General features: G+C 44.0%; 1 protein-coding gene across 1 annotated transcript; it reads left to right on the top strand.

The window, feature by feature from the left end:
* The first annotated feature begins 43,765 nt into the window (after positions 1 to 43,765).
* On the top strand, positions 43,766 to 134,895 carry LOC142742514 (G-protein coupled receptor 54-like). The gene is made up of 5 exons (XM_075852338.1): positions 43,766 to 44,219; positions 70,664 to 70,788; positions 108,384 to 108,519; positions 131,426 to 131,664; positions 134,337 to 134,895. Exons 1-5 carry the CDS (start codon positions 43,874 to 43,876, stop codon positions 134,685 to 134,687), a joined length of 1,197 nt encoding a protein of 398 aa, XP_075708453.1. The 5' UTR covers positions 43,766 to 43,873; the 3' UTR covers positions 134,688 to 134,895.
* Positions 134,896 to 144,179: the final 9,284 nt, after the last annotated feature.

The following is a 144,179-nucleotide window of genomic DNA, read 5'->3' as shown; positions in this document are numbered from 1 at the left end:
GCATGAGCGTGTAACCAGAATACCCCTTAACCACACCTACATAGTGCCAGCGCGGTTGTTGGCCGCATTGGGACCGTGTCAGGGCCGCTCCGTGTGGCCTTACTCTAATTCTTTTACTTTACAATAATACCACTCATGGTTGATCGTGGAAAATCTAGAAGGGAAGAAATTTCACAAACTGACTTGTTGTAACAGTGTCATCCTATTAGGGTATTCAGGCGTATTTTTTGGGGCGTTTACACATCAAAAAATGCCTGAAAAAACGGAAGCTGAACGCCTACAAACATCTGCCAATTGATATCAATGGGAAAAACAGCATTTAGTTCATACGGGGCGTCTTTTTACACCGCTGTTTTAAAAAACGGAGCGTAAAAAGACGCTATGTAAAAGAAGTGCATGTCACTTCTTGAGGCGTTCTTTGGAGCCGATTTTCCATTGAACGCTATGAAAAACGCCTCAAAAAACGCCTCAAAAAACGCCTCAAAAAACGCCTCAAAAGAAGCTCCAAATTAAAAGAAGCTTCATTTTCAGCTTCAAAAACGCCTGAAAATCAGAGGCTGTTTTCTCTGAAAACAGCTCCGTATTTTCAGACGTTTTTGGGTTTGCGTGTGCACATGCCCTTAGGCCGAATTCACACGAGCGTGTTCAGTCCATGATATACAGTTCGCAGGTCGGCCGCATTTCATCGTTATGTATGACAATAGGAGTCCCTGCCTCTCCACGGAACTACTGTCGAGTACTGAAAGGGTATGTTCACACGCACTAATTATGGACGTAATTCCGGCGTTTTTGCCCCGAATTACGTCCGAAAATAGCGCCTCAATAACGTTGACAAACATCTGCCCATTGAAAGCAATGGGCAGACGTTTGTCTGTTCACACGAGGCGTATATTTATGTGCCACTGTCAAATGACGGCGCGTAAATAGACGCCCGCGTCAAAGAAGTGACCTGTCACTTCATTGGCCATAATTGGAGCCGTTATTCATTAACTCCAATGAATAGCAGCGCCAATTACGTCCGTAACTGACGCGGCGTTAAGCGCCTGCACATGCCGTTACAGCTGAAATTACGGGGATGTTTTAAGGCGGAAACATCCCCGTAATTTTAGCCGTTACGGACGCTGTCGTGTGAACATACCCAAAACATGATTACAGTACGGGACAGTTTTCCGGCAACGAGGCAGGGACTCCTAGTGTCATAGATAACTATGACGATAAGTCCGGGAAATGCGGCCGACATATGGACCGTATATCCTGGACTGAACACGCTCGTGTGAATCCGGCCTTAGGGCACATTCAGACGTGGCGGAATTGCTGTTGAATTCCGCTGCGGACAGTCCGCATTGGAATTCTGCAGCAGACGTTTTTTACATTTCTTTCTATACATTTTTAGGAAAGTTAGTTCAGACGTTGCAAAAAAATAACTGTGCGGAATTTAAGCTGCGGTGCAGAATTTTCCCTCCGCAGCATGCACTGTATGTTGCGGAGAAGAAGCAGAATTTCACTGCGGATTCCAGCCTTTGCAATGCAAAAACTGAAATTTGTGCCAAGTCCGCTGTGATATCTGCAACGTCTGAATTACCTGTCAAATATGCAAATGTTGGTGCAGATTCGTTGCGTAATTGCCCCAAATCTGCACCAACATTAGCAGCGGAAAAATTCCACCATGTCTGAACATGGCCTTACAGTACCACGCTGGAATTCAGTGAGCTCGTTAGAACTACCCATTCTTTCACAAATGTTTATAATGGCCAACTGCATGACTAGGTGCTTGATTTTCTACACCTGTGGCATTGAGACTGAATGAAACCCCTGGGTTCAATAATTAAGAGATCTGTCCCAATACTTTTGTCCATATAGTGTGCTTTTAAGGCTCTGTTCACACCACGCTTGGTGTGTACATCCAACATATACGAAAAGAGTTCTTTTGGCATACAGTCATGGAAAAAAATAAATGTTTTTATTTATCAGGCCCTAAATTGTGTGGTCCCCACCAACCTCTATAAGCAACCTTGGGCAACAACAAAAACAAAACACAACAGATTTCAATGTGTAGTATTTTTTTTTTCACCTGGTTTCTAAATGTTGGTTTACTTTTTTGAAAAATAAAAAGTACACCTTCCTACTTCCACAATCATTAAGCCAAGTGTTACTATAAGGCCTTATTCACACGGCAGTGTTTGGTCCGTGATAGGGACCGCATGCCGGCCGCATTTCCAGGACCGTACACAGTTCAGGGAGCCGGGCTCCTAGCATCATAGTTCTGTATGGCGCTGTGAGTCACTGCCTCCCCGCTGGACTACTGCCCCATTTTGAATACATGTTTCAGTACGGGACAGTATTCGCACGGGGAGGCAGGGACACCTAGCGTCATACATAACTATGATGCCAGGAGCCCGGCTCCCTGAACTGTGTTCGGTCTGGGAAATGCAGCCGACATGTGGTCCGTATAGGCCTTAATAAAAGGAACTCTTAGGCCCCATGCACACGACCCTAGTTTTTATCCGTAATTACGGATCCGTAATTACAGATAATCTGCGGACCCATTCTTTTCCATAGGCCACGGACAACTTTCTGTATATTTACAGATGTGTGTCCGGACCGTAGAAATGATCCGCAAATTATAGAACATCTCCTATTCCTGTCCGCAATTGTGGCACGGACTCGCCCATAGAAGTCTATAGACACGTGCAAAATTGCGGACGGCTACGGATCCCCAAGAAAATGGTGCCTGAGGGATCAAGTGACCTTTTCAAGGGGTTGGGACATGTTGGTGACATCATTTGTAGCCTTCCTTTTTTTGCGGATCCGTAAATACGGATACACTACGGACCGTATATGTTGACAGCGAGCCAGATATGTGGATAACTATGGATTCATATTTGCGGACAATAGAAAAGACTACAGTCCTGTGCATGGGGCCTTATTCACACGAGCGTATATCACGTCCGTGTTACGCGCTTTAAAACAACGGACGTCACACTGACATTTGCAATTCAATGGGGCCATTCAGACATTCAGTGTTTTTCACGCAGCGTGTGTCTGCTGCATAAAACTCACTGCATGACCTATACTTGTGCGTTTTTTGCGCATCACACACCCAAGTCAATGGGTGCGTGAAAATGATGGACAGCACACGGACGCACATCCGTGTGCCATGCGTTTTTCACGCAACAGTTGCTAAAGAAATGATAAGGAAATAAAACCACCTCTTTCAGTTTATTTTGTTGACATAAAAAACGTGTGACATACGGATGACATACGCGCGGAAAAAATGCAGACACGCACTGCACACGGAACTTCAATGCAAGAAAAACGCTGCGTTTTTTACGCGCGCAAAACTGACACGTTCGTATGAATAAGGCCTTAGGCTGGGATTCTACAGGGTGTTTTTGCTGTGTTTTTTTTTGCATTTATGTGGAGCCACAGCAAAACAATGGCTTCGTTTTCTAAGACTGGGTTCACACGTCGCGGTCAAAATGCATTTTTGCGACCGGCAAAAATACGCCCGCATCATAGAAGTGCAGGGCACTTCTTGGGACGTTTTTGGAGGCGTTTTTCATTGACTCCAATGTAGAACACCTTCAATTACATCCGTAAAAGACGCCGCGAAAAACGCGAGTACTTGCAAAAACATCTGAAATTCAGGAGCTGTTTTCGCCTGAAAACAGCTCCGTAATTTAAGATGTATTTTGCGTTTGCGTGTGAACATACCCTTATTTAGCAGTCCCCAACCTGTTTTGAACCAAGGACCAGTTTCAAGCAAGACAATTTTTCCACAAACCGGCAGGGGGGATCACGAGCATTACAAATCACCCTGCAGACTGTAATTAAATGGAGATAAACTAAAAAGTTTTTAGGGTCAGTTCACACGTCGCATAAATACTGTGGAAAATTCACAGCATAAGGCCTCATTTACACGAACGTAATATACGCGCGTGCGACGCGCGTGCTTTGCACGCATGTCGTACGCACCTATATTAGTCAATGGGGCAGTTTAGACGATGCGTGAATTGCGCTCAGCGCGTGTGCGCAGAAAAAAACTCACGACATGTTCTATAATCGTGCGTTTTTCGCGCACTCACGCACCCATTGAAGTCAATGGGTGCGTGAAAACCACGCATGCCGCACGGAAGCACTTCCGTGCGAACTGCGTGATTCGCGCAAGAGCTGTCAAACTCCTGAATGTAAACAGAAAAGCACCACGTGCTTTTCTGTTTACAAACATCCAAACGGAGTGTCAAATTCGAGATGAGCGCACCGAACTTCACCGGGTTCGGCCAAACTCGTTTTGACCGAAACCGGTAAAAAATGTTCGGGTACGCGACGTCAGGAGACAGTCACTGACCACGGTGCTGAAAGCGTTAAACTGGTTCAGCACCATGGACAGTGACTTCCGCTCCGAAAATCCATGAACCTGTAAAAAAAAAAAGACGTTCTGACTTACCGATAACTCCGGTCCGACCTCCCGGGATGACAGTTAAGTCCAAGTGACAGCTGCAGCCAATCACAGGCCAAGCACAGGCTGCAGCCAATCACAGGCTGCAGCGGTCTCATGGACTGCGCCGTCATCCTGGGAGGTGGGGCCGGATGACAAGAGTGGGACGCGTCACCAAGGCAACGGCCGGGAGCCCGGACTGGGGGAAGCAGGAAGTTCTTGGTAAGTATGAAAGTCTTTTTTTATTCACAGGTTGGTGTATATTGTGTTCGGCATTCACTGTCGAGGGTGCTGAAAGAGTTACTGCCGATCAGTTAACTCTTTCAGCACCTTGGACAGTGACGGGCGTCGACTAGCCTCATCTCTATGATGGCGGCTGCGCGAAAATCACGCAGCCGCGCATCATACACGGATGACACACGGAGCTGCCAAGTGCCTTTTGCGCGCGCAAAACGCAGCGTTTTTTGCGCGCGCAAAACGCACACGCTCGTGTAAATCAGGCCTCATACAGTAGCAACAAAGTGGATGAGAGAACAAATCTCATCCACATGCTTCGTAAATAGTGAGCAGAAAAAACGCTCAGAAATAGACATGCAAAGTTTTATTCCGCAGCATGTCAATTGTATTTGCGTAAATGCTGCTTAATTGTTGCGGGTTTTCCCCATTAAAACGCAACTCAAAAAAATATAAAAAAATCGTATACTTACCCAGAAGTCTGTGTTTCTTCCTCCAGGCCGGCTTCCTGGGATGACGGTTCATCCCATGTGACCGCTGCAGCCAATCACAGACTGCAACGGTCTTCTGTGATGAAACGTCATTTCAGGAGGCCAGCCTGCTAAATGCTGCAGTTTTCCACGGTGGACATTCCGGACGAAAAACTGCACCACAGTTTGGTGCGGTTTTTCGCCCTGAATTCCCTGCAGCCACCGTGGCAGATACGCAGTCTAACTTTACTCACCATATCCGCCTGCGGCCCCATGCCAAATTATCCACGGCCCGGTATTGGTCTGTGGCCCAGGGATTGGGGACCACTGCCCTAATTGGTGGAGTGCTGTGCAGAGTACATGTGCGTTTCTGCTTGTTGTTCCCCTTACTATTTTGCCACGCTGGGGAATTAGGGGGGGATTTATCAACCTTTCTACGCCACTTTTCCTAGCATAGAAAAGTTGCAAAAGGACCCTAAAGCTTTTGGCCTTTAAAGGTCGCTCTTGAGACTTTGGTAGAAAGAGGGCGTGCTTTTACAAAAGGGGTGGGGCCACAGCAGGCCAACAAATTTATTATAATTTACGCCAAACAACTCTCATGAATTACAGTGGAAATCTAAGCTGGCGTAGATTTCACTCTGTGCAGCGTAGCAAGGTAGAGACCCGTTCCAGAGGCCGCATCACCAATCTATGGATCCCCATTCTCTGGATAATTAATTTGAGGGGGAGAAACAACTCCGCCTGTGCAGTGTAAATAATATGTTAATATTCTTCTATAGGTCTTGAAAGATTGTGGCAAAACCCGATTATTATTATTGTTTTTTTTGGTTTACTATTTTTGGCTCAAAAACAGTAAAAAAAACCTGTCAAATAATTTTTAGGAAAATAAGGGTTTATGTTTTTGTGGGGGGGGCACATTTTTGTTTATTAAACTTCATTCAACATTAGGGAAATCCAAGATTCGATCGCTTGATTGCATATAAGGGTATGTTCACACGCTAGCTGGCTTTTACGGCTGAAATGACAGCCTGTTTTCAGAAGAAAACAGCTGCGTCGTTTCAGCTGTAAATGCTCCTCCTCGTAATATACGAGGCGTCTGTGACGCTCGTATATCTTGAGCTGCTCTTCATTGAATTCAATGAAGAACGGCTCAAATTACGTTGCAAAGAAGTGCCCTGCACTTCTTTGCCGAGGCAGTCAATTTACGCGTCGTCGTTTGACAGCTGTCAAACGACGACGCGTAAATTACAGGTCGTCTGAACAATACGTCGGCAAACCCATTCAAATGAATGGGCAGATGTTTGCCGACGTATTGTAGCCCTATTTTCAGGCGTAAAACGAGGCATAATACGCCTCGTTTACGTCTGAAAATAGGTCGTGTGAACCCAGCCTTATGATGCTTTGTAAAATTGGTATTCCACAGCATTATTGCCTGTCGGTGTATCATTCACTGGCAATGTATTAGTCCATGCCTGGGTGCCTATCCATCGCTTGGCGTATGAAGACATTCTAAATATACTTTCCCCTCTTCTAATGAGTGGTCACAGAAGTATCCACAGCACCATTTTCCTTATGACTACTAAGTAATGCGTGATCAATCCGATCATCTTTAAAGCACTTCATGGAAATCTAAACCTTTATATTTACTAATGATGCTTTTGATGACTGGCACAGCGGGTAAAGTGGACATGAAGTGTTTTTGTATTACTCGCTGCGCATCCCTACTTTAGAGAAAGGCATGGCTGCAAGAATCTGTCCTAGGTAATAGAGCAAACGGCAAAATAGAATCTTTATTTTACTGTTCAGGGCGTTGCTATGAAGAACTGCACAATTCTCTTAATTACAAGTAACCAATCTACTTTCATGTCATTATTACGTTTTTTGTTATCTCTTTATTAGTTTTTTGTTATAGTAACAACAAACGATACTCAACAATTGGATACAATCCAATGTACAGTGTAAGGCCGGGTTCCCATGGGACGGATACGCTGCATAAAAAACATGCAGCGTATCCGACCTGGAACCCGCAGTACATTCCGTCCGAAAGCCGCACATTATGGTGCATTTTTTCAGACGGAATTTCCGTTTCGGAGAGCAGCGGTAAAAAACGCTCATACTTACTTGGTTCGTTGTTATGGCGATGCATCCCTCCATCGCAGTCTGGTCCGGCCTCCCTGGATGACGCTGCAACCCATGTGACCACTGCAGCCTGTGATTGGCTGCAGCGGCGGTCACATGGGATGTAACATCATCCAGGCAGGCCTCCTAGGATGACCTATCACAGGCTGCAGCGGTCACATGAGATACAACGTCATCCTAGGAGGCCGGACTGAAGGAAGGAGGAGGGTGTTCTGCGTAAGTATGATTTTTTTTTATTTTCCGTAGTTGCGATTTTTGCGGCGTTATCGCTGTGAGTACGCCGCAAAAGTCGCAACACTTGGCTTTCTGTTGCGGGTTTTGCATCCCCATTGAATTCAATGGGGAAAACCCGCAACGGAAAAAAAAAAACGCAGCATAAATTGACATGCTGCAGAATTTAATTCCACTCCGCAGGTCAATTTATTAACATTTAGGCTGCATTTCTTTTCAGCAGCATGGGCATGAGATTTTCCGAATCTCATCCACTTTGCTTCTACTGTAAATGCTGCGGAATTTCTGCACAGAATTCCCTTCCGGAAATTCCGCAGCGTTTACGCTTTGTGGGAACCTGGCCTAAGCAGCCTATTCTATATAAAAATCCTACTACATATAAGAATCCCCCCACAAGTTCCCCCTCCCATCTCTGTGTGATCGTGTTTAATAAGAAAACATCACAGTCAAGACAACGATATAGGCGTTTTCCCACGTAGAACTTCTGATAGACACCAATCAGCGTGTTCAAATTTGAAATAACTTTTGTTTGATGAACGTCAGTATCAGTAAAGGTTAACCATGTTTTAAAAAAGTTTGGTGAGGTTTTTTTTTTCGCTTTTTCCACTAATGTCTTCAACAATCCATTTCAAACAAAACATTTACCAAAAAAGCGGGAGTGCAGGATTAAAGAGTCTTTGTCACCACATCATAAATGCGCTATCCCCTACATAATGTGATTGGTGCTGTAATGTAGATAACAACAGGGCGTGTTTTTACTTTTTGACCAAATGGGCATTGTGGAGAGAAGTGTATGACGCTGACCAATGGCGGGGGCAGTGTTATGTATGGGCATGTATGGCTGCCATTTATTGATGATGTGACTACGGATAAAAGTAGCAGGATGAATTCTGAAGTGTACACAGCTATGCTTTCTGCTAAGATTAAGTCAAATGCAGTAAAAATTGATAGGACAGTGCTTCACAGTGACCCAATGACCCAAAACATACTGCAAATGCAAGTCGCCGAGAGCATTTTAAAGCAAAGAAATCGGTCAAACGCATCAGTGACTTATTATAGAATGAACTATAGGGTCTTTACCCCATGATGTTTTATGATGCTAGTTTTATGTATATGTATATATATATATATATATATATATATATATATGAATGAAAAGAAGTAAAAAAGCAGTACTATACTGCAATATTCCCGTCTGTACAAGTGACCAGTGTCCCTAGATACTTTGGAGTTCTTTGACTGATATATATACACTCACAGTCGAGTCACACTATTATGACCACCAGCTAATATCAAGAGTAACCGCCGTGTGCAGCACGGACAGCAGCTAGATGGGCTGGGAGTGACTCAATAAGGTGCTGGTAGGTTGTCTCAGGTATCTGGAGCCATGCTGACTGCAGTGCATCCCACTTGCTGGAGGGTGCGTGGAGGAGGATCCATAGAGTGAACAAGATGATCGAGGTGGTCCCACAGATGCTCAATTGGGTTCAGGTCTGGCGAATTAGGGGGCCAGGGAAGTACTTGGAAGTCTTGGTCGTGCACTTCCAACAACTGTCGGACGTTTCTAGCCGTGTGACATGTCGCATTGTCTTGCTGGAAGATTCCATCTGCCCCAGGGAAGACAAACAGCATGTATGGGTGGACGTGATCTGCAACAATGGATTCATACCCAAATCAGTTCAGAGTGCCTTCCACATGGATGAGTGGGCCCAGAGAATGCCATGAAAAAATTCCCCAGACCAGAACGCTGCCGCCACCAGCTTGTGTTCTTCCAGCAATGGTTGCAGGGTATTTTTCTCTAAAGTTTTTCGCCAACGTCGATCCGTTCGATTAAGCAGAATATGTCACTCATCGGAAAAGGAAACCCTTTGCCAATAATCAGTGGTGCCGTGCAAATTTAAGCCTTTTTCCAAGGCACCTTTGTTAGCATCGGAGCAGTGACCATACATATGCTTCGGAACCCCATACGCAGTATTGTTCGCTTAACTAATGTTTTAGAAACACGTCTGGTAGCTCCCTGGTTGATTCTCACAGTAAGCTGCTCCACTGTAGCGTGTCTTTTGGCCCTCGTGCACATTCGTAGCCGGCGTTCACCTTTCACATCAATGGCAGGTGGTTCTCGGCAGTTTCCACGTCGGTTATTCCCAATAGTGCCATTTGTCCACTCACACCACAGCAGCACGCAAACAGTTCACAAACTGCGCTGTTTGAAAAATACTGCCACCCTTGGCCGAAAGCCAATAATCAACCCTTTTTGCAACTCCTTTCACCCATGTCAACAACGAATGATATGTGTTCAGACAGCCTATCGCACACCTTATATACCCACCAAGCCAGCCCACGACACATCACTTCCTTCACGGGCTACGCGCTGCCGACATCGAAAGGTGGAGGTGGTCATAATAATGTGACTCAACTGTGTATGTACACCGCGTTCCAAATTATTATGCAAATGTTATTTTTCGCTGATTTTCTTAAATAGTCGATGCAAATGACAGTCAGTATAATCTTCAAGCCATCAACCGTTGGAGTATAATGCGAATTTTATTGAATAAATCTCCTAATGATAACAGATTTTTTTTTAGAAGTAAAAAACTGAAAATGCACTGTTTCAAATTATTATGCACAACAGAGATCAAAACATTTTAAAGGTTGTAAAGAGAACTAAAATCGTGATTTGTTGAATTTGCAGCATCAGGAGGTCATATTTACAGAAATCAAAAGCTCTTTCAATCAAAAAAAACTTAACAGGCCAAGTTACATGTTAACATAGGACCCCTTCTTTGATATCACCTTCACAATTCTTGCATCCATTGAATTTGTGAGTATTTGGATAGTTTCTGCTTGAATATCTTTGCAGGATGTCAGAATAGCCTCCCAGAGCTTCTGTTTTGATGTGAACTGCCTCCCACCCTCATAGATATTTTGCTTGAGGACGCTCCAAAGGTTCTCAATAGGGTTGAGGTCAGGGGAACATGGGGGCCACACAATGAGTTTCTCTCCTTTTATGCCCATAGCAGCCAATGACACAGATGTATTATTTGCAGCATGAGATGGTGCATTGTCATGCATGAAGATAATTTTGCTACGGAAGGCTCGGTTCTTCTTTTTGTACCACGGAAGAAAGTGGTCAGTCATAAACTCTACGTACTTTGCAGAGGGCATTTTCACACCGTCGGGGACCCTAAAAGGGCCTACCAGCTCTCTCCCCATGATTCCAGCCCAAAACATGACTCCGCCACCTCCTTGCTGACGTCGCAGCCTTATTGGGACATAGTGGCCATTCACCAACCATCCACTACTCCATCCATCTGGACCATCCAGGGTTGCACGGCACTCATCAGTAAACAACACGGTTTGAAAATTAGTCTTCATGTATTTCTGAGCCCACTGCAACCGTTTCTGCTTGTGAGCATTGTTTAGGGGTGGCTGAATAATAGCTTTATGCACACTTGCAAACCTCTGGAGGATCCTACACCTTGAGGTTCGCGGGACTCCAGAGGCACCAGCGGCTTCAAATACCTGTTTGCTGCTTTGCAATGGCATTTTAGCAGCTGCTCTCCTAATCCTATGTGTATATATATATATATATATATATATATATATATATATATATATATATATATATATATATATATATATATATATATATTTATTTATATATATATATATATATATATATATATATATATTTTTTTTTTTTTCATTATTATTATTATTATTTTGGAATTTCATTTTAAAAAAAAGCATATATTTTTTTAAACTTTAGTATTTTATTACGTTTTTCTATAATATCCTCAACAGGGCAAGAAGCTCCATTGAACACAGGAAAGACACTACATATATGTAAATAGTGCTCACCCATATCAGTATCAAAGACTGAAGGAGGGAAGATGGGAAGACAAACAGTAAGGCCAGATTCACACGAGCGTGTTCGGTCCGTGATATACGGTCCGTACGTCGGCTGCATTTCCCGGACCGAACACACTGAAGGGAGCCGGGCTCCTAGCATCATAGTTATGTACGACGCTAGGAGTCCCTGCCTCTCCGTGGAACTACTGTCCCGTACTGAAAACATGATTACAGTACGGGACAATAGTCCCGCAACGAGGCAGTGACACCTAGCGTCATAAATAACTATGATGCTAGAAGCCCGGCTCCCTGCAGTGTGTTCGGTCCCGGAAATGCGGCCGACGTACGGACCGTATATCACGGACCGAACACGCTCGTGTGTGAGGCTCCTAAGAAGGGGAAGAATGGGGGTGGGGGGACAAATAGCAAAATTAAAAAGTGCATCATGACAGTAATCACAATCAGAGAATCGGTCATGGCTGTCTAGCAGAGAGTAGAAGACAACCGGTAGTTCGAGATTCTTTATAAGTCTACTGTATTCTTTCATCGCTCCTATTACTGAAGCAGCACAAGTTTTATTTGTGCCTTTTTAGATAAAAGGAGTATAGACCTGTTGCTGTAATATGCTGTCCTTAAATAAGGGACCATATTAGGCTGGAACATCTGCTATTTGTTGCAGGATTTACCTCCCATTGAATTCAATGGTGAAATCCCGCAACAAATAAGCAGTGTTTACGCAAATACAATTGACGTGCTGGGGATTCTGAGCTTTTTTTCCGCTCAACATTTACTGAGCGTCTGGATGAAATTTGTTCAAATCTCATCCACTTTGCTGCTACTGTATTATGCTGCGGATCTTCCTGCAGACTTCTGCTTAAGATGCTTAAAAAGTTGGAAACATGTATAGTAATTGTCCATGTATAACAAAATCCGTTGCGCAAAATCCACAGTGTTTACGCTACGTGTGAACTTACCCTATTAGTCAATTGCTACATCAATAATGTTTTCACATTGTACATTTCTCTTCACCATGTACAGTATATAGCAGTATAACAGTAAGGAGGTGACCTTTTCTGACACCTGGTGCATGCCACTGGGTAAACACACCTGAATACATATTTGGCAACTTCTGCCGACTTCAGCGATACCAAATGTGTGCGCATTTCTTACACACTGAGCGCAAGGCAGAGCTTACAATGAATGTTGCGCAAACTGGCATTTGGAGAGCAAATTTCCAAAGCTATTTAGCTGACACCATATGAAAATTACAGATGTTAGTCTCTCTCTTATGTCGTAAAGTGCCAAAGCACCATGAACACCCTCAAAATTACTTTTTTTTTAAGGAAATAAGATCCCCTCTCCCATCCTCACCCTTAAAAAAACAACAACATACGCTTAATTTGTTAAAACCAATTATATTTCTGTGGGACATGCTGTTAATCATTTATGAATCACATACTAAAAAGTTACAAGTTTACCAGGCAATAAACTTTTCTTTAAAATGTAGCAGCTGTGTGGTATGTCGGGAAACAGTCCAGGCTTGAATGGGCACTGTTGGCAGTAGTATCTGGAGTCTTTCCTAATGCCATGTTTGACACAAACCCAGCAACTTTTCTGGGAATTCTGATAATTTACCGTTGGAGGGAGGATGACAGGAAAGTGTCTCGGAAGAAGCCTGCAGGGGGTAGTAGCGGCTGGAAAAGAAGAGCCATAATGATTTCCTCCTAGAACTTTAGAATAGGGACCCGCTTTACAGATTATTATTTATTTTTTTTTTTTAAAACAAAGGCATTGTACAATTACAATAATTGTAACAGGTACAAGGACACTTTTCTATACCATAACAGTTCTGAACTCCTGACACATGAAGACTCTCCCCGTTTTGGTCTTGTGTTTACAAGAGATTCTGGGAAGCCGTCACTGTGCCACAACACACTGTGCCCTCCACTTACAGATGCTTAAAATGTGGGATACTTGTATAGTAATTGTCCACATATAAATGGTAGCCCTGATGTAGAAGTGGAGTTATTAGATCTTCCACAACCTTCCCATTGATAGTTATATAGGTTGAGGAACCAGGGGATGGGATGCACTGCTTGAAAGCGAGACGGCCTGTGAAATGAATCAGGAATTTATCAACTGCCGTGAGCTTTTGAGGAGAGTATATTTCCGCAAAAAGAAAAAGAAAAGAGAACTGGGCAATGAGAAGCCTCAATTTATATGGTCTATCTCGACTTCTTCCTTCTTGTTTGGGACAAAGGGTATTATCGTTAAAATGATGGAACCTGATTAAAACATCATATGGTGTTCATAGGAGCTATATGATGAATTGGATTGGTAGACCAGTATGACCTCTCTTCATGTTTTTTTGTGATTCCCACATTAAATGTCAGTGCTAGTATTTTCTTTATTCTAGGCACAGTAGTGGGTTTACAGTATCGGGGTTTGGCATATGAGGATTATTTGCCAGAAACAGCTGGGCATAATTAGTTTGCTGTACTATTTCCTGCAGAGGTTGCTCTGTTATAAAGAGATTGAAAAAATTTATGGGAGCAAAATGGCAAAATAAGTATCACTGTCTTCAATAGGCTCATATTCAGAGTCTAAATTCTCCAAACTACTCCCCACATTCTATGTGACATGTTTTCTGACGCTGATTACCTGACAAATAAAAATAATACCCTATAAATGGCAGCTAATTAATATTCACCTATAAAAAGGTCCACAGTATCATTAGTCCAAATGGCACAAAAGAATATTGTGCCATTTGGCTAATAGAGCCTAATAAACAATTCAACAGACTCATAGTTATGAGTCCACTGTATTCATAAGGGGAGCGCTGCCCGCTTCTACTCATCCCATACCACCAGCTGGCGTGTATCTAACTGTATACAAAGAGCATATTTTTGCATTTATTGTTATTTATGATATCACTTGTGCTCCCACAAAATTATGTAAATAGACAATTCACTGAGACTAAAGAGTAAAATTTTTAAATTCTTTATTAAATATCTCGCTAAAATCAGGGGTACAATCACCACGGTGACAAAAGCCCAATGTGCTCGATTAAATTTGAAGAAATTAGTAACACATTTACTGATCCATTTGCGAACCCTATTGGATGAATGTACTCATATGATGCATGGGGTTAAAACGTTTAACCATTGGTGTTACAGCGTATCATACCCAGAAAGACTGGAGTAACCAGGTGATCTTCCTGAGCACACCAGTGTCTGGATAAAATTATTGGTAATGCTGTCACCTACACTAAATACCCCTTCTCACACTTGATCCTACGCGTTCCTATATAATCATTTCATCAGGGGTCTGTTCACTATAATGCTGGCTGCTACGCCAGCGATATTAAATTGTGTAAATACGTTTACTTCCAAACACACAGAAGCGTGCTCAGATTGATACCAGCGGCACACTTCCCTAGGGACTCGGAGTATATATAACTTAAACTCCACCCCTCTTTGCTGAGGCCGAGCCCCCATACCGGCCCATCATCGTCGCAAGCGTCATCGGTGATGCGCGGTCATGTGATGTCGGGCGCGTCATGTGACACGCCTAGCATTCACAACCGTCTCCCAAGTACGCATGCGCAGAGAGGACCAGAAGAGCGCATCCAACTCCAGCCTCCAGCCATTCCTATCTAGGAGGAGAAGTAGCCCATCACTATGGGAATACAAGACGCTGCCCAGCTCAAAACTGCATCCTGGCAACCTCCAATGTTACATGCATACTGATTCAGCACTATAAAAGGTGGAATAAGAAAAACATTCAATTAAGGAATAGTGCTGGGTGACCCAGGTGATAAACCACAACTGGAACCCTAGTACCAGTACAGGAAGATAAGATAATATATATATAAATGGAACCGTATAGGTATAGATTTAAATAAAACATGTATAATTCATCTGTTCATTTAACCCATCCGGTTGCATATATGCCAACCTATAGATCCACTGGGCTTCTTTTCTCAGGATCAGATTGTTCCAATCCCTATCTCTTTTTGGTGGTCGCACCAATTAAATCGCCTGAAAATGTAAACATTCTGCTCTTCCTTGATGTTTCTCATGTATATGTTTAGATACGGGGGTATCCCTTTCATTTTCCACGTCCCCTACAAGCTCCCTAATGCGGCGACGAAATTGCTGAATGGTCTTACCCACGGTAAGAATAAATCGGCCAATCTGAATAAATCGGCCAATCCGAATAGAACGCCGTTTTTCCCATTGAAATCAATGGGCAGATGTTTGGAGGCGTTCTGCTTACGATATTTCGGACATTTTCGGGCGTTTACAGCCGGAAAGACGGCCGAAAATAGGCCGTGTGAACATACCCCAAGGGAAAGAGGTTTCCCTAAAAAGGTAGTGAAGAGGGCCTATGAGATGGCCAGAGATTCAGATAGAACAAATCTTTTGATCCCAAGAGAGAGAAAAGAAGCTAACATCACAAGGCTGATAGGCACGTTCGACTCCAAACAACCAGAGGTGATGATAATCCTTACAAGATATTGGCGCATTCTTAGTTCAGACATGGACTTAGCAGATAGAATCACTAATAAGCCACCACAAAAGGGAACATGGCTGGATCGGAAGGTTCCGGGCACATACAGATGTGGGAGTTACAGAGCCTGGAACTTTATCCAGACTGGGAAGAGATTCCAAAGTGTCACCACCCAAATCGAATATGATATTCGGGATTTTGTAAACTGTAAAACTGCGCGGGTTGCGTATCTGATCACGTGTCCATGCCCACTGAATTATTTGGGTAAGACCATTCGGCAATTTCGTCACCGCATTAGGGAGCATGTAGGGGACGTGACAAATGAAAGGGATACCCCTGTATCTAAAAATATACATGAGAAACATGAAGGAAGAGCAGAATGTTTACATTTTCAGGCGATTGAATTGGTGTGCCCATCAAAAAGAGGTGGGGATAGGGACAATCTGATCCTGAGAAAAGAAGCCCAGTGGATCTATAGGTTGGCATGTATGCAACCGGATGTGTTAAATGAACAAATGAATTATACATGTTTTATTTAAATCTATACCTATATGGGTCTATTCATATATATTATCTTATCTTCCTGTACTGGTACTAGGGTTCCAATTGTGGTTTATCACCTGGGTCACCCAGTACTATTGCTTAATTGAATGTTTTTCTTATTCCACCTTTTATAGTGCTGGATCAGTATGCATGTAATATTGGAGGTTGTCAGCATGCAGTTTTGAGCTGGGCAGCGTCTTCTATTCCCATAGTGATGGGTTACTCCTCCCCCTACATATAAAGGGCTGGAGGCTGGAGTTGGATGCGCTCTTCTGTTCCTCTTGGCGCATGCGTACTGTAACGTCTATGGCCACGGTCCGTCGTTCGGTCGTTAACCTCGACGGCCGTGGACATGGACATCTTACCTCGCTGCAGCGTCGTCCTCCTGTGAGGCTCCGGCACTCACTTCCGGACCTCGAGTGCCTCCCGCGGGAGCGCGCGCACCCGCGCGTGCACGGCCTGAAAGGGCCAGTGCGCACATTTTTGCAGGAAGTCTGCAATCTAGCCCAGCATGCCCTGGGCTGTAAAAAAGGCTCTGTTCTCTTGCTCTTTGCCCGAGCGTTGTTCGTTACAGTTCGTTTGTCGTGCTTATGGTCTCCCAGTGTCTTCCAGTTTCCCAGTGTACCTTGCTCCTGTATCCTGTATCCTGTATCCTGTTTCCGTGCTACTTAGTGCTATTGCCGTGCTGTGCTATTGCCGTGCTGTGCTACAGCCTACGCTTGATCTGCTACGCCTCACCTGACGACTTCACGCCGCCTGGTCCTGGACGTGCCTGCCTCGCTAATGCCTACGATTGCCTCAGGTACCCTCGCTGAACTAATTGAACTCTGTACTTACCTGTTTGGCCAGCTGCCCAGTGGGTCCACACCCCGCATCATGACACGTACTTAGGAGGCGGTATTAAATGCTAGGCGTGTCACATGACATCACATGACCGCACGTCACCGATGACGCTTGCGGCGATGACTGGCTGGTATGGGGGCTTGGCCACAGCCAAGGGGGCGGAGTCCCTAGGGAAACGTGCCGCCTGGTATTAATGCGAGCATGCTTCTGTGTGTGTGTTTGGAAGTAAACGTATTTACACAATTTAATATCGCTGGCATAGCAGCCAGCTTTATAGTTGTAACGTCTATGGCCGTGGACCGTCGCTCTGACTTACCCTCTGACAGCCACGGCCATGGACGTGTGAGTTCTCGGCAGCATCCCCCTCCTGGGAGACGCCGGCACTCACTTCCTGGTTCAGAGACTGTCTCCCGCAGGGCGCGCGTGCACGGTCTTAAAGGGCCAGTGCGCGCACAGTTGCAGAATATCTGCAATCAGCCCAGAATGCTGCTGGACTATAAAAGGGGCTCTGCGCTCTTGATCATTGCCTGAGCGTTGTTGTGTTACCTAAAGTTTGTCTTGCAAATGGTCTTCTAGTGTTTTCCAGTTCCCAGTGTTACCCGTTCGAGATGGAGTCGTGTTGTATTCTCCACTGCATCTAGTTTGTCGCACCCCGCCAGGTGTCTGTCTATGTGAGCCTCATCTCAGCCCGAATTCATCGCTACTGTCTACATTGCCTCAGGTACCCCTTCTGAACTATAGACATTGCATTGTACCTGTTTGGCCAGCTTCTATCCCGCTATGCAGTATGGCTCAGTGGGTCCACACCCCGCGCCGTGACAATAGTGAACAGAGCCCTGATGAAATGATTATATAGAAACGCGTATGGTCAAGTGTGAGAAGGGGTATTTAGCGTAGGTGACAGCGTTACCAATATTTTTGTCCGGGCACTGTTGTGCTCAGGAAGATCACCTGGTTACTCCAGTGTTTCTGGGTATGATTCGCTGTAACACCAATGGTTAAACGTTTTAACCCCATGCATCATATGAGTTCATTCATCCAATAGGGTTCGCAAATGGATCAGTGAATGAGTTACTAATTTCTTCAAATTTAATCAAGCACATTGGGCTTTTGTCACGGTGGTGATTGTATCCCTGATTTTAGCGAGATATTTAATAAAGAATTAAAAAATGTTACTCTTTAGTCACAATCAGTGAATTGTATCCAAAGAGGCTATCAGTCAATTGTGAGTGGGGTGAAAGTAAACAAGAAGGATTGGAGTTCTCCCCTCATAATTATGGGTAAATCTGCTGTAACACATTTAGATTTTGTAGTGCATTCTCACATATCAATTTAGTCTATAAATGTCATCAAGTACCTAGAGGACAGGCACTAATTTAAAGTATTATTTTACAATTAATTTCTAATGACCTATAAAGTAATTTTCAGATGTGTTGTTTCTCTTTTTCTTTTTTTTTTCTTTCAAATTTCGGAATGAAAATCTACTGCTACATGTGGCCTTAGGGTATGTCCAGACAAGGTGGATTATGTTACATGCAGATTTTTATAGCAGATTCACCCTGGATTTCCTGCTGCATTGAAAACCACGACATATCTGCAACAGAATGAGCATTCTGTGAATTTGGAAGTCTCAGCCTATATCATCCCCAAGACGATTGCTTGTGCCAATAAGTACGTCGGGTTGGCATCATCCGGGTAACCACCATTACTTGGGGTAAGAAACAAATTATGTTTTTAGCTATTGTTGCGGCTCAGACTGCTATGCTGTAATATATTGTTCATGCATTATTGCACTTATATATTAGTATGTCATCTCTTTGCTACTGGACTTATGTAAAAACTATCCTTCTGACTATGTCCCCGTGATGTAGTCAACCGTATCCCCAATAATATGTACATATAATGTATATGTGTGTAATATGTGCATATAGTGTATATGTGTGTAATATGTGCATATAGTGTATATGTGTGTAATATGTGCATAGAATGTATGTGTGTCATATGTGCATATAATGTAAATGTGTGTCATATGTGCATATAATGTATATATGTGTAATATATCCATATAATGTATAAGTGTTTGATATGTACATATAATGTGTATGTGTTTGGGTGGTGGCATTAATCATTAGTATTGTAATGCAGAATTATTTATGTGTATGAGGTGGTGGCATATTTATTAGTACTGTGTGGTGGTATTATTTAGGTGTGCAGGTTAGTAGCTGATTACACCTAAAATCTTTGCATTTATTTGGGAGTGGGGGATGGAGCAGACCAGCCCAGCGTGGAGATTTCATGAAAAGAAATGGGGGAGAGACCAACCCAGCCAGAAGCTGGTCAAAACTGTATAAAAAATCTTAGCAAAATCGCACTCCATTTGAGTAGCGTATGAGCACTAAAAGTGCCTAGGGCAGCATGAACTGTAAATACAGCCCTGACAATAAGAAGCTGATCTCTCGAGAACACGCTGTGTCTGTACTGCCAGAAGCTGGGCGTTGTGAAGAGAAGTGGATGATGCTGATTCGTCAGCATCATACACTTCTATTCACAACGCCCAGCTAGTAAAAGAAGTAAACACGCCCAGATGTACACACACAATACACGCCCAGTTGTACTTTAACTTTAAACACGCCCAGTTGTACTTTAGAAAGCCTCATTTGCATAAATATAAAAATGGTCATAACTTGGCCAAAAATGCTTGTTTTTAAAAAAAACAAAACGTTACTCTTATCTACATTGCAGCGCCGATCTGCTGCAATAGGAGATAGGGGTTGCAAAATCTGGTGACAGAGCCTCTTTAAGTAGGGCAGCATATTCTGGTGAGAGATTGCCTTCAGTATAAGTTTTTGTTTCTGTATTTTTTTTTTTCTTCTCTTAATCTCCAGTTGTCATTCCAGATTCCATTTTATAGTTGTACACATTCTTCCAATACAGTCTTCTTAGATCACTATAAATGTATACATTTACATACAGTAAAATTCCTTTCATTCAGCATCCATTTGACCAGACTAGTGACAGATTAACTGATATTCTGAATTATTTTTCAGTAATATATGTATATTATAAGTATATATTACTCACATGCAATGGTACAGACCGTTGAGGGAGAGAGTTACTCACTTGCAACGGTACAGAACTTTGAGGGAGAGAGTTACTCACTTGCAACGGTACAGAACGTTGAGGGAGAGAGCCCAAAAAAATCTATAATATTAAAGGGTAACTAAACTTTCAGAAAACTTCTGACATGTCATAGTAACATGTCAGAAGTTTTGATCGCTTGGGGTCCGAGCACTGAGACCCCACCAATCGCTAAAACGAAGCAGCAAAAGCGCTCGGGAGAGAGATATGCCGCTTAGTTTCTGATCGGCATTTATCGGAAAGTTGAGGAATTGGTGTACGTACTCAGACTTTCTATTGAGTCTGTTCTGTACACTGTTACATCGGCTTCCCGAGAAAAGGCGATCAGAAACCAAGCGGCTCAGTGCTCACCCGATCGCTTCTGCCGCTTTGTTTTAGCGATCGGTCGTGTCTCAGTGCTCAGTCCCCTACCAATCAAAACTTCTGACATTTCATTATGACACGTCAGAAGTTTTGTGAAAGTTTAGTTACCCTTTAATACAAAATCTGCTACTACATTGTTGCATTTAATTAGAGGATTTTCCTAATATTATTCTGTTTAGCCTTTTCAATTTCTGTTCTGGAAACTAGTGCCAGATTAACTGTAATTTTTAGATATTACTTGATATTAGATATTACTTTAGATATTACTTGGAAAACTAGTGACTCTATGCAAACAACATTTTAAACTTCAGTATCTAGAACAACATAAAGTATAGTTACATTCTAGGAAATTAAATGTCACATATCAATCTACGTTTTCCCATGAAATATGACATCTATTATTATTTGTCAACTGACAGTGGTAAATCAAAAGCTTTTAGCAATCATAGTATAATTACAACATATAGACCATTATATTCAATTGTCAACAACATTAAGAGTTCTTTGAACATATAGAAACCACGGCAATATAACCATTATAGAATATTTCAAAGTCCACTAAGCCAACTCAATGATTTTCGTGTTTCAAAATATATGATAGTAAATTTACAATGTAAATACAAAGTATCGGAGCACGGCCCGTAAAACGCAAAAGATAGAACATGTTCTATCTTTTGCGGTACAGTTCTACGGCACGGGTAATAGGTAGGAAAAGACCCAGCAGGCTGGCGGGCATTGAAATATCAAGAAAAAATAAAATTTTGCGGTTAAGCAAAGAGAAGTGCCTTTATTACCAGCCAGGCTATAGTAATATGTATATGTTAAAACATAACTTTTATTAGTTAGGGTTAAATATAGTTCGGACAAACAAGAATGGATTTAAAATTTAGCCAAAGTTCACTGACAGTTATGAATTTTGCATCAGTCAGATGCAATCAGTATATGATGTAATCTGTCTATGTATGTGTCACCTACGGCGTCTGCAGAACGCCGGGTAACACAGATGAGTAGCGTCTGTGTCTAGGTCAGTGAAAACTCTGAGGTTTTAAAAATAATAACGAAGCCCCCCCGACATGTTTCGCTGCATCCGCAGCGTCTTCAGGGGTAAATGGGGCAACTGAACGGCGCGTGGAGGGTCCGTCCCTCTTAAGACCTTGGGCCGCCATGACAGTGGGCGTGATTGATAAGGGACCAATCAGGAGGGTTGGTACAGTCAAGTCATGATACGTATGACGACCAGCTTGGTCAGCCATACAGAGACTAGGAGAGAAAGCACCAATCACGCAGGAGCGGGGGCGCCTGCGCGGTCGGTATTGAACTGCGGTATTACCAAGCTGGTCGTCATACGTATCTTGACTTGACTGTACCAACCCTCCTGATTGGTCCCTTATCAATCACGCCCACTGTCATGGCGGCCCGAGGTCTTAAGAGGGACGGACCCTCCACGCGCCGTTCAGTTGCCCCATTTACCCCTGAAGACGCTGCGGATGCAGCGAAACATGTCGGGGGGGGGGGGGCTTCGTTATTATTTTTAAAACCTCAGAGTTTTCACTGACCTAGACACAGATGCTACTCATCTGTGTTACCCGGCGTTCTGCAGACGCCGTAGGTGACACATACATAGACAGACTACATCATATACTGATTGCATCTGACTGATGCAAAATTCATAACTGTCAGTGAACTTTGGCTAAATTTTAAATCCATTCTTGTTTGTCCTAACTATATTTAACCCTAACTAATAAAAGTTATGTTTTAACATATACATATTACTATAGCCTGGCTGGTAATAAAGGAACTTCTCTTTGCTTAACCGCAAAATTTTATTTTTTCTTGTTAGTTCTACGGCACGGACACCTATCCATAGCGATACGGAAATGTGTCCGCGGCCAATATAACCGAACGGGTCCGTAATTGCGGACTGTTTTACAGTCCGCAATTACGGAGATTTTTTACAGTCGTGTACGTGGCACCTAAAAGGGATTACCTGATTTATGAACATCACTTTATCTACTAAATATGACAACTATTACAATATGTGTTTAATGTTATACAGTTAAGGCCTTATTACACCCGCCAATTTTGGCCTGTGCAACGAGCGCCGATCAACTAGACAGCTCGTTGATCGACGCTCATTTGCTCCTGTCACACGAAGCTATGGATGGGGACGAGCGGTCGTTACTCCGATTGCTCGTCCCCATACATTATTATCATGTCGGTAGCACTCCTCCCTGTTTACACAGGGAGATGTGCTGCCAAAAACGATAATGTTTCACTTTTTTTAAATGATACAATCAGCAGATGAACGAGGGTTTGCTCGTTCATCTGCTGATCGCTGTCCTGTTTACACAGGCCAATTATCGGCAACGAGCGTTCTATGCCCGATAATTGCCCAGTGTAAAATGGCCTTAACATATATATAGTCTTCAGCAGATGGCATGTAACAAGTGTTGTGCTTCCTTCATTGTTCTTTTCGTCTTTTGAATCATTTTTCTTTTACACATCAACCCCAGTCAGACATCAAATTCTGCTATCCATTTAGGTCCATATTCTTGTCCATAGACTGAAGTACTATAGTAGATATGCTGGTGTAGTAAATGTATTCAATTAATTTTCTCAGGGCAGCAGCTGAAAGAGCCTGGCACGCTTAGGACAAGCCCACCTAGCTCAAGAATAATAATTAATTATTTCAACTTGACCAATAGCATAGTAGTGTCTCATGCATAAAACACCACACTCACACCTTCTTGTATAATAAAATAGATGAAAATATAATGCAATACATTTATTTGGGAGGGTTGTTGGTTCTGCCTATGGACCCGCACCTATCTCTGGAAACAGGGCCCCCTAAAACCCATTCTATCTTTCTGTGTTCCCGCTGCCACTTGTAATTTCCAACCATGTAAGTAGAAAACAGCATTGCTCGCTGAGCATGCGAGCTACGGTGTTACCGTAACTGCCATTCACTGCTATAGGTAGAACGGAATTTAATGGGGGCCCCGTTCTAGAGATAGGTGCGGGTCCCAGAGGTGGGACAGAGAGGGATTTCTCTGACATTTATGACATATCCTGTGGATATGCCATAAATGTCCCTAATGGGAAAACCCCTTTAAGGCCCCTTTACACCGGCCAATTATCGGGCAACTGAGCTTTCACAGAACGCTCGTTCCCAATAAGTACCCTGTGTAAACAGGGCAATGATCAGCCAATGAAAGAACTCTCGGTCATCGGCTGTTTGTATAGTTTTAAATGCCCAAAATATTATCGTTGTCGGCAGCACATCTCCCTGTGTAAACAGGGAGACGAGCTGCCAACATGATAGAAATGTATGGGGACGAGCGCTCGTCGTAACAAGCACTCGTCCCCATACTAGCTCCTTGTGAAAGGTGCAAACGAGCGCCAATCACTCTAGGAGTGGAATCCCAGGCCAGAGCATCGGCCACGCTGTGGCCGGGGATTCCGCTCCAGGAGGAGCCCCTGATGTCACTGTCCATATATGGATAGTGATGCCAGGGGCTTCTCCTGGAGCAGAATCCCTAGCCAGAGCGTCGGCAACGCTCTGGCTGGGGATTCCGCTTTAGGAAGAGCTCCTGCTGTCACTGTCCATATACTGTATGGATAATGACGACAGGGGCTTCTCCAGGAGCGGATTCAGCGGCCAGAGCGTCGGCAACGCTCTGGATGGGGATTCCGCTTCAAGAAGGGTCCCTGACGTCACAGTCCATATATGGACAGTGATGTCAGGGGCTTCCTCTAAGAACGGAATCCCCGGCCAGAGCGTCAGCAACACTCTGGCCGGGGATTCCGCTCCAGGACGAGCCCCTGATGTCACTGTCCATATATGGATAACGATGTTAGGGGCTTTAAGATGTCGGAATCCCCAGCCAGAGCATCGGCAATGCCCTGGCCAGGGATTCCACTCCTGGAGGAGCCACAGACATTACTGTTCTAAGGACACAGATATAGTTAAAACCGGGAAAAACCACTGGCCGCCTGCGACAGTGGAATACCGCCCAAAATCCGGGACTGTCCTGCTGAATCTGGGATGGTTGGGAGGTATGGCCTACGCATAGAGTATTGGTTTGAAGCGTAGCACAACATCAAATACTTATTTATTTTAGCATTTATTTACCCCATTATTATACAACCTTATTATGTGATGATATACTCATACCTATAGCCTCATATTCTAAACTAAAATACCAGTAAAACCCCAGACAAAACTACTACTAAGCAAAATCTGCGCTCCAAAACCAAATGGCGGTTCTTCCTAGCAGTGTGCTCATACAGCAGTTGACAACCACATATAGCAGTTTACAACCATATATAGCGTACTACTGTACTCAAGAGAACCCAGATAACAATATATGGGGTGTGAGTCTCCAGTGGCGCAAGCTGGGCACAACATATTGGACACTGAAATGGCATAACTATGGAAAAATTTTGATTTTTACTCTGCAACATCCATTGAGTACTAATTTCAGGAAAACAACTGTGGGGTCAAAATTCTCACTACACCTCTAGATGAATTCCTTGAGGGGTGTAGCTTCCAAAATGGGGTCACTTCTCGGGGGTTCCTACAGCAACATGGCGCCCGTAGACCAATCCTGTACCAAATTGCGCTCCTTCCCTTTAGAGCCTTGCCTGTTGTCCAAACAGCAATTTTCGACCACATATGAGGTATTGCCTTATTCGGGAAAAATTGTGTAACAAATTTTGAGATGCCTTTTCTCCTGTATTTCTTGAGAAAATGAAAAATTATGAGCTAAAACTCCATATTATTGGAAAAAATAAAAATGTTCATGTTCACAGCCTTATTCCAATAAAATCTATAAAACGCCTATGGGGTCAAAAGGCTCACTACAACCTTTATTGAATTCCTTGAGGGGTATAGAATCCAAAATGAAGTCACATCTGTAGGGATTTCTACAGTACTGGTACATCAGGGGCTCTGCAAATGCGACATGGCACCCAGAAACCAATCCAGCACAATCTGCGTTTCAAAAGCCAAATGGCGCTCCTTCCCTTATCTTGCCGTGTGCCCAAACAGCAGTTTACGACCACATATTGGCCGTTGCTTTACTCAGGAGAAAATGCTTTATAAATGTTTGGGTGCTTTTACTTCTATAGTCCTTGTGAAAATGCAAAATTTTAACTAAAACTACATATTACTGGCAAAAAAAAATGTTGCCCATTTTTACAGCCCAATTCTAATAAATTCGTTGAAATACCTGATCAGTCAAGATGCTCCCTACACCCCTAGATTAATTCCTTGAGGGATATAATTTCCTTGATGGGTTCACTTTTTTGGGGGTTTCCACTGTACTAATACCTCAGAGGCTTTGCAAGAGCAACTTGGCATCAGAAAACCACTTCAGAAAAATCTACACTCCAAAAGCTAAATGGTGCTCTTTCCCTTCTGAGCCCTGCCGTGTGCTACATACAGCCCCCCCTTGTAGATAGTACCATACACAACTCCCCCTCTTGTAGATAGTGCCACACACAGCCCCCCTCTTGTAGATAGTGCCACACAGCCCCCTCTTGTAGATAGTGCCACACAGCCACCCCTCTTGTAGATAGTGCCACAAAGCCACCCCTCTTGTAGATAGTGCCACACAGCCCCCCTCTTGTAGATAGTGCCGCAAAGCCCCCCTGTTATATATAGTGCCACACAGCCCCCTCTTGTATATAGTGCCACACAGCCACCCTCTGTAGATAGTGCCACACAGCCCACCACCGAACAGTGCCATACAGGCCCCCCACTGTTGATCGTGCCACACAGCCCCCTACTGTAGATAGTGCCACACAGTGCCCCACTGTACGGACGCAGAGACGGGACCGTTGCGTAGGCCAGCGTGATGCAGTGACATCATCACGCCGGCCTGCGCAGGTATTCTTTCCAACGTGCCTAACGTGGCCTGTAGCCTATATTGTTCAACTGTATCCTGCAATTCAGGATATAGACTGGGAAGAACTAATGTCAAATAATGGAACAAATGATAAATGGGAGATTTTCAAATCTACTTTGAGTTATTATAGTGCAAAATTTATTCCTACAGGTAATAAGTATAAACGACTCAAATTAAACCCCACATGGCTTACACCTTCTGTGAAAGGGGCAATACATGACAAAAAAAGGGCATTTAAAAAATACAAATCTGAGGGTACAGCTGTAGCCTTTGTAAAATATAAAGAGCTTAATAAAATCTGTAAAAATGTAATAAAATTAGCAAAAATACAAAATGAAAGGCAGGTGGCCAGGGATAGTAAAACAAATCCCAAAAAATTCTTCAAGCATATAAATGCAAAAAAGCCAAGGTCTGAACATGTAGGACCCCTAGCTAATGGTAATGGGGAGTTGATCACAGGGGATCAAGAGAAGGCAGAGTTACTAAATGGGTTCTTTAGCTCTGTATATACAACAGAAGAAAGAGCAGCTGATGTAGCCGGTGCCAGTGCTGTTAATATATCAGTTGATATACTGAATTGGATGAATGTAGAGATGGTCCAAGCTAAATTAAATAAAATAAATGTGCACAAGGCCCCGGGACCAGATGGGTTACACCCTAGAATTCTTAAAGAGCTTAGTTCAGTTATTTCTGTCCCCCTTTTCATAATATTCAGAGAATCTCTAGTGACTGGTATAGTGCCAAGGGACTGGCGCAGGGCAAATGTGGTGCCTATTTTCAAAAAGGGCTCTAGGTCTTCCCCGGGTAATTATAGACCAGTAAGCTTAACATCCATCGTGGGGAAAATGTTTGAGGGGCTATTGAGGGACTATATACAGGATTATGTGACAATAAATAGCATTATAAGTGACAGCCAGCACGGTTTTACTAAGGACAGAAGTTGTCAAACTAACCTAATCTGTTTTTATGAAGAGGTGAGCAGAAGTCTAGACAGAGGGGCCGCTGTGGATTTAGTGTTTTTGGACTTTGCAAAGGCATTTGACACTGTCCCCCATAGATGCCTAATGGGTAAATTAAGGACTATAGGTTTAGAAAATATAGTTTGTAATTGGATTGAGAATTGGCTCAAGGACCGTATCCAGAGAGTTGTGGTCAATGATTCCTTCTCTGAATGGTCACCGGTTATAAGTGGTGTACCCCAGGGTTCAGTGCTGGGACCACTATTATTCAACTTATTTATTAATGATATAGAGGAAGGGATTAATAGCACTATTTCTATTTTTGCAGATGACACCAAGCTATGTAATATAGTTCAGACTATGGAAGATGTTCATGAATTACAGACAGATTTAAACAAACTAAGTGTTTGGGCGTCCACTTGGCAGATGAAGTTTAATGTAGATAAATGTAAAGTTATGCATCTGGGTACCAACAACCTGCATGCATCATATGTCCTAGGGGGCGCTACACTGGCGGATTCACTTGTTGAGAAGGATCTGGGTGTACTTGTAAATCATAAACTCAATAACAGCATGCAGTGTCAATCAGCTGCTTCAAAGGCCAGCAGGATATTGTCGTGTATTAAAAGAGGCATGGACTCGCGGGACAGGGATGTAATAATGCCACTTTACAAAGCATTAGTGAGGCCTCATCTAGAATATGCAGTTCAGTTCTGGGCTCCAGTTCATAGAAAGTTTGCCCTGGAGTTGGAAAAAATACAAAGAAGAGCAACGAAGCTAATAAGGGGCATGGAGAATTTAAGTTATGAGGAAAGATTGAAAGAATTAAACCTATTTAGCCTTGAAAAAAGACGACTAAGGGGGGACATGATTAACTTATATAAATATATTAATGGCACATACAAAAAATATGGTGAAATCCTGTTCCTTGTAAAACCCCCTCAAAAAACAAGGGGGCACTCCCTCCGTCTGGAGAAAAAAAGGTTCAAGCTGCAGAGGCGACAAGGCTTCTTTACAGTAAGAACGGTGAATTTATGGAATAGCCTACCGCAGGAGCTGGTCACAGCAGGGACAGTAGATGGCTTTAAAAAAGGGTTAGATAATTTCCTAGAACAAAAAAATATTAGCTCCTATGTGTAGAAATTTTTCCTTCCCTTTTCCCTTCCCTTGGTTGAACTTGATGGACATGTGTCTTTTTTCAGCCGTACTAACTATGTACTATGTATCTGCGTCCTGAGGATGCAGATATAATTGGATATGGCCACCTGGTGCTAGCGACGCCACTGGCATGAGGGGGCCCGTGCCGTCCGGTCCATAAATGTTATGTGCCGGATGGCCCTGCCTACAAGAGTAAGCAGCGGGGCAGGGAGACAATGTCTCTCTGTTCTGCTGCCGGATAAAAGCAGCTCGCTGCCTGGGCCCACCGGAGGATCCGACGCTGAGTGCAGCCAATACGCTGAGGTGCTTTCATAGGACGAGGAAGAAAGGAAACTTGTGGCCACATAACTGCTGCAAAATATGTTGCAACATTTATTGTGTTTAAAGGGGCAGCTACATTTTGACATGCAATTTATTATGTGTTTACTTAAAGAGGCTCTGTCATCAGTTTATAACTGCCCTATCTTCTACCTCATCTAATAGGCACTGTAATGTAGATAAGTAATGTGTTGTTTTTTTAAAAAAAACTTTTATTTTTGACAAAGTTATGAGCATTTTAAGTGTTATGCAAATTTGTTCTTAATGACCAATTGGGCGTTTTTTGCTTTTTACCAAGTGGGCGACTTTCACCAAGTCTCCCGACACACCGGTAAAGTTAATGGGGAAGTAAGTGACAGCACAGCGTGTTCTCGCGAGAACATGAATGAAGAGAAGTGTATGACGCTGATTGGTCAGCGTCATACACTTCTCCTTACAATGCCCACTTGGTCATTAAGAACAAATTTGCATAACACTTAAAATGCACATAATTTTGTCAAAAATAAACGCTTTTTATAAAAAACAAAAAAACAACACATTGCTTATCTACATTACAACGCCTATTAGATTAGGTAGAAGATAGGGCAGTTATAAACTGGTGACAGAGCCTCTTCAAGTTCCCTTTGTCTAGTATTTTATTTCTATTAAAGATCCATTTAGTTTGACAAATACGCAATAAAAGAGGGCATCTCAAAGGGAGCAAATACTTTGCGCAACACTGTGTAAATGTTTCATTGCATCAGAGTGAATGAATAGACCAGAACACTGAATTAGCAGAGTACATATTCCCTTTTTTGTCTTCTTCTCTAACTTTCAAGTGTAGAATAGTATAATCTACCACTTGGCAACAGTCGGTTTCAATAGACAAGCAGTCTTAGGGTATGTTCACACGGCCTATTTACGGACGTAATTCGGGCGTTTTTGCCCCGAATTACGTCTGAAAATAGCGCCTCAATAGCGCTGACAAACATCTGCCCATTGAAAGCAATGGGCAGACGTTTGTCTGTTCACACGAGGCGTATATTTACGCGCCGCTGTCAAATGACGGCGCGTAAATAGACGCCCGCGTCAAAGAAGTGACCTGTCACTTCTTTGGCCGTAATTGGAGCCGTTATTCATTGACTCCAATGAATAGCAGCGCTAATTACGCCCGTAATGGACGCGGCGTTCAAGCGCCTGCACATGCCGGTACGGCTGAAATTACGGGGATGTTTTCAGGCTGAAACATCCCCGTAATTTCAGCCGTAACGGACGCCCTCGTGTGAACATACCCTCAAAGAGACTCTCCCAATGTGATACTGAGCAAGGAGAGTGGGTGCTCCTGTATCTGAGGCAACCGTATCAAGCCGGAAGCTTTTCCTGCAAAGCTTCTATTATAATTAATATTGCCTATGCAGGATATGCTTCAGAAGCGATAAAGGAGGGTTGAAAGGTTTCCTTTCATCCTCCATTTATAATCCATTGCAGTTTTTGACAAATAAAAGGGAGATGACTGTAGAGCTACAAAGAGTGACAAACGGGTAAAATGCCCGTAAGGAACCATAAGGAGGGCCATGTGGCCCCCAGAAAGAAAGGGGTTGTAGTGGGGAACCTTAGAAAGTTTGGTAGGAATAGGGATAATGCAGGTTAAGGGTTTTTTGCTTCGCCCAATATGGAACTGGCCACATGGCTTGTGGTGTCAGGAGGTCTAAGGGGAAGGTCATGGAACAATAGAGGATGGTGTTGGACCTGAAGGTAGGTATAAGGTAATTGGGTGAGGAAATTAGGGAGGGAGTAAAGTTAATTGGGTAAGGGGATTAGTGTAGGGGGATTCAAGACAGGTAATGTGACCGAGAGCAGGCTAATTTTGTTTCTGTTTACAGGGAAAAGCAAGACGCACCCTCCCAGCCCTTATTATAAGTTTTGTTGTATTGTTCTGTGTTGAAAGGCGGGATTGCGGCACTTCACACAAATGGAGTCGATAGTTATTGGCCACGGCGACATAACCACAAGCTACACGGCTGGGTTTCTTGTCTGTGGGGGGACACAAGCTGGACGGCTGTTCCCTGGTTCGGACGGACTTGGGCAACTACGAAGGTTGGTCATGGTAGCCAGCGGTTTCTCGGGGGGAAGCAAGTGGAGGTGCGCGTGCACCGCTGGCTTCTAGTCCTTGGGAGGGCCGGGGAAGGCAGGCCCCAGCCCATCACGTGAGGTGCCGCAATCTGTCGGGTTCACCCAACTAATGTGTTTTAAATAAATAGTGGCTAGTGGCACAAATTTATTTGCCATAATATTGTTGTTGTGTGGTTATTTGTGTTAAATGAGTGGGGGTTTAACATGTACACTCCTTATACGTTTTGTAAGCTAGCCCTACATTCTAATAATTATAGGACCAATAACTTTTTTGTACTACATATGATCAGCTTGGGACTATAGAGCCACTTTTTCCCATAAAAATCGCTTTGCACCCCGCAACTATCGGTGTTGATGAAATACAGTTGTTTCTAGGGCTGCCGCCAATGGGTATTATGAAAATAATCTTTAAATGTATTGCTGTAATAATCCACTGTCTAAGTGCTATCTGTAAGAAAAAAATATAGCACCTCTCACATTTCTCTTGTGAGAAATTTAATAGTACTGTATATACTAAATGGATGATACATTATATAGAAGTCCCATTTCATAATACAGAGTTATTTGGTTAGCTCTCTTAATCTAACATATTTTAATATTCATTTATGTTCCTGGTGATAAAAATACAGATGTTTACTTTTCTACTCTGTGCATTGTTTTATCAAGATTTTATTAGTTATTTAAAAATATGCTTTACCTACATCTGATCTCTAAACATAAAATGTAAGTTAGTTGCTTCACTTGCCTTCCCTCACAGACCTGTGATGGGGCATGGAGTTTACATAGTCTGGAACTCCACCAAGTAAGCTTACTGTAGGGAATTTTTTTTTTTCATAATCTGAATTTTTTATTAAGAATTTCAACAAGTACAGAGCAAACAAACCCAAGAAAAACATTTCAATATACATACATGTTATTTTTGTATTATCTATATTTCTCTCAGGTAAGACGTTAACATGTTTCCACATATTACCCACACACCTTACCCACAAATTCACCTCTCAGAATATAGGCATTGTCTCTATTTGATAAGATTTCTTTATAAAAATATAATTAAAGCTTTGTGTAAAGTGTGTGTTATCCTTCCATTCCCACTAAAGGAGGGAGGAAGGAGAAAAGGGAAAGAGAGAGATAGGGAAAGACCCTGGAAATAGAAAGAAAAGGTTCCCTTCTCCCAGACAGGAGCCCCCACTTTAGCAGACTGCTTCTGGCCGACCCCTCTATGGGGGGGTTCCGCCTAGCCATTTAGCAACGTGTGGACCAGATTTGAAGGACGACCATGTACTCCACAGAGAAAGAACCGCACCAATGCATTCACTGTCCTCTGCAACCAGAGATTCCATTCGATATAAAGAGTCCATCTCCACTACCCATTCCACAACTGAGGGCGGCACGGTAGACTTCCAATGTCTAGGAATAACTGTTCGTGCCGCAGTCAGGAAATGCCTTAGCAGCCCCTTTCTAATACTCGGCAGAGGGCCCGGAATTAGAGATAGCAAAGCCATTTGAGGAGTGGGTACCAGCTGTGTACCTTCCACTTCTGTATAGATTTCAAAAATCGCTTTCCAGAAGGTCTGCAAAACGTGACATGACCACCAGATGTGTAACATTGTTTCGGTCTCGGTCCCGCATCGCGAACACAAATCTGACACCTCAGGGTACATTCTGTTCAGATTCTGTGGGCAACGGTACCATCTAGTCAGGATTTTGAAGTTTTTTTCCTGTGCCTGACATGCTACCGGCATTTTGTGAGACAGAAAAAATATTCGATCCCACTCTAGGACTACTCCTAGTTCTCGCTCCCATGTGCTGACGTATGCAGGAGGCTGGTCATCACCGGCCTCTAAAAGTAAGGTATACAGGTTAGATATCACCCGATCCGGAGGCTCAGTTTGAAGCAACAACGACTCAAACGCTGTGCTAGTGCCGATATGTATCCCACCCGGTAGCGCCGAGCGTAAAAAGGTGGACAATTGGGCATGCTCCATCCAAGAAAGCTTCCTACCCGGGCAAGTTCCTCGCAACTCGGACCAAGAAGGGAGCCTCCCCCCCTCCGACATTACCTGACATAATCTCGTGTGTTCAGAAGAGGACCAAATCATAAACTCTTTCTTATTGACGGCTGGTAAAAATTCTGGGTTATCAAACAGCGGGCTAAGGAGTCCGGGTCTATGTGAAAGGCCCTTTCTAACCATCAGTCTGTCCCATAGAGTGAGGCAGTGCTGGGTCAGCAAGGGCAGGGTCGCAAGTGCCGGCCTATAATCAGGAAGAATCCATGGCAGCGATCTAAGTGAGAGCGCGACTATAGATTGCTCAATCTCTACCCATTGTTTCTTGGGTCCATTATGAAACCAGTCCACCACCCTTGCGAGTACTGCGGCCTGATGGTAAGTGACCAAGTCCGGGAGTCCCGCTCCCCCCTTCAATTTTGGACGGGATAATGACTTCATATTAAGGCGTGGCCTCAATGTGCCCCACACAAATTTCCGAAAAGCTTTCTCCAATGCCTTAAAAAATGTTCCGGGGACTAATACTGGGAGAGCCTGAAACAGATATAAAAACCGAGGGAGGATGTCCATTTTGATTGCATTGATGAGGCCAAACCATGAGAGCTGCGCTCGATCATATGAAAGTAGATTTTTGAAAGTGGCTTGTAGTAACGGCTGATAATTGAGAGTGAAAAGATCCACCAGATCCCTGGGAATCTGAACTCCCAAATATTTGATTGACCTCGCCTGCCATTTAAAATTAAAGGATGACTTTAAAAGCTCCAGTGTCTCAGAAGATAAGGAGATGTTGAGTGCTTCAGTTTTCGTATAGTTTACTTTAAAGTTGCTGACCTGGCCAAATACTTCGAATTCTCTAATGAGTACTGGTAGGGAGATCACCGGGTTTGTCACAAAGAGCAAGAGATCATTCGCATATAGGGCCAATTTATGACAATCTCTACCTATTTCTATCCCTGTTATATCTGGGGAATTACGTATAGCCACCGCTAAGTGCTCCATCGTGATGACATAAAGCAATGGTGACAAGGGGCATCCCTGCCTAGTGCCGTTAGCAATCGAGAATCTTGTGGAAAGTATTCCGTTTGCCCTAACCCTTGCAGTAGGTGTCTGGTATAGGGACAGTATCTTATCTAGCATAATGGGGCCAATCCCAACCTAGGTCAACGCCGACTTCAGGAACCCCCAGTGTACCCGATGGAAGGCTTTTTCCGCGTCAACCGATATTAAACATGTGGGTAGCGAATTTTTCTGGACGTAGGAGATTAAGAGAGTGGTTTTATTGGTGTTATCCCTAGCCTCTCTATGTCGAACAAATCCCGCCTGATCTCCGTGAATACAACGTGGTAGGAGTGGGGCTAGTCTATTAGCAATAGCCTTAGAATAGTGTTTTACATCTACATTTATCAGGGAGATTGGACGGTAGTTAGAACATGCCGAGAGATCTTTCCCTGGTTTGGGGATCACAGTGATGGTTTTACTGTAGGGAATTAATCTGTCCTTACACAAAGTATTTGCAAGGTTTGGAAAGATTTACCTGCAGTTATGGGTGCATTAATAATTAATAGATTATATCCATATTGAAAAGTCCCTCAAATCCACATTGCACAAAAAAAGTTTCTTTGTTGGTGGTTAGAGAACCTGGGTGGGATATTTATATTTCTGAGCCAGAAATGTTTGCCTGATATCTATTTGCCCCAAACTAATTTTGCTATACTATTTTCTTCTGTAATATGGTTGCTGATGCACCCTCACTCAGTTTGTGATTCTTGGTCTCTGACGTGTCTCTCTTAGGCTTCGTTCACATATCCGTTTGGGCTCCATTTTGACGTTCCGTCTGAGGTTTCTGTCAGAATAGAGCCCTGACTGACACAAACGGAAACTATAGGGTTCCGTTTCTATCACCATTTCAATGGTGACGGCTTTGGTCCCAATGGTTTCCAGTTGTCTTCGTTGTTCAAGGGTTTTGACGTTTTGACGGAATGAATAGCGCAGTTGACTACGGTTTCGATACCATGCACAACGGAGACAAACGGAAACCATTGGCACCGGATCCGTCACCATTGAAATCAATGATGATGGAAAGAGAAACCTATGGTTTCCGTTTTTGTCAGTCAGGGCTCTATTCTGACGGAAATCTCAGACGGAACGGCAGAATAGAGCCTGAATGGATATGTGAATGAAGCCTTATTCTTGCTTTGATGCTGAGTTTTAAAGCACATCCTTGTTCTGGCAGTGCTGGTATGATAGAGCTTCCATTTCCTCACAATTGATGCAACAATGCTCACCAGTCATATCAAAACATCTACATGTTATTTTGTTGCCTTATCTTGCACATGTCTAAACCCTTAGCTTTAATTTCTTTAGAATGCTTTGGTCATAATGGAGACAAACTGAAACCATTGGCACCGGATCCGTCACCATTGAAACCTTTGTGGCAGTCAGGGCTCCGTTTTGACGGAAAGCTCCGACGGAACGGAGCCCTGACGCACATGTGAACAAAGCCTTAATTTTCTGTTTTTGTTCAGGGTTGGGGTGGAAAAGGAGGACCTGACGAGAAAAAAGCTTACGATTTTGTCTCCCAGCAACAACAGAATAAGGGGCTAAGGGAGTCTGATCTCTCCACGTCAGAAAGTGAAACCACTGACTATGAGAGAGCGGGCCCATTCTTTGGGGTCATCGGTGGGAGACAAAAATATAGGGGTGGTGCCAGAGGCAGGAATAGAGGTCGTGGTAGGGCCTCTACTAGCAGTGGCAGTAATTTTTTATCCAACAATCCCCCGATCTCCCGCTATATGCTGAGGGGACTAGGGATGTCATGATACCAGAATTTGGACTTCGATACCGATACTTCGTTTAGTATTGCGATTTCGATACCAATTTCGATACTTTGCCAACAGTAATAAAAAAAAAAGTTCTTCCGTTTTCTGATGTGAGGCGCGAGGTGTGATGAATTTTGAATGTGCCTCACATTAATAGTAATTAATCCCATCATGTTTCTCAGTCATAATGGGTTAATGTGTGAGGTACATGATGGGGTTAATTACTATTAATGTGAAGAACATGGAGGTTAAATTCATCGTACCTCGCTCCTCACATTAATAAGTGAGAGAAAGCAGTGTTTATTTTTTTTTACAGCGTACACATCATAAATGATGCAAAAAAATTGTTGTGAAGGTTATTACGGACGCGCCAATACTGAATGTGTGAATATTTTATGTATTGAGACTTATTTTAATGTTTATTGTAAAAAAGGTGTATGTGTATTTTTTTTAAAAATGTAACATTACTTTGTTTTTACTTTGTTTTTACTTTATTTTTGAACTGACATATATCAGATACGTGCCAGTACATTAGCCTGTGGACGGATAGTACACAGGCAGTTGTTAGGACATATCATGGAAGAAAAAGGGGGGGTGGATCCAGCGCTGTGGTTGTTAAAAATAAACTATTTCTAAGTTTTAGTTATATCCATTAAAATTAGGATCAGTTGCAGGGTTATGATGATGTCCTAGAATGCTGAGTGTGTAAGATGAAGTTAGATAGCCTACGCGTTTCGAACGCTGCCTGCTTTCTTATTCATGGCTTGAGGTATGGTTACTGACTGTAAATGCTGTATTTAAATGTCCCGGGTAACATGTGTTTTTTGTTGATTGCGTTCCAGGAATAATTAGTGGTGGAACGCAAACCTCAAGCCATGAATAAGAACGCAGGCAGCGTTCGAAACGCGTAGGCTATCTAACTTCATCTTACACTCTCAGCATTCTAGGACATCATCATAACCCTGCAACTGATCCTAATTTTAATGGATATAATTAAAACTTAGAAATAGTTTCTTTTTAACAACCACAGCGCTGGATCCACCCCCCCTTTTTCTTCCATGAGCAGTCAGTTAATCGTGTGCCGTCACGAGGACCCATGCGCAGAGGACCATTCAACACAGGTCCATCCATAAGGTGAGCTGGAGGCATCGCTTTCTCTTTTTCTTTGGATAAGATACATTGACGATGTGTTGTTACTCTGGAATTCCACAATTGAAGAGTTCAATGCCTTTGTGGCAGCTCTAAAGGAGAACGATTTGGGACTGAGGTTCACTAGTGATATTAGTGACCACTCACTATCATTTTTAGATCTTAAGATTACAAAAACGAGGGAAGCCACCATTCGAACTCAAGTGTACCGTAAGGAGACAGCTACAAATAGCTTTTTGCAATGGGACAGTTGCCACCCTTATCCTCTCAAACGAGGCATCCCTAGGGGCCAGTTTCTGAGGGTATGTCGTAATTGTAGTTTCCTAGAAGATTTTGAACTACAATCACAGGATCTTGGAAATAGATTGAGGGAGAGAGGTTTCCCAAAAGAGGTACTGAAGAAGACTTATGAAATGGCAAGAGACTCAGATAGAACAAGCCTTTTGGTCCCAAGAGAGAGAAAAGAGGAAAACATCACAAGACTTATAGGCACTTTCGACTCTACACAACCAGAAGTAATGAAAATACTTAGGAGATACTGGCGTATTCTCAGTGCAGATATGGATTTAGCGGATAGAATCACTAACCAAACATCTGTCACATTCCGAAGGGGAAAGAATATAAGGGACAGAGTGATGCACAGCTGCTTTGATCCAATACTGCAAAAGAAAACATGGCTGGATAGGAAGATCCCGGGTACATACAAATGTGGCAGTTGCAGAGCTTGCAACTTTATCCAGAATTGGAGGAAATTCAAAAGTGTCACCACCGAAATAGAATATGATATTCGAGATTTTGTGAACTGCAGAACAGCAGGGGTGGTTTACCTGATTACATGTCCATGCCCCCTGAACTATGTGGGTAAGACTATCCGTCAATTTCTTCACCGAATTAGAGAACATGTAGGGGATGTGACAAATATAAGGGATACTCCCATATCAAAACATATACATGAGAAACATCAAGGAAGAGTGGAATGTTTACGTTTCCAGGGGATTGAACTGGTCCGTCCACCAAAACGAGTAGGGGACTGGGACAATTTGATCCTGAGAAAAGAGGCCCAGTGGATCTATAGGTTGGCATGTATCCAACCAGATGGCTTGAATGAGCAGACAAATTATACGTGCTTTATTTAAACATCAATCTATTATAGTCCAGTCTTTAACTAAATTTAATTCTCCAAATTGGTACTGGTGTCCCACTTAAATATGTATTGTGGGTCACCTTGTACTAAATTGTACATTAATGCTTCGATAATCTACTTCCCATAGTGTGGGACCGGAGGGCATGTTAGACTATTGGTTGCCAGTTTGCAGTCTTGAGCTGGACAGCGTTCTTGATTCCCATGACAATAGGTTACTCTTCCCCCCAGATGGAAAGGGCTAGAGGCTATAATGAGATGTGCTTCGCTGTCTCTCTCTGCGCATGCACGTTTGGTTAGGCGATGGCTGTGATTTCCGGGCTTGTCATCTGATACGCCGGGTGTCACATGACCACACGTCAAAAATTACGTTTGCGATACTGATTGGCCAGCACAAGGGCTTGGCCTCAGCCTAAGGGGCGGAGTAGAAGTTATATATACTCCAAGTCCTGAGTGAAGCGTGCCGCTGATATCAATGCGAGCATGCTTCCATGTGTGTAGCTGAAACAGAATATCTGTACACAATTCAATATTGCTAGTGCATTAGCCAGCTTTATAATGAACAGACCCCTGATTAAGTAATTATACAGAAACGCGTAGGGTCAGATATGAGAGGGGATATATAGCGTAGGTGACAGTGTCATTGAGATTTTACCCTGACACTGGGGTTCTTATGAGCGGTAACTGCAGACTCCAGTGTTGTTATGGGTTCTATCTGCTGTAACACCAATGTCTAAACGTTTTTTGATCCCATATATCATATTAGAGTATTCATTCAGTATTGTTCGCAATTGAATCAGTTAATGAATCATATATATTTTTTCAATAATTTAGTACGGTGGGCTTTTGTCACGGTGGTGATTGTACCCCTGATTTTAGCGAGTTATTTAATAAAAATTTACAAATTTTACTCATTAGTCACAATTAGTGAATTGTCTATTTCTTAAAATTGTGGGAGCACAAATAATATCATATAAAACAGTGAAACATTTTCCAGTTTTTGCTCAACGCTCCTGCACCCTATTCAAAAGGTTGACTAGTAGTGCCAACTTCCTTCTACTGTGCCTGGCTAAAGGGCTAGCCTAGTGGATATGTGCTGACCACTACTCGTAGCATAAAAACCAGTGGACAAGTGCCACACACAGTGTTTCCAGTAGATAGGGCCCCTGTAGATAGTGCCACAGTGTCCCCAATAGATAATGCCCCATACTGCCTCCTGTAGATGGTTCCACAGTGCCCCCTATAGATAATGCCACATACTGGCCCCTGAAGATAGTGCCACACATTGCTCCCTGTGCCACACTGCCCCCTGGAGATAGTGCCACACACTGCTCCCTGTGCCACACAGCGCCCCTGTAGATAGTGCCATACACTGCCAATGTACATAGTGCCACACACTTCCCATGTAGATAGTGCCACACACTGCCCATGCAGATAGTACCGCACTCACCTGTCCCAGTTCCGTCCTCTCCTCCAGCGTTGCAGGCCTGGTCTCCTCTGACTAGACCTGCTCCTGCAGAATGGCGCAGGTGGCGTGATGATGTCATTGCGCCGCCTGCATGACAAGAAAAGTGCTGAATAGCGGGAAAGCGAACTGATGGTTCCCTTTCCTCGCTAGCGCAGTCAATTGTATCTGCATCCTAAGGACGCGGATATAATTGAGTACAATATTATGTAAAAGTCTGCCAGCCGTGGCCACGGGGAGTGGGGGGGGGGGGGGTGTTTCCAGGCAGCGGGAAACAGCCCCTGCGTTCACCACTGCACCATATGTAAGAGACAGCATCTCATATTGAAAATTTTTGTTTATCCTGCTGTGGCAGTGTATAACTTCAACACCGACATAGTAATGTTCAGTTGCTTTATACACTCTTTGCCATTATATAACTGCATTGGCCAATTCACTATCTATCGGAGCCAGTTTCTTACAATGCTATACATTTTAATTCTGCCCATTAGACATCATCAATGTTAAAGAATTTTGACACACTTTTATGTGCAGAACTTATTTCATTCACACCAACTGGTAGGTTTCCAAGCATGAACTGTTTTTTTCAGGTCCTGACACTGCATGTCTATTCAGGATTTGACTAAGCCAATCCAAAACTTTAATGTAAATTCTACTCATGATTGAAATTATTATGTTTTAAGTTTGATTTTTCCTTATTGTGTTGCTGTAACATCCCAATTAGTCTCCATTCACTGCTTCATTTGCAGTGTATGCTGGTCGTATGCCCTGGGAAATGCCCCTAATATATACACCAAATGTGTCCATATTGCTGCTCATTACCTATGCATACCTCCCCGACATATGTCAAAAGGATATTTTTTTGGCATACATTGGCTCAATGGGACACTATAGACAGGTTTAGTTAGATAGAAACGCCCCATTGACAGTTCAGGGACTTATTTACATATGGGGCGCCAAATATAACGGCACCGATATGTAAATAACGGAGAAAGATAGGAAAACATTTATGAATCCCTGCCTATTACATGCTGCACTCAGCTGCACATGTATGGGCAGGTGAAAGGTTCTCTTTAACGCTCTATTAAAAAAATAATGCTCTCATTGAAGTTCATTGGCATTTCAGAGTCTTAAAAGTGTTTTATAAACACTTTACTGACTTCTTCATTTCAATTCAAATTATTTTCTCGTGCCATGGCGTAGTCTTGTTATGGAAACTTTGTGATGACTATAGGTTTGGGTCCAACAGGCATGTGCAAAACATATGTAATATAGGAAGAATATGTTTGCAATTATTGCTGCTGTAGGTGGTGAAATTAGTTATTACGTTTAAGTGGGCAGTTACCGTATTTTTCGGAACTATAAGACGCAGTTTTTAGCAAGAATAAATCTTGCTAAAAAGTCCCTGCGTATTATAGTCGGCAGTCAGGGGCCCCCTGACCGCTCCTTACTTAACCCCTTCCCAACCCGTGATGTGTCGGCACATCATGGACCGGGGCAGGGATGATGTATGGAGCGGGCTCACGCGCTGAGCCCGCTCCATACACTGCAGGTGTCAGCTTCTGACACGCTGCACTAATGGCTAGGAACAGTGATGGCGCTGTTCCTGGCCGTTTAACTAGTTAAATGCCGTGGTCAATAGCGACCGCGGCATTTATAGTGCTTTTCCCATGAAGGACATTTATGCTTACATGATCGCTGAGTTACGCAGTTTCCGTAACTCCCATAGAACTGAATAGTAGTTACGGAAACAGCGTAGCATGCTATGCTGCTTCTGTAACTGCCATTCAATACTATGGGAGTTACGTAAACGGCATAGTACAGCGAGTTACGCTGTTTCCGTAACTCATCTATGTATTGCAGTGTATTGTACCAGCGATCTAATGATCGCTGGTTCAAGTCCCCTAGGGGAACTAATAAAATGTGTAAAAATAAAAAAGTTAGATACATTTTCAGAAGTGTAAAAAAAATGAAAAGTTAAAAAAAAAACCCTTTTACCATTTTTCCCCAAGCACAATGTAAAAATAAAAAAATTATTACAAAATTGGTAACGCTGCATTCGCAAAAGTCCGAAACTATTACAATATAGCATTATTTGACTCACACAGTGAACGGTGTAATTAAAATAAATTTAAAACCCCAGAATCGTTGTCTTTTGGTCACCATAGCGCTAAAAAGAATGAAATAAAAAGTGCTAAAAAAATCGTATGTACCAAAAAATGGTGGTACTAAAAACTACAGCTCATCCCGCAAAAAATAAGCCCTCACACTGCTCAAACGATGGAAAAATATAAGTTATGGCTCTCAGAATGTGGTGAAACCGAACAAATAATTTTCTTTAACCAATAGTTTTTTCTTTGTAAAAGAAGTAAAATATTACATTTTTTCCTATATTCTGTTGTCTAAAACCTGGGTGCGTCTTATAGTCCGAAAAATACGGTAATTTATCACATCGGTGACATATTGGATAACTTTGTCCTTAAATAAATAAAAATGCCATATTAAAAGAGGCTCTGTCACCAGATTTTGCAACCCCTATCTGCTATTGCAGCAGATAGGCGCTGCAATGTAGATTACAGTAACGTTTTTATTTTATGACCATTTTTGTATTTATGCAAATGAGGCTTGCAAAAGTACAACTGGGCGTGTTGAAAAGTAAAAGTACAACTGGGCGTGTATTATGTGCGTACATCGGGGCGTTTTTACTTCTTTTACTAGCTGGGTGTTCTGACGAGAAGTATCATCCACTTCTCTTCAGAACGCCCAGCTTCTGGCAGTGCAGACAGCGTATTCTCGAGAGATCACGCTGTGACGTCACTCACAGGTCCTGCATCGTGTCGGCCACATCGGCACCAGAGGCTACAGATGATTCTGCAGCAGCATCGGCGTTTGCAGGTAAGTCGATGTAGCTACTTACCTGCAAACACTGATGCTGCTGCAGAATCAACTGTAGCCTCTGGTGCCGATGTGTCCTCGCTCGTCTGACACGATGCAGGACCTGGGGAAGTGACGTCACAGCGTGATCTGCCAGAAGCTGGGCGTTCTGAAGAGAAGTGGATGATACTTCTCGTTAGAATGCCCAGCTAGTAAAAGAAGTAAAAACGCCCCGATGTACGCACATAATACACGCCCAGTTGTACTTTTACTTTTCAACACGCCCAGTTGTACTTTTGCAAGCCTCATTTGCATAAATACAAAAATGGTCATAACTTGACCAAAAATGCTCGTTTTTTAAAAATAAAAACGTTACTGTAATCTACATTGCAGCGCCTATCTGCTGCAATAGCAGAAATGGGTTGCAAAATCTGGTGACAGAGCCTCTTTAAGTAAAAAAAAAATTATGACAGACGTATACTAAGGCTACATTTGCCTAATATTACATATAAAATCATATTAATCATATCAATATTTTATACATGAGTAGATATATTCAGTAATGTGAAATGTGAATGAATTTACATGCATGCTTTAAAATAATATACATTTATATTCTATAAATACTATTACACTTTACAATATCAGCGGCCCTGTATGCCACTCATATTTTATTAGCAACATATGTATAAAGAAGGTTATTAGGGAGATGAACTTTACGAGGTAAACCAGGAGAGAGAAATTAATAGGAACACATATAATTTATGTCAATTTACAGGTGTTTTCATCACATAATGCTGAATCACAGTAAGTTACAATTTGAGTAGAATAGGAGTAATAGTCTTGAGCATTAGGACCCAGAAGATGCCTTATGCTTGCACTATTTTTTGTCCTGATCTCACTGACTCTCATCCTTGATGATTCTACCCAGTGAAGCAATAAGCAGCAAACATGCAATGAGACTTAAGAGAAGGATGTTCATGATGAGCACCTTCAGTTACAAGCTGCACATCTTCAGGCTGGGTAGAGGACGCATGATACCCAGGCTCATCACCCTTTGCTCGGGACATATCATTGTGTGATCACTTGAAGAACAGCTTTCTCTGTACTACTCTCATACAGTGACTATAAATAATCAGAGCTACAAAAAATATTCACAATTGATATCTTCAGTGAAAAGTACAACATGTACTGTGGATGACGTGGATGTCAAAGCAACTACTACATTGTTTTCAAACTTTTCTAACCATGAAAGGAGCCACAGGAACCCCGATCCCTCTTGAGTTTATGTCAACTGAACGAGAAGACTTATCAATGCACTCTTGCTTTAATGACTCTGTGGAGGGTCCCCAAAATGACTCTCTGACCCGATCCAATAGAACATCGTATAACATGGAACAAACACCTCCTTTGCTTGTGGATGCCTGGTTGGTCCCTCTTTTCTTTGCGCTTATCATGCTGGTGGGACTTGTTGGCAACTCTTTGGTAATATATGTTATCACCAAGCACAAACAGATGAGGACAATAACTAACTTCCATATTGGTAAGCTAGAACTATTTCATGTAATATGTTTGGTTTCTTTATTTTCAAATATATTTCTCTGTCTCTTTACCTGTACAGTGTATGTTCTTGACCTTATGTTAGATGAAATTAGCTCAAATTTTCTAGTGTAATCTGTGTTGGAGAGGTAATCTCAGGAAATGCAGCAGGTGGGGTGATTTACCTACATCTCGCCCATATGTACCCAATATGCCCATAGATCCCTACGAATGTATCAAATATTCATGTACTAGATATAAAACATTCCCAAGTGCTATGCCATGGTCCCTAAGATCACTATTCAGAGATCGTATTTTAACAGACAGCATATTGGGAAATTCTAGCAAGTCTATTGCTCAGTTATTTCAGCTACATCTATTTAGTCACAGATGGTGTATTATGCTCATGGATGGTTATAAAGAATATATATGAAACAAGTGAATGTCATTGTATGTAAGTGTCTGTGTATTGTCAGACTTTCAGAGGTTTTGAATTGCATGTACTGTCACTACATCTGTACAGTGCTCATTCTCCGTTCTCTAACCTTCAAAACAGGTTGGAAAAAGGAAAATTTAAACCATCTGCCTAATACAAAAGTAGTCCCTCGCAGAGATTATCTGTTCTGTTATTTTTTTTTTACGGTTTCATGAAAATATGAAATATCCATTGAATTCTGTATTACAGAGAAATCCTACACTAGACCTACTAAGGCACCATACTGTAGCACATGGAGCTCCTTCGGCTTTGTGTGGCTCCATACATTCATATTTGTGCATGGTGCCTTGGATACTGAACTAACAAACTTACTTATTTCTTCTACACTGATCCTCTACCTATTTATATTAGTTTTCAGTGATGTTAGTAGAGGGAAAGGACTGTAATTATTTAGTAAATTGTCTCCAGAAAAAATAGGGTAGTTGTCACTATTAAACAATAAACAGATGTCACATGTAGCACAAATATTATTGATTTCATTATCAGCTGATCAGAAATTAAACTGGCTGTACAGGTAAGTGAGGAATGCTATTCTAGGGAAACTATGATTTTTAAGTGGAGTTACCTTTAAACAAATACACCTTCAAGGTTTTTAGACAGAGTATTCATTCCTTTTCCAAGCATACAAATATAAAAACCTTAAAGGGAACCTGTCACGTCAAGCATGCTTTCCAATCTGCAGGCATTATGTTCTATAGCAGGAGGAGCTGAGCAGATTTAGAGTTTTGTGGGAAAAGATTCAGGAAAACCTGTAATTTAATCCCTGCTCATTGTGGACTAGAGAGTACAATAGGCCGTCTCTACCATTGATTGACTGCCTTCCCTGTACAGGAATAACTGTCAATCATTGAGTAAGACTGCCCACCAGACCGCAGATGTCACATGAGCAGGGATTGAAATCTAAAAATTACAGGTTATTCAGGGGCGTAGCTAAAGGCTCATGAGCCTGGTGCAAAAGTCTATCTTGCCCCCCCCCCACTGAAACTTCTCATAGCCGACGGTCCGCAGCTTTCTCCTAAGTGACCCAATGATGCAGCACTAGCAGCCAGGGGCATCACTAAGGTCTTAAAATGCCATCACATAGACAAACTAGGGAACATCGAAGCAGGGGGCTGGACCCCTCTTATAGTCCAGAGTACTCACGGGTCAAAGATCGTCAAAAGGTCTGGTGCCCGCGCTGCCCCTTTAAGAGGGATCCGGCTGAGGTGAGTGGACGCGAGCGCTGGAGTCTCCTGAGGAGGAGGCTGGGGCCAGTGCTTGCCGACTCGTGGCTGCAGCTGTCAAGAGGGGAACGGAGCTGACAGCCCGCAGCCACGGACATTACAGTATCCCCCCTCGTACTCCCCCTCTTCTTGGGACAAGAGCGAAAGAGAAACTTCTTCAGAAGAGCAGGAGCATTGAGGTTCTCCTCTGGATGCCAGGACCTTTCTTCAGGACCAAACCCCCTCCAATCCACCAAATAAAAGATCTTTCCTCTTACTTTTTTGGTGTCCAGGATCTCTCGAACCTCAAAGGTGTCTGAAGGGCCGCTGGAGGCAACCACAGGCCTAGGAGTCTTGGTGTAGCGGTTCAGGACCACCGGCTTCAGGAGAAGACATGGAAGGAGTTGGGGATCTTGAAGGTAGGAGGCAGCCAAAGCTTATAGGAGACAGGGTTGATCTGCTGCAGGATCTCAAAGGGTCCTAGGAACCTGGGAGCAAATTTGCATGATTGCACCCTTAGTCGGATATTCCTGGAAGACAGCCAGACCCTCGTGCCAGGAAGAAACTAAAGAGGTTCTCTTCTCCTTGTGTCAGCCTTCCGTTTCATGTGGTTGACTGCCATCAGGATGGAGGATCGAGTTTGCTGCCAGATCTGTAGGAAGTCTATAAAGGTGGAGTCAGCCGCTGGAACCTCGGAAGTATCGGGCACCGGGAGAGGAATTCGTGGGTGCCGGACGTAGACAATGAAAAACGGTGTATTCCTTGTAGACTCGCTGGTGTGATTACTGTAGGAGAATTCTGCCCATGGGAGCAACTGCACCCAGTCATAATGCTGCTTGGAAATTAAGTGGTGTAGATAGTTCTCCAAGATCTGATTGATCCTCTCGACCTGAGCATTGGACTAAGGATGGTAGGCTGATGAAAAGTCCAATTTCACACCGAGGAGTCCGCAGAGGGCTCTCCAGAACTTCGTGGTAAACTGAACCCCCCGATCAGACACAATATGCTGCGGCAAGCCGTGCAGGCGGAAGATGTGCTGGATGGACAGTTTGGCCAGCTGAGGACCAGAAGGAAGACCGGTCAGAGGAACGAAGTGGGCCATCTTCGAAAATCGGTCCACCACCACCCAGACAGCACTGCATCCAGCAGAGATAGGCAGATCCGTAATAAAGTCCATAGCTATATGCTGCCAGGGAGCATTGGGCACAGGCAATGGCTGGAGCAGAGCAGCAGGTCTGGAGTGAGTGGCCTTGTTGGCTGCACATACAGAACAGGAAGAAATGAAGTCCATAATGTCCTTGGGCAGCGTGGGCCACCTGAAATGATGAGCAATCAGATCCCAGGTCTTACGGACCCCCGCGTGACCTGCCAGTCTAGAGGAGTGTCCCGAGCGTAGGATTCTTCCTCGATCAGCCAGGCGCACAAAAGTCCTGCCTGGAGGAATGTCCCGAACCTTGCAGGGGATTGAGAGAGACAATGCAAGATGGATCAATAATGTTCTGTGGACTCTCTACGGTGTCTTCCGTCTCTAAAGACCTGGACAAGGCATCGGCCCTCACATTCTTGTCGGCTGGGCGATAATGGAGCTCAAACTGGAACCTTGTAAAGAACAGTGACCACCTGGCCTCACGAGGGTTCAGCCTTTGGGCCGTCTGGAGGTAGGTCAGATTCTTGTGGTCTGTAAAAATCAGGATGGGATGAGCTGCGCCCTCTTGTAGATGTCTCCATTCTTCCAGTGCCAATTTGATGGCCAGTAACTCCCGATCTTCAATCGAGTAGTTGCGTGCTGCGGAAGAGAAGAGCTTAGAAAAATATCCACATACCCTTGACTTTCACTTGGGACCTCTCTGGAACAGGAGTGCACCAGCACCGGCAGAGGATGCGTCCACCTCCAACAAGAACTGCAGAGAGACATCCGGATGATGGAGGATAGAAGCTGACGTGAAGGCACCCTTCAGGCTATTGAATGCGGACTCTGCCTCGGGAGTCCACACCTTGGCGTTCATACCCTTCTTAGTAAGGTTAGAGATGTGAGAAGTCAGTGAGGAGAAGTTTGGTATAAACTGCCTGTAAAAATTAGCGAATCCCAGAAAGCGTTGTATGGCCCTCAAGCCTTAAGAACGTGGCCATTCCAGAACAGACTTTACCTTCTCAGGATCCATCTCAAGATCTCGATTTGAGACGATGTAGCCTAGGAAGAGTAGAGCATCTTTGTCAAACATGCACTTCTCCAGCTTGGCGTACAGACGATTCTCCCTTAACCGTAGCAGAACTTGACGGACATGTCTCTGGTGCGTTATAGGATCTGGAGAAAAAATCAAGATGTCATCATGGTAGAATACTACACAAACATAGAGGAGGTCATGGAAAATGTAATTCACAAACTCCTGGAAGACCGCGGGAGCGTTACACAGGCCGAAGGGCATTACTAGATACTCATAGTGTCTATCATGGGTGTTAAATGCAGTCTTTCATTCATCACCCTGGCGAATCCGGACTAGGTTGTAAGCCCCACGCAGGTCTAGTTTCGAAAAAATCCTGGCACCACGTATACGATCAAACAGGTCAGAGATCAGAGGCAACAGATATTTATTCTTCACCGTGATCTGGTTGAGACCTCGGTAGCTGATACAAGGATGAAGAGATCCATCTTTCTTTTTGACAAAGAAGAACCCGGCTCCTGCCGGGGAGAAAGACTTTTGTATGAAGCCCCTCTCCAAGTTCTCTTTCACATAGGCAGACATGGACATAGTCTCTGGCAAGGAGAGAGGATATACCCTACCACAGGAAAGGGATGCACCAGGAATCAGCTCGATAGGACAGTCATACGCCCGATGTGGAGGCAATGTCTCCACCTCCCTCTTGCTATAGACGTCCGAAAATGCTGCATAATGACTCGGCAATCCTGCCAATGACCGAGGCAGCGAAGGCTGAGCTGACCGAATCTGCATCAGGCAACGACCTGGACACTCAGGGCCCCACTGGAGAACCTTTCTAGAATTCCAGTCCAGAACTGGGGCATGCAGTCGGAGCCAAGGCAGGCCCAGCAACACAGGGTTAACAACTTTGGATAGCACATAGAAAGGCAGAAGTTCGGAGTGAAGGGCTCCCACTTGGAGCCTCAGCGGCTTGGTCACAGCTATAACTCGGTCTGGCAGAGGTTGTCCATAAACAGAAGCAACTGTCAACGGGTTCTCCAAAGGGGTGGTGGGTAATTGCAGAAGATCCACCAGGTCTCTATGGATGAAATTAGCAGCGGATTCAGAGTCTAGATATGCAGAAACCTGATGCGTTTTCTCGCCGGACACTATGGTCACAAGTATGGACAAGCTAGATAGAAGTCCATTCTTACCCAAGGTTGTCACTCCTAGCAACCCTAGGTTTTGGGATCTTTGGGGACACAGGCGCACAAGATGGCCACCGAGGCCGCAATAAAGATAATAAAGAGTCCAGATGTGCGTCTGCGTTGCCTCTCCTGGGTGGATAACTTATACTGGTCCCTTATCACAGACTCCTTAGGAGGATCGACATCTAAGGACATCAGGGGTTGCTGCAAAGTAGGAACCAAACAGGGAAGGGCTCCCTCCCGTCGAACCTCTTGGAGGCATTCTCGGATCCATATATTAATACGGGCAGACAGAAGGATGAGGTCATCCATGGTAGACGGCAGATCTCGGGCGGCAAGTTCGTCCTTAATTCTAGAAGCCAGAGGATGGCGTACTCACTCACGAAGGTGTCTCCTTGGCGTAGGTTAATCAAAGATGCCGCTGCAGATGAGACTCGTCCAGGCTCCTCAAACACCATGCGAAAAGTCTGGAGGAAGGCTTGGAAGTCACGGGTCTCTGGACCTTGTCTCTCCCAGATAGGGTTTGCCCATGCAAGAGCCTTGCCGGTGAGGAGAGAAATGATGAAAGCGACCCTTGCGCCATCCGACGAAAATGTCCTACTATACAGGCTGAAGTGGATCTGGCATTGCTTAAGAAATCCACGACAGGTACTTGCTTCTCCATCATAGCAGTCAGTAAGTGGCAAAGAAACATGCGGGTCAACACTGCCAAGAGGTGTAGTCTGAGGATCAACACTGCCAGGAGGTGTAGTAGGAGGAACAGCAGTTTGTACCTCCTGCCGACGTGCAAGGATGTTTAACGCCTGGAGGAGTTGGTCCTGTCGATACCGGAGGTTCAGCATATCCGCTCGCATCTCCTATAATGTCGTCATGGTCTTGGATCGACCAGCGGGGTCCATGGCCTGAGCGTACTGTCACGAAGGGTCTGTGGACCCACTGGGCCATACCGCCTTGGCGGTAAGGCAGCTTGCCAACAGGGAGCAGGTGAATGTCTATAGTTCGTATAGGTACCTGTGGCAGCTCAGACAGCAGCAAGGCAGGCTCGGCTGGGACTAGGCAGCAGGTGGACTTCAGGCGAGGTGAAGCAGGTCAGACGTGGATACAGCATGACACGACTTTGGCACAGCACAGTGCTCGACCAGGATGGTATGGAATGCTAGGAACAGGTACAGGAAAAGGTACAGGAACAGGTACAGGAACAAGTACAGGAACTGGGACAGGTACAGGAACAGGTAACACACTAGGAGGCCATCACATAGACAAACTATTGAACAACAACAATGCTCAGGCATCGAAGCAGGGGGCTGGACCTCTCTTATAGTCCTGGGTACTCACGGGTCAAAGTTTGTCAAAAGGTCCGGTGTGTGCGTTGCCCCTACGGGATCCTACTGAGGTGAGTGGACACGAGCGCTGGCGTCTCCTGAGGAGGAGGCTGGGGCCAGCGCTTGCCGACTCGTGGCTGCGGCTGTCAGGAGGGGACCAGAGCTGACAGCCCGCAGCCCCGGACATTACAGCTGGTTTATTGACAGCGTCCATTACTAAGTCGGGGTAAAAACTGTGGAGTTTGGATGGGACTCTTTACCATCTTGTCATAATCTTAAAGCCCGCCTTCTGTATTCTACTCGAGATAGAAGATTGGTGTGTCATGGTGTATAACCGCTTATGATGGTCTGCAGTCAAGGTGAGATTAAGGTCCGCCTCCCATTTAGACAAGTAAGTGGGGTGTGAGCCTTCCGCCGGGGAGTTCAACAGGGAATAAGTCAATGAGAGGGTGTGTCGCAAATGCCCTGTCAGTGTCCATAAGGTTTCTGTTAGGGATCTGACAGGTACTACATCTAGGTATACTCCTGGGATTAATCAATCCACACCTGAGGCCAGACCTGTTCGACTGACACCATCTCCCACCAACCAGGGTGGCAGGCTCAGGAGTGGGAGAGCCTATCGCGGCCTGCTCAGTCGGAGTTAGCTCCGCCCCCTGTCCTTTATTACCTGCTGTGTTCTCCTCCTCAGTGCTTGTAATTCTTTTGGATTCCTGGCCCCACTGCTGCTTGCTCCAGCCTGCTTCTGCCGTGCTTCTGCCTTGCTGCTGTTCTGCTTAACCCGCTTTGCTTTGCCTCCGGCTTGCTTCCTCCTCCGTGCTCACTTGGGTATACTCCACTTTATCCTGGTCCTGACAACTCATTCACCGCTCCGTTTCCTCGTGGCGTTCCGTGGGCTACTGCCCCTTCCCTTGCGTGTTCCCTGTTTGTTCTCCCGTGCACTTAGACAGCGTAGGGACCGCCGCCCAGTTGTACCCCGTCGCCTAGGGCGGGTCGTTGCAAGTAGGCAGGGACAGGGCGGTGGGTAGATTAGGGCTCACTTTCCCTTCACCTCCTTCCTGCCATTACATAATTACAAGCCGCTTACCTAGTCTACCATTTCCCCTACGTTGACGCTATCATGGACCCCCTTGAGACCCTGACCCAGCAGATGCAGGGCCTCTCCCTACAGGTCCAGGCCCTGGCCCAGAGGGTCAACCAGGGTGACGCTGCCGTAGTAGTTCCCCTCACCTCACCTCTAGAACCTGACCTCAAGTTACCTGACCGGTTCTCAGGGGACCGTAAGACGTTTCTCTCCTTCCGGGAGAGTTGCAGACTGTATTTCCGCCTTAAACCCCACTCCTCAGGTTCCGAGAACCAGCGGGTGGGTATCATCATATCCCGACTCCAGGAAGGGCCCCAAGAGTGGGCCTTCTCCTTGGCTCCTGACGCCCCTGAACTTTCCTCTGTTGATCGCTTTTTCTCTGCCCTCGGACTCATTTACGACGAGACTGACAGGACTGCTTTAGCCGAGAGTCAGCTGGTGACCTTACGTCAGGGTAGCAGACCGGTTGAGGAGTACTGTTCTGATTTTAGAAAGTGGTGCGTAGCTTCTCGGTGGAACGATCCGGCCCTAAGGTGCCAGTTTAGGTTAGGATTATCTGACGCCCTGAAGGATCTGCTGGTTAGTTACCCCTCTTCTGACTCCCTTGACCAGGTTATGGCCCTAGCAGTACGACTTGACCGACGTCTCAGGGAACGTCAGCTTGAACGCTTCAATGTGCTCCCCTCTGACCTTTCTGCGATTCCCCCCGAGGTCCCGTCTCCTCGCCCCTCCACGGAGGACTCGGAGGTACCTATGCAACTCGGGGCCTCCATGTCCCCTCGACAACGTAGGGAGTTTCGCAGAATGAATGGTCTCTGCTTCTACTGTGGGGACGACAAGCATCTTCTGAACACCTGTCCCAGGCGCAAGAATAAAAAGCCGGAAATCTTCCGCGCCTAAGTGATCATCGCGGAGGTCACTTGGGCGCACAGGTATTTCCCGTTAATGTGAAACGCAATAAAATTTTGCTTCCCTTTCAGGTCTCGTTTGCTGGCCGGTCTGTCACTGGCAGTGCTTTAGTGGATTCTGGCTCATCTGCTAATATCATGTCTGTGGAATTTGCTATGTCTCTAAAAATGCCTTTTATTGATTTACCTTATCCTATCCCTGTAGTAGGTATCGACTCAACTCCCCTTGCTAATGGTTATTTTACTCAGCATACTCCTGTTTTTGAACTCCTGGTTGGCTCCATGCATTTGGAGCAGTGCTCTGTACTGGTGATGCAGGGATTATCGTCTGATCTGGTATTAGGTCTTCCCTGGTTGCAGTTGCATAATCCCACGTTTGATTGGAATACTGGGGAGCTTACCAAATGGGGTAATGAATGTCTTATGTCATGTCTTTCTGTTAACTCTATTTCTCCCCGGGAGGAGGTAAACACGCTTCCTGAGTTTGTTCAGGACTTCGCCGATGTGTTTTCTAAGGAGGCCTCCGAGGTGTTGCCCCCCCATAGAGATTACGATTGCGCCATCGATTTGGTGCCTGGTGCCAAGCTTCCTAAGGGTAGGATATTTAATCTTTCATGTCCTGAACGTGAAGCTATGAGGGTGTATATCCAAGAATGCCTGGCCAAGGGTTTCATTCGCCCCTCGACTTCTCCTGTAGGTGCTGGCTTCTTCTTCGTGGGGAAGAAGGATGGTGGTCTTAGGCCGTGCATTGATTATCGTAACCTGAATAAGGTCACCGTAAGGAACCAGTACCCACTTCCTTTGATTCCGGATCTTTTTAATCAGGTTCAGGGAGCCCAATGGTTTTCTAAGTTCGATCTACGGGGGGCATATAACCTTATCCGCATCAAAGAGGGGGATGAGTGGAAAACTGCGTTCAACACACCCGAGGGTCATTTCGAATACCTGGTCATGCCCTTTGGGTTGTGTAATGCTCCTGCTGTCTTCCAGAATTTTATTAATGAAATCCTGAGAGATTACCTGGGTAATTTTCTTGTTGTGTACCTTGATGACATACTGGTGTTTTCCAAGGACTGGTCCTCCCACGTGGAGCATGTCAGGAAGGTGCTCCAGGTCCTTCGGGAGAATAATCTGTTTGCTAAGACTGAAAAATGTGTCTTTGGGGTACAGGAGATACCATTTTTAGGGCAAATCCTCACTCCTCATGAATTCCGCATGGACCCTGCCAAGGTTCAGGCTGTGGCGGAATGGGTCCAACCTGCCTCCCTTAAGGCGTTACAGTGTTTTTTAGGGTTCGCCAACTATTACAGGAGATTTATTGCCAACTTCTCGGTCGTCGCTAAGCCTCTTACGGACCTTACTCGCAAGGGTGCTGATGTCCTCCATTGGCCCCCTGAGGCCGTCCAGGCCTTTGAGACCCTCAAGAAGTGCTTTATCTCGGCCCCCGTGCTGATTCAGCCCAACCAAGAGGAGCCATTTATTGTGGAGGTTGACGCATCCGAGGTGGGAGTGGGGGCCGTCTTGTCCCAGGGTACCAGCTCCCTCACCCATCTCCGCCCCTGTGCTTACTTCTCTAGGAAGTTTTCGCCAACGGAGAGTAACTATGATATTGGCAACCGTGAACTTCTAGCCATTAAATGGGCTTTTGAAGAGTGGCGACACTTCCTGGAGGGGGCCAGACACCAGGTAACGGTCCTTACAGATCACAAGAATCTGGTTTTCCTAGAATCGGCCCGGAGGCTTAATCCTAGACAAGCTCGGTGGGCACTATTCTTTACCAGATTTAATTTCTTGGTTACCTATAGGGCTGGGTCCAAGAATATTAAGGCTGATGCCCTGTCACGTAGTTTCATGGCCAATCCTCCTTCCGAGAAGGATCCTGCTTGTATTTTACCCCCTGGTATAATCGTTTCTGCCACGGATTCTGATTTAGCTTCTGATATCGCGGCTGATCAGGGTGCAGCTCCCGGGAACGTCCCTGGGGACAAACTGTTTGTTCCCCTGCAATACCGGCTAAGGGTACTCAGGGAAAACCATGACTCTGCTCTATCTGGTCATCCTGGCATCTTGGGCACCAAACACCTCATTACCAGAAACTATTGGTGGCCTGGGTTGCCTAAAGACGTTAGGGCTTACGTCGCCGCTTGTGAGGTTTGCGCTAGGTCCAAAACCCCTAGGTCCCGACCTGCGGGCCTACTACGTTCCTTGCCCATTCCCCAGAGACCTTGGACCCATATCTCCATGGATTTTATCACCGATTTGCCTCCATCTCAGGGCAAGTCGGTGGTGTGGGTGGTAGTAGACCGCTTCAGCAAGATGTGCCACTTTGTGCCCCTTAAGAAGCTACCTAACGCCAAGACGTTAGCTTCTTTGTTTGTGAAACACATCCTGCGTCTCCATGGGGCCCCACTCAATATCGTTTCTGACAGAGGGGTACAATTTGTTTCCTTATTTTTGGAGAGCCTTTTGTAAAAAGTTGGAGATTGATCTGTCCTTCTCCTCCGCCTTCCATCCCGAAACTAATGGCCAAACAGAGAGGACTAACCAGTCCCTGGAACAATATTTAAGGTGTTTCATCTCTGACTGTCAATTCGATTGGGTCTCATTCCTTCCCCTTGCTGAATTTTCCCTGAATAACCGGGTCAGTAACTCGTCAGGGGTCTCCCCGTTTTTCTGTAATTTCGGGTTTAACCCAAGGTTCTCCTCCGTTTCCCCTGGTTGTTCCAATAATCCTGAGGTAGAGGATGTTCATCGGGAACTGTGCACTGTCTGGGCCCAGGTTCAGAAGAACCTAGAGGCGTCCCAAAGCGCACAAAAGATTCAGGCGGATAGTAGACGTTCTGCTAACCCCCGGTTTGTCGTCGGGGATTTGGTCTGGTTGTCGTCCAGGAACTTGCGCCTTAAGGTCCCGTCCAGGAAGTTTGCTCCCCGATTTATTGGGCCTTATAAGATCATTGAAGTCCTCAACCCTGTATCCTTCCGTCTGGAGCTGCCCCCATCCTTTCGCATACATGACGTCTTCCATGCCTCCCTCCTTAAACGCTGCTCACCGTCCTGGTCCCCCTCGAGGAAACCTCCTGTTCCCGTTCTCACCCCTGAGGGGGTGGAATTCGAGGTGGCCAAGATTATTGACAGTAGGATGGTCCAGGGCTCCCTCCAGTACCTGGTCCATTGGAGAGGGTACGGGCCGGAGGAGAGGACTTGGGTACCTGCCCGTGATGTTCACGCTGGGGTATTGATCAGGAGGTTCCACCTTCTCTTCCCTACTAAACCGGGTCCTCTTAGTAAGGGTCCGGTGGCCCCTCATAAAAGGGGGAGTACTGTTAGGGATCTGCCAGGTACTACATCTAGGTATACTCCTGGGATTAATCAATCCACACCTGAGGCCAGACCTGTTCGACTGACACCATCTCCCACCAACCAGGGTGGCAGGCTCAGGAGTGGGAGAGCCTATCGCGGCCTGCTCAGTCGGAGTTAGCTCCGCCCCCTGTCCTTTATTACCTGCTGTGTTCTCCTCCTCAGTGCTTGTAATTCTTTTGGATTCCTGGCCCCACTGCTGCTTGCTCCAGCCTGCTTCTGCCGTGCTTCTGCCTTGCTGCTGTTCTGCTTAACCCGCTTTGCTTTGCCTCCGGCTTGCTTCCTCCTCCGTGCTCACTTGGGTATACTCCACTTTATCCTGGTCCTGACAACTCATTCACCGCTCCGTTTCCTCGTGGCGTTCCGTGGGCTACTGCCCCTTCCCTTGCGTGTTCCCTGTTTGTTCTCCCATGCACTTAGACAGCGTAGGGACCGCCGCCCAGTTGTACCCCGTCGCCTAGGGCGGGTCGTTGCAAGTAGGCAGGGACAGGGCGGTGGGTAGATTAGGGCTCACTTTCCCTTCACCTCCTTCCTGCCATTACAGTTTCGAATGCTGTGGTCGCACAGGAAAACTGTGCGGGAGGAGGGAGAGACAACAAGAAATGACGGAGTTGGAACGCCTGCCAGTGTGGGAGATATCCAGGGTCAGTGTTGTCAGTTAATTGTGAGACCGTTTTCCAACTGTCATTGACAATGTAATTTTGGGCATGGGTCTCTCGAGTGGAGCGACGTTACATAGTTACATAGTTACATAGTTTGTACGGTTGAAAAAAGACATATGTCCATCAAGTTCAACTAAGGGATGGGAAAGGGTAAGTAAAAAAAACCTATGTATAATAGTGTATAATACTATTATATTCAGGGGCGCAGTGTATGGTAGTATTATATTCAGGGGCACAGTGTATAATACTATTATATTCAGGGGCGCAGTGTAAAGTACTATTATATTCAGGGGTACAGTGTATGGTACTATTGTATTCAGGGGCACACTGTATGGTACTATTATATTCAGGGGCACAGTGTATAGTACTATTATATTCAGGGGCACAGTGTATAGTACTATTATATTCAGGAGCACAGTGTATAGTACTATTATATTCAGGGACACTGTATATGGTACTATTGAATACAGGGGCACAGTGTATAATACTATTATATTCAGGGGCACAGTGTATAATACTATTATATTTAGAAGCATAGAGTGTGGCATCATGAGAATTTTATCTTCGTTTATAGCTGTGGAAATGTTGGAAAAGTGAAGAACCGAAGACATCTGAGCCGCAAACTGCAGAAAGTCATCATAGAGGTCTGGACCGGATGGAGAAGAAAAGAGGAAAAGAACGAAAAAGAATCTGAGACGCCACCTTTGAGTCACTCAATGTAAATGTTTATTCTCCCTGTGACAGATCAGTACTGTAGTCACTGTATGATCTGCTGTGAGATGACGGATGGTAGCATTGTTTTTAGTTAAACAGCAACTCCCAGCATATCCTAACCATTGTTCAGGCTGCACTGGGAGCTGTCCTTTTATGTCGTACAAATTTATACGGCAGGGGTTAAACTGGATTTGCAAATGATCTCTGTACTGAATTGTATTTGTTCTGGTGCTGTATATATGTACTTAGCTTTGTTCTGGTGCTGTATTTATGTATTGAGCTTGGTTCTGGGGCTGTATATATGTACTGAGCTTTGTTCTGGTGCTGTATTTATGTACTGAACTTCGTTCTGGTGCTGTATTTATGTACTGAGCTTGGCTCTGATGCTGTATGTATGTACTGAGCTTTGTTCTGGTGCTGTATATATGTACTGAGCTTGTTTCTGGTGCTATATTTATGCATTGAGCTTGGTTCTGCGGCTGTATATATTTAATGGGCTTCGTTCTTGGGCTGTATTTATGTACTGAGCTTGGTTCTGGAGATAAATATATATGTACTGAGCTTTGTTCTGGTGCTGTACATATGTACTGAGCTTGGTTCTGGAGTTATAGATATGTACTGAGCTTGGTCCTGGCACTGTATTTATGTACTGAGCTTGTTTCTGGTGCTGTATATGTACCAGCTGCCGCGCCGTTCCCCGCCTTCCCCACGGCCTCTGCTCTGGTTCCTGCGCCCTCCATTACCTCATGCTCATCCCGAGCTCTACTAACCAGATCCGGGCGCTCTGCTGGCCCTGGGCGGCATCAGGTAAGTGAATCCCTTACCTCCCTCCGTGGGCGTCATCTTCGATGTGCGGCTGCAGCCATGAGATGGCGCGGGCTGACTCGTCCTTTCTTAAAGGGCCAGCACACGCCTTAATGCAAAGACTTCCTATTTAAGGATCCTCCTTCCTCTTATCCATGCTTGTGCAACCCAGTTTCCCGTGAGTTTCCCTGTACCCTGGTTCTCTGTTTCCTTGCCTTCTGCCTTTGTTTGGATTTCCCGTTGTGACCTCTGCCTGAACTTGTCTATCCTTGCCTGCCGCCTGCCTTGACCTATTGCTATCCATACCCGTAACGACATCTGCTGCCTGTCCTGACTTCTGTCCTAACCATCCGACCGCCTCTAAACCCACTGTGCCAAGCGTTTCCCTGGGTTCCAAACACCATCTCCCAGATGACACAGAGGATCCACAAACAAACCGGTGAGAACCGTTATAGTATATATGTGCTTTGTTCTGGCACTGTATTTATGTACTGAGCTTTGTTCTGGTGCTGCATATATGTACTGAGCTTAGTTCTGGGGCTGTATGTATGTACTGAGCTTGGTTCTGGTGTGTATATGTACTGAGCTTGTTTCTGGTTCTGTATTTATGTACTGAGCTTTGTTCTGGTGCGGTACATATGTACTGAGCTTTGTTCTGGAGTTATAGATATGTACTGAGCTTGGTCCTGGCACTGTATTTATGTACTAAGGTTGTTTCTGGTGCTGCATATATGTACTGAGCTTAGTTCTGGGGCTGTATATATGTACTGAGCTTGGTTCTGGTGTATATATGTACTGAGCTTGTTTCTGGTTCTGTATTTATGTACTGAGCTTTGTTCTGGTGCTGTATATATGTATGGAGCTTGGTTCTGGGGCTGTATATATGTACTGACCTTGGTTCTGGGTCTGTATATATGTATTGTGCTTTGTTCTGGGTCTGTATATATTTACCTTCTCTTAAGGTAAAAGTATATGTTAAATCTCCTTTTACCTTAAGAGAAGATAAATATATACAGTAAAATCTAAGCCTAAAAAAACCATGGAGGAATCTCAGTTTTTTCCAATTCACCCATTATATGGTACTTTAAATGGTACCAATAAATACTACAACTTCTCCCGCAAAAAAAATAATCCTTCACACACCACTCCATTGATGTAAAAATAAAAAAGTTATAAAGCTCCTGACCTCTTTAGTGTCTCAAAGTTTTCAGCTTTTCCTCTTCTGTATGGCTCATCCTGCTTTTACAGCAAATTCAAAACCGTGCCAGATCTGTGGCCGCCTAAACAGAAATCTGCAAATATATACAGTACAACATCTTCAGATTTCTGTCTTCAAGGTCCAGGGGGGAGCCCAGACTTGAAAAAGTATCCGGGGTCCATGGTACCCTTAATCCGCCCCTGATTCAGACCCTGTACTTACTTGAAGCACCTTTGGCAGCGATAACAGCCTCCAGTCTTCTTGGGTAGGATGCCACAAGGTTTGCACACCTGGATTTGGGGATTTCCTGCTATTCCTTTCTACAGATCATCTAAAGCTCTGTCAGTTTGGATGGGGATCGTCAGTGGACAGCCGATTTCAGGTCTCTACAGAGATGTTCGATTGGGTTCAAGTCAGGGCTCTGGCTGGGCCATTCACAGAGTTGTCCTTAAAGGCATGGTGTTGCCCGAAAAACATGTTTGTTTTTTTTTATTAAACATTTAGTGTGTGGGTGATTAAACATTGTTCAAATTTTTTTTATTTTTTTCACGAGTCAGGAAATATTATAAATTATTTCTAATTTATAATACTACCCATTTTTGGTCACTAGATGGAGCTATTTCCCAAAATTGCAGCATTGCAACATTGGGTTAAAAGCTCTCGCTCTAGTGAGCTCTCAGCATCCCCCCCTCCTTTATCCTGGCTAGTGCCGGGATAAACGAGGGGTTTGAACGGTGTAACCTCCTACACTGTGTGTCGCCATTTTTTGAGCTAACACACAGCGTAGTAGGTTTACATACAGTAGTAAACACACACAAACACGAACATACATTGAAATCTCTTACCTGCTCCTGCCGCCGCGGCTCCCTCCGGCCCGTCCGCTCCGTTTGCTGCCGCTGGTCCAAGTGCACAAATCCGGAAGCCGCGACCGGAAGTAGTAATATTACTGTCCGGCCGCGACTTCCGGTCCACAGGAAAATGGCGCCGGACGGTGCCAATTTCGAATTGGACTGTGTGGGAGCGGCGCATGCGCAGTTCCCACACAGACGCCGTACACGGAAGTCAATGGGACGGGAGCCGTTCGCAGTCCCTATGGGACTGTGGCTGCCGTATTCCATGTCTGTATGTGTCGTTAATCGACACAGACAGAAATGGAACAAAAAATGGCAGCCCCCATAGGGAAGAAAAAGTGTAAAAATAAGAAAAAGTAAAACACAAACACACAAATGAATATAAACGTTTTTAATAAAGCACTAACATCTTTAACATATAAAAAAATAATTTGTGATGACACTGTTCCTTTAAGCCCCTACTGTAAAGGATCTGCCAGACACAGCTTCTGTGCCGACGCCTGTGGTCAATCAGTCTGCATCTGCTCCTAGGTCTGATAGAGTGACTCGATCTGCTACCACTCAGGCTGGTAGGCTGGGGAGTGGGAGAACCTATCACAGCCTGGCCAGACAGAGCTAGCTCCCGCCCTCGGTCTATTTATACCTTAATATCCTGCTCTTCCTTTCCCTGTGATTCTGTCTTGTTTCCTGGCTCTGCTGTTCCTGCTAGTACTATTGACCTCTGCTTCAAATTGACCCTGGCTTTACTGACTACGCTCCTGCTCTGCGTTTGGTACCTCGTACACTCCTGGTTTGACTCGGCTCGTTCACTACTCTTGTTGCTCACGGTGTTGCCGTGGGCAACTGACCCATTTCCCTTAGCTTCTGTGTATCCTTGTCTGTTTGTCTGTCGTGCACTTATTGAGCGTAGGGACCGTCGCCCAGTTGTACACCACTGGCTCAGCAAATGCAGGGTCTATCCCTACAGGTCCAAGCCCTGGCTCAGAGGTGCAACCAGCGTGATGCTAACCAGGTAGTGCCCTCCACCTCACCTCTTGAACCCTACCTGAAGTTGCCTGACCGGTTCTCAGGGGACCGGAAGACTTTTTTCTCCTTTCGGGAGAGTTGTAGGCTCTATTTCCGATTAAGACCCCACTCCTAAGGTTCTGAGAGCCAGCGAGTGGGTATAATTATGTCCCGGCTCCAGGACGGCCCCCAAGAATGGGCCTTCTCCTTGGCTCCTGATGCCCCTGAACTTTCCTCTGTTGACCTTTTGTTTTCTGATCTCGGGCTCATCTATGACGAGACTGATAAGACTGCCTTTGCCGAGAGTCAGCTGGTGACCTTACGTCAGGGTTAGAGACCCGTTGAGGAGTACTGTTCTGACTTTAGGAAGTGGTGTGTAGCTTCTCGGTGGAATTACCCTGCCTTGAGGTGCCAGTTTAGATTGGGTCTGTCGAATGCCCTGAAAGACCTATTAGTTAGCTATCCCTCTTCTGACTCTCTAGATCAGGTTATGGCTTTAGCGGTACGTCTTGACCGACGTCTCAGGGAACGACGACTTGAGCGTTTTTGTGCCTTCTCCTCTGGCTCCCCCATGATGGCTCCCGAGGTTCCGTTGCTTCGTTCTTCCACGGGAATCTCGGATAAACCAATGCAACTCAGGGCCTCCGTGTCTCCCCAACAACGTAGAGAGCTCCGCAGGAAGAATGGTCTCTGCTTCTACTGTGGGGATGACAAGCATCAAGTGAACAACTGTCCTAGGCGTAAGGAATAAGCAGCCGGAAAACTTCCGCGCCTAAGTTGACCATCGGGGAGGTCGCTTGGGCGCACAGGTATTTCCCGTAAACATGAAACCTAATAAGATCTTGCTTCCCTTTCAGGTCTCTTTTGAGGGTAGGTCTGCCACCGGCAGTGCCTTCGTGGATTCAGGGTCTTCTGCTAATATCATGTCTGTGGAATTTGCTATGTCTCTAGCTATGCCATTGATTGATTTGCCTAAACCTTTCCCGGTAGTGGATATCGACTCCACTCCACTTGCTAATGGTTATTTTACGCAGCATACCTCTGTTTTTGAACTCATTGTTGGCTCCATTCATTTGGAGCAGTGCTCTGTACTGGTGATGCAGGGATTATCGTCCGATTTGGTTTTAGGCCTTCCCTGGTTGTAGATGCATAATGCCACGTTTAACTTGAATGCTGGGGATCTTACCAAATGGGGTAATGAATGCATGACGTCCTGTTTTTCTGTTAATTTTATTTCTCTCCCTGAGGAGGTGAACACTCTACCTGAGTTTATTCAGGACTTTGCTGATGTTTTTTCTAATAAGGCCTACGAAGTGTTACCTCCTCATAGAGAATACGATTGCGCAATCGATTTGGTACCTGGAGCTAAGCTCCCTAAGGGTAGGATTTTTAATCTCTCTTGTCCCGAACGTGAGGCCATGAGAGAATATATCCAGGAAAGCCTGGCCAAGGGTTAGATTCGCCCCTCTACTTCTCCGGTATGTGCTGGCTTCTTCTTCGTAGGGAAGAAGGATGGTGGTCTTAGGCCGTGCATCGATTACCGAAACTTGAATAAGGTCACTGTAAGGAACCAGTATCCCCATCCTTTGATTCCTGATCTCTTCAATCAGGTTCAGGGGGCCCAATGGTTGTCTAAGTTTGATCTTTGGGGGGCTTATAACCTTATCCGAATCAGAGAAGTGGATGAATGGAAGACTGTGTTTAACACGCCCGAAGGTCATTTTGAATACCTTGTCATGCCCTTTGGGTTGTGTAATGCTCCCGCGGTCTTCCAGAATTTCATAAATTAGATTTTAAGAGACTACCTGGGGGTATTTCTTGTAGTGTACCTTGATGACATACTTGTGTTTTCCAAGGACTGGTCCTCCCACATTGAGCATGTAAGGAAGGTGCTCCAAGCCCTTCGGGAAAACAAACTATTTGCTAAATCAGAAAAATGTGTGTTTGGGGTGCAGGAGATACCAGTTTTGGGTCAAATCCTCACTCCTAATGAATTCCGCATGGACCTTGCCAAGGTTCAGGCTGTGGCTGAATGGGTCCAACCTGCCTCCCTGAAGGCGTTACAGTGCTACCTGGGGTTTGCTAATTATTACAGGAGATTTATTGCTAACTTCTCGGTCATCGCTAAGCCTCTTACGGTTCTTACTCGCAAAGGTGCTGATCTCCTCCACTGGCCTCCGGAGGCGGTCCAGGCTTTTGAGATCGTTAAGAAATGCTTTATCTCTGCCCCAGAGCTGATTCAGCCTAAGCAAAGCCTAACTGGAGCATTCATCGTAGAGGTTGATGCCTCCGAGGTGGGAGTGGGTGCTGTCTTGTCCTAGGGTACCAGGTCCCTCACCCATCTCCGTCCCTGTGCCTTCTTCTCCAGGAAGTTCTCGCCCACTTAGAGTAACTATGACGTGGGCAACCGCAAACTCTTAAATGGGCATTTGAAGAGTGGCGCCACTTCTTGGAGGGGGCTAGGCACCAGGTAACGGTCCTTACCGACCACAAGAATCTGGTTTTCCTAGAATCTGCCCGGAATCTAAACCCGAGACAAGCTCGATGGGCGTTGATTTTTACTAGATTCAACTTTGTGGTCACCTATAGGGCTGGGTCTAAATATTAAAGCTGATGCACTGTCGCATAGCTTCATGGCCAGCCCTCCTTCGGAGGAAGATCCTGCTTGTGTTTTGCCCCCAGGTATAATCATATCCTCTGTTGATTCTGACTTAGTCTCCGAAATTGCGGCTGATCAAGGTTCAGCTCCCGGGAACCTTCCTGAGAACAAGCTATTTGTTCCCCTGCAATTCCGGCTAAGGGTACTCAGGGAAATTCATGACTCTACACTATCTGGCCATCCAGGCATCCTGGGTACCAAGCACCTCATTGCTAGAAACTATTGGTGGCCTGGGTTGCCTAAAGACGTTAAGGCCTACGTCGCTAAGACGTTAAGGCCTACGTTGTAAAATTTGTGCTAGGTCCAAGACTCCCAGGTCCCGACCAGCGGGCTTACTATTTTCTTTGCCCATTTCCCAGAGACCTTGGACCCATATCTCCATGGATTTTATCACCGATCTGCCTCCATCTCAAGGCAAGTCGGTGGTGTGGGTTGTAGTAGACCGCTTCAGTAAGATGTGCCACTTTGTGCCCCTCAAGAAACTACCCAATGCCAAGACGTTAGCTACCTTGTTTGTCAAACACATCCTGCGTCTCCATGGGGTTCCTGTCAATATTGTTTCTGACAGAGGGGTACAATTTGTTTCATTGTTTTGGAGAGCATTCTGTAAAAAGTTGGAGATTGATCTGTCCTTCTCCTCGGCCTTCCATCCTGAAACTAATGGCCAAACTGAGAGGACTAATCAGTCTCTAGAACAATATTTAAGGTGTTTTATCTCTGACTGTCAATATGATTGGGTCTCCTTCATTTCCCTCGCCGAATTTTCCCTTAATAACCGGGTCAGTAACTCGTCAGGGGTCTCCCCCTTTTTCTGTAATTTTGGGTTTAATCCACAGTTCTCCTCCGTTTCACCTGGTGGTTCCAACAATCCCGAGGTAGATGTAGTTCATCGGGAACTGTGCACAGTCTGGGCCCAGGTTCAGAAGAACCTAGAGGCGTCCCAGAGCATACAAAAGACTCAGGCAGATAGAAGACGTTCTGCTAACCCCTTGTTTGTGGTCGGGAAACTGGTGTGGCTGTCTTCAAAAAATTTGCGTCTTAAAGTTCCGTCCCAAAAATTTGCTCCCCGGTATATAGGGCCGTACAAGGTCATTGAGGTCCTTAACCCTGTCTCCTTCCGGCTGGAGTTACCCCCATCTTTTCAAATACACAAAGTGTTTCATGCCTCCCTCCTGAAACGCTGCTCCCTGTCCTTGGCTACCTCGAGGAAACCTCCGGTCCCTGTTCTCACCCCTAAAGGGGTAGAATTCGAGGTGGCCAAGATTGTGGACAGCAGGATGGTCCAGGGCTCCCTCCAGTACCTGGTCAATTGGAGAAGATACGGGCCTGAGGAGAGGACTTGGGTACCCGCCCGGGATGTTCACGCTGGGGTATTGCTCAGGAGGTTCCATCTTCGGTTCCCCAATAAGCCAGGACCACCTAGGAAGGGTCCAGTGGCCCCTCATAAAAGGGGGGTACTGTAAAGGATCTGCCAGACACAGCTTCTGTGTCGGCACCCGTTTTTAATCAGTCTGCATCTGCTCCTAGGTCTGATAGAGTGACTCGATCTGCTACCACTCAGGCTGGTAGGCTGAGGAGTGGGAGAACCTATGACAGCATGGCCAGACGGAGCTAGCTCCCGCCCTTGGTCTATTTATACCTTCATTTCCTGCTCTTTTTTTTGCCTGTGATTCTGTCTTGTTTCCTGGCTCTGCTGTTCCTGCTAGTACTATTGGTTTCAAATTGACCCTGGCTTTACTCACTACGCTCCTGCTCTGCGTTTGGTACCTCGTACACTCCTGGTTTGACTCGGCTCGTTCACTACTCTTGTTGCTCACGGTGTTGTCGTGGGCAACTGCCCCATTTCCCTTAGCTTCTGTGTACCCTTGTCTGTTTGTCTGTCGTGCACTTATTGAGCGTAGGGACCGTCGCCCAGTTGTATGCCGTCGCCTAGGACGGGCCGTGCAAGTAGGCAGGGACTGAGTGGCGGGTAGATTAGGGCTCACCTGTCTGTCTCCCTACCCCGACATTACACCTCCTGTGTTGTCTTGGCTGTGCGCTTAGGGTCATTGTCTTGTTGGAAGGTGAACCTTCAGTCCAGTCTAAGACCCACAGCACTCTGGATCAGGTTTTCATTAAGAATATCTCTGTACTTTGGTCCATTCATCTTTCCCTCAACCTCAAACAGTCTCCCTGTCCCAGCCTTTAAAAAACACCCCCACAGCTTGATGTTGCCACCACCATGCTTCACTGTAGGGATGGTATTTGGCAGGTGATGAGCAGTGCCTGATTTCCTCCAGACATGATGCTTACAATTGAGGCCAAAAAGTTCAATCTTGGTTTCATCAGACCGCAGAATCTTGTTTTCTCAAAGTCTTAGAGTCCTTTATGTGCATTTTGTATATAGGGCCACACAACCCTCTGTAGATAGCGCCACACACAGACCCCTTAAGATTCTGCCACACAAAGTCGCCCTAGCAGATAGTGCCACACAGCCCTCCTTGTATATAGTGCCACACAGTCCCCTTGTATATAGTGCCACAAAGATCCCTACTTGTGTATAGTGCCACACAGCCCCCCTTGTATATAATGCCCCACAGCCCCCCCTTGTATATAGTGCCACAAGCCCCCTCCCTTGTAGATAGTGCCACACAGCCCCCCTCCCTTGTAGATAGTCCCACACAGCCCCTTGTAGATAGCGCCAGACACAGCCCCTTGTAGATCGCTCCACACACAGCCCCATGTAGATAGTGCCACACACAGACCCCCTGTAGATAGCGGCACACACAGATCCCCTGTAGATAGCGACACACACATACCCCCTGTAAATAGAACCTCACAGACCACCCCCCTTGTAAATAGTGCCATACAGTCCCCCTAGTAGATAGTGCCACACAGCTCCCCCTTGTATATAGTGCCACCCTGCCCCCTTGTATATAGTGCCACCCTGCTTCCCCCTTGTATATAGTGCCACCCTGCTCCCCCATGTATATAGTGCCACCCTGCTCCCCCTCATATATAGTGTCATCCTGCTCCCCCCCTCGTATATAGTGTCACCCTACCCCCCTTGTATATAGTGCCACCCTGCTCCCCCCTTGTATATAGCGCCACCCTGCTCCCCCCCTTGTACATAGTGCCACCCTGCCCCCCTTTTATATAGTGCCACCCTGCCCCCCCTTTGTACATAGTGCCACCCTGCCCCCCTTGCATATAGTGCCACCCTGCTCCCCCATTGTACTTAGTGCCACCCTGCTCCCCCCTTGTATATAGTGCCACACAGCCCCTTGTAGATAGCGTCAGACACAACGCCTTGTAGATAGCGCCACTCATAGCCCCCTGTAGATAGTGCCACACAGACCCCCTGTAGATAGCGCGACACACAGTCCCCCTGTAGATAGCGCCACATAGACCTCCCCTTGGAAATAGTGCTATACAGCCCCCCTAGTAGATAGTGCCACCCTTCTCCCCCTTATATATAATGCCACCCTGTCCCCCTTTTATATAGTGCCACCCTGCCCCCCTTGTATATAGTGCAACACTACTCCCCCTTGTATATAGTGCCACCCTGCTTTCCCCCCTCGTATATAGTGCCACCCTTCTCCCCTTCATATATAGTGCCACCCTACCCCCTTGTATTAAGTGCCACCCTGCTCCCCCTTGTATATAGTGCCACCATGCTTCCCCCTTGAATATAGTGCCACCCTGCTCCCCTCTTTATACATAGTGCCACCCTGCTCCCCCTCTTGTATATAGTGCCACCCTGCCCCCTTGTATATGGGGTCACCCTGCTCCCCCCCTTGTATATAGTGTCACCCTGAGTTTTTCATTTTTAATAAATGTGCAAAAAGTTTTCACAGAATGATGGGGAAACATTTGATTTATTTCTTATTTTAACAACAAGGCCTCAACATAACAAAATGTGAAAAAAGTGAAAGAGTCTGAAGACTTTTCGAATGCACTGTAACATTTATTTGATGAAACTGGAATACCCCTTTAACTTAGATCAGTTGGTCTCTTTCTGATTACAGTGAACACAAGTAATTATTCGAAATCATCTGTAGACTAGGGACATCTTCCATTTTGTAGGGCTCTAGTGGTGATTAGGAGAAACTTAAAATATGTACCAAAGTCTATGTATAACATAATGAACATTAAGACTCATTTACCTCACGTTTTCGCTTAGTTTTAAAGTTTACAGCAGGGAAAGCACCCTGTGTATACGTTAAACATAGACTGTGACGGATGCCTAACAGTGGCATCCATCACTCATAGACTATTATGTGATACGTTTAACGTATACATCATAAATTCTCGTATCCTTTTTATGACGTAAAATGTTAAACGGATACCATAATAGCCTATCGGTGAAGGATGCCACTATTAGACATCCTTGTCACCCATAGACTATTATGGCATCCCTTTAACGTATATGTCTTGAAAAGCTTCTAAAAATCCCATGGCATATACGTTTAACGGATACAGTGGTATACATCATCCATAGGCTACAAAGACAAAAATGTGTATACTGCGCAGTATACATTCTTTTGCGGGATCACGTTGTATTGAATAGTATAATCTACTAAACTATTCCATACCTCGAAAATAAAAATGAAAACCGATGTATACCAGCCCAACAGAGGCCAAAAGAACACTCACTCTTTTGGCCTATGTCAGGCTAATGGAGCCCTATGGACATGCTTAGCATGTACGCTGGGAGCTTTCTTGGCATACAGCAAAACGTACATGACAAATGTGATGTAAACAGGGCCCCGACTTGCCAGATACCTGCAAGATGTAATATAAAAAAAAGTAGCAAAATGTTCTATGCAGGAGTATTATATGACCACTTCCCTTCTTTGGTACATTTTTCCGGCAGAGTATCCGCTGCGTAAAGCAGCGCCGGAAAAATAAAAAAAAATGACATTCACTTTAATGGGAGAAAAGGCTGCAATACCTGCGAATCGTAGATTCACAGTTAGCAAGTAGAGACGAAAGGGAAGCAGCTCTCGTACGAGCACTGCGCCCCCTTCAAAACAGATGATCAGCGGAGGTCCCGGGAGTCGGACCCCGACCCATCAGCTATTAATGACCTATCCTGGGGATTGGCCATCAATTTTTACTGGCTGGAAAACCCCTTTAAAGCGTACCTAACTTTCAGCAGACCATGATTTTCTGCTGAAACACGGATGCTGAGGATGTTACAGGAGGAGCAAATTATAAAGCATCCAAGCAAGCTGATATACCCTGAAGGACATGGACAATTTCCTGTAGACATTTTTATTGCAGGGTGACTTGGTTGGCAAGATCATAGATGTCTGCAGGTAGGGGTGTATACATTGCAGTGCTTTTTCAATCCATGGCCTGCATATACTGTTATACTTCACACCGGAGAAGTAGATCCTCTAATCTGCAATTGATTTGGCGCTGGCTAGACTGAGGTTGGAGTCTAAGGAGTCTCCTCGTTCTTCACCCGTAACCCTCACAAGGAAATATGGTATTTCCCGCTGAAGAACTAGTAAAGAACTAGAAGTGGCATGGAACATAGTCAGGGGTAGTCACCATATTAGCAGTCAGGATGTAGCAAGCTGCAGGCTCAGACAGAACCATAGTCAGGAATGAGGCCAGGTGTCGATACCAGGAGTAGAAGCACAGGAACCAGGCGACAAATCTGAAGGGTGAGACAGGAGCCTAATCCAGGAACAACGCCGAGGTCAAGGTCAGATTCAGGAGTCAGGAACAGAGTCAATAGCAATAATAGGGACAATACCCAGGGAAGGTTCTAACTTTATGTGCAGGCAGGGAGACAAGGCTTTTAAATAGGTCGCCTGGGTGACATCAGAGGGATGCACCGGATGCAGTGGCAACGGAGGCTCCCGCAGTAGAGCTGAAAGAAGAGAAAGAAACCGTGGTGAACTTCAGGCCGTCTGGTTGCGTAGCAACCTGACATGGAGACGTATGTTGGAGCAGTGGCCACCTGCGGCGTGGGAATGAAGAGTATTGAGTAACAGACATAAAAAAGTTTGCTCATCACTGTTTTCCTTGGAAAGCTGCCCATCTATGTCCAACTTTGAGCTGCATTGTGCCTTGATCCTGTGAGCAAACTCAACGTAATCCCTTCCCCCCCACTATTTGCTTTTAGTGGAACGATGTCTGGGTAAGTTTTGCACTATTATGTTATAGATCACTAACCTGCATTAGTCAATTGCTTCGACTTCTGCTTTGTTCCCCATCAAGTCATCTTTTTGCACTGTTTCTATGGTTTATATGTTACCAATTTTCAGGCTTATGTTTTGGCCTGTTTGCTCTTATATGTATTCTCTGATGTACCCCTACTTCTCATTGAAATAGTAAATAATAAGGCAGTTAAAAAAATAAAAAATAGAATGCCCTCATTACATGAGACATGATGAAGAGATCTCCAGAAAACCTGTACCTGGTAGTCCTCCATACAGTTGGCAGGGGGTTGGCTGGTAGAATCACTTCAATGCTGCCAGAGCATCAGGTTGAATTAGCTGCTGAATCTTTCTTCTACAGCATTTGTCATGACATGTGTTGCATAGTTTTAAATCCTATTTGGTATTTTGATTGTAACGTTATGGCTTATTCCAATCTTGCAATATATGTGAGGCTGTGTTATGACACTGTCTCATGCAGTCATAACATAACTAATTGTTGACAATACACAGAGGTAAAGAAGAAATTACTAATTGAGTTTATTTTTTAAAAGTTCATTATTATTAGTTTTGATACAGATCATTTCTCTGATCTCCGAAATTCAGAATATTAGATTTGCAGTTAAAAGTAGGGTACCAAAATTCTAATTCATTGACCATATTTAAGCATATAAATCCTTTGTCTTCACAGCAAATCTTGCCACGACAGACATAACTTTCCTTGTTTGTTGTGTCCCTTTTACTGCAACACTTTATCCGCTTCCCAGCTGGGTGTTTGGAGACATGATGTGCAGAGGTGTAAACTATTTACAGCAGGTAAGTAGTCTACATATAAGCTATTATGTCTGGTTTGGACAACCCCTATGCATTTGCATGGTCCCCTGACAGAAGCTGCCAATCGTCCAGCTAGTTTTTAATTTACCTGCAGAGATGCTGCAGGAGAAAAGAAACAATGGGCTGTGGATGCCCTGGTTCCTCCAAAAGGATAGGTGCTATTTATAGCAGCACTCCGATCTGGCTGATAGAGGTGGGTCCAAGTAGAAGACAAGGCATACAGAAGAGGTTTGTGTAAATAAAATAATAATAATAAATAAAAGTCCTTGATATGTATTTTTCAAGTGGCAGCAGGAAATGGCAGGCATTACAGCAATGCTATGGTCAATAACGACTCTGTTCAAAATGCGTAAGCGTCATTCAACTTACCTGGATATATTTTTATATGGATGTGCTGGAAAAACTTCTTCTTATTCTTATAATATTCTGCAATGTTGATCCAGAAGAAGGCAAAACCCCCATGAGGCAAAAAACAATTTTACTCTTTCTAGGGAAAAATTCCTTCCTGACTCCAATATGGTATTCGGAAAAAAAAAGATCCCTTGATCAATGACCCATCTCCAGTAATGTAGTAAACAGAACTTGTAAAATTATTACACTCAAAGGCATCCAGGCCTATTTTGAACTCTATCAGCAAATTCACCATAATAACTTCATCTGGAAAAGAGTTCCATAGTCTCATTGCTCTTACAGTAAAGAATCCCCCTTCTATGTTTGTCTTGAAACCTTCTTTCCTCTAGACGCAGAGAATTCCCCCTTGCTAAAGTTACTGTCCTGGACATAAATAGAGAGAGATATCTGTATTGACCTTTGATATATTTATTGCATAGTTATTTGGTCACCCCTCAATGTTCTTTTTTCTAAACAAAATAACCCTAATTTTGATAATCTTTCTGGGTACTGTAGTCCACTAATTCCATGTATTACTTTAGTTGCCTGCCATTAAACCCGCTCAAGTTCTACTATGTCTTTCTTGTGCACTGGTCCCCAAAACTGTAGACAATATTCCATGTGCGGTCGTACTACAAATGTAAAAAGCGGTAGAACTATGTTCTCGTCATGTGCATCTATGCCCCTTTTGATTCACCAGATGATCTTATTTGCCTTGGCAGCAGCTGCCTGACACTAGTTGCTATAGATAAGTTCATTATCAACTAAAATTCCTCAGTTCTTTTCCCTGTCAATTTTACCCAGTATTTTACCATTTAGTATGTAATAGTGACATGTATTTTTCCTTTCCCAAGTCCATAACCTTACATTTGCCACTTCTCTGCCCAAGCATCCAGCTTATCTAAATCAATTTGTAAAATAATACTGTTCTTCTTCTGTGGTAATTACTTTGCACAGTTTAGTATCATTTGCAAAAATTAACATTTTACTGTGCAACCCCTCTCCAAGGTCAATAATAAATACAGTATATTAAACAGCATAGACCCTAATACTGATCTCTGTGGTACTCTACTAGAAACGGTGACCCAAAATGAGTATGTACCGTTAATAACCACCCTCTGTTTTCTATCACTGAGCCAGTTACGAACCCACTTACACACATTTTACCCCAGTTTAAAAATTCTCATTATGTACCAATGTTTTATGTGGCTTAGTATTAAAAGCATGGGAAAAATCAAGACATATGACGTCCAATGACTCCCTCCAGTCCAGTCTAGTGGTTTCCTCCTTATAGAAGCTAATGAGATTATTTTCATAGGACCAATCCCTCATAAACCCATGCTAATATTTAGTTTTACCTTTATTCTCATTGAGATACTCCAGGATAGCATCTCTTAGAAAACCTTCAAACATTTTACCCACAGAGGTTAAACTTACAGGTCTAGTTTCCGGGCTCACTCATTAACCCCATTTTGAATATTGGCACAACATTTGTAATGCATCTTGTGAAACAGACCCTGTAATTATAGAATCCTTAAATATGAGAAAAAAGGATGTGTCTATCACTGCTGTAATGTCCGTGGCTGCGGGCTGTCAGCTCCAATCCCCTGCTGACAGCCGCAGCCACGAGTCGGCAAGCGCTGGCCCCAGCCTCCTCCTCAGGAGACGCCAGCACCCGCTTCCACTCACCTCAGCCGGATCCCGTAGGGTGCGCGCGCACGCCCATGCCCGCTCTTAAAGGGGCAGCGAGCGTACTGGACTTTTCATGAACTTTAACCCGTGAGTACGCTGGACTATAAGAGGGGTCCAGCCCCCTGATTCTATACCTGAGCGTTGTTGATGTTTCCTAGTTTGTCTATGTGATGGCCTCCTACTGTGTTACTGTTTCCTGTTCCTGTAACTGTACCTGTTCCAGTTCCTGTTCCTTGCATTCCATACCATCCTGGTCGAGCACTGTGCTGTGCCAAAGTCGTGTCGTGCTGTATTCCATGTCTGACCTGCTTCACCTCGCCTGACGTCTACCTGCTGCCTAGTCCCAGCCAAGCCTGCCCTGCTGCTGTCTGAGCTGCCACAGCTACGAATACGAACTATAGACATTCACCTGCGCCCTGTTGGCCAGCTGCCTTACCGCCAAGGCGCTACGGCCCAGTGGGTCCACAGACCCTTCGTGACAGTACATTCAGGCCATTGACTCCGCTGGTCGATTCAAGACTGTGATGACGTCTCAAGAGATGCGGGCGGATATGCTAGACCTCTGGTCTCGACAGGAACAACTCCTCCAGGCGTTGAACATTCTTGCACGTCGGCAGGAGGCACAAGCTGCTGTTCCTCCTACTACACCTCCTGGCAATGTTGATCCTCAGACTACACCTCTTAGCAGTGTTGACCCGCGTGTTTCTTTGCCACTTCCTGACCGCTATGATGGAGAAGCAAGTACCTGTCAGGATTGCCGAGTCATTATGCTGCATTTTCGGACATCTTTAGGGAGGCGGGAGGCGGAGACATTGCCTCCACATCGGGCGTATGACTGCCCTATCGAGTTGATTCCTGGTGCATCCCTTCCCCATGGTAGGGTATATCCTCTCTCCTTGCCAGAGACTATGTCCATGTCCGCCTATGTGAAAGAGAACTTGAAGAGGGTCTTCATACGAAAGTCTTCCTCCCCGGCAGGAGCCGGGTTCTTCTTTGTCAAAAAGAGAGATGGCTCTCTTCGTCCTTGTATCGACTACCGAGGTCTCAACCAGATCATGGTGAAGAATAAATATCCATTGCCACTGATCTCTGAACTGTTTGATCATATACGTGGTGCCAAGATTTTTTCTAAACTAGACCTGCGTGAGGCTTACAACCTAGTCTGGATTCGCCAGGGTGATGAATGGAAGACTTCATTTAACACCCGTGATGGACACTATGAGTATCTAGTAATGCCCTTCGGCCTGTGTAACGCTCCCGCGGTCTTCCAGGAGATTGTGAATGACATTTTCCGTGACCTCCTCTATGTTTGTGTAGTAGTCTACCTTGATGACATCTTGATTTTTTTCTCCAGATCCTATGACGCACCAGAGACATGTCCGTCAAGTTCTGCTACGGTTAAGGGAGAAACGTCTGTACGCCAAGTTGGAGAATTGTGTGTTTGACAGAGATGCTCTACCCTTCCTGGGCTATATCGTCTCGAACCAAGGTCTCGAGTTGGATCTTGAGAAGGTAAAGTCTGTTCTGGAATGGCCACGTCCTCAAGTCTTGAGGGCCATGCAGCGTTTTTTGGGATTCGCTAATTTTTACAGGCAGTTTATTCCAAACTTCTCCTTACTGACTTATCCCATCTCTAACCACACTAAGAAGGGTATGAATGCCAAGATGCGGACTCCCGAGGCAGAGTCCGCATTCAATAGCTTGAAGAGTGCCTTCACATCAGCCTCTATCCTCCATCATCCGGATGTCTCTCTGCAGTTCTCTTTGGAGGTGGACGCATCCTCTGTCGTTGCTGGCGCACTCCTGTTCCAGAGAGGTCCCAAGGGCAAGTCAAGGGTATGTGGATATTTCTCTAAGCTCTTCTCTTCCGCAGAATGCAACTACTCGATTGGGGATCAGGAGTTACTGGCCATCAAATTGGCTCTGGGGGAGTGGAGACATCTACTAGAGGGCGCAGCTCATCCGATCCTAATTTTTACAGACCACAAGAATCTGACCTACCTCCAGACGGCCCAACGGCTGAACCCTCGTCAGGCCAGGTGGTCACTGTTCTTTACAAGGTTCCAGTTTTAGCTCCATTATCGCTCGGCCGACAAGAATGTGAGGGCCGATGCCTTGTCCAGGTCTTTAGAGATGGAAGACACCTTGGAGAGTCCACAGAATATTATTGATCCATCTTGCATTATCTCTGTGAATCTCCTGCAAGTTGGGGTCATTCCTCCAGGGAGGACTTTTGTGGGCCTGGCTGATCATGGAAGAATCCTCCACTGGGGACACTCCTCTAGACTGGCAGGTCACGCGGGGGTCCGTAAGACCCAGGATCTGATTGCTCATCATTTCTGGTGGCCCACGCTGCCCAAGGACATTATGGACTTCGTTTCTTCCTGTTCTGTATGTGCAGCCAACAAGGCCACTCACTCCAGACCTGCTGGTCTACTCCAGCCATTGCCGGTGCCCAATGCTCCCTGGCAGCATATATCTATGGACTTTATTACGGACCTGCCTCTCTCTGCTGGATGCAGTGCTGTCTGGGTGGTGGTGGATCGATTTTCGAAGATGGCCCACTTTGTTCCTCTGACCGGTCTTCCTTCTGCTCCTCTGCTGGCCAAGCTGTTCATCCAACACATCTTTCGCCTGCACGGCTTGCAGCAGCATATTGTGTCTGATCAGGGAGTTCAGTTTACCTCGAAGTTCTGGAGAGCCCTCTGCGGACTCATCGGTATGAAGTTGGACTTTTCATCAGCCTACCATCCTCAGTCCAATGGTCAGGTCGAGAGGATCAATCAGATCTTGGAGAACCACCTACGCCACTTCATTTCCAAGCAGCATGATGACTGGGTGCAGCTGCTTCCGTGGGCTGAGGTCTCATATAATAATCACACTAGCGAGTCCACATGGAATACACCGTTCTGCATTGTTTATGGCCAGCACCCACAAATTCCTCTCCCGGTGCCCGATACTTCCGAGGTTCCAGTGGCTGAGTCCGCTTTTAGAGACTTCCTACAGATCTGGCAGCAGACTCGATCCTCCATCCTAATGGCAGTCGACCGCATGAAACGGAAGGCTGACACAAGGAGAAGAGAACTTCCTCAGTTTCTTCCTGGCACGAGGGTCTGGCTGTCTTCCAGGAATATCCGACTAAGGGTGCCATCATACAAATTTGCTCCCAGGTTCCTAGTACCCTTTGAGATCCTACAGCAGATCAACCCTGTCACCTATAAGCTTCGGCTGCCTCCTACCCTCAAGATCCCCAACTCCTTCCATGTCTCCCTCCTAAAGCCGATGGTTCTGAACCGCTACACCAAGACTCCTAGCCCTGTGGTTGCCTCCAGCGGCCCTTCAGACACCTTTGAGGTTCAGGAGATCCTGGACACCAAAAAAGTGAGAGGAAAGACCTTTTATTTGGTGGATTGGAGGGGGTTTGGTCCTGAAAAAAGATCTTGGCAGCCAGAGGAGAACCTCAATGCTCCTACTGTTCTGAAGAAGTTTCTCTCTCGATCTGGTCCCAAGAAGAGGGGGCGTATGAGGGGGGATACTGTAATGTCCGTGGCTGCGGGCTGTCAGCTCCAATACCCTGCTGACAGCCGCAGCCACGAGTCGGCAAACGCTGGCCCCAGCCTCCTCCTCAGGAGACGCTAGCGCCTGCTTCCACTCACCTCAGCCGGGTCCCGTAGGGTGCGCGCGCGCTCATGCCCGCTCTTAAAGGGGCAGCACGCGTACCGGACTTTTTATGATATTTGTCCCGTGAGTACCCTGGACTATAAGAGGGGTCCAGCTCCCTGCTTCTATGCCTGAGCGTTGTTGATGTTTCCTAGTTTGTCTATGTGATGGCCTCCTAGTGTGTTCCTGTTTCCTGTACCTGTACCTGTTCCAGTTCCTGTTCCTTGCATTCCATACCATCCTGGTCGAGCACTGTGCTGTGCCAAAGTCGTGTCGTGCTGTATTCCACGTCTGACCTGCTTCACCTCGCCTGACGTCTCCCTGCTGCTTGCTCCAAGCCGAGCCTGCCCTGCTGCTGTCTGAGTTGCCACAGGTACCTATTCGAACTATAGACATTCACCTGCTCCCTGTTAGCAAGCTGTCTTGCCGCCAAGGCGGTACGGCCCAGTGGGTCCACAGACCCTTCGTGATAACAGCACTTAATTCCCCTAGAACTCAGGGGTGTATGTCATCTGGACCTAGTCCATAGAAGTCAGAGGATCAGTTTTTACCGGCCACTTTTCAGTAATCAATCCTTGTAACGGCCGATAAAAACTGATTCTGGCCGAGGACTCCCCGCACACAGCGCTACTTTGAGCACTGAGCCCGGGGAAGCCCCTGACAGCACTGTCCATATATGACAGTGAAGTCAGGGCATTCAACCATGGAGTCCCCGACCAGAGAAACACAAGATCTCCGGCCGAGGACTCCTGTTTATTTAATTCAAGTACATTTTAGCGTTCGTTTTACTGTCTTTGGCAATAAGTCTCTCTGTTTCCAGCTTTGCTATCTTTATCAGATTTTTTGCATTATAGTGTTATAATGTTGACTAGACAAGTCAAATAAGGCAGATGAAAAAGCAAGTCCCATTCTCATTGGACTGGTGGCCAAGCATGCACAGTTCCACTGACAAAATTAACAGAAAACTCTATTTTTACTGGAGAGTAACTATTTATGTGAAGCCACGGAAAGTTGCACGCACAAATTTTTATAAATCTTGTCATATTTATGAATTCAAATTAATTTAAAGATTTTATACTGTAGCTTTAACTAGGACTGGCAAGCCACACAATAAGTATCAAAATACTAAATGCCTGGCGCAGCCACATACATACACTTTCCTGTATGCACTCACAATTAACGTCTTTTTATGGGGGTCAATCGGTATAAGGATTTTCTTGTTAATAACATAAACTGTAATAATATAGTTGTTCAATGCACCTGCAAAGCATGACGTGTGTGAGACTTAAGTATTTTATTCAGACATTTATAAATTAAAGGACCTACAAAATAAAATTAATCTTGCCTTGGAAACTGAATGAGCTCATGATGTACTTTATAAAGTATGTCACTCCATTCAGTGCACGAATGAAAGAAGTCTTGTTGCAGATTTGTCATAGAGTACATACACCTAGCATGAGGAGTATTAATGTCAACAGCTGCTCATTCCTAGAGCAATAGATTGAAATTCATACAAGGTTTTCATGACCTGAAATTTATTTTCTCTATGTCTTGCTTTCTTAAGATGTAGTTAGTGAAAAATGAATAAATAGAAAAAGGCCACATTTACTAAAACTGGCTAGGAGCTGGCGTAGATTATACAGTTATAAATGTTATACAGTAATTTTTTTTTTTTTAAAACATGAGTTTTTATTGAAAGTTTTAACCCCTTCCCGCCGCAGCCCTTTTTCAGATTTTCATTTTAGTTTTTTCCTCCCCACATTCCAAAAGCCATAACTTTTTTATTTTTCCATCAATATAGTCCTATGAGGGCTTGATTTTTGCGGAACGAGCTGTAGTTTTTCGTAACATCATTTATTGTGCCATATAATGAACTAGGAAACGGGAAAAAATTATTTGTGGGGTAGAAAATGAAAAAAACAGCGATTCCTCCACTGTTTTTTGCACGTCGGTTTTACGTAATTCACTGTGCAATTAAAACAACATGTTAACTTTATTCTGTGGGTCAGTACGATTACGACGATACCAAATATATATAGTTTTTTCTATATTTTACTACTTTTACAAGTAAAAACCTAAGTGTAAAAAATAAAATTTATTTTGTGTCGCCAAATTCCGAGAGCCATAACTTTTTTATTTTTCCGTCGATTAAGTGGTATAAGGGCTTATTTTTTGCAGGATAAGCTGTAGATTTTAATGATACAATTTTAGGGTACATGCAACGTTTTGATTTCATTTTTTGTGGGAGATGAAGTGACCAAAAAATAGAGATTCTGGCATTTACAATTTTTTTTTTACGGCGTTCACCGTGCGGGTTAAATAATGCTATATTGTAATAGTTCAGACTTTTACGGACGCGATGATACCAATTATGTTTATTTATTAATTTTTTTACTATGCTCTAGGGGGAAAATGGCAAAAGTTTTGTTTTTTTAAATTGTAATTTAAAAAAATAAATGTACAAATGTACATAAAAAAACAACTTTATTTTACTCATTTTCACTTTTTTTATTAGTCCCCCTAGGGGACTTCAACCAGCAATCATTAGATCGCTTGCACGATATACTGCAATACTAATGTATTGCAGTATATTGTGATTCTGACTGGCTTCTATTAAGCCCTGCTGGAGGGCTTAATAAAAGCACAAAGATGGCGGACCTAGGGGCCTTCATTAGGCCCCCAGGCAGCCATAGCAACCATCGCCATCCCCCCCCCCCGCAATTCCGTTGCGGGGGGCACGATGAGCTGTTAGAGGGGGTCGCCCCCCTCTTTCTAATGATTTAAATGCTGCAGTCGCTATTGATCGCAGCATTTAATGCGTTAAACGAGTGGGATCGCGCTCGAGCGTGATGCCGCTCGTTACTCTGAGGTGTCGGCTGTAACATACAGCCAACACCGGCATAGTATGGAGTTCCATACTTCCCCTACCTGACTTTGGGATATGGATACGTCAAATGTCGGGAAGGGGTTAAATAAACAATGCAGAATGTAATAAAGTAATATAATATTAAAGTATTAAACAAAAACACAATAATAATCTGTTAATATAATAACATAGTCATATAGATTACTTACTACATATATAAATAAATATATACAGTGAAGGAAATAAGTATTTGATCCCTTGCTGATTTTGTAAGTTTGCCCACTGTCAAAGACATGAACAGTCTAGAATTTTTAGGCTAGGTTAATTTTACCAGTGAGAGATAGATTATATTTAAAAAAAAACTGAAAATCACATAGTCAAAATTATATATATTTATTTGCATTGTGCACAGAGAAATAAGTATTTGATCCCCTACCAACCATTAAGAGTTCAGCCTCCTCCAGAACAGTTACACCCTCCAAATCAACTTGGTGCCTGCATTAAAGACAGCTGTCTTACATAGTCACCTGTATAAAAGACTCCTGTCCACAGACTCAATTAATCAGTCTGACTCTAACCTCTACAACATGGGCAAGACCAAAGAGCTTTCTAAGGATGTCAGGGACAAGATCATAGACCTGCACAAGGCTGGAATGGGCTACAAAACAATAAGTAAGACGCTGGGTGAGAAGGAGACAACTGTTGGTGCAATAGTAAGAAAATGGAAGACATACAAAATGACTGTCAATCGACATCGATCTGGGGCTCCATGCAAAATCTCACCTCGTGGGGTATCCTTGATCCTGAAGAAGGTGAGAGCTCAGCCGAAAACTACACGGGGGGAACTTGTTAATGATCTCAAGGCAGCTGGCACTACAGTCACCAAGAAAACCATTGGTAACACATTACGCATTAATGGATTAAAATCATGCAAGGTCCCCCTGCTCAAGAAGTCACATGTACAGGCCCGTATGAAGTTTGCAAATGAACATCTGGATGATTCTCAGAGTGATTGGGAGAAGGTGCTGTGGTCAGATGAGACTAAAATTGAGCTCTTTGGCATTAACTCAACTCGCCGTGTTTGGAGGAAGAGAAATGCTGCCTATGACCCAAAGAACACCATCCCCACTGTCAAGCATGGAGGTGGAAACATTATGTTTTGGGGGTGTTTCTCTGCTAAAGGCACAGGACTACTTCACCGCATCAATGGGAGAATGGATGGAGCCATGTACCGTCAAATCCTGAGTGGCAACCTCCTTCCCTCCACCAGGACATTAAAATTGGCTTGTGGCTGGGTCTTCCAGCACGACAATGACCCGAAACATACAGCCAAGGCAACAAAGGAGTGGCTCAAAAAGAAGCACATTAAGGTCATGGAGTGGCCTAGCCAGTCTCCAGACCTTAATCCCATCAAAAACTTATGGAGGGAGCTGAAGATCCGAGTTGCCAAGTGACAGCCTCGAAATCTTAATGATTTACAGATGATCTGCCAAGAGGAGTGGGCCAAAATTCCATCTAACATGTGTGCAAACCTCATTATCAACTACAAAAAACATCTGACTGCTGTGCTTGCCAACAAGGGTTTTGCCACCAAGTATTAAGTCTTGTTTGCCAAAGGGATCAAATACTTATTTCTCTGTGCACAATGCAAATAAATATATATAGTTTTGACAATGTGATTTTCTTCTTTTTTTTTCTTTATATAATCTATCTCTCACTGGTAAAATTAACCTAGCCTAAAAATTCTAGACTGTTCATGTCTTTAACAGTGGGCAAACTTGCAAAATCAGCAAGGGATCAAATACTTATTTCCTTCACTGTACATATATATATATATATATATATATACACACACACACACACACACACACACACACACACCCACACACACACACACACACACACATACACACACACACACACACACACACACACACACACACACACACATTTATCTATATAATAAATCTTAAAATACATAAAATAGACTACTCAAGACAAAAACACACGAGGAAAAAACGGAAAGGAAGGGGAGGGGGAAGGTAATGGACCTAATAAATCTTAGGCTCTAAATTAGAGATATAGTGTTATATATCTAAGAAGAGGGGAATATATAATGAATCCATGGATTCCATATACTTTCAAGGGATTTAATGTTACCATGGGTCAAAGCTACCAATTTTTCCTTTACCATATAGAAATTAAGTCTCTGCTTAATATCAGCGAAGTCAAGAACAGGCTGTTTCCAAGCTTGCGCTATGGTTTGTTTCTCAGCTAAAAAGGGGCTCCTCCGGGAGTCTTACTCCCAGCCAAAGCGTTGCTGACGTTCAGGCTGGAGTTTTCACTCCTGGAGGAGCCCCTGGCATCACTATCCATATATGGACAGTGGCATCAGGGGTTCCTCCTTGTCACGGCGAAGGGTGTGGACCCACTGGGCCGTACCGCGTAGCAGGTTAGCCGCTGGTCAACTAGGTACAAAACAATGTCTATAGTACAGAAAGGGTACCTGAGGCAATGTAGACAGTAGCGGTGACACAACTTGACTTTCACTGTAAATGGCACAGTAGATGCAGCGGAAGAAACGACTTGACATTCACTGTAGATGGCACAGTAGATGCAGCGGAAGACATGACTTGACTTTCACTGTAGATGGCACAGAGGCACGGTAGCACAGGATACAGGGTACAGGCAGCAGGAACGGGTAACACTGGGAACTGGAAAACACTGGGAGACCATTTTCAGGACAAACTTTAGGTATACAACAACGCTCAGGCAAGGATCAAGTGGACAGAGCCATTTTTATAGTCCTGCAGCATTCTGGGCTAATTACTGATTATTAACAACTGGACGCGTACTGGCCCTTTAAGGCCATGCACGTGCGGGCGCGAGCACCCTGCGGGAAACAGTCTCAGAGCCCGGAAGTTAGTTCCGGCGTCCATGGTCGGGGCCGTCACAGGATAAGTCTGAACGACGGTCCGCGGCCATAGACGTTACAGTATCCACCCTCTTACACCCCCTCTTCTTGAGGCCAGAGCGGGAGAGAAGTCTCTTCATGAGGACAGGGGCATCGATGTTCTCCTCTGGCTCCCAAGACCTCTCCTCTGGACCAAATCCCCTCCAATCAACCAAATAAAATGTCCTTCCTCCCACTTTCTTGGTGGCCAGGATCTCCCTCACTTCGAAAGTCCCCGACGATCCGCTAGGAGCCACTGCGGAACTAGGAGTCCTGGAGTAGCGGTTCAGAACCACAGGCTTCAGCAATGAGACATGGAAGGACTTAGGGATCTTGAGGATAGGAGGCAGCCGAAGCTTGTAAGACACAGGATTGGTTTGTAGCAGAATCTCGAAGGGTCCGAGGAACCTCGGAGCAAACTTGCAAGACGGCACCCTCAGCCGGATATTCCTGGAAGACAGCCAGACCTTCGTACCTGGAAGAAACTGGGGAGGTTCTCATCTTCTATTGTCTGCCTTTCTCTTCATGCGGTCCACCGCCAGCAGAATAGAAGATCGTGTCTGTTGCCATATCCGCAGAAAGTCCCTGAAGGTAAAGTCAGCTGCAGGCACCTGGGACATAGTAGAGACAGGAAGAGATATACGAGGATATTTGCCGTAGACGATGAAGAACGGACTGGAGGTGGTGGAGTCACTAGTATGGTTATTATAGGAGAACTCAGCCCACGGGAGCAGCTGCACCCAGTCATCATGCCGCCTGGAGACAAAGTGCTGCAGATAGTTCTCCATTATCTGGTTAACCCTTTCGACTTGTCCATTGGACTGAGGATGATAAGCCGAGGAGAAGTCCAACTTTACACCGAGTAGGCCGCGGAGTGCTCTCCAGAACTTCGAGGTGAACTGGAACCCTCAATCCGAGACAATATGCCGGGGCAAGCCATGCAGAGGGAAGATGTGTTGAACGAAGAGGTTGGCCAGTCGAGCAGCACAAGGTAGGCCAGTCAGGGGAACAAAATGAGCCATTTTAGAAAATCGATCCACTACCACCCAGATCACACTGCGCTGCGCTGTTTCTCTTGAACGGACAGTTTAAGCCAATCCACCTGCATCGGAACCTCGGGAAAATCAGTAGAAGAAGACAAGAGGGGTTGCTGGAAGTTGGGCGCCAGTCTAGGAAGCCGTCTCTCCTGTCGAACCTCTTGAGATCTCTCTCTGAGCCTTATGTCCACTCGAGTAGCAAGTAGAATCAGGTCATTCAAGGCAGCTGGTAGATTTCGAGCAGCAAGTTCGTCCTTGATCTCGGGCGATAGGCCATGCCAGAAGGATGCTACCAAGGCCTCATTGTTCCAGGACAGTTCTCCTGCCAGGGTCCGGAACTGGATGGTGTATTCGCCCATGGAAGCGTCCTCCTGGTGAAGGTTAAAGGTAGTAGTGGCTGCCGACGAGATTTCTCCAGGCTCCTCGAATACGGTACGGAATAACCGCACGAACCTCTGGAAGTCTCGGGTTACTGTCGTTCCCAGATTGGATTTGCCCATGCCAGGGCCTTGCCGGCAAGTAGAGACAAAATGAAGGCGATCCTGGCTCCGTCTGAAGGAAATGCTCGGGCGTGCAGAGTGAAGTGGTTATGGCATTGGTTCAGAAACCCCCTGCACGTACTTACGTCTCCATGGAACCGAGGTGACAATGGCAGCGAGTACCGAGGATCCGAGCTGGAACTGCCAGGAGGTGTAGCAGGAGGGTCGATTGGAGGAGCTTGAATAGGAGCAGAGAAGGAAGTAGCTAGCGCCCCCAGCTGCTGTGCTATGGAGTCTACTGCCACAAGAAGTTAATCCTGTCGTGCTCGCAGATCCTGCAGGTCCACCTGTATGGCTTGGGAGGGTGACATGCCCTTGAATTGACCAGCGGGATCCATGGCCTGAGCGTACTGTCACGGCGTGGGGTATGGACCCACTGGGCCGTACCGCGTAGCGGGATAGCAGCTGATCAACTAGGTACAAAACAATGTCTATAGTCCAGAAAGTGTACCTGAGGCAATGTAGACAGTAGCGGAAGACACGACTTGACTTTCACTGTAGATGGCACAGTAGATGCAGCAGAAGACACAACTGGACTTTCATTGTAGATGGTACAGAGGTACGGTAGCACGGGATACAGGGTACAGGCAGCAGGAACGGGTAACACTGGGAACTGGAAAACACTGGGAGACCATTTGCAAGACAAACTTTAGGTATACAACAACGCTCAGGCAAGGATCAAGTGGGCAGAGCCCTTTTTATTGTCCAACAGCATTCTGGACTAAATACTGATTATTAACAACCGGATGCGTACTGGCCCTTTAAGGCCGTGCACGCGTGGGCGCGCACACCCTGCGGGAAACAGTCTCAGAACCCGGAAGTGAGTGCTCGCGTCTCCCAGGAGGTAGATGCCGCCGAGAACACAGACGTCCATGGCCGGGGCCGTCAGAGGGTAAGTCTGAACGACGGTCCACGGCCATAGACGTTACACTCTTGCAGCGGAATACCTGACCAGAGCGTTGCCGGCCCTCTGGCCGGGGATTCTGTTCTTAGAGGGAGCCCCTAATGTCACTGTCCATATATGGACAGTAATGTCAGGGGCTCCTCCAGGAGCAGAATCCCCGGTCAAAGTGTCAGAAACGCTTTGGCTGGGGATTCCGCTCCTAGAATGAGCCCCAATGGCGCTATCTACAGGGGTAATGTAAGGAGAAAGAGGCAGCACTCCAAGTTTCAAAAAAGTAGGTAGTTTATTCACCCATCAGTGAAAAAAGGTGCAACGTTTCAGCTGCTCAATGCAGCCTTTGTCAAGCAATATATCTCAAACAATTCAGTGTTTTTATACATCCCACAATGGGAGGAGTTACAAAACGGATATAAACATTCAAATAGAAAATTTAAAATTTATAAGTGTATACTAAGTTGACCATACAAGGTCCATCATCATAATGTTATGACTAGAGATGAGCGAACCGGGACAACCGAACCCGGTTTCGGTCCGAACATCGGGAAAAGTTTGGTTCGTAGCGAATCCGAACTTCACCGGGTTCGGCCGAACCCGTTTTGACCGAACCCGGCTACATTTTGGCGCCTGCCACATGTTAGATGTAAAATGGAGGATTTCACAATATCACCTGACATCAGGCTACCCCATAATGCCTTGCAAACGGCTCTCCCAGCCAATCGGGAGGCAGCATAGGGGCGGGCTTAAGCCTGCAATAAAAGTCTATGCACGGAGCTCAGCGGCCATTTTAGAGACAGGAGCTGTAGGGATAGCATCTCTGTGCAGTAAGGGAAAGCTTTAGGAATCTAAAAGCCAGGAATCCAGCAATCGAAGGGGCTCATCCACTACTCACTACTCAGCCAGTGTGTGAATACGCTTTTATAAGGGGCTCATCCCCGTTGCATTCAACTTGCAATACAGGCAGCCTTTGTAGTACTACAACACCCTGCATTCCCTGAGTGCACCGCGGCGTGGCTGATAGAAATTCTCATTCATTGCCATTTGCCAAGCCAGTGTGTGAATACGCTTTTAGAAGGGGCTCATCCCCGGCCGTTAACATAACAAATAACAATCCAACTTGCAATACAGGCAGCCTTTGTAGTAGTACTACTACAACGCCCAGCATTCCCTGAGTGCACCGCGGCGTGGCTGATAGAAATTCTCATTCATTGCCATTTGCCAAGCCAGTGTGTGAATACGCTTTTAGAAGGGGCTCATCCCCGGCCGTTAACATAACAAATAACAATCCAACTTGCAATACAGGCAGCCTTTGTAGTAGTACTACAACGCCCAGCATTCCCTAAGTGCAGGGGCGTAGCTAGAGGCTCATGGGCCCCGATGCAAAAATTCCTACTGGGCCCCCCCCCCCCGCAAACTTCTCATGGCTGACGGTCCGCTTTCAGCTGCATCGCTGGGTCTCCTAAGTGACCCAACAATGCAGCACTAGCAGCCGGGGGCGTCACTAAGGCTGGGTTCACACACACTATTTACGGACGTAACTCGGGCGTTTTAGCATTGAATTACGTCCGAAAATGCGGCTCAAAAGCGTCGGCAAACATCTGCCCATTCATTTGAATGGGTCTTACGATGTTCTGTGCCGACGGTCATTTTTTTTTACGCGCCGCTGTCAAAAGGCGGCGCGTAAAAAAGACGCCCGCGTCAAAAAAGTGCCTGTCACTTCTTCAGACGTAAATGGAGCCGTTTTCCATGGACTCCATAGAAAACCAGCTCCAATTACTTCCGTAATGGTAGCAGCGAAAGACGCCTGAACATGCCATTACGGCTGAAATTACGGTGCTGTTTTCTCCTGAAAACAGCACCGTAATTTCAGCCGTAACAGACGCTGCCGTGTGAACATACCCTCAGGGCTTAAAATGTCAGGGAAATAGCCCCAATACATATGTGTCCGCCCCAAAAATATGTGTGTATATGAGACAGCATATCTATAGCACTACGACCCTATACACTATGGATAGGATTAGATACAGTGGCTGAGCAGACAGTATCACACATGATAGGATTAGATACAGTGGCCCAGCAGACAGTATCACACATGATAGAATTAGATACAGTGGCTCAGCAGACAGTACCACACATGATAGGATTAGATACAGTGGCTCAGCAGACAGTACCACACATGATAGGATTAGATACAGTGGCTCAGAAGGCAGTATCACACATGATAGGATTAGATACAGTGGCTCAGCAGACAGTATCACACATGATCGGATTAGATATAGGGCCCAGCAGACAGTATCACACAAGATACGATTAGATACAGGGCCCAGCAGACAGTTTCACACATGATTGGATTAGATACACAGCTCAGCAGACAGTATCACACATGATTGGATTAGATACATGGCCCAGCACGCTGACATTGCGGCTCCAGCGCTGGACCCAGGACAGGTAAGAATAATAGTTTTGCTTCTTTATGTGTTACTGATTATTTTTGTGTGTGTTTTTTTACAGGTTCGGTTGTTGGACTTCGGATACGAGGACTTCAATGACGCCGTTTTTTTTATTCTCAATAAAATGGTTAATGTGGGTTGTGGTTTTTTATTTCAATAAAATATTTTTTCTATGTGCTTGTATCTTTTTAAACTTTATTATCACCGCCTTAGTAATGGCCGCTGGCTGATTGACAACCTCCATTACTAAGGCGGGGCTTAATGTTAGCCGGTGCAGAGGCTACACTAACCCCCATTATTACCCCGGTACCCACCGCCACCAGGAGTACTGGGAAGAGCCGGGTACGAACCAGTACCCGACCATCTGTAGTGACAGGCAGGCACAGGGGTGGCCGCAGGCTGGTATTAGCCTGGGGAAGGCCAAAAACAGTGGCCCTTCCCACCCTGGTAATGCTGCCTGCTGCTGCTGTGTTGTATCTGGCTGGTTCTGAAAATTGGGGGGGACCCGACATCGTTCTTTCCAATTTTTTTTTTCAAATGACGTGGGGTCCCCCCCATTTTTCATAACCAGCCAGATACAATAAAGCAGCAGCAGCCTAGCATCACCAGGGTGGGAAGGGCCACTGTTTTTGGCCTTTCCCCTCCTGATAATACCAGCCTGCGGCCACCCCAGTGGCCGACCATCACTACAGAGGGTCAAGTACTGGATCGTACCCGGCTCTTCCCAGCACCCCTGGTGGCGGTGGGTACCGGGGTAATAATGGGGGTTAGTGTTAGCCTCTGCATCGGCTAACACTAAGCCCCGCCTTAGCAATGGATGCTGTCAATCAGCCGGCGGCCATTACTAAGGCGGTAGTAATATAGTTTAAAAAAAAACACAGACATAGAAAAAATATTTTATTGAAATAAAAAAAAACCACACACACAACCCTCATTAACCATTTTATTAATAAAAAAAAAAGCCGTCATCGAAGTAGTCCTGGAATTCGCCGTAGTCCAACGACCGAACCTGTTAGAAAACACACAAAAAATGATTAGTAACACATGTGTTAGGGTATGTGCACAGACACTAATTACGTCCATAATTGACGGACGTATTTCGGCCGCAAGTACCGGACCGAACACAGTGCAGGGAGCCGGGCTCCTAGCATCATACTTGTGTACGACGCTAGGAGTCCCTGCCTCGCTGCCGGACTACTGTCCCGTTCTGAAAACATGTTTACAGTATGGGACAGTTGTCCTGCAGCGAGGCAGGGACTCCTAGCGTCGTACATAACTATGATGCTAGGAGCCCGGCTCCCTGCACTGTGTTCGGTCCGGTACTTGCGGCCGAAATACGTCCGTCAATTACGGACGTAATTAGTGTCTGTGCACATACCCTAAGGCTTAGATACAGGGCCCATGTGTGATACTGTCTGTGGGACCCTGTATCTAAGCCTACCACAAGGTAGGCTTAGATACAGGGTCCAGCAGACAGTAATCTTATACAGTATAAGATTACTGTGTGCTGGGGCCCTGTATCTAAACCTACAGTGTGGTAGGCTTAGATACAGGGCCCAGCAGACAGGATCACGCATGGGCCATGTATCTAAGCCTACCATGTGATTGGCTTAGATACAGGGCCCAGCAGACAGGATCACACAATCTGTGATCTTGTCTCATGGGCCCCCTAAGCCTGCTACATCGTAGGCTTAGGGGTTGTGCAGTCCCTAAACATTGATGGCCTATCCACAGGATAGGCCATCAATAGCTGATGTGTCTCCCGGGACCCGCCAATCAGCAGTTTTGAAGGGGCCGCAGCACTCGTACGAGAGCTGCTTCCCCTTCATGTCACTACTTGATCACACTGTGAATCGCCGACACCGATTCACAGTGTGACCGGAATGAAGTGACCGGAATGAAGGGGAGCAGCTCTCGTACGAGTGCTGCGCCCGCTTCAAAACAGCTGATTGGCGTGTCCCGGGAGTCGGACCCCGCCAGTCAGGGCTAACCTTACCTTCCTCTTCGGCCGCGGCGGGAGTTCTGTCGTCTCGATGCTGTGCGCGGCACATAGCGCTGTGACGTCATGCGCTGCGCACAGCGCCTGACCTCAGGACCTCCGCTGCCATCCGGAACCAGGAAGGTAAGTAAAGTATGTTACTATAGTAACAGGGGCCCGCGGCCCGAGTTACTATAGTAACTTTTTATTGATGTGGTGCGGGGGGCCGTGGGCCCCCCTGGCTTCGGGGCCCGGTCGCAATTGCGACCGCTGCGACCCCTATAGCTACGCCAGTGCCTGAGTGCACCGCGGCGTGGCTGATAGAAATTCTCATTCATTGCCATTTGCCAAGCCAGTGTGTGAATAAGCTTTTAGAAGGGGCTCATCCCCGTTAACATAACAAGACAACTTGCAATACAGGCAGCCTTTGTAGTACTACAATGCCCAGCATTCCCTGAGTGCACCGCGGCGTGGCTGATAGAAATTCTCATTCATTGCCATTTGCCAAGCCAGTGTGTGAATAAGCTTTTAGAAGGGGCTCATCCCCGTTATCCGTTAACATAACAATCCAACTTGCAATACAGGCAGCCTTTGTAGTACTACAACGCCCAGCATTCCCTGAGTGCACCGCGGCGTGGCTGATAGAAATTCTCATTCATTGCCATTTGCCAAGCCAGTGTGTGAATAAGCTTTTAGAAAGGGCTTATCCCCGTGGCATCCAACTTGCAATACAGGCAGCTGAGGCAGCCTTTGTAGTACTGTAACGCCCAGCATTCCCTGAGTCAGTGCACAGTGGCTGATAGAAATTCTCATTCATTGCCATTTGCCAAGCCAGTTTGTGAATACGCTTTTAGAAGGGGCTCATCCCCGGGGTTTTGATTCAACTTGCTGCACAGCAGTGAAATGTATGGTAAAAAAAAGGTTGTGAAAGGACGGGGTAGAGGAAAAAACACCCATGCCATGTCCTCTTCCAGTCAAATGTTGGATCTGTTGGTGCCAGACCCAGTACCAGCATTTGTGGCACAAAAGACATGTGCCCAGTTCCACTAGTAGCAGCAGCCATGTGCCTGCTGGTAGTAGTAGCAGTATCAGCAAGCCAGACTTGTCCATCTCCTCCGGTGGGCGGGTTACTTTAGACAATACGGCCATTGTGGACTGGTTGGCTGGCTCGCGGTCATTTCAGCAGGAAGACTCTGACGATCTGCCTTCAAGCCAGGTTTCGTTGGATTCCAGATCCTCTACAGTTCCTTGGCACAGTGACAGTAGTAATATGGGTATTTCTAGGGTTTCCATTCCATCATCTATGTCTTCACTCCCCCTTCCTAGCAGGAAGCCATCTTTCCTGAGAGTCCTAAGAGACATTTCCTCGGGTGCGAAGGAAGATACTGAACAACATAGTGATGATGATTTGTTTTCCGCGAGTCAGCCAACAGAGTGTGTTGCGGCGGTGGTGGAGGTGGAAGCGGTGTCCGAGACACATAGCTGTGGTAGTGGGGGTGTTGGTGGTAGCCGTGGTGACAGACGCAGTAATGAGGGGGGGCATGGAGCCCGCCATGATGTCACATCACATTCACAACACAGTGACAGAAGTGGCGGGGATGATCAGGAGGGCTATGATGATGTTGTTTTAGACAGGACGTGGGAACCAGGTGACGAGGTGATGACGGCGTCAGAGGAGGAAGGTAGTAGTGGCGGCACTGGCAGTGATAAACAGCCAAGCCGAGGTAGGGGCAGAAGTCAATCTGCAAAACGTTGAAGCGGTAGGGTCAGCTCAGGAGCCGGTGACGGCGACACTGATGCTGGTGTAGGCTCCCGAAAAAAGCCTGCCAGACAAGGGGCAAGCTCGGGTGGTGGTGGTGGTGGTGGACGTGGTACTACCTCTTTACGGTACTCTGCCATGTGGCAATTTTTCTGTACCTTCCCGGAGGACGAAAACATGGCACAGTGCCGTATCTGCAAGCAGAAAGTAAGGCGTGGGCAGGGCAGCAATGTAGGAACTACCGCTCTACGTAAACACATGGAGCGGCATCACAAGGCCATGTGGGACAATCGACATGCCCCACCATCATCATGTACATCTAATGAAGACCCCTCTGCCGCTGCTGCTGCTCCGAGTCCCTGTCATCTAAGTAGTAGCCAGGCCTTATCCACCATGTCGTTGTCATCATCATCATCACTGTCATCTAGTGCTCCTCCTACGTCCCGTCAGTTATCCATTACGGAATCGTTGTCCAATAAGCAACAATATATACCCAATCATCCACTTGTCGTGCGGCTTAATTCACACCTGGCTAAGTTGTTGGTGGTGCAGTCGCTGCCGTACCACCTGGTCGACTCCGCCGGCTTCAAGCAATTGATGGCGTGCGCTCAGCCTAGGTGGCGAATACCTAGCCGACATTACTTCTCCAAAACAGCTGTCACTGCCTTGCACAAGCACGTGGAGGAAAAGGTGTGCTAGTCCTTGCAATTATCCGTGTGCAGCAGGGTACATGCCACCGTCGACACGTGGAGCAGCAACTATGGGCAGGGACAGTACATGTCTTTCACGGCCCACTGGGTCAATATTTTGCAGTCCGATGCACCACCGCAGCAATGCCAGGCATTACCACCTCCACGCTTGTATCTTTCTGGTTCAACACCGAACACCAGGCGCCTACCATCCTCCTCCTCCTACTCCTCCTCCTCCTTGCCCTCCTCAATAGAGGTCTTCCCGTCCCCAACAGGACACAGCGTATCTTCCACTCCTCCTCCCTCCTCTTTTCATAGGTGCAAGGTGAAGCGCCACAACTCTGTCTTACACCTGCTGAGCCTGGGCGAGAAAAGCCACACAGGAAAGGAGCTGCTGTTGTTCATCAAGGAGGAAATCGCACGCTGGCTGTCTCCTCTGAAACTCACACTGGGCAATGTTGTCTCTGATAACGGGAAGAACGTTGTGGCTGCACTGCGTCTAGGTCACCTGACACACGCTCCTTGCATGGCACATGTGATCAATCTGGTCATAACATGTTTCTTAAAGTCATATGTTGGTTTGAAGGGTGTGCTGGCCATGTCCAGGAGGGTTTGCGTTCGCTTTAGACGTTCGTATGCATTTAAGCACGCCCTCCTGGACTTGCAGCGTCAAAACAATCTCCCAGAACACAGCCTGATTTGCGACGTTCCAACACGCTGGAATTCCACCCTGCACATGTTGGACCGTCTGTACGAACAGCGGAAAGCCGTGAATGATTTTCTGATGCAGCAGACGGGCAGCGTTTGGAGCCAGTGTAATTTCGAGCTCAGGCACTGGCAGCTGGTTAGAGACGCATGTCGCGTTTTGAGGCCCTTTGAAGAGGCCACACGATTTGTGAGCCGTGACGCTAGCGGAATGAACGATGTTATGCCGCTGATATTCATTATGGAGCAAACGCTCACAGCGATGATTCAGCAAAGGATGGAGGAAGGATCACATCTGGCTATGGATGTTGAGGAGGAGGAGGAGGATGAGGATGAGGAAACAGGACCTGAAGAGGAGCTGGATTTGGAGATGGAATCACAGGAAGGGATAGGGGACGAGGCAGCCGCACAACATGACAGTGATGGTGATGACGAGTCTGACGATGGCCTTGGTGATGGACAACCATGGCAGTATGGGGCGGAGATGGAACCAACCGGGCCCTCTGAAACGCTGGCCAGGATGGCGAGCTGTATGCTTCGTTACTTGCGCGCTGACTGTCGTATTGTTAGCATGAAGCAAAGAGATGAGTACTGGATAGCCACACTTTTAGACCCTCGGTATGAAGCCAGAATGGGGGAGTTTTTTGCGCCTTCCGAGAGGGAGGCAAAATTGGCTTATTATCGAGAGAAGCTATGCAGCCAGCTTGTCACGGCTTTCAAACGGCAAACACCTGCTGCAAGCATGTCTGACCGGGGGGCCACTCTCTGCTCCCCACTGTCTCATCGTTCCACCGCCTCTGGCAGAGCTACCTCTGCAATAGGCGGCAGCAGCGGCGGCAGCAGCAGCAGCAGCAGCCAATTCAGTTTGGAAAATATGATGACAACATTTTTACATCCAATACCCCGACCTGACACACATCGTAGTCACCAAAGGGATGTTCACCATCACCAGGTGCAGCACCTAAACAACCAGGTTCACTCGTACCTGGACTGTGCCCTTTCTCCATCAGAAATGCTGATCCCAGACCCCATGGACTTCTGGGTCAGCAGATTGGATCATTGGCAAGAACTGGCCCAGTTTGCCATGGGTGTACTGTCTTGTCCACCCTCCAGTGTAGCGTCAGAGAGGGTATTCAGCGCGGCAGGGGGCTTCGTCACCCCTAAGCGAACAAGATTGTCCGCCAACAGCTTGGAAAATCTCACGTTTCTGAAAATGAATCAAGCGTGGATCGGTGAGGATTTTAAAACCCCTGTGCCTGATGCCACTGATTAGATCTGACATTGCTGCTGCTACTGCTGCTGCTGCTGCCGCTGCCGCCTGCTACTGCCACCTGCTACTACTGGATTCTGTCCTGTCCACTCTTTTTTTAATGTGCCGCTGTTGGTGCTGCTACTACTTCTACCACCAATCCACCCCCTGTGCCGTCTGCTACAAGCAGGCCTGCCCCACCACAGGGCTTTGTCCTGTGACTATCCAGTGTCTTTTAATGTGCTGCTGCTACTACTACTACCACCCTTGCTGTCCGTTGGCTACCTCTACTACCACCAATACACCTCCACTGCCGTCTGCTACAAGCAGGCCTGAGGCCTGCCCCACCACAGGGCTTTGTCCTGTGACTGTCCAGTCTCTTTTAATGTGCTGCTACTACTACTACCACCACCCTTGCTGTCCGTTGGCTACCTCTACTACCACCAATACACCTCCACTGCCGTCTGCTACAAGCAGGCCTGCCCCACCACAGGGCTTTGTCCTGTGACTGTCCAGTGTCTTTAATGTGCTGCTACTACTACTACCACCACCACCCTTGCTGTCCGTTGGCTACCTCTACTTCCACCAATACACCTCCACTGCCGTCTGCTACAAGCAGGCCTGGAGGGCTTGTGAAAAGCCATTGCTTGTTGCTTTTACATCCATGTATGGATGAACCCCGGCAGGCATCTGCCAATAAAAAGGGTACATTTTTGGAGGGCTTGTGAAAAGCCATTGCTTGTTGCTTTTACATCCATGTATGGATGAACCCCGGCAGGCATCTGCCAATAAAAAGGGTAAATTTTTGGAGGGCTTGTGAAAAGCCATTGCTTGTTGCTTTTACATCCATGTATGGATGAACCCCGGCAGGCATCTGCCAATAAAAAGGGTAAATTTTTGGAGGGCTTGTCAAAAGCCATTGCTTGTTGCTTTTACATTACATCCATGTATGGATGAACCCCGGCAGGCATCTGCCAATAAAAAGTGTAAATTTTTGGAGGGCTTGTGAAAAGCCATTGCGTGTTGCTTTTACATCCATGTATGGATGAACCCCGGCAGGCATCTGCCAATAAAAAGGGTAAATTTTTGGAGGGCTTGTCAAAAGCCATTGCTTGTTGCTTTTACATCCATGTATGAATGAACCCCGGCAGGCATCTGCCACCATAAAGGGTAAATTTTTTGAGGGCTTGTCAAAAGCCATTGCTTGTTGCTTTTACATCCATGTATGGATGAACCCCGGCAGGCATCTGCCAATAAAAAGGGTAAATTTTTGGAGGGCTTGTCAAAAGCCATTGCTTGTTGCTTTTACATCCATGTATGGATGAACCCCGGCAGGCATCTGCCACCATAAAGGGTACATTTTTTGAGGGCTTGTCAAAAGCCATTGCTTGTTGCTTTTACATCCATGTATGGATGAACCCCGGCAGGCATCTGCCACCATAAAGGGTAAATTTTTTGAGGGCTTGTCAAAAGCCATTGCTTCTTCTTTTACCACCTTATATGTATGAACCCTGGCAGGCATCTGCCGCCAAAAATGGTTAATTTTTGTACCTTTTTTAACAATGAATTAAGCATACAACATGCACAAGTGCAGTGGTTTCTGTTAGTTATCACCGTGTCCCATCCGTTTTCCTATAGCCATAGATGTTGGCGTAACTTTGACACTAACTTTGCCTTAAAGACAGCTCAAAAGTACTTGGATACACTCATGGGTGACCTAAGAGTGTTATACAGGGCTTCTAGGGCTTTTAAACAGTGTTATACACGATTTTTAGGGGCTTTCTTGTATTACAGGTTCGGTCAGAACTAGTTCGGTCCGAATCGAACTTTTTCATGAAATTCGGCGAACCAGCCGAACCGAACTTTTCATAAGTTTGCTCATCTCTAGTTATGACCTTTGTAAAGTTGTGTTTAGTGAACATCCAAAAAGGTGTCTTATTCAGATAAAGTGATATAGTGACAGATCGCACAAGATATCCTGATCAGAGTCAAAATATTCTGCAGCTGCGCAGACTCAGGTGAAAGAAATCAATGCAAATGTGTGTATATTTTATAAATGAACATACAAACATTGGCACTCACCCAAAACGAAGGTACATAACATGGGACGTGTAGTGCGCCAAGTTCAAACATCTACGGCGTTCATGTCGTCCAACTGCGCATGCTCAGCACTAAATCACATGATAAAGATATCATCAAAGATACATCGTCTTAGCTACCACGCATGCGTACAAGAACGCCGGAGTGAAAATAAAGAACAAGCATCGAGAATACAAGTCACAGACCCCAGTCTAAGTCTATTAAAATAAAAGACTCCTACTTGACCCGACCAATATCACAAATGTAGGTGGCATGGTCCGAAATCATGACAAGTATGACTGTGGATAAAACCACATCATAGTGCCTAGATACGAAAAGGGTTCTAAGGTTCTCAAAGAAAATAGAGCAATTCAAGCAATATATATCACTGGGAGTCATGTGTAGTAATAAAGTACAATAATATTATACATCCACAAAGGGAAAAGCACTCTAAACGTCCATGTGTCCCTCGGCTTGGGTCAGCATCCAGAGAAGAGATTCAGTTATTTATAAATCAGACCTGAAAAATAAAAAAATTATAATTAATTATCCAAACTTGCAGAAAACTCAAAATTCTAGAAAAAATATGTGCGATCTAATATAATGTAAATATAAAAATAAATATAAAATATATATATACCCCTAACAAAATGAAAGAAATAAAAATAAAAAATAATTAAATTAAAGGACGAGTGTCACGAAAAAAAATTTTTTTATATCAATTTGCATTTAGTGTTTTATTATAAAATCTTTTTTTTTATGTGTTTTACTTTTTTCTTTTTTCTAACTTTTACTTCACTATGGGGGCTGCCATTTTGTTTTTCATCTCTGTATGTGTCGATTAACGACACATACAGACATGGACATTGGCAGCTACAGTGCATAGGAGTCAATGAACGGGAGCCGTTCCATTGACTTTGCTCTATGGCTCTGTACTGCGCAGACGCAGGTCAGAGTCACACAGAGCAGAGCAGCTGTTTGCAGGGAGAGAGCAGGCGCCATCTTGACCAGCTGCACTGCAGGTAAGATGTGTGTCTCTGCATGTCCCACTCTCTATCTCACAGACCCCCGCTCTTGTGACCCCCGACTGGCCCCCCCACCCGACGCCCCCCCCGACGGCCCCCCCCCTTGTATGAAGGACACATGATGAAACTGTACTGGGAAAGCCCTGAACGATAAATCTCTAGTTGTGCTGAGACTGTTTGGGGATGTGACTAATGAACCTCTCAGTCTCAGCACAATTAGAGAGATTTATCGTTCAGGGGTCTGGGAAAGCCGGGTGACCACCATTACCCCTCCTACTGGAGTGTGAGAAGTTCATTAGTCACATCCCCAAACACACTCCACTAGGAGGGGTAATGGTGGTCACCCAGCTTTCCCAGACCCCTGAATGATAAATCTCTCTAGTTGTGCTGAGACTGAGAGGTTCATTAGTCACATCCCCAAACAGTCTCAGCACAACTAGAGAGATTTACCGTTCAGGGGTCTGGGAAAGCTGGGTGACCACCATTACCCCTCCTACTGGAGTATGAGAGGTTCATTAGTCACATCCCCAAACACACTCCAGTAGGAGTAATGGTGGTCACCCAGCTTTCCCAGACCCCTGAACGATAAATCTCTCTTGTTGTGCTGAGACTGAGAGGTTCATTAGTCACATTCACAAACAGTCTCAGCACAACTAGAGAGATTTACCGTTCAGGGGTCTGGGAAAGCTGGATGACCACCATTACCCCTCCCACTGGAGTGTGAGAAGTTCATTAGTCACATCCCTAAACACTCCAGTATGAGGGGTAATGGTGGTCACCCAGCTTTCCCAGACGCAGATATAACCAGGAAAGGGCTGGATGGACGGGCTGAGGGTGCACAGGGTTTTTGGTGATCCCCCTCTGTCATGTGATCGGACCTAGGTTACCGGTTCATCAGACGGGGTTCATGTGACTATAAATCTGTCCATAACAAGAGACAGTGCACTCAGGACAAGCCCTGCCCTCATATCGTAGTTGTGTGGTTCTGTCTGCAGTGATGGCGGTGGGTGGCTCTGACACCCGCCTCCCCCGTCGGGTCATCTCAGGACAGAAGGGGTGTCCGGATTGGAGACACAGCGCCGCACCTGTCCTCAGGTTGTGTCTGGTATTGCAGTTCACCTCCATTGAAGTGAATAGGACAGAGCTGTAATACCACACACGACCTGAGGACAGGTGCGGCGCCATGTTTTCCTAGACGACCCCTTTAAGACTTTTCCCGTGTGTGTGTGGCAGAGTGGAGTGTGCACGGGCGCCGCTGATACTTCATAGCCGCTTATCAGCTGTTTTGAAGAATCAGCGGCGAGCACCCCCCCCCCCCCCCCCACACACACACAAATCTCCCAAACACGCAAAATCAAGTGTAATCAAGCGTTTTTTATGTGTTTTTTGCATGTAAAATGTGCAAAAAAAAAACATGTCAAATACACGGCGTGTGAACCGTTCAACTGAAAAGTCATTCACTTCACTTTCATCATTCTAAGGCTGGGTTCACACGACCTATTTTCAGGCCTGAACGAGGCGTTTTACGCCTCGATTTACGCCTGAAAAGACGGCTCCAATACGTCGGCAAACATCTGCCCATTCATTTGAATGGGTTTGCAGATGTACTGTGCCGACGACCTGTAATTTTACGCGTCGCTGTCAAAAGACGGAGCGTAAAATAACAGCCTCGGCAAAGAAGTGCAGGACACTTCTTGGGACGTAATTTGAGCCGTTTTTCATTGAATTCAAAACGCGAGTACGAGCAATTACGTCTGAAATGACGGAGCTGTTTTCTCCTGAAAACAGCTCCGTCATTTCAGACGTAAATGCAGTTAGCGTGTGCACATAACCTAAGGGTATGTTCACACACAATGTTTTCAGCGGAAAAAATCGGAAGCAGAACGCCTACAAGCATCTGCCCATTGGTTTCAATGGGAAATACGGCGTTCTGTTCCGACAGGGCGTTTTTTACGTGGTAGTTTTCCAAAAATGGCACGTAAAAAGACGCCCGACCAAAATGAAGTGCACATCACTTCTTGGGACGTTTTTGGAGCCGTTTTTCATTGACTTTATAGAAAAACACCTCCCAAAACGGGCGTTCAAAAAACGCGAGTTTGATTAAAAAATTGCTGAAAATCAGGAGCTGTTTTCCCTTTGTTTAGTAAGCGTGTGAACATACACTTAGCCTTTTGGTGTGTCCTATAACTTCTTCCAGCTGCAGAATCACACCCAAAATGGCTGCCGGACACTGCTTAGCAATTTGAAGACACCTTTACCTGACTTGTGAGAGGGGGGTGAGGTTCCCTCCCACATTTACAGCAGCTGTGAGTCAGGTTGCTTTGCCTTATTCACTTTGCTGTAATTCTGGGAAGTGCTCCCCCTGGTGGCCAACATTGGAAAACATGTCAAACTATTATTTAATTTTTAATACTTTCCACCATACGGAAAAAAAATAAAAATACAGCAAAAAAACGTAAAAAATATAATAGAAATAAGTAACGACACTTAAAAAAAAAGGTTTCATTTGCGACACATTCCCTTTAACTCTTACTACATAAGGGGACAATATCATCTAGTAACAGTATGGGAAAATACCACAATCCACAGTCTCCAAAGTCAAAAGAAATCTATTATACTCAAAGTTGAGTCCCTTAGGTTGCAGCGTATCAAGTCTACTAATCCACTACACTTCTTTCCTTTTTAATACTTTCTCCCTATCACCATCCCTTCTAAGAGGGGGTACATGATCTATGATAAAAAAGCGAAGCTGGTTAACCCTATGTTGGGCTTCACAGAAATGTCTGGGGATAGGTAATTCAGTCTTATTTGTATTGATCGTAGATTTGTGTGCATTGAGTCTAATCCTACATTCCGTAGTAGTCTCACCTACATACAATAGTTTACATGGACATATAAGAACATAGATCACAAAGTTTAATCTACAGGTTAAAAAATTTCTTATCTTATAAGTCTTACCGGTCTTACATATACCTAGAGGGATGATTTTGGCATCATTTGATGTAATTTCACTGTACACTTCTATCAATCATGAAAACAGGTTGTCTAGTGTGAAAAAAGCTTTGGATTCTACAATTTTTTCTCCTGAATGTAAGGAATTTGCTCTGGGCCTATTAGAAATTATTCTGACATGCAATTATTTTTTATTTGGTGACGATTTTTTTGTTCAATTGAAAGGTACCGCCATGGGGTCCAATATGGCCCCGACTTATGGCAACATATTTATGGCGGAACTTGAGGAATCTGTCGTCTGTGTCCCACCATTTTTCCAAGGTTTTGGGATGGTGGAGATACATAGATGACATATTCCTCATTTGGACTGAAACACAGGACTCTCTTCAAGAGTTTTTTGTGGATCTCAACGGGATGGACCAAGATATTAAGTTTACCATGGTTAGTTCAACCGAATCAATACAGTTTCTTGACACTACTGTTCTTATTAGAGACGACCATTTAGTGACAGACCTCTTTATAAAGACTACAGACCGTAATAACCTTTTAAGGTATGAGAGTCCTCATCCTAGAACGATGGTCAAATCACTTCCGTTTAGTCAGATGCTGAGGATTAGGAGGATAGTGGACGAAGAAACAACTATGATTGGTCGACTAGACGAGATGGGGGAGAAATTTCGATCTAGGGGTTACCCGGATAGACTTGTTGGGTCCCATATTGCCCAAGTTAGAAATAACAAGAGTCAAGGGGATCATTCTAAAGATATTAGAGGTCCTAAAGATAAAAAAACGTATCCCTTGTGTCACCACTTATGATACATACAGTCCCAAAATTATGTAGGTGGTTAAGAGACACTGGCCTATATTGGGGAATTTTTATGATATTCCAGAATTTAAATCTATCCCTCTATTTTCTTATAGGAGATCGTCTAACTTGAAAGATAGACTAGTAAAAACTGATATAGGTCCGAGAGACAGTGGGAGTTTGGCTAGTCAAGATCGTAGCTCACGTTGTGGTTGTTATCCATACTTAAATTGTGTGAATTGTGGTCTAATGATTAAGGGAGATTCCTTTACACACCCAAAGACAATCAGTGTCATACACCTCTTCATTCATGTCCAGCTTAATCCACAGCAGAGCGTGATCTCACTGTGCTGTCACTTACTCCCGTAGTTCCTTCACACATGCAACGGGAGTACGACCAGACATCGCCTCCAGCCTGGTGATTGGTCAGCGTCAAATACTTCTCTTTACTACGCCCACTGGTTAGAGAGTAAAATAAACCGCCCACTTGGGCATTAAGAACAAATTTGCTTAACACTTAAAATGCTCATAACTTTGTCAAAAATAAAAGTTTTTTTTTTTTAAAAAACACCACATTACTTATCTACATTAAAGCGCCTATTAGATTAGGTAGAAGATAGGGCAGTTATAAACTGGTGACAGAGTCTCTTTAATGACTGGGCCAATTTTCATTTTTGTTTTAAACTCCCCAGCTATAACCTTTTTTGTTTTTCTGTTGGCGTAGCCGTATGAGGGTCTGTTTTTTTGCGGGATGAGTTGTAGTGTTTTATGGCACCATTTAATGTACCATATAATGTACTGGGAAACTAAAAAAATATATTTGTGGGGTGAAATGGGCAAGCAGCAATTCCGTCATTGTTTTTGGGGGTTTAATTTTTTTATGACCCTCATGGTGTGGCAAAAATGACATGTTAACTTTCCTCTATGGGTTGATACTATTACGGCGATACCAAATTTATATAGTTTCTTTTGTGTTTTACCACTTTTACAAAAAACGATTTGTTAAAAAAAATAATTTGCTTTGTGTTGCCACATCCTAAGAGCCATAACGTTTTTTTTTTCCGTTGATTGAGAGGTGTGAGGGTTAATGTTTTTGTGTGGCGAGCTGCAGTTTTTATTGGTACCATTTTGGGCTTCATGTGACTTTTTGATGACTTTTTATTCAATTGACCAAAAAACAGCAATTCTGGCGGTCTAATTTTTTATTTTTTTACAGCGTTCACCGTGCAGTTTAAATAAAGTTATATTGTAATAGTTTGGACTTTTGAGGCGAAATGGGAAAAGAGGGTTTTTAAAAAAAAAAAACACTTTATTTAACTTTTTTGTAGTACTGCCCCTAGGGGACTTGAACCAGCGATCGTTGGATCGCTTGCATGATATACTGCAATACTAAAGTATTGCAGTATATCATTATACTGATAGACACCGTCAGGCCTTCACAGGAGTACAAAGATGGCAGACCTGGGGGCCTTTATTAGGGCCCCAGACTGCCAAGACAACCATCGGCATTCTGCAATCGCGTCACAGGGCAATGGGCTTTCGGAGGGGGCCACCGTCTCTTTCTAACACCTTAGATGCTGTGGTTGCGAATGACCACGGCATTTAAAGGAATAGTGTCGCCCAAAAAAATGTTTTTATATCAGTTTGATGTTAGTGTTTTATAAAAAACTTTTGTATTTATTTGTGTGTTTGTGTGTTACTTTTTTTTATTTTTTTACTTTTTCTTCCCTATGGGGGCTGCCATTTTTTTTTCCATTTCTGTATGTGTCGATTAACGACACATACAGACATTGAATACGGCAGCTACAGTCCCATAGTGAATGCGAACGGGGCCCGTTCCATCCACTATGGTGTACGCCGTCTGTGTGGGAACGGAGCATGCGCCGCTCCCACACAGTCCAAGTTGAACTGAGCGCCGTCCGGTGCCATTTTCCCTGTAGACCGGAAGTCGCGGCCGGACAGTAAGATTACTACTTCCGGTCGCGGCTTCCGGACTTGTGCACTTGGAGCAGCGGCAGCAGATGGAGCGGACGGACCGGAGGGAGCGGCGGCGACGGGAGCAGGTAAGTGATTTCTATGTATGTTCATGTTTCAGTGTGTTTACTACTGTATGTTAACCTTCTACACTGTGTGTTAGCTCAAAAAATGGCGACACACAGTGTAGGAGGTTTGACCGTTCAATCCCCTCGTTTCTCCCGGCACTAGTCAGGATAAAGGAGGGGGGGATTCTGAGAGCTCACTAGAGCGAGGGATTTTTTCCCAATTTTGCAGCATAAAGCAATGTGGTTGCTTTACCACATGCAATGCTGCAATTTTGGGAATTGCTCCATCTAGTGACCAGTGCTGGGAAATATTATAAATTAGAATCTAATTTATAATATTTCCTGACTCGTGAAAAAAATAAAAAAAATTAGAACAATGTTTAATCACCTACACACTAATTGTTTAACTAAAAAAAAAAAAATACATTTTTTGCTAACAACACATTCCCTTTAAGGGGTTAAGCGGACGGAATAAAAGTGATGTTTGATTCTGTCTGTTGCAGTAAGGTGTTGGCTCTATTACACAGCTGACACCTGCGGAGTATGGAGCGCCCTCAGGCGGTGAGGGCACTTCATACTTCCCATTAATGCATTATCACGTACATGTACGTGATAATGCGTTAAAGGATTTTAATATGTGGTAACATAGTAACTTTAGCTAATATTATATCAATCTTTGAGGGTAAGTTGAGTCTTTGAAAGACAGCAGACTACTTTCTTCTCTGTATTCTTTGCTTTCCAGACATCGATTTAACCAAATTCATTTAAAAGGTTAATATAACTCCTTATACAACCCCTATATGTTATATCACTCCACCTATGCATTTACAGAAACAAGACACTCACTCTGTGAGTTGTTCATGCAAAAAATACCGGCTGTTGCAAAGGGTGTCAATTCACCGCTGTCAGTGACTGGAGAGATAAAGGGGAGTATAACTGTAGCCAAACAATCAAGGCAGCCTGGTGGTAAATGATGCTTACGCAATTCTCCATGCTGCTATCATCCATGTTTATGTGTTCATCCTGAAATAAAGCCTTGACCTTAGACAACAATAATTAACCCCTTCTCTCTTTGGCTACTTTTGACCTTCCTGACAGAGCCTCATTTTTCAAAATGACTTGTTTCACTTTATGTAGTAAAAACTTCGGAATGCTTTTACCTATCCAAGCGATTCTGAGACTGTTTTCTTGTGACACATTGGACTTTATATTACTGGCAAAATTTGCCCGATACATTCAGTATTTAATTGTGAAAAACACCAAACTTTAGCGAAAAATTATGAAAATTAGTATTTTTCTAAATTTACATGTATCTGCTTGTAAGACAGGCAATTATACCACACAAAATTGTTGCTAATTAACGTCCCCCATATGTCTACTTTAGATTGGCATCATTTTTTGAAGATCCTTTTATTTTTCTAGGACATTACAAGGCTTAGAACTGTAGCAGCAATTTCTCACATTTTCAAGAAAATTTCAAAAGGCTATTTTTACAGGGGCCAGTTCAGTTGTGAAGTGGCTTTGAGGGCCCTATATATTAGAAACCCCCAATAAGTCACCCCATTTTAATAACTTTACACCTCAAAGTATTCAAAACAGCATTTAGAAAGTTTCTTAACCCTTTAGACGTTTCACAGGAATTAAAGCAAAATAGAGGTGAAATTTACATATTTACTTTCTGCAGAAATTCATTTTGATCCATTTTTTTGGTAACACAGAAAGTTTTACTAGAGAAATGCAACTCAATATTTATTGCCCTGATTCTGCAGTTTTAGGAAATATCCCACATGTGGCCCTAGTGTGGTAATGGACTGAAACACCGGCCTCAGAAGCAAAGGAGTACCTAGAGGATTTTGGGGCCTTCTTTTTATTAGAATATATTTTAGGCACCATGGCAGGTTTCAAGGGCTCTTGCGGTGCCGAAACAGTGGAAATCCCCCAAAAGTGACCCGATTTGGGAAACTACACACCTCAAGGAAATTATCTAGGGGTATAGTGAGCATTTTGACCCCACAGGTTTATTGCAGAAATTATTGGAAGTAGTCCGTGAAAATGAAAATCTATATTTTTTCAAAGAAAATGTAGGTTTACCTAATTTTTTTTCATTTCCACACGGACTAAAGGGGAAAAGGCACCACAAATTTTGTAAAGCAATTTCTCCCGAGTAAAACAATACCCCTTATGTGGTCCTAAACGGCTGTTTGAACACACGATACATCTTAGAAGGGAAAGAGTGCTATTTGGCTTTTGGACATCACATGTAGCAGGAATGGTTTGCGTAGGCCATGTCGCATTTGCAAAGCAATGAAAACGCCCAAAAAGTGACTCCATTTAGGAAACTACACCCCTTGTAGAATTCATCTAGTGGTGTAGTAAGCATTTTGACCCCACAGGTGTTTCATAGAATTTATTAGAATTGGGCAGTGAAAATAAAGACAATCCCATTTCTTCAATAAGACGTAGCTTTAGATCATAAACTGTGGTCATAAACTGCTGTTTGGGCACACGGCAGGGTTCAGAAAGGAAGGAGCAGCATTTTGTTTTTGGAGTGCAGATTTTGCTGGATTGGTTTCTGGGCGCTATGTCGCATTTGCAAAGCCCCTGTGAGACCGAAACAGCGGAAACTCCCAGAAGTGAACATTTTGGAAACTACGCCCCTCAAGGTATTCACCTAGGTGTGTTGTGGGCATGCTAACCCCGCAGGTGTTTTGCAGAAATTAGTGTGCACTCGATGTTGCAGAGTGAAAATGGGATTTTTTCCATAGATATGCCAATATGTGGTGCCAGCTTGTGCCACCATAAGAAGTCAGCTCTCTAATTATTATGCTGTTTTTCCCGGTTTTAGAAACACCCTACATTTCGCCCTAATCTTTTGCCTGGACATTTGACAGGGCTCAGGAGTGAAAGAGTAACATGTAAAATTGAAGCCTAATTTTGCGATTTAAAAATGTATTGGTTCACAATTGCCTGGGCTCCGATGTGAGATAATAAAACAAACCCCTGAGAAGTGACTCCGTTTTGGAAACGACACCCCTCAAGGTATTTATTAAGAGGATTTTTACCCTACAGGACTTTTCCATAAATGATTGCGCTGCGGATGGTGTAAAGTAAAAATGTAAATTTTTCCTTAGATATGCTATTTCAGTGGCAAATATGTCATGCCCAGCTTATGCCACTGGAGACACACATCCCAAAAATTGTTAAAAGAATTCTCCCGGGTATGGCGATGCCATATATGTGGAAGTAAACAGCTGTTTGGGCACACTGTAGGGTTCAGAGGGGAGGGAGCACCATTTGGCTTTTGGAGCGTGGATTTGCTTGATAGTAGTTTTGTTTGAGTATTGCTGGTGTTTCCATTTATAATGTGGGGGTATATGTAAGCTGGGCAGAGTACAGCAGGGGTATAGTCAGGTGGTATAATAATTGGGTTTAAAAAAACAGTAAAATAATCCATAGATGTGTCTTACGCTGTGACACAATCCTTTCTGCACAGGCCAGTGTCGCACTGATAATTGTCCTTCCTTTTCCCCCTTCTGGTCCACACTTTCACCTTTGCAGTTTGGGGAATTTTGTTGGGAAGTGTTGTCCTGGTATAATACGGGCACCCTCGCTTCCAGCATGATATGCTTGGGCCCTCCCCTTCCTGGTTCCCTAATTTTAGGGCCTGGATAAATCGCCTCTTGAAACGTTCCCCTCGGGCCTGCACAACTGCATATTTTTTTATTTCCTGACTTATGGAAGCCTTAACGAACTATATTTTTTCATAGACGTAGGGCTGTTTTTTTTGCGGGACGAGCTGTAGTTTTTATTGGTACCATTTTGGGGTATATGCGACTTATTGATTACTTTTTATCCTATTTTTTGGGAGATAAGGTGACCAAAAAACAGCAATTCTGGCATAGTATTTTAGTTTTTTTTATACAGTGTTCACCATGCGTTCTAATTTACATGTTAACTTAATTCTGCTGGTCAGTACGATTCCGACTTTTTTATGTTTTACAACTTTTTGCACAATAAAATTACTTTTTTAAAAAGAATGTATTTTTTCTGTTCTCAAGTTGTGAGAACCATAACGTTTTAATTTTTTCGTCAACGGAGCTGTATGAGGGCTTGTTTTTTGCGAGACGAGCTATAGTTTATATAGGTACCATTTTTGGATACATGTGACTTTTTGATCACTTTTTATTCCAATATTTGTAGGGCAAAGTGACCAAAAAACAGAAATTCTGGTATCGTTTTTTACGTTTTTTTTACGCCGTTTACCGCGTGGAAGAAATAGCATAATATTTTTATAGTTCAGGCTGTTACGGATGCAGCGATACCAAATATGTATGGTTTATTTCTTTTTTTCAATAATAAAGGACTTGATAATTGAACAGGGCGTTTTATTTTATTACTTGAAACTTTTATTATATGTTTTCAAACTTCTTTTTTTACACTTTTTTATCCTTTTTTTTTTTACACGTTTTTTTCAAGTCCCACTAGGGGACTTGAAGGTCCACCTGTCAGATTATTTTTTTCTAATACATTGCTCTACCTATGTAGTGCAATGTATTAGATCTGTCAGTCATTCACTGACAGCAAGCTGATTAGGCTACGCCTCCCAGCAGGGCCTAATCGGCTTCCGTAATGGCAGAGCAGGAGACCATTGTTAGGTCTCCTGTTGCCATAGCAGCAGTCGCCAGCCCTGATTGCACAGCAGCGCTGCCGATCTGCTAGCAACCTCTAAGATGCAGCGATCGCTTCCGATCGCTGCATCTAAGGGGTTAATGTCAGGAATTGGAGCTAGCTCTGGTTCCTGCCGTTACAGGTGGATGTCAGCTGTAACATACAGCTGACATCCCCTGCTGATGAAGCCGGCTCAGCTCCATTGCAACCACTGGAACCCCTGCAATTTCATTGCTGGGGTTCCGATGAGCTGCAAACAACTTAAATGTAGCGATTGCTTTTGACCGCTGCATTTAAGGGGTTAATGGTGGGGATCGGAGCAAACTTCGGTCCTCACCATTACCCTAGGGTGTCAACTATAACATGCAGCCGACACTCGGGGATGGTGGCACCGACTCAGCTTTTGAGCTGGTGCCATCCATTTGTCGTATGGATACGGCATTATGCGGGAAGCACTAGCTTTCCATGATGTATCCATACGACAAATGTCGGGAAGGGGTTAAGACTGAAATTTCTGTTTAAAAAAAAATGATTGGAATTATTGTTTAGACAAGGGTTCCTAACCTTTTTTTTTTTGTCTTGTGAGCCACATTCTATTCTAATAGATGATTTAGATCCAAAATACTATATTTTGAGTTGAAATATGGTCCAGAGATTTGTTCTCATCTTGGGTATACAGGACCCGACTTCCACCTGTTACAGGCGATATTCTTCAATACACAGGTCCAACTTTGGTCAGGAAAGTTCTGCAGCGCTTCTTCCCTTTGTATGAATCTGAGAAGGTGTACTCACAGTAGGCAGTCATACAAGGCTAGCAGACAATCTGGCAGAAAAAGCACTGTCTATTCTCCTCTTGTTTGTCAAACAAGCACAACAGTATGTGTAGAAAAAAAAATCACACTCCATGAGCCATATTAGCTAAGCCTGCGAGTGATGTGCAAGCAACAGGTTAGGGACCACTGTAGTAAGAGATCACTATTTAGTGCATATTGGTTCCATGCTATATGCGGAAGATTTTAAGCAAAGACATGATAAGACTCATTTGCCAGTTCATAAAATACTACAAATTGATATGTTTTTCAACTTTCTTGTTGTCTGAAATTTTTCCCCATATGTTTTTGTTTTTGTTTGTTTTAAGGTCACAGCCCAGGCAACCTGTATAACCCTTACAGCAATGAGTGTCGACCGCTGCTATGTGACAGTATATCCATTGCAATCATTGCGTCATCGCACACCACGATTAGCCATGGCTATCAGTCTGGGCATTTGGATAGGTAATAATTATTATATTATTTTGCATCATGCATGATTGTAGCCCCTTCCCTCCTTGACCATTTTTTATTTATTTTTTCCTTCCACACTTCAAGAGCTATAACCTTTTTATTTGTTTAGCGAAATAGCAGTATAAAAGCTTTTTATTTGCGTGACGAGTTGGAATTTTTAATGCCACCATTTAATGTACAATATAATGTACTGAGAAACTTTTAAAAATGATTTTGAGTGTGGAATAGAGAAAAAACAGCAATTCTGCCAATTATGTTATATTTATTTCATCGTTTTCATAACTTTAGGGGGTAAATGGGAAAAGGGTTTTTTTACTTCAATTTTTTGTACTTTTGTAAAAACATTATTTTTTTTAATTGAATTTTTTTTGTCTCACTACAGGACTTGGCCAAGCGATCGCTGGTACAATACATTGCAATACTTATGTATTGCAATGTATTGTGCTGTATTACGTTCTCTTATTAAAGGGGTTGTCCGAGATTTAATGACTTTGTGTTAATGCTTGCAATTTATAAATGTAAATACATTTGTAATATAAACCAAAAAGAAAAAAAGAAAAAAATCCAGAAATATATGCAGGCACTCTCAGGTATGAACAATTCATATAAAAATCTAATTTATTTAAACCTCCGAATAATTTCAGATATATCAATATATACATACAAGTATTATATAAAAAAAATCTCCTGGCCAGAAGAGAAGGATAACAAATGATCTAATACACCTTTACATGTAGATAAATTCACTCATATAATACGTTTGTTCTCACTAAGCATAGGGACAAAAAAGAAGAGAAAATAATTTAGAACAGTCACTGGGTTATGTTCACACTTGCGTTTTTTGACAAAATAAATTTTATAATCTCAAGGTGGCCACCATCCCTATTTGGAATAGGTAGCATTCTTTTTTGAGTAGTAAACTCATATGCAAAAGAGATTTAGACCTAGGAAATAAATAATCCTATGGTACGTAAACTGTTTTAACGGCAGATTTGTATGTTATAAAGCTCTTCCCTCCTATTTCATGCAGCCTTATATTTTGAGGATGATAGAAAGTAATAGGCAGTCTATTTAATAGACACAGGATCTCAATAAATCCCACTCCATCCTCTTTGTTTAAAGGCAAATGATTTTCCCAGACTTTATCTGGAGGCTTGTATTTTTACCTCTGATGTTCAGGTCAGCCTCTGTGATCCATATGCGGGAGCAGTCTGTTCATAAATGGGACGAAAAGACCTTCCAAGGAGAAGTCCCAGGTCTACATCAACTTACCTGCTAACGCCGATGCTGCTGCAGAATCAACTGAAGCCTCTGGTGCCGATGTGTCCTCGCTCGTCTGACACGATGCAGGACCTGTGAGTGACGTCACAGCGTGATCTGGCAGAAGCTGGGCGTTCTGAAGAGAAGTGGATGATACTTCTCATCAGAACGCCCAGCTAGTAAAAGTATTAAAAACGCCCCGATGTACGCACATAATACACGCCCACTTGGACTTTTACTTTTAAACACACCCACTTGGACTTTTGCAAGCCTCATTTGCATAACTACAAAAATGGTCATAACTTGGCCAAAAATGCTCGTTTTTTAAAAATAAAAACGTTACTGTAATCTACATTGCAGCGCCTATCTGCTGCAATAGCAGATAGGGGTTGCAAAATCTGGTGACAGAGCCTCTTTAACTATACAAACCCTTTAAACAGCTCTTGAAAAGGGATAGCTGCAACCAGGCAAGCTTTAGGCCTTATTCAGACAAGCGTGTCTGTTTTGCGTCTGCAAAAAACGGACACGTTTGTCATGCGTTGCAGTTCCGTGTGGCATCCGTGTGTGTTCCGTGTGGCGTCAGTTGTTAATGTCAGTGTTGGTGCACATTTCTTTATTTTTTATTTTGTTTGTCTTCATTTCTTATGTACTTGTGTGTGACTCACGGACAGCACACGGATGACGAAATGAAAAAATTACACATATTTGGTATTTCCACATCTGTACCGACCCATACAATAATATTTATCCAGAACGGTAAATCCTTCAAAAAACCACGTGCAAAACAGTTCCAAAATAGCTGTTTTTTTATTATCCCACCACCCATAAAAAATTTGTTATAAAAAAGTGTTATGTACCCTAAAATTGTACCAATGAAAACTACAAGTAATGCCGAAAAAAAACAAGCCCTCATAAGGCCATGTTCTCACGGCATATATTCAGGCTAAAAAATACGAGGTTGATTTCAAGAGAAAACAGCATCTGAATTCAGGCATTTTTGTAGCTGATGTTTTTTTATTTTTGCAGGCGTTTTTAAAGCGAATTTTGAGGCAGATTTTCAAAGCGTTTTTTGACCTGTCAATGGGAAATGGGAAAAATCAGCTTGTAAAATACTTCATACTTTTTTTATGAAGCGTATTTTTACAAGGTGGTTATTAATTCAGCTGCACAAAAATACACAACATATGAACTACACAGTGTATTTTCACTTGAAATCAACGGGAGGCTGTTTGCTAGCATATTTGAAGTTTTTTTCGGAGTATAATACGAGCTTCAAAATATGCCTGAAAATATTCTGTGTTAACAAATTTACGTCCATGGAAATATAAATTAAAAATAATTCCCATAAACAATGTTTGCTGTTTTTTTTCCATTTCCCCCAAAAAATGTTTTATAAAACTTATGTAATACAATAATGCATTCAGAAAGTCTTCAGACCCTTTCAATTTTTTTACATTTTGTTATGTTGAGGCCTTGTGCTAAAATAATAATAAATTCTAGTTTTTCCCCATCATTCTCCACTCAATACCCCATAATGACAAAGTGAGAACAGAATGTTAGTAATCTTTGTTCATTTATTGAAAAGGAAAAACGAAAATATTGCATTGACATAAGTATTCAGACCAGTGGCGTAACTACCGCCGTAGCAGCAGTAGCGGCTGCTACGGGGCCCGCGGCATGAGGGGGCCCGTGTCGCCCGCCGGCACGGGCCCCCACCATGGCCGGAGGCTCCGCTAGCAGCTGCTATGGTTGCTACAGCGGGACGCCACTGAACAGTACGGCAGAGCAGGGAGGTATCTCCCCGCTCTGCCATTAACTGGTTCCCGACCGCTGGCTGTATTTTTACGGCCAGCGGTCAGGGTCCTTAAAACCCGAGCCCTAGACTTTCTACGGCTCGGGTTTTAACATGCTGCCCGCGCGATCGGGCAGCTGAATGTCGGGTCTCCGGCTGTCAGTGACTGCCGGGGACCCTGAGGAGAGGATAGAAGCAGCTTTTGCTGCTTCTGTCTTCTCCGATCACTTGTACACAGCGCTGAATGCGCGCTGTGTACAGGAATAGAGACAGCAGCAGCAGCGGCGCTGTCTCTATTCTTGGCGGTGATCATGTGACTGGTCACATGATCGCCGGGTGCCGTTAGTGGCAGGCTGCTGCTGGGTCTTACTAGACCCAGCACAGCCCTATTAGTGACAATCGTCACTATGAGAGGGCTGATTTCCCCTGTAACTGGGGCTGCTGTGCAGCTCCAGTTACAGTGAAAAAACATGGTGTAAAAGAGGAAAAAAATATATAAAAGTTCCCCAAAGGTCTTCTTTGACCTTTGGGGGACAGACCATAGTAATAAAAAAAAATAGTAACGTAAAGTGCAAAAAAAATTTAAATTATAAATACACATAAAATACCCACCCCAAAAAAAAAACCATTCCCCCCGCCAATCATTGTTGTAACGCTAGCGCTGACCCAATTACCCTAATATAGACATGTAATATATAAAAATTTACGGTAGACAATGACGATCACAAATAAAAGGTCTATTTTAGGGTAAAACTATGTTATTACCCAAAAAAAATAGCTGAAACGTAAAAAAGCTTATTTTTTTACTATTATTTTCAAACTTTATGAATAAAAATTCTAAAATAGCAAAAAAGGTGTTTATAAAAACGATAAAAAATGAAACCTGCATTGTCTATGGAAAAAACGTCGCAAAAATCACGTCGTTATCCCAACAAATAAAAAAGTTATAGCCATTTAACTAACACGTGCTAAAAAGGGCTAAACGGTGTCTGGTCCTGAAGGCGCAAAATAGAGCAAAAGACATGTATCCCCTATCCATAGGATCTCCACTTGATCTCCACAGGACAGGGGATACATGTGTGATCGCTGGCATTGATAGGGAGAACGGGGGACTGAAAGTCCCCTGAAGTTCTCCATCACAAACCTCTGACTTCCGGGGTCTGTGTCGGCAGCTCCGTAGAAATGAATGGAGCGCCGGTCGCGCTTGTGCGCATGCGTGACCAGCGCTCCTTTCATTTTTATTGAGCTGCGCAGACGCCGGAAGTCAGAGGTTAGTCATGGAGAAGTTCAGGGGACTTTCAGTCCCCCGTTCTCCCTATCGCTGCCATCGATCACTCATGTATCCCCTATCCTGTGGAGATCCTGTGGATAGGGGATACATGTATTTTGTAGGACACACTGTAGGTCGCATTTTTTTGGGAGGGGGGACGCTTTATGGCGTTCCCTACAGGGGGGGGAACGCTGTATGGCGTTCCCTACAGGGGGGTTGCTGTATGGCGTTCCCTACAGGGGGGGAGCTGTATGGCGTTCCCTACAGGCGGGAGCTGTATGGCGTTCCCTACAGGGGGGAGCTGTATGGCGTTCTCTGCAGGGGGGCTGTATGGCGTTATCTACAGGGGGGCTGTATGGCGTTCTCTACAGAGGGGGGGCTGTATGGCGTTATCTACAGGGGGGGCTGTAAAAAAGGCACTATCTACAAGGGGGGGGGGTTGTGTGACACCCAGGGGAGGGGGGGGCCCCAGTCAAAACTTTGCTATGGGGCCCAGTCTTTCCTAGTTACGCCCCTGATTCAGACCCTTTAGGCGTCATGCACACAAACGCATTTTTTTCCTCCCGTAATTACTGGAGTAAATACGGGTCCGGTGTCACCAGTATTCCACCCGTATTTACGGACCCGTTTTCTCTGCACTAATCGGCAGCCCTTTCTCTCTATCAGTGCTGGAAAGAAAGAAGGGGCAGCTCTTTCGGGCAGAGTTTCCGCAGCGATTGAAAGTAAAAGAAGTTCATACATACCGTTGTCTTGGTGACGCGTACCTCTTTTGACATCCAGTCCGACCTCCCTGGATGACGCGGCAGTCCATGTGACCGCTGCAGCCTGTGATTGGCTGCAGCGGTCACATGGGATGAAACGTCATCCTGGGAGGCCGGACTGGAGGAAGAAGCAGGTAAGTTAACTTTTAAAGAGGCTCTGTCACCAGATTTTGCAACCCCTATCTGCTAATGCAGCAGATAGGCGCTGCAATGTAGATTACAGTAACGTTTTTATTTTTAAAAAACGAGCATTTTTGGCCAAGTTATGACCATTTTTGTATTTATGCAAATGAGGCTTGCAAAAGTACAACTGGGCGTGTTGAAAAGTAAAAGTACAACTGGGCGTGTATTATGTGCGTAAATCGGGGCGTGTTTACTACTTTTACTAGCTGGGCGTTGTGTATAGAAGTATCATCCACTTCTCTTCACAACGCCCAGCTTCTGGCAGTGCAGATCTGTGACGTCACTCACAGGTCCTGCATCGTGTCGGCCACATCGGCACCAGAGGCTACAGTTGATTCTGCAGCAGCATCCACGTTTGCAGGTAAGTCGATGTAGCTACTTACCTGCAAACGCTGATGCTGCTGCAGAATCAACTGTAGCTTCTGGTGCCGATGTGGCCGACACGATGCAGGACCTGTGAGTGACGTCACAGATCTGCACTGCCAGAAGCTGGGCGTTATGAAGAGAAGTGGATGATACTTCTATACACAACGCCCAGCTAGTAAAAGTAGTAAACACGCCCCGATGTACGCACATAATACACGCCCAGTTGTACTTTTACTTTTCAACACGCCCAGTTGTACTTTTGCAAGCCTCATTTACATAAATACAAAAATGGTCATAACTTGGCCAAAAATGCTCGTTTTTTAAAAATAAAAACGTTACTGTAATCTACATTGCAGCGCCGATCTGCTGCAATAGCAGATAGGGGTTGCAAAATCTGGTGACAGAGCCTCTTTAATACTATTAACTCCAGAGGTAGTCACTGTCCCGGGTGCTGAAAGAGTTACTGCCGATCAGTTAACTTTTTCAGCACCCTGGACAGTGACTATCCCCTGACGTCGCCTAGCAACGCTCCCGTAATTACGGGTGCACACACGTAGCCACCCGTAAATACGGGAGCCCCATAGACTTCTATGGGCCTGGCCGTGCCGTTATTACGGCCTGAAATAGGACATGTTCCATATTTTTCAACGGCATGGGCACCTTCCCGTAAGCATACGGGAAGGTACCCGTGGCCAAAAGAAGTCTATGGGCCCGTAATTATGTGCCCCAATTACGGCTCGTAATTACGGGCGTTTTTTCGTTCGTGTGCATGAGGCCTTACTCAGTACTTAGTTGAAGTACCCTTTGGCAGTGATAACAGCCTCCAGTCTTCTTGGGCATGATGCCACAAGGTTTGCACACCTGGATTTGGGGATTTTCTTTAATTCTTCTCTGCAGATCTTCTTAAGCCCTGTCAGGTAGGATGGCGACTGTCGGTGGACAGCCATTTTCAGGTCTCTCCAGAGATTTTCGCTTAGGTTCAAGTCAGGTTTCTGGCTGGGCCACTCAAGGACATTCACAGAATGCCACTCCTGTGTTGTCTTTGCTGTGTGCTTAGGGTCATTGTCTTGTTGGAAGGTGAACCATTGGCCCAGTCTGAGGTCCAGAGCACTCTGGATCAGGCTTTCATTAAGAATATCTCTGCACAGGGGCGTGGCCTGGACTCCGGTGGTAGCAGACGTGTTTCTGGGGAGCTCCGCCGGCGGCATTCTTCATCCTCCTCCATCCTCTCACCTGGAACCCTTTGTGGCTACAGAAGTTGTCCCACTGCACCATCATCGCTGATGAGGGGCACATTCTGAGATCCTTTTGGCCTAATTCAGTTGTACCAGAATTTTTGGCCTAGTGTTGGGGCCGGTTCCCTCCCCTAAATTTGAACCGGAAGCCGGACCGGAACTATAGGAAACCACCCTTCCACAGCCTGGGACCTGCACACAGCCATTCAGTGTCTGCCCTGTCACCCTGCTGCTACATAAGAACAAGAAGGAAAGGACACTCTGTAATAAGAAGCACCTGTGGACGCGGACGCCATTTTGCACATGGGAGTGGTGAGTGACTTTACAGCTTGTTGCTGCTGAAATTGTGGGTACGCTACGACCTCCCTACTGTCCCTCCCTATACTGCACAGATGTGATCTGGATATAATGAGACGCATGGAGTATCTTCCCCATTCCCTATGTCTATAATCATCTAACATATGTTTGACTGCACTGATCTGAGGTGATTCTCCGTTCTTACATCTTCCTGCTATTCTGAGTACTCCCATAATGGCTCCCTCCAAACAATCTAAAATTACAGACAAGATGGATAAATCCACTGGTTCTGCGTCCAGGCACCGCGCATCGTGGCCTTTTGAGGCCTCCACCTTTCCTTCCACTCTTGTTGACTCCCCTCCATAACCATCCATGTTAGACGTGCTGAAGGCTATTATGGAATCTCGTACGTTTCTAACTGAGAAAATTAATGCCCTTCAGATGGACTTTGGTCTTCTCAGAGCTGATGTACACACGTTATGTGAAAGAGCTGCTGAGTCTGAGAGGCGCATTTCTGACTTAAGATGTGGTGACTCCTCTGAGATCGAGGGTCGACTCTTTAGAGACGCAACAGTCCACATGGGCGAAATTAAATGACATAGAGAATCATTTGTGAAGATGTAACATCTGTTTAATTGGCCTGCCTGAAGGTGTGGAAAAACCTGACCCTGCGGCATTCGTGAAAAATTGGCTCAAGTCAACATTTGGAGATACTGCTTTTTCTCCTATGTTCTGTGTGGAACATGGACATCAGATCCCGACTAGAGCTCCTCCATCTGGGGCGCCGCCATGCACTTTCATTGCCAAGTTTCTGAATTTCAAAGACAGAGACAAATTGCTGGAACTAGCAAGGAAACGGGCCTCTGAAACATACTAACCAGGATAAGAAATTCTTTCCCGTCTATTCGTTGGAGCTGCAAAAGCAGAGGCAGCGATTTATGGAGGCCAAGAAATGTCTGAGGGAGAAACAAATAGTCTATTCTATGGTATACCCCACCAAACTCAGATTGGTGTACAACGGCTCTGCAATATTCCTTGATAAGCCTGAAGAGGTTTTTGCCTGGATGGAACGTGATGAACTCTGATTCCTCTACTCCTGTGGGATGGTATCTCCCTATGCTGTAAGGAAATATAACCGAGGGGAATTACTCTACACCCTGGAACATGTTTTTAACTTCGCTCTTCTGTAAAGATTTTCATTCTTCTTGCTGATGTCCTCATGTCTGATGGGTAAATCTATTCAAGGGAACTTACTCCTTGTCGTGGAACATGTTCCTAACTTTGCTCTTCTGGAAAGACTTATAGTTATACCCTGACTTGGATATATAGCTGCAACGCTCCTGTCTTCCATGTTGTAGCTCTATTGAGCCTAGTAGTTCTAATTAAATATCCTTACTGCACTCCAGGGGAAGGTTGTTTCCCCTTTCACTAACAATTTAAGCATACCCTGTAGTTCGGTCTTTGTTTTTGTGCTATATGCTGAAATTGGAAATTGAAACCTGTCCCGAGTTCGGGGAGATGGGTAGGGTGGGGTTGGGTTTAATTGTTTATGCCTTTCATACTTGTCTGCTTGTTTATATATGACTTGTCTAACCATGTGGACTGGTGATCTGGTCTCTGGGAGCGCTGGAGTTAATAATTCCCAAAGGGGGAACAACTTATGTGTTCAACCCTTGTATAATTATGTCCTCCGGATCTGTACTGTATTTAATATCACTTATGGAGACGTTACTCCATCTTAAAATTATCTTCTGGAACGTGAGAGGACTTAATGACAAATTTAAAAGGTCCATAGTTTTTAATTTTCTCCCCACATACAACCCGCAAATTCTACTTTTACAAGAGACTCATTTACTCGGTTCCAAACTACGAGCTCTCACACGACCATGGGTCAGGCATGGTTTTCATGCTTCTTACTCCACTTACTCCTGTGGGGTCTCTTTGCTTGTCCACAAATCTTTACAATGTGAGGTTACATCTGTTAAGATAGATCCTCTGGGAAGATATAATTGTGCTGCTGTGTCATTTTACATCCTTTATCATTGTTAATGTCTATAATCCTCCTCCGGCCACTGTCCAATTACTTAATGACATAATGTTGCTCGTGACTGAGTTTGGCCCTGCACCTCTTTTGCTCCTCGGTGATTTCAACCATTTGGTGTGCTCTGAATTAGATAAACTGGGGGGAGTCCCGGGGTGTAGTTCCCCTTTGACTAATTGGGCTGCAACTTATCATTTGCGGACTCGTTATCCTCATTCCCTGGCTTATTCCTGACACTCACCTGCCTATAGGTCCTTTTCCAGAATCGACCTGGCATTTGGAAATTATGCTTCGCTAGTATATGTGGTAGATGCACAATACCTCCCTTGGGGTAATTGGACCGCTCATGATCACACTGGGGTTCCCTGAAGTTGCAAAACGGAAAATATGGAGAATGAGTCCTGCACTGAGATCGCGACTTCCTTAGAAAAATAAATTACAGATTTCTGGAATACTAACCTAGGATCGACTGATAGCAATCTGATGTGGGATGCCTTCAAAGCATATATCAGAGGGGTGGTTGTACGAGCAATATATCCTCACATAGAAAGGGACTAGCTAAACAACGTATAGGATTTGAAGCTGAACTGGTTGTAGCAGAAGAAGAATATCTCAGGACTAGGGACTCTTCGGCCTTTACTAAGTTTATGGCGAGGCAAAGTGAATATACCCTTTTACTAACTGAACTCACTAGGAAGAAAACCTTATATTCCCAACAGAGAGTGTTTGAGCAGGGAGATAAGAATGGCCTTTTGCTGGCTTACTTACCTAGAGAGGATACCACACCAAATCCTATTTCAGAAATCACCTCATATACTGGGATGTCTGTCAGTGACCCCCTTAGCCATTAATGATGTCTTTGCTAAGTTCTACTCTGATTTGTACTCCTCTAAGGTTTCAAATAATCCATCTGAACTAGAGGCATACTTAGATAACATTATGATCCCCATCCTGGATAGTGAAGACGTCAATTTTTTGAAAGCTGATCTGACCGTAGAGGAAATTACAGAGGCTATTAGCTCCTTTCGAGACAGGAAAACCCAGAGTCTGGACTGTCTGCAAATAGAATGGTATCAATTGCAAGTCGACCTGATTGTCCCTCATTTGCTTACCCTTTTTCAATACTTCAGTGGAGGTACTACCCTCCCCCTTCTATGAGAGAGGCTCTTATTGTGCTGATCCCCAAGCCTCTTAAGGATCCTAGAGACTGTGGCTCATACAGACCTATCTCTCTCCTTATTTGTATTAAAATATTAGCTAAAATTTTGGCAATGCGTATTCAAAAGATTATATCTCATATTATTCATGCAATCTGGCTTCATGCCAGGTAAGGCCACTGATGTTAATCTTTGGAGGCTCTTTACCAACATATCATCTAATATAGAGTCAGTTGTTGCCCCTTTGGATCTTCAGAAAGCATTAGACTCAGTAGAGTGGTCCTATCTGTAGTCTGTTCTAGGCAAATTTGGATTTGGCCCCAGATTTTTCTGACGGGTACAGCTACTATACTCCCAATTTACAGCAAGTATTAAAATGAATTGTCACATTTCCCCTTCATTTACGCTAGCTTGAGGGACTAGGCAAGGTTGCCCGCTATCTCCTTCTCCTTTACACTGGCCATTGAGCCACTAGCAATAGCTATAAGAGCCTCTCCCGATATAAAGGGCTTCAAGATGGGGGAGAAGGAGGAGCGTGTCTCTGCCGGCACTATTATCTTTGTTTGATTTATTTACATCCTTCTCTGAGCTCCGTGTGAATTGGTCAAAATCTTTGGTAATGGTGATAGACAATGCGGCCAGATAAAATTACCAGATACAATGGGCAGATAAAATTACCTATCTAGGTATAGTGATTAGTTCTGATATTTGTAGTTTTATACCTGACAATGTCATTCCTCTAGTACAACGTCTCAGGAAAGATTTTGATAGTTGGAAACACCTCCCCCTCACAGTTACAGGCAGAATTAATCTGTTCAAAATGAAGTTCCTACCTAGATTTTTATACCTCTTTCACAATTCTCCAGTATGGCTACCTTTATCACTGTACTCCAATATTGACAAAGATCTCAGATCTTTTATTTGGGCAGGCGGTGCTCCTAGAATTGCTCTGGGTACACTACAACTGCCCACTGAGCAGGGTGGGCTAGCCCTCCCGAACCTATATCTCTACTTCCTTGCTAGCCAACTGGTGTATGTTTCGTGGTGGTTTACCCATAGACATTTTAAGCCCTGTACTAAGCTAGAAGCTTCCCCTCTTGGTTCCTATAAAGCCCTGGTGAACTCTGTCTATAGACAGCCCCCCCCCCCCCCCCGGGACAAAGACTTACAATTCCTATGTAGACTACTCTGAAAATCTGGCAGAGATCGATGCTGCTCTTTAACTCAAAGGAGCAGTCCTGGTCGCCTAGAACACCGCTCTGGTATAACCCGCTTCTGCAACAGTTAGAAGGACTTCCTAACCCTAGTGAGTGGGCAACCCTGTGTATATTGACCTTGGAGGATGTGGTAATAGAGGATAAAGTAGCTACCTTCGCAAAACTTAGGTCCAAACACTAAATCCCGACCCATCTCCGGTTCCGTTATTTCCAGCTTAGACATGCTCTTTGGTCACAATTTGCAGGATATAAATTCAGATTATGTACATCCCCGGTTGAGGATTGGGTGACACCGGAGATGTTGTCTAAACGATTATCCATACTTTATAGACTGCTATTAACTGTATCTTCTAATAAACTTGTTAGAGCCCTGGACCGATGGTCTCAGACTCGTTCCTCTGTATCTACAAACGATCATAAGGAAATGCTATCCACTCTAACAGGTACCTTAATATCTACAAGAGACCGACTTATTCAATTAAAATGTTTCCACCAAATCTATTACACACCTTCCAAATTATTTAGGATGGGACATATAACTATTCCTGTCTGTCCACGTTGTCAAGGAGCTGAGGGCTCCTTCCTGCATATGTTCTGGGAGCGTCCATATTTTGCAGGACAACTGTAGTTTTTATTTTTACCATTATTTTGGTTCATAGGAGTTTTTTGATCACTTTTTTTTTTTTACAATGTATTTGAGAGCTAAAGTATAAAAAAAAAAAAAAAAACAGTGATTCTGGCATTTAACTTTTTACGGCGTTCACCGTGTGAGTTAAATAAGATTATGTTAAATTTAATAGTTCAGACTTTTACGAATGCGGCGATACCAATTTTGTTTATTTTTTATATTACTTTAGAGGAAAAATGGGAGAAGGGTTTTTCAACTTTAAATATTTTTTTATCTTTTGTACACTACTGAAAACTGTATTTAACTACTGTGCAACATGTAGAAATGAAAAATGGTTGGTACTGCCTTAGCTTGCAATGTCACAGACTCTGTGCTTCAGCTCGCTGGGACCTGTGGTTCGACAGCCTTTGTCTGGCGGGGCTCAGTGCGTGTTGAAGTTAGTTTCAGCAAATGACAACATGTAGAAAAGAAGACAGCACGGCACTCACCATTTGCAAAAGGTTTCTCTTTATTCCAAGATTGAGGCAGGCAACACATGATTCAAAAGACAACAGAGCCGACTGTTTCACGTCCTTGATAAAGCGTCTGAAGGACGTGAAACAGTCAGCTCTGTTGTCTTTTGAATCCTGTGTTGCCTGCCTCAATCTTGGAATAAAGAGAAACCTTTTGCAAATGGTGAGTGCCGTGCTGTCTTCTTTTCTACATGTTGTCATTTATTTAACTACTGTTTACACTTTTTATAAGTCATATCCCTAGGGGATATGAACCAGCAAAGGAAGGAAGACTTGGGTGCCTTCATTAGGCTCCCGGGCTGCCATGACAACCATCGGTACCTCTCGATCGCGTTACGGACGATGGGCTATTGAAGAGGGCCGTCCCCACTTTCTAATGTCGCTATTGAACGTGGAATCTAAGTGGTTAAACAGCCAGGATCAGGGTCATAGTGCAGGGTGTCAGCAGTAATACACAACTGGCACCCGCAGTGCGTGAGCTCGCTCTATACTTCAACAACTGCAAAAGGGTATACCGGTACGTCCTGGTGCATCAAGGGTTTAGGCCTAAACTAATTGCTGTACATAAGGGGTTATTGTAGGAAACGGTGTTCTGTAGGAATTAACGTATACTTTTTACATGCAATAGGCACAGTATACTGCATTGTGGGATTCAGATGGAATTAATTGAATAGGTGTACAGTCCGGGCCAAAAGTTTTGAGACTGACACAAATTTTTGTTTTTACAAAATTTTCTTCCTGAGTTTTTATAGTGGCAATTTTCATTAAATCTAGATTGTTCTGAAGAATGATCAGATTATTTAAAATTAATTGCAAAGTCATTCCTTGCCATAAAAATTAACTTAATCACAAGAAAAAAATTTCCACTGCATTTCATCCCTGCCAGAAAATGACCTGCTAACATAATTCCAGTGATCTTCTTGTTAGCTGAGGAGAAAGTGTTAACGAGGACAAGGCAGATGATATCACTCTGTCATGCTGATTGAATTATAAGAGCAGACTGGTTGCTTTAAAAGGGGGATGGTACTTGAAATCATTATCTTCTTCTGTTAACCATGGTTACCTCAGAGGAAACACTTGCAGTCGTCATTGCTTTGCATTAGAAGGACTTTACAGGCAATGACATGGCTGCTTGTAAGATTGCCCCTAAATCAACCATTTATCGGATCATCAAGAACTTCAAAGAGAGAGGTTCAATTGCTGTGAAGATACTTCAGGGCGTCCAAGACAGCCCAGCAAGTTCCAGGACCATCTCCTAAAGAGGATTCAGCTACGGGATTGGTAAAACATCAAGGACAGAATGACATTCTGCAGGAAGTACAGGGATTGGACTGCAAAGGACTGGGGTAAAGTAATTTTCTCTGATGAAGCCCCTTTCAGACTGTTTGGGGCATCTGGAAGAATGGTAGTCCGGAGAAGAAAAGGTGGATGCTACCATGAGTCCTGTGTCATGCCAACAGTAAAACATCCTGAAACCCTTCATGTGTGGTGTTGCTTTTCATCCAAGGGAGTGGGCTCACTCATAATTTTGCCTAAGAACACTTCCATGAATAAGGAATGGTATCTAACCATCCTCCAAGAACAACTTCTCCCAACGATTCAGGAGCAATTTGGTGATGAACAATGCTTTTTCCAGCATGGAACACCATGTCACAAGGCAAAAGTAATAACTAAGTGGCTCGGTGAACAAAACATTGACATTTGGCCAGATAACTCCCCAGATCTCCTCAGAACCTGTGGTCAATCCTCTAAAAAGGGATAGACAAACAAAAACACAGTAATTGTTATAAACTCCAAGCACTGATTAGGCAAGAATGGGTTGTCATCGGTCAGGATTTGGCCCAGAAGCTGATATCCAGCATGCCCGGGTGAATTGCAGAAGTCTTGCGAAAAAAAGGGTCAACACTTTAAATATTGAGTCTTTGCATAAACTTGATGTGTTTGTCAATAAAAGTTTAAAAACGAAATGCTTATAATTGTACTTCAGTATACCATAGAAACATTTGACTTAAAAATCTAAAAACACTGAAGCAGCAAACCTTGTGAAAACCCAAATTTGTGGTCAGTCTCAAAACTTTTGGCCAGGACTGTTTATATCTTTTATGTTATTGTAGCTTGACAAATGATCAGATAATAATGAAATCACAATTATTAGTAGTTTATTATACACTATTGTTACATTTTTTGTTTAATTTGCACTTCAGTGGCATCCTGCATTTCAATTGACGACATTATGAATTACTTCTAAGCTCATAAACAGTTAAGGGGGTTTTACACTGGGCAATTTTCGGGCAGACAAGTGTTGCTGATAATTGCCCTGTGTAAACAGGGCAGCGGTAAACAGATGAACGAGCAAACGCTTGTTCATCTGCTGATCATATCGTTTAAAAAAAGTAAAATATTATCGTTGTCGGCAGCACATCTCCCTGTGTAAACAGGGAGATGCGCTGCCGTCATGATAATAATGTCTGGGGACGAGCGATTGGAGTAACGAATGCTCGTCCCCATCCATAGCTCCGTGTGACAGGAACAAACGAGCGCCGATCAACGATGTTTCGTTGATCGGCGCTCGCTGCACCGGCCAAAATCGGCCAGTGTGATAGGGGCTTTAGGCAAAAAATAATGGAACCCTGTTGGAAACATGATGAAATCTATTATGAGTAAATAGAAATTCTCAGGATTTATTTCAAAACAGATCTGGTATGGCTGCCATGGCTACATTATAAATAGAAGCCATAAAGCTAGTGTAAACAGAGTCCAAGGCCTCTTGCACACGACCGAGTTCGGGCTGTGAAAAACGGTACAAGTGTCAGCCACATTTCCAGGCCCGACCACGGTACAGGTGAACGGGACTCCTGGCGTCACACATTTCATGATGCTAGGGGTCCCTGCCTCCCCATGGAGCTGGGGAGGCAGGGACTTCTAGCATCATAACATGTCTATAATGCCAGGAGTCCCCTTCACCTGTACCATGGTCGGGCCGGGAAATGCGGCTGACACTTGAACAGTTTTTCACGGCTCGAACTCTGCACTTAGTAGGGAGTTTGACACCTCTGGCAGTGCTTATCTTCCGGGAGAACTAAAGATCAGGCATGCTACAATATAATATGCCTGATCCCCCCCCCCCCCATGGCAGACAGTCTTTAGACCCCAATACAAATTATATTTTTAGCCAACATATTATGTGTATGGCCTGCTTAAGACTACAGCCATATAGCTAGATACCTAGGAGTGTAAAACTTTAGGATAACAGGTGGAAAAAGTAATAGTTTCCCCATTTTATGGCTGCTGGTATGCAAATAAAATGCCAATCTTGAATATTTAGGGTGCAGTCAAACACAGCTAATTATTTTTTTTGCAGAATAAAGTTCCATTCATCGGAATGGGTTTTTTTATGCAGCAGGTGCGTGGATTTCTGCAAGTTCCATTCCTGTGAATGGAACAGTTTTTCAGTCACAAAAATGTTTAAGAGTTTATTTTCATGAGAATAAAACCGTTTTATTCTCTAGAAATCAACAGTACCATTATAACTGAAGTGACAAGCTTCATTTCCATGAATGTTTATTAACCCCTTAGTGTCTAAGCCTGTTTTGGCCTTGTGGACACAGCCGATTTTTGCAAATCTGACGTGTTACTTTATGTGGTAATAACTCCACAATGCTTTTGCCTATCCAAGCGATTCTGAGATCGTTTTCTCGTGACATGTTGTACTTTATGATACTGGAAAAATTTGGTTGTTAAATTCAATATTTATTTGTAAGAAACTTTTGAGAAAATTTCCAAAAATCTGAATTTTTCTAAATTGTAATGTATCTGCTTGTAAAACAGATACTAATACCACACAAAATATTTACTAGTTAACATTTCCCATATGTCTACTTTATGTTTGCATCATTTTTTGAACGTCCTTTTATTTTTCTAGGACGTTACAAGGCTTAGAACTTTAGATAGAATTTCCCACATTTTCAAGAAAATTTCAAAAGGCTATTTTTTCAGGGACCAGTTCAGTTCTGAAGTGGCTTTGAGGGCCTTATATATTAGAAAGTCCCCATAAATCACCCCATTTTAAAAACTGCACACCTCAAAGTATTCAAAACAGCATTCAGAAATTATTTTAACCCTTTAGGCATTTCACAGGAAATAAAGCAAAGCAGAGGTGAAATTGACAAATTTCTATTTTTTTTTTAATGAAATTCATTTGTAATAGAGTTTTTTCTGTAACACAGAAGGTTTTACCAGAGAAACGCAACTCAATATTTATTGCCCAGATTCTGCAGTTTTTAGAAATATCCCACATGTGGCCCTAGGGTTGTAATGGACTGAAACACCGGCCTTCGAAGCAAAGGAGCACCTGGTGGATTTTGGAGCCTCTATTTTATTAGAATATATTTTAGGTACCATGTCAGGTTTGAAGAGGTCTTGTGGTGCCAAAACCGTGGAAACCCCCCAAAAGTGACCCCATTTTGGAAACTACACCCCTCAAGGAATTTTCAAGAGGTATAGTTAGCATTTTTAGCCCACAGGTTTTTTGCTACATTTATTGGAACTGGTCTGTGAAAATGAAAATCTACTTTTTTTCTGAAAAAACATACGATGTTTTAGTTTTTACAAGAAATAAAGGAGAAAAAGCACCCCAACATTTGTAAAGCAATGTCTCCCGATTACGGCAATACCCCATATGTGGTAATAAACTGCTGTTTGGACCCACGGCAGGGCTCAGAAGGGAACGAGGGCCATTTGGATTTTGGAGCGCAGATTTTGCTGGAATGGTTTTCGGTGGCATGTCGTGTTTGCAAAGCCCTGGAGGGACCAAAACAGTGGAAACCCCCCAAAAGTGACCCCATTTTGGAAACTACACCCCTCAAGGAATTTTTCTAGGGGAGTAGTTAGCATTTTGACCCTACACGTTTTTTGCTGAATTTATGGGAATTATGACGTGAAATTGAAAATCTAAATTTTTTTCTAATTAAATTTAGTTTTAGCTCAGATTTTTTCATTTTTACAATAGATAAAGGAGACAAAACACCCCAATATTTGTAAAGCAAACTCTTCTGAGCACAGCAATACCACATATGTGGTAATAAACTGCTGTTTGGACACATGGCGGAAGTTAGAAAGGACGGAGCGCCATTTGACTTTTGGAGCTCAAGTTTTGCTGGAATGGTTTGCGGCCCCATGTCACATTTGCAAAGCCACTGAGGGGCCAAAATAGTGCAAACCCGGCAAAAGTGACCCCATTTGGGAAACTATACCCCTCGTGGAATTTATCTAGCGGTATAGGGAGCATTTTGACCCCACAGTTTTTTTGCTGAATTATTGGAATTATGCAGTGAAAATGAAAATCTACATTCTTTCCACTAAAATGTTTAATTTTTTTAATTTTCACAAGGAATAAAAGCGCCCCAACAATTGTAAACCAATTTCTCCCGAGTACAGTAATATCCCATATTTGGTCATAAACTGCTGCTTGGATACACCGCAGGGCTCAGAAATGCAGGAGTGCTACTTGGCATGTACATTTTGGTTGATTGTTTTTTGGGTGCCATGTCGCATTTGCAGAGCCCCTGAGGTACCCGTACAGTAGAAACCTCTGAGTAGTGACTCCATTTTGGAAACTATACCCCTTAGGCTAATCATCTAGGGGTGTACTGAGCATTTTGATCCCACAGGTGTTTCATAGATTGTATTAGAATGAGGCAGTGAAAATGGAAAATTATTTTTTTTCCCAAAAATCTGTAGTTTTGCACCCAATTTTTTTTTCCACAAGGTGTAATATCAGAAAAAACAACACATAATTTGTTACCCAATTTCTCCGGAGTACGGCAATATCCCATGTGTGGCCCTAAACTGCTGTTTGGGCACATGGCAGAGCTCAAAATGGAAGGAGCGCCATTTGGCTTTTAGAGCGCAGATTTTGCTGGACTGGTGTAGGGGCGCCATGTCGCATTTGCAGAGCTCCCTTAGGTACCAGAGTAGAGTATAAAACCCTGAGAAGTGACCCCATTTTGTAAACTACACCCCTCAAGGCATTTATCATTTGCCTGGACATATGACAGAGCTTAGGAGTGAAAGGCGCATGTGAGACTTATTTTGGTGATTTTCGCAGCATTAGCATACAATGGCAGGGCTCTGGGGTCAAATAGTAAAACAAACCCCCAAGTAGTGACCCCCATTTTGGAAACTGCACCCCTGAAGGCATTTTATTAACGGGTGTAGTGAGCATTTTGACCACACAGGTTTTTTTTTCTATTAGAAATGCTCAGTGGATGGTGCGAAGTGAAAATTGCAAATTTCCACAGGTATGTGCCATTTTAGTGCACAATATTTTGTGCCCAGTTCGTGCCACTGAAGACAAATACCTCAAACTGTTAAGCGGGTTCTCCCGGGTATGGCAATGCCATATATGTGGACGTAAACTGCCCGTTGGGCACGCTGCAGGTCTCAGAAAGGAGGGAGCGCCATTTGGCTTTTGGAGCGCAGATTTTGCTTGGTAGTTTTGTTTGGGGTTTTGCTGGTATTTCAGTTTATGATGTGGGGGCATATGTAAGCTATGCAGAGTAGATCAGGGGCATAATAAGAGGGTTTTTATAATGGGGTAAATAAATAATAATTCATAGATATGTGGCCGGTGTCGCACTGATAAATGGTGCCAGATCTTATCCGCTTTTGGACACTCTGCACATTTTGCATCACCATATTCTGAGAGCCAGAACTTCTTTATTTTTTCTCCACCGGAGCTGGGTGAGGGCTTATTTGTTGCGGGACAATCTGTCGTTTTCATTGGTACCATTTTGGGGTACATGCGATTTTTTGATCAAGAAAGTAAATAGGAGGGAACCTCCAGCTCACCTTGAGGCAGAAGAATAACAGAATGCCTGATGCGCACGGATCCTCGTGTCGGCACACGCTGATGAAATTGTAACGGAAGAAAGAAGTTGAGATCCAGCGCACAAATGTGTTAAAATGGAATCCAGTTCCAATTTTATTGGAAAAACAGCATAAAACAGGGAGTCTTATTCCCCAGTGGGTAGGGTGGATATAGGTAGAAGAAAAATGAAAGCGCACCCACTGGGGAATAAGACTCCCTGTTTTATGCTGTTTTTCCAATAAAATTGGAACTGGATTCCATTTTAACACATTTGTGCGCTGGATCTCAACTTCTTTCTTCCGTTACGATTTTTTGATCACTTTGTATTTCATTTTTTTTGGCAAGCAAGGTGACCAAAAACCTGCAATTCTGACGTTTTTGTTTTTTTTACGGCGGGTCGGCGCGATTACAGCGATACCAGATGTATATAGTTTCTCTTATGCTTTGCAGCGTCTGCACAATAAAATCACTTTTGTTTCAAATAATGTATTTTTTGTGTCACCATATTCTGAGAGCCATAACTTTTTTATTTTTCCGTCAAAAATGCTGCGGGAGGGCTTGTTTTTTGCGGGACGGGCTGCAGTTTTTAATGGTATAATTTTGGGGTACATGCAACTTTTAAATCCCTTTTTTCATTCTGTTTTGCGAGGGGTAGTGACTAACAAACAGCGATTCTGGAATAGTTTTTTATTAAAAAAGATTACGGTGTTCACCGTACGAGTAAAAACGAGTGATATTTTTATAGTTTGGGTCATTACGGACGCAGGGATACCACATATGTGTACTTTTTTTAATGTTTTTTTGTTTTTCCTATAATAAAAGACTTATTATAGGAAAAAAGGCTGTTATAGTGTTTTTTGAAACTTATTTTTTTCATGAAACTTATTTTTTTTTAAAACATTTTTATTAACTTGTTTTAACTTTTTTTGTGTCCCACTAGAGAACTTGAAGGCATGAAGCCCTGATCGCTATTCTAATACACTGCACTACCTACATAGTGCAGTGTATTAGAGCTGTCAGCCATTCTCTGACAGCAAGCCTATTAGGCTTCGCCTCCCGGCGGGGCCTAATAGGCTTCCGTACTAGGAAGTGATTGTTAGGCTACGGTTGCCATAGCAAACATCGGAACACCCGCGGGTGCCGATGGTTGTCATTAGCAACCATAGGGTGCGATCTAATCACTTAGATGCAGCGATAGCTGCATCTAAGGGGCTAATCGGCCGGATTTGAGCCTAGCTCCGGTCCTGGGTCGTTAGAGCACGATGTCAGCTGTGACAAACAGCTGACACCCGCCCCTGTGGCAACCATCGTGGTTGCCGACAGGCTACAAGACACTTCGATGCATCGATCGCGTTGATCGATGCATCGAAGTAGTTAATCGGCCGGATCGGAGCCTAGCTCCGGTCCTGGCCGTTGCAAAGGGGTGTCGGACATCTGATTACCGGCAGTGATAGCGCTTGCTCAGAAGCCAGCTTCTGAGCCTGCGCCATCACATGCACCACGTCATGGAGCTGTGATTGGTCAGTCTGCTTTGACTGACCAACCACAGCGATCGCCGGCAGGAGACCGCTGTGATTGGTCCCCTGCCGTCTTACTGTGCCGATCAACTGTCATAAACAGTTGACGGCACAGTTCTGTCACCTTGTCCCTGTGCCTTAAAGCACTTCAATGCAGGACGTACCGGTGCGTCCTGGTGCGGTAAGGGGTTAAGGACATTAAATGGTGGCTTTGACTGTGTAGGCCAGTTGTACTTTAACGGTAATATATATTTTTTTAAATCAGAAACATAATTTTAGTTTTTCACATGCATACAACAACAACATATTTTAACAACACGTACAAAGAACGGTAATGTATTTAAATAAAATCTGGTCTGTGGGGTCTTTTATTTTGATCCCCTACCTTATACTCTTTCCTATAGTTGTGCTACTAATTTACTATAATTACATCCTTCGCTCAGCTTTATAATGATATTTCAGGAACATAATTGGTCTTCAGTCATATTTCTAGACATAAGATGTTTACATTGTGGGGAAATTGTTTGAAATTGTACAAGTTGCTATATAATTTCACACGTCATTAACTGCCACTTCAACGGGAGCAAATTACATTGCCAATGATGTTAATTTGCATCGAAGTTAGCAAAGTCAAAGTATAATTTTACTGATGCAATATATTTATTCTACTTTTAAGTAGCTGCTCGTTCATTGATAAAACGTTAAACATTTTATAACAGACCTAGTATAGGAAAAACAAAGGCAAATATAATACAATAGAACTTGTGGGATGATAGTCTAAAAACGATCGTCGCATGGACATCTTAAAGGGTGACCTGCTTTCAGCTGGACATAGAATTATTGATTATCATTACGGAGAATAATTAGCATGCACACTTCCGTCGGCCGTTGTACGGCCGTTAATGACGGTCCCGTCACAAAGGGGCTGCACACGGATGTTGTTTCACGGACCAAATTCAATGCAAAGACCGAGACTGTTCCGTCAAAAACGGGCAGGAGTAGGACCTGCATAACCTTTGACGGAACGGCCGCACGGTTCTGTTAAAACAACGGAAGTGTGCATGGCCAATTGAAATGAATGGGTTCAGGGTGCTATCCATGACAAAAATGGATAGCACCCTGAAGGAAAAAACTGAAGTGGGCATGAGGCCTAAGGCGTGGATTAAGTGAAAATTAGAGATTTAAAGCAGATGCCCAGTTGTAGTCTAGAGACTACAATTGGACATCTGCATTGAATCTGGAATCTCCACTTCATCTCCGTCTCTAATCCTATTGTTCCACCCCTCCATCCTCTAAATTAAAATGTATAAGATTGTTGTAATTGCAGTATTGTTCATTGCTGAATATTTTTTCTTGGTATCCACTATGCTTTATTGGAGATATTGTCAAAATTAGACATTTTCACCAACAAACATAAAAAAACCAATATGTTATACATTCAGAATTAGACATGTCTAAAGCAATAGGTAACAGTTTAATGAATGGGCTATTTGTGATAGAAAACACTTTCTACTTATGCAGTGACCATAGTGATATCAAGTGTTGGAATAAGGACGTTTTGAACTCATGTCATGAGAGTGTAATGCATGGTGTGTCTGTCTAAATCTATAGCACTTATAGATTATTAGTTGTATGTAAAAGTGTAAACCTCTCATAGGGGTAGAAAATATATAATGATCCCTATAGATTTCAGGTAACCAGGCAACAATGTAGCGAGCATTGTGAACCTACAGTACATTTGCAACTAGTAATCGGATTTTCCTTTGTGGCTAACATTTGGCAATTATTTACAGGCTCCTTTGTATTATCCATTCCTTGTGCAATGTATCAAAAACTGAGTACTGGATACTGGTATGGACCACAAACCTACTGCATTGAAGCATTTCCGACTGCTGCACATCAAAAAGCCTTCATCTTGTATACATTTCTTGCAGTATACCTCTTACCACTGTTAACTATTTGTTTATGTTATGCTTTCATGCTGAAAAGAATGAGCAGACCTGTTGTGGAGCCCATTGACAACAACTATCAGGTAATGCAAAGGGGGGTATGACAAAGAAGAAGCTTATGTTGTTGCCAATCATCAAGATGTATCGCAGATTTTGCCTTCATTTCACACAATTTACCGCCCACACAAACTGTCTATATGTATTCACTACATCATATGGTTCAGATTTTAGTGTGATCGCTTACATTTATGCGATTATTTACATAGAATAGAACTTGCAGAACTCCATGCATCTGCTGCAGAAACAACCCCATTCATTGAAATAGAACTGATTTTTTACAGGTTCGCTTGTTGGACTACTTCGGATTCGAGGACTACTTTGATGACAGCGTTTTTTTTATTCTCAAAAAAATGATTAACAAGGATTGTATGGGGGTTTTTTATTTCAATAAAATATTTTTTCTATGTCCTTGTATTTTTTTAAACTTTATTACTACCACCTTAGTAATGGCGACTGGCTGATTGACAAACTATGAGGCAGGCTTCACTGGTGAGGCGCCCCCTAGTTGTTGATGAGGTACTGCTGGAGAGGTAGCTTTGACAGAAGTGATCATTTGCAGCACAGGTTTTTTTCCTGGCTGTACCAGTATCTTGTTTAGAAACTTAACAGGCTCCCCTTGTGCTTATTTTAATAATGGGTACTGGGGAAAAGTAGACAATAAATTGAGATCAATTTTGAATTTTGGCATAGGCATCGACTGCTGTTGATGCCCCATAATTGCCATGTTCTGGCTGGAGAAGCCCTCTTTGATACTAAAGGTCCTTTTACACTGACCCATTTTGGCCGATACAATGAGCGCCAACCAACAAGACAACTCGTTGATCGGCACTGATTTGCTCCTTTCACAAGGAGATTGTATGGGGACAGGTGCTCGTTACTCCGATCGTTCATCTCCATACATTTCTATCATGTCAGCAGCACATCTGTGCTGCTGGGAGATGTGCTGCCGACAACGATATTATTTTTGGCATTTAAAACGATACAATCAGCTGATGAACAAGCGTTTCCTCGTTCATCTGCTGATCGCTGCCCTGTTTACACAGGGCAATTATCGGGAACCAGCGTTCTGTGAACGCTCGTTTGACCGATAATTCACCAATGTAAAAGGACCCTAAACCTCCTAACTTTCATCAGAAGGTTTAAAATGACTAATTAGAATGTTACAAGATAAATGGTCAGTCATGCCTAATCATCTCAATGTTAAAAACAGTTAGACCTTGCAGTCTATTCACCGTGTTTACTAACTCTAGCACCAATTGTACACATAGGGATTAGGCTGGTCATATAAATTCGATTTTAGCAGCAGAGCCCCCTAAAATTATCAGGTCCAGTAGGTAATCACATAGGTCATTTGAAACAAGGATCTGATATATTGGATGATCCTTGTGTCAAAAGCTATTAAATGTCTTTTGCCAGCTTAAGGCTGTGTTCACATCAGCGTCGTCTTCCTGTTGAGGGGTTCCGTCGGAGGTTTCCGTCGGTTTAACCCCTCAACGGAAAGACATTTAATAGCTTTTGACACAAGGATCATCCAATATATCAGATCCTTGTTTCAAATGACCTATGTGATTACCTACTGGACCTGATAATTTTAGGGGGCTCTGCTGCTAAAATCGAATTTATATGACCAGCCTAATCCCTATGTGTACAATTGGTGCTAGAGTTAGTAAACACGGTGAATAGACTGCAAGGTCTAACTGTTTTTAACATTGAGATGATTAGGCATGACTGACCATTTATCTTGTAACATTCTAATTAGTCATTTTAAACCTTCTGATGAAAGTTAGGAGGTTTAGGGTCCTTTTACATTGGTGAATTATCGGTCAAACGAGCGTTCACAGAACGCTGGTTCCCGATAATTGCCCTCTGAAAACAGGGCAGCGATCAGCAGATGAACGAGGAAACGCTTGTTCATCAGCTGATTGTATCGTTTTAAATGCCAAAAATAATATCGTTGTCGGCAGCACATCTCCCAGCAGCACAGACGTGCTGCTGACATGATAGAAATGTATGGAGATGAACGATCGGAGTAACGAGCACCTGTCCCCATACAATCTCCTTGTGAAAGGAGCAAATCAGTGCCGATCAACGAGCTGTCTTGTTGGTTGGCGCTCATTGTATTGGCCAAAATGGGTCAGTGTAAAAGGACCTTTAGTATCAAAGAGGGCTTCTCCAGCCAGAACATGGCAATTATGGGGCATCAACAGCAGTCGATGCCTATGCCAAAATTCAAAATTGATCTCAATTTATTGTCTACTTTTCCCCAGTACCCATTATTAAAATAAGCACAAGGGGAGCCTGTTAAGTTTCTAAACCAGATACTGGTACAGCCAGGAAAAAACCTGTGCTGCAAATGATCACTTCTGTCAAAGCTACCTCTCCAGCAGTACCTTATCAACAACTAGGGGGCGCCTCACCAGTGAAGCCTGCCTCATAGTTTGAGATTTACAGGTCTAAAGTGAGTCACGCCTTGAAACCTGCCTAAAAACCTGTTTCATCTCAAATTATTTGAAATCTTTTTAGTTATTTGCAAAGTCTCAAACCTAAGGCTGAAATACCATTAGTATGAGCAGTTTCTTATATTACAAATAGAAGAACATTGCTTAAAATTATACTTTTAGACACTTTGTAAATTATATAATTATAAATTATAAATGAAAGCGTTTTTTTTTTTGTTTTTTTTTTATTCCTCCAGGTTCAGCTCTTGGCAGAGAGATCTGAGGCAGTACGAGCAAAGATATCCAAGATGGTGGTGGTGATAGTTCTACTGTTCACTTTCTGTTGGGGACCAATTCAGCTCTTCATTTTGTTTCAAGCCTTTGATTCAAATTTTCAGAAAAGCTATGAAACCTACAAGATAAAAATTTTTGCACATTGTATGTGTTATTCCAATTCCTCTGTTAATCCTATTGTGTATGCTTTCATGGGGGCTAACTTCAGAAAGTCTTTCAAGAAAGCATTCCCCTTCATATTCAAGCCAAAGGTCGAGTGCATTCAAGGAGCAGCGAGAAATACGGAGATGCACTTTGTGTCATCAGGAACCTGAGCAACGTAATAAGCAATTTTTAAAAATTGCAATAACCACAATGTTCTTGTAGTAGCCAAACGTGTTGTATTTTATGTTTTTTTTAAAGTGGTAATTTATGTTTTAAAGGCCTTATTAGTCATGTGTACGTTGTGAGCAGTAGGTTCTATGTGTTTTTAACCATTGAATACAGTTTATTTTTCTAGTTAAACCCATATGTTGTACGAAAGGCAAGCTGGTAAAGAAAAACAATTGTATTGGAAAATAAACATGGCAGATACATTGATAACACTGGTTGAAAGTAATTTATGTTGAATATTGGGGTGTGGGAGAGTTGCAATACTCAAACTGCAAGTTCGTCAACAAAAAAGTACTAAATATGGACCAGTATTTTTATTTGCATTTCTTATTTGTGCAAATGTGCGTATGAAACCACCTTGTATGTTTATGTAATTACACAATATATAGAGACAAACTCAGCATAAAAAGTGGGGGCCATATACTGTTCTTGCACAGGGGTCTTCAGCTGTCTGTGTCCACTTTTGATCCGAGCATGACTGTATACATTTTTTACAGTTATTCTGGGTAAAACAGATACACTATGTTATGCCTAGTGCGAGCCCTGTGGGAGCAGAGCATAGCAGAGATCATCTCTTTGATATTCTTTGAATCATACATCCCTCCCTCAGGCCCTGCATAGGACATAATAGTGTATCAGTTTTGCCTGGAGTGCCCCTTTATTAGCAGTTTTCCAGTCTAAAGCGTTTTGTCATTCCTAGATAGCAATTTCTGTTGGAATTTTCTCATATAGGGTCATCATCTTACATCTGGGTTAAAAAACACAGAATACTATTTGGTTAAAGCGTCTGCCCTGTCTGCCAGGAGATGCTAATAGAGTTCAAAGGCGTAACTATTCAAGTTCTGATTACATGCAAGAACATACATGATAGGTTGAAGAGCTCTTTACAAGTAATTATGTCACACACACACACACACACACACACACGCATAAATAACATGAATATATAAAATAAATAACAAAAGGGTTTTTTTTTCACATTTTTAGTGATTTATCTGCTCATAATAAAAATGTAAAACATGGAATTTATTACACTAATCTAGAAAATTAAAGCCTCATAAGTCTTGTAAAAAAAAAAACAATGTAAAAATAGTTAGGATATTCAAAGCGGTTGCAAAGATATTATCATTTAAAGAAGTGCATATCAGAAATGGAAAATTTGACCTGGACACGGGTATCAATGACCCTTGGTCATGAAAGGGTTTACAAAGTAAACGAACAGAAGAGAAATCTAAATCAAATCAATATTTGGTGTGACCAACCTTTGCCTTAAACACAGCATCAATTCTTCTAGGTACACTTGCACAAAGTGATGGATTTTGTAGGATTTTAATCAGGTGTATGATTGGGATCATTGGTTGAACAGGTGATAATGATCATTTTCATGGTTGAAACACAGTCATTAACTGTTACAGAAACAGCTGTGTAGAAGACAGCGACTGTGCGACTGGGTGAGAAACAGAAAAACATAGTGATCACGGCCAAAGTCGCCGTGTAGCCCCAGCCATAAAACTATACTATATTTCAATATATATAAGATAGACAGACAGACGCATAGACAGATGCATAGACAGATAGATAGACGCATTCAAAATCTGTCTATGCGTCCCTCTGTCTATCTCATATATATTGATATATAGTATAGTTTTATGGCTGGGGCTACACGGCGACTTTGGCTGTGATCACCCAGTCGCACAGCCAAATATCACTATGTTCTGTAGCCTACGTAGCAAGTAATGAAAGTGAATATGGTTACAGTAATTTTACTTGATATGTAGGCTACCGGACAAAGCGATTTTTGGCCATGGGACCTGTGCCGTGGCCAAAGTCGTCGTGTAGCCCCAGCCTAGAACTATACTATATATCAATATATATGAGATAGACAGACAGACAGACAGACAGATATGAGATAGACAGACAGACAGATATGAGATAGATAGATAGATAGATAGATAGATAGATAGATAGATAGATAGATAGATAGATAGATAGATAGATGATAGATAGATAGATAGATAGATAGATAGATAGATAGATAGATAGATAGATAGGATAGATGATTATAATCTATCTATCTAAATTGCAATTTTTTTTGTGTTATACAAATAAAGGATTATTATTATTTCTATCTACCTATTTCTCTATATCTTTCATATCATATATATTGATCCATTGTATAGTTTTAAGCTGGGGCTACACGGCGACTTTGGCTGCGACACTGGTCACATGCACAAAGATCGCTTTGGAATCAGATTTGGAAAATTTACTCTCTAAAAGCCAGTTTGCACACCATACATTGTAAGCTCCGCCTTGCGCCCAGCGTGTAAGTCGGCAGAAGTTGCCAAATATGTATTCAGGTGTGTTTACCCAGGTGTGAATTCACATATTTGGAAAAAGAATGGCAGTTTTAATTTTTCCATCAAAGTCGATGAATTGTCTGAAACAAAATAGAGGGCTACAATATTTTATATGTCACTAATCGAATACCTTGGGGGGGGGTCTAATTTCCTAAAAAAGTTATTTTGGGGGTGTTCACAGTGTTTTAGCACTTCACAACATCTGTAATGGTCGATACATCACTACATACAATAACCAGTGGCATACGATGAGATCCGTGCTAGAGAAACACTGGCCAATTCTGCATTTAGAACCCGCGTTGGCAGGCAACCTCTCCAACAAACCCCTTATGACAGCTCGCCGAAGTATGAACTTGAAGGATATGCTGGTAAGAAGTCACTATGTACCAAGACAGTGCAATCCATTTACATCAAGCACCCCTAGACATGGTTGTTACCCTTGTGGTGACTGCCTGTCCTGTAAGAATCTGGTCCGCACAACTAAATTTGTATCAATGATTGACAACAGGGAGTTTGAGATTAGACACTACATCTCTTGTAGTACAATGAATGTCATTTACTACGCCACCTGTGCCTGTCAAAAAGTATACGTGGGCCTAACGTCAAGACAATTACGTGTCAGAATACGTGAACACGTGCGTGACATAGTGGCTGCAAGAGATGTGGATGACCTCACACTCCTTAAAGAGGCTCTGTCACCAGATTTTGCAGCCCCTATCTGCTATTGCAGCAGATAGGCGCTGCAATGTAGATTACAGTAACGTTTTTATTTTTAAAAAACAAGCATTTTTGGCCAAGTTATGACCATTTTCGTATTTATGCAAATGAGGCTTGCAAAAGTACAACTGGGCGTGTTGAAAAGTAAAAGTACAACTGGGCGTGTATTATGTGCGTACATCGGGGTGTGTTTACTACTATTACTAGCTGGGCGTTGTGTATAGAAGTGTCATCCACTTCTCTTCACAACGCCCAGCTTCTGGCAGTGCAGCACTGTGACGTCACTCACAGGTCCTGCATCGTGTCGGCACCAGAGGCTACACTTGATTCTGCAGCAGCATCAGCATTTGCAGGTAAGTAGCTACATCGACTTACCTGCAAACGCCGATGCTGCTGCAGAATCATCTGTAGCCTCTGGTGCCGACACGATGCAGGACCTGTGAGTGACGTCACAGTGCTGCACTGCCAGAAGCTGGGCGTTGTGAAGAGAAGTGGATGACACTTCTATACACAACGCCCAGCTAGTAAAAGTAGTAAACACGCCCCGATGTACGCACATAATACACGCCCAGTTGTACTTTTACTTTTCAACACGCCCAGTTGTACTTTTGCAAGCCTCATTTGCATAAATACGAAAATGGTCATAACTTGGCCAAAAATGCTCGTTTTTAAAAAATAAAAACGTTACTGTAATCTACATTGCAGCGCCTATCTGCTGCAATAGCAGATAGGGGTTGCAAAATCTGGTGACAGAGCCTCTTTAAGACCATCCCTAAGCATTTTAAAATACACCATGCCTGTGATCCCAAATCATTTAAGGCATGGGGTATTGATAAAGTTCTCTCTGGGATTAGAGGCGGAGACGTCAAGAAACTGCTAGCCCAGAGGGAATGTAAGTGGATAGTCACCTTAGGTACTATGGCCCCTGTTGGTCTGAATGAGACACTAAGTTTTGTGTCATTTCTATGAATTTTCTGCCTATATGTATTTTTAATTTGTTTTAACTGTATGTCTACTAATATATGTTTTTGTTCTATTTAGTCATTTCCTCTGTTGCTGATCATGTATGCCTTAGACCATCTGCGAGTGTGCCTTTCGGGATTCTGAGGGATTGAATCTGGGCTTAAGAGACTCTTCAATATTTAATATTTTATATTTAATTTATATGGTGTTGATATGTTAGTAATGTATATCCACTTTTTGATAATATATTTTGCTATATGACATCTCCTGTACTGTATTGTGTACGAATCACCTTTCTGAAGCAGAAATCTTACTTTTTTTACCTATCACTATCATACTCTTTGTAATTCACTTTATATATTTATTTGTATATAACTTTGGTATCTCATTAATTGCTGCTATAAATAAATTTTCGTTAGTAAGCATCTTACTTTTGTTTAGTTTTGATACCCATGATTATATGTTTTTCTCTGTAACTGTCACTTGCATTAATAATCATTTTTTTAAATATAAAATCTTTTTAGCTCATTTATTATGAGATTTTTCATATGTTTAGTTTATAATCTGTAATATTTTATTTTTATATTTTTATGTTTTTTTCTTCAGTATTATCTTATTATTATATTTCTTCTGCAGGAATGTTTATTTACTCTAGTACTGATCACATTATCGTGACATGGATTGATGTAACTATGATATCTGCTTCTCTTATGTCTGAATGATCTATTCATTTGATAGATTTTTTCCGATATTTGAGTTAGTGTGACAGTCCTACTGAACTTGTCCGTGAACAAGATAAATGGCACTTATATTGACCTAATTATCTTTCTAGTGCTAGATTGAGTCCCCTTTCCCTATCTTATCCTGTTCTTCATCCGTGTGTGTCAGTGCTGTCATCGTCGGGACTTGCCTGGATTGTTCAATGTACGCGTCTGCGCGTGCGCGGTTTCCGGAGCCGCGCATGCGTGGTCGTGTCTTGACGGCCCGGAGTTTAAGTATCGCGATGCCTTTTCTTTGGACGCGCACGGCGGAAGTTATTCCCTTATTGGCTGATGAGCTCAGCTGACCTTGTGACTTACTGCATAAGAGGCGTAATCTAAATGATTAGGAACATACCCCTTGAAAAAGCCATCCACGCGAAACGCGCGTTGGGGTTTCTCCACTTCTGGGAGTCACCACATTCCTGGAACGATATGGGTCAGTACTAGCGGTGTTTTCTTTTGCAATCTTAAAATATACGACTATTGATTGATACATTCACTCTTCTAAGCTTGCGACAGGTTTAGTTGCAAAACACTTATGTCTACTTAGACAGCAGGTTTGGTCGTACCGAGATTTTCTCTGCCTAACTATTAGGTTCCTTTTCATGCCTGTTACTAGACCAATCGCTTTCTGCTGATATGTACCGATACTGTGTATGGTTATAATTAACCTTCGCTTCCTTTGTATTTATCGTTTGCAAACCGCTTAGAAACACTGATATAAACTAATAACCACTGATATAAACTGTTGTTTGTACTGTTTTACCTCTATGACCCATGTTCCTCTCCCATACTTTTGGAGATATACAGTCTTTTTGATTTGTAGTCTATTTTTAAATCGTGTTACTTGTATTGTCCAATAAAATATATATTTTTCTATGCCATTTGGCAAATTTACATTTATTGATAGTTTTTGACTCTTTCTTTCTCTTGTGCTTAATCTGATATTTGGAGTTTCTATCATTACTGGGGAGTCGAATAAATTTAACCGCACTGGCTGGCGACTTAACCCATAGACTGTATAGTCCCATGAGACATATGTTGACATTATTGTGTTTCTGTGTATCTCTCACAGCTGCTGGCTCTGGGCCAAAAATGGACTTCAGGACACGAGATCAGTCCTGGATCTCACAGTTAAATGAGGTTTTTAAAGATGACTCAAATCTATTTTTAACCACTAATGGCAGAGATCATAAGGAATCTATTATTAGGTTCAAAGATTTACACAAAAGGAGGACCAAAACTTGGTGGAATAGGGCCTTCTTGGAAAGATATCTTTCCAAGGGCCTAATACCACGGGGCCTACGAGTCCAAATCTTTCCCTCCTTTCCGATTGAGGATGAGGTTTTTAAAACCAAATGGGAGGGGTTTGCTTCTGATTGCTCTAGAGGCTTTATGCACCTGCTGTCCCAGGCAAACCAAGTCACTTTATGTGATCTGGAAAAAGAAATTGAAGAATTGCAAACTAATCTGAAAAATGACCTCTCCAACACAGAACTTGAGAAACTAAATGATGACCTTGATAGGGATTTTTCAAAGTGGGAGCAGGAAATTCTTTCTGTTAAATCTTCCAAATTTCAGAGAGACAACAATGACTCTCAACAAGGGAAGATGTACAGATGGCGCAATGGGCGATCTAGATCTTTCAGTAGATCGAGGTCTACATCTTTCTCATCTGTGATATCCAGTGATAATCTTGGAAGATTAAAACGCAATGATGAGATAACCACCCCTCAAGAAACCATCTACCCTCGTAGAAACAGGGAGAGACAGGTGGCAAGGCGTAAGGACAACCAGGCATACCAACAGGGGAAGAAACCAAGGAATACATTAGAGGTGATTAATCTATCTGAGCATTCCCTCTCGGAGACACAATGTGATGTACTGAGTAAGGGACTGACATTCTCACCCTGTAATTCCTTTAACTTCTTTGCAGCTATAAAGGATCTATATCTATTCTCACGAAAATTAATTCTTAAAAAGTTACATAGTAGATCTGGAGTAGATGTGGGACTGAATAGTGCTCTGGAGAAAGAAGCACTTAAGGCCCTTGAGGATCTGTTACAAGAGCAAATTTCTTCTGACCAAGGTAGGTTCCCAAAATCAATTATACCCAGATCATTGAGGTTCCCACCCTTGTCCATATGCCCACAAGTCGAGATTTTTACTAAGATGGTAATAAACGACTTTAAACGCATCTCGTCAAACAGGAAATTTGATAATTTAACTAAAAAACAACGTGATGCTTTAGAAGAACTAAAAGGATACGAGGATGTGGTATTCAAGGCGGCGGACAAGGGTGGGAACATCGTGATCTGGCCTATTGATAAGTATGAAAAGGAAGCATATAGACAACTTAGAGATAAAAATACCTATCTTAAACTTACTTATAACCCATTGGGAACTTTTTCAGTAGAGTTATGCAAGATTCTCACGATGGCCCATGAGCAGGGAATTATTCCGAAAAACATATTATCCGGATTAATGACACAATACCCAAGAATTCCAACTCTATATTTCCTGCCCAAGGTTCATAAAGATATGACAGACCCCCCGGGACGTCCCATAGTGTCAGGGATAGGAGGACTGTGCGATCCCATTTGTAGGTTCATTGATCATTATCTAAAACCATTGGTAGAAAGCTTACCATCTCACGTTAAAGACACATCAGATGTTTTAAAAAGAATTGATGGCATCAATTTAGATGCTGATATGATCCTGGTGACAGCGGACATTGAGTAGTTGTACACCAGCATTCGACATACTGACAGTTTAAATGCGGTACGTTTTTTTCTGGGGACGAGCAGTTGGGACGGCCCCACTTGTCGACTGGTTGTGGAATTACTGGAATACATCCTGACACATAACTTCTTTGTCTTTAAGGATGTATTCTATGTACAAAAACAAGGTACGGCCATGGAGGCGGCGTGTGCGCCGTCATACGCAAACCTCTTTCTCGGGTTTTGGGAGAGGCAGGTTTTCCATGATGGCGGCGCCCACGCCGACGACCATGTGCTGTCCTGGATGAGATACATTGATGATGTTCTATTTGTTTGGCAGGGGACAGAGACGCAGCTCATACACTTTATGCAATGTCTTAATGTTAATGACATGAACATAAAATTGACCTATGTATATGATCAACATAGGGTTGACTTTTTGGACATTAGCATTGAGGTTGACTCCACAGGCTGTCTCCAAACCGATGTCTTTAGGAAAAAGACGTCGGTTAATTCCTTACTTCATGCTTCCTCTGCCCACAGCCGGTCGACGATTGGTGCCGTCCCTACTGGTCAATTCCTGAGAATGCGACGTATTTGCTCATCTGAAGCTAATTTTGAGAAACAAGCTACTGATTTAAAAGAAAGATTTTTGGACAGGGGTTATAGCCATAGAAGTATTAAGAAGGGCTATAGACGGGCGCAATCTACGAGCCGGAACTCAATTTTACATTCTTTGGGAAAAAAGAAAAGTGATGATATCAGAATTCCATACATCACTACATACAATAACCAGTGGCATACGATGAGATCCGTGCTAGAGAAACACTGGCCAATTCTGCATTTAGAACCCGCGTTGGCAGGCAACCTCTCCAACAAACCCCTTATGACAGCTCGACGAAGTATGAACTTGAAGGATATGCTGGTAAGAAGTCACTATGTACCAAGACAGTGCAATCCATTTACATCAAGCACCCCTAGACATGGTTGTTACCCTTGTGGTGACTGCCTGTCCTGTAAGAATCTGGTCCGCACAACTAAATTTGTATCAATGATTGACAACAGGGAGTTTGAGATTAGACACTACATCTCTTGTAGTACAATGAATGTCATTTACTACGCCACCTGTGCCTGTCAAAAAGTATACGTGGGCCTAACGTCAAGACAATTACGTGTCAGAATACGTGAACACGTGCGTGACATAGTGGCTGCAAGAGATGTGGATGACCTCACACTCCTTAAGACCATCCCTAAGCATTTTAAAATACACCATGCCTGTGATCCCAAATCATTTAAGGCATGGGTTATTGATAAAGTTCTCTCTGGGATTAGAGGCGGAGACGTCAAGAAACTGCTAGCCCAGAGGGAATGTAAGTGGATAGTCACCTTAGGTACTATGGCCCCTGTTGGTCTGAATGAGACACTAAGTTTTGTGTCATTTCTATGAATTTTCTGCCTATATGTATTTTTAATTTGTTTTAACTGTATGTCTACTAATATATGTTTTTGTTCTATTTAGTCATTTCCTCTGTTGCTGATCATGTATGCCTTAGACCATCTGCGAGTGTGCCTTTCGGGATTCTGAGGGATTGAATCTGGGCTTAAGAGACTATTCAATATTTTATATTTTATATTTAATTTATATGGTGTTGATATGTTAGTAATGTATATCCACTTTTTGATAATATATTTTGCTATATGACATCTCCTGTACTGTATTGTGTACGAATCACCTTTCTGAAGCAGAAATCTTACTTTTTTTACCTATCACTATCATACTCTTTGTAATTCACTTTATATATTTATTTGTATATAACTTTGGTATCTCATTAATTGCTGCTATAAATAAATTTTCGTTAGTAAGCATCTTACTTTTGTTTAGTTTTGATACCCATGATTATATGTTTTTCTCTGTA

Source organism: Rhinoderma darwinii, chromosome 1 (genome assembly GCF_050947455.1).
Source record: "Rhinoderma darwinii isolate aRhiDar2 chromosome 1, aRhiDar2.hap1, whole genome shotgun sequence".
Taxonomy (NCBI): domain Eukaryota; kingdom Metazoa; phylum Chordata; class Amphibia; order Anura; family Rhinodermatidae; genus Rhinoderma; species Rhinoderma darwinii.
This window is presented reverse-complemented; position numbering and strand designations above follow the sequence as displayed.

Bases quoted from the DNA above. Each gene is read 5' to 3' on its own strand.
- LOC142742514 (XM_075852338.1), top strand. From the start codon at position 43,874: ATGACGTGGATGTCAAAGCAACTACTACATTGTTTTCAAACTTTTCTA. The intron at 44,220-70,663 runs GTAAGCTAGAAC...TTGTCTTCACAG, and splicing joins AATAACTAACTTCCATATTG to CAAATCTTGCCACGACAGAC. The intron at 70,789-108,383 runs GTAAGTAGTCTA...GTTTGTTTTAAG, and splicing joins GTGTAAACTATTTACAGCAG to GTCACAGCCCAGGCAACCTG.